We start from the raw sequence: 144,179 nt of genomic DNA, 5'->3' as shown, positions 1-144,179 counted from the left end.
AAGATTATTAATAGAGACAGATAAAGCACTCTTTGCTGGGTACAGGCTGATTTTAAAACTATGGATATTTGAAGCTCTATAGATTTTCTGTACCAGGTTGATTTTAGTAGTGGTATACTCTAGCTTGTGAATTTTATTGACAGCATTGATTACCATTAACCTATTTATTGTTGAACTAGCTGTGCACCTACGCGCAGACCACTGAAAACCTGTGCCCGCGACTTCGTACGCGCAGACCACTGAGAAACGCACCGATGCCGTTTCTTATAAATGTACACCTAGCCTTGGACCATACTCAAAACACAGAGAAAAAAAAACAAAGACAATAAACAAATTTGAATTAACCCCTTTCCACACCTTGGCGTAAATAAACGCCCAGGTGAGCAGTAACTTTGCGCACCTGGGCGTGCAGTTACGTCCGTGCTTTAACCGATAACCGCCGTGTGGAGCAACACCGCAGCGGTGGTTAACTGTGCAGGGTGTCTGCCCTGCTCTCCAAGTCACTGCTGAAATCGTCAATTAACCCCTTCGATGCGGCGGTCGATTGGGATCGCTGCATTGAAGAGGTTTAGAGCAGATTGGCAGCCCCCCACATGCATTTGCGGGGGCTGGCGATCTTTGTCACGGCAACCAGAGGTCAGACAATGGCCTCCGGGCTGCCATGTACGGAAGCCTAGGAGGAGCAGCTGGAGGCTGGTCCTCCTAGGCTTCCTGTCAGTGTGAATGTCACGTCACAATGACAGTTAGAACACATTACACTATGTAGGTAGTGTAATGTGTTCTACCAGCGATCAGAGCTACAAGTCTAAGTGTCCCCTAGTGGGACAAGTAAAAAAAGTAAAAAAAATATAAAAATGTTTTAAAAAAGTGTAAAAAGAAAAGTTATAAGTGACATAAACAAAAAATGCTTTTTTTTCCTATAAGTCTTTTATTATAGTAAAAAAAAATGAACACATTAAAAAAAGTACACATATTTGATATCACCGCGTTCGTAACGACCCCAACTATAAAAAATTATATTATTTTTCCCGCACGGTGAACACCGCAAAAAAATAAAAAAAAAAACATGTACTCCTCCAAAAATATACAATAAAAAGTGATCAAAAAGTCACATGTACGCCAAAATAGTACCAATAAAAACTACTACCCGTCCCACAAAAAACAAGCCCTTACACAGCTTTTTTAACTGAAAAATATGGCCCTCAGAATATGATGACACAAAAAATAATTTATTTTATAAATAAGTTATTTTATTGATCAAACTCTGGAAAACATAAAAAAGACTATATACAAATGGTATTGACGTAATCGTGCCGACCCGCAGAATAAAGTAAAATGGTCATTTATAGCCCAGGGTGAACGAAATAATAAAAAAAAAAAGAATAAAAAACATTGTCAGAATTGATGGTTTTTGGTCACCTTGCTTGCCAAAAAATGGAATAAAAAGTGATAAAAGAAATCGCATATACCCCAAAATGGTACCAATGAAAACTACAGATTGTCCAGCAACAAATAAGCCCTCACAGAGCTCCAAAGGAGAGAAAATAAAAAAGTTCTGGCTCTCAGAATATAGTGATGCAAAATGTGCAGTGTTCCAAAAGCGGATAAGATTGGGCACCATTTATAAGTGCGACACTGGCCACATATCTGCGGATTATTATTTATTTACCCCATTATTATACCCTCTTATTATTCCCTGACGTTCTCCGCGCAGATTACATATGCCCCCCACATTATAAACTGAAATACCAGTAAAACGCCAAACAGAACTAACAAGCTATATCCGCGTGCCGAAATGCCGCTCCCTCCCTTCTGAGCCCTACAGCGTGCCCAAACAGCAGTTTATGTCCACTGATATGGCATCGCCATACCCGGGAGAATCCGGTTAATATTTTATGAGGTATTTGTCTTCAGTGGCACAAACTGGGCATAACATATAGTGCACTAAAATGGCATATCAGTGGAAAATTTAAATTTTCACCATCTGCTGCGCATTAACCCCTTCGCGCACTACGACATAGCATGTCGTAGTATGGGGGGTGATGTATGGAGCGGGCTCACGTGAAAAATAAAGAATTTAAACCGCCAAAATCGCTGTTTTTTGGTCACCTTGGCTCTACCAAAAAATGTAATAAAAAGTGCTCAAAAAGTTGTATGTACCAAAATAATGGTACCAATAAAAATGACCGCTCGTCCCGCAAAAAATAAGCCCTCATGCCACTCTATTGACTGAAAAATAAAAAAGTTATGGCTCTTGGAAAGCGGGGAGGGAAAAACTAAAAAGGAAAAGAAAAAAATGGTTCAATCCGGAAAGGGTTAATTACTTTCTAATGAAAAAACATTTATGACCACATGTGGGGTATTGCCATACTCGGTAGAAATTGCTTTACAAATGTTGGGGTGCTTTTTCTCCTTTATCCTTTGTGAAATTGAAAAAATTCAACATTTTAGTGGAAATGTTGATATTCATTTTCACGACCTAATTCTAGTAAATCCTGCAAAAGACTTGTGAAGTCTAAATGCCCACTTTACCCCTAGATAGATTCTTTAAGTGGTGTAATTTCCAAAATGGGGGTCACTTTGGGGGGGTTTCCACTGTTTTGGTCTCTCAGGGGCTTTGCAAATGCGACATGGCACCCAAAAACCATTTCAGCTAAATTTGAGCTCCAAAAGCCAAAAAGCGCTCCTTCCCTTCTAAGCCCTGCTGTGGGTCCAAACAGCAGTTTATTATTACATATGGCATATTTCCGTAATCGGGAGAAATTGTTTTAAAAATGTTGGGGTGCTTTTTCTCCTTTATTCCTTGTAAAAATGAAAAACGGCTACCTTTTTTCAGAAAAATTTAGATTTTTACCTTTACAGAATAATTCCAATGAATTCAGCAAAACAGGTGTGGGGTCAAAATGCTAACTTTACCCCCAAAAAAAATTCCTTGATGAGTTTCATTTCCAAAATGGGGTCACTTTTGGGGGGTTTTCACTATTTTGTTTCCTCCAGTGCATTGCAAACGCTACACGGCACTGAAAACTATTCCAGCAAAATCAGCGCTCCAAAATCCAAATGGTGCTCCTTCCGTTCTGAGTCCTGCTGTGTGTCCAAACAGCAGTTTATTACCACATATGGGGTATTTATATAATCGGGAGAAATTGCTTTACATATGTTGGGGTGTTTTTTCTCTTTTATTCCTTGAAAAAATTAAAAATGTCTACGTTTTTTCTGAAAAAAAGTAGATTTTCATCTTCACATACTAATTAAAATAAATTTAGCAAAAAAACTATGGGTTCAAAATGCTAACTATACCACTAGATAAATTCCCTGAGGGTGTAGTTTCCAAAATGGGGTCACTTTTGGGGGTCTTTATTGTTTTGGCCCCACAAGCCTCTTCAAACCTGACATGGTACCTAAAATATATTTTTAAAAAAAAGGATTCCCCAAACTCCACTAGGTGCTCCTTTGCTTCTGAGGCCTGTATTTCAGTAAATTAGCACACTAGGGTCACATGCGTGATATTTCTAAAAACTGTAGAATCTGGGCAATAAATGTTGAGTTGCATTTCTTGGGTAAAACTTTCTGTGGTATAGAAAAAAATGTATTACAAATTAATTTGGGCAAAAAAAAATGAAATTTGTAAATGTCACCTCTACTTTTCTTTCATTCCTGTGAAACGCCTAAAGGGTTAAAACACTTTCTGAATGCTGTTTTGAATACTTTGAGGGGTGCAGTTTTCAAAATGGGGTAATTTATGGGGACTTTCTAATATATAAGGCCCTCAAAGCCACTTCAGAACTGAACTGGTCCTTGTAAAAATAGCCTTTTGAAATTTTCTTGAAAATATGAGAAATCACTGCTAAAGTTCTAAGCCTTGTAACGTCCTATAAAAATAAAGGAATGTTCAAAAAACTATGCAAACATAAAGTATACATATTGGAAATGTAAACTAGTAACTATTTTGTGAGGTATTACTATCTGTTTTACAAGCAGATACATTACAATTTAAAAAAATGCTAATTATTGCAAATTTTCGGCAAATTTTGGTGTTTTTTACAAATAAATATTGAATTTATCGACCACATTTTTTCACTGACATAAAGTACAATATGTCACGAGAAAACAATCTCAGAATCACTTAAATAGGTAAAAGCATTCCCAAGTTATTACCACATAAAATGACACATGTCAGATTTGAAAAATCGTCTTCGTCCTGAAGGCCAAAACAGGCTCAGTCCTTTAGGGGTTAAAAATAGTTTTCTTTCTGTAGTCAGGTTCACTACAACAATGCTTACCTGTAAACAATGTTATCAGTAGAACCACCAGGGATGTGTGCATAAAGATTGGTGGAGTTGCTAACACGGAAGAGAGCCACATAGAGCTGGCCTTGCGCAAAGCAGCTGACACTGAGGTCCACGGCCGCAACGCACCACGTTTGGCCCTGTGCTTTGTTGATGGTGATAGCGTAACATAAGCTGACAGGAAACTGTACACGAAGTGGTTTGTCTCGTGTTTTCTAACCGCTCTGCCACATTTTCGGGGTTGTAGTCCAACCATTGCCCGCCTTCAAGGTAAACATCAAGAAAATCTGATTGGTTGCCATGGTTTCCATGTGTTTGTTGTTGTTGTTGTACTAATGCAATGTAAATGAATTTTTGAAAACATTAAATTCGCATATCTTCTGATTGAGTGAACCGATTGCGATGAAATAAAATGTTACTTCAAGTTGACCCAAATGTTTTTCCATATGGGTCAGTAGTTTTTACGTGATGCGTGCACAAACAAACATACAAAAATTCCAAAAAATTATTAATGCATTCTATCACTTATCCTTCATGCCCCCAATTATTTTTTTTAGCAAATATTTTCAATGTACAGACATGCAAAGTTTACACTTTTATTATATGTAGAGATAGGATATAAATGTTCTGCTAGTGTGGACATAGAAAAATTAAAATCCTTGGATTGGAATTTTTTTAAAGAATATGTAAATACAATCAGGATATATTGTTGGCAGAATAAGCATCATTGTCTATTCCACATATTTATGTTTGGTCATAATATTAGTAACATTCAGTCAATCTTGAATGTAGGCAACATTTTTGAAGACTATAGCCAAAATAAATGCAATGGAGCTTTATGTTAAAAATGAGAAAATAAATATCACAAAACTTCTATTCTGTAGTACAAGGCAATCTCCCACCATTCTGTATTATCAAAATCAAATAGGAAAGTTTATCCATAAAGTTATCACTTACACTTGTAAGAACACAATCTAAAGTCTACAGTATAAACCTTCTATTGAATCATATAATAGTATATAATGACTCTTATGAAGCATAAGTGCTGGGAAAAGATTGCAGTCGTTTTTCTTGGTACTGTTCCACAGTAAAAGATAAGCAGATTTGATGGTAAGAACTGTTCTGTACAGTATTAAATAACACTTATTTCAGCTGTACCAGACGTCAGTGGAACCGTCAGTGAATCATATTTTTCTATATTTAATTATAAATTCTCTCATAAGTTAAACTTCAACATTTAGCATTTGTTGTCTTTGTTCAGATGATAATTTAATAACCAAGAACATTCTGCCTCACATGCAAAGCACAATTGTATTTCTTATTTTGTCGTCAATAAGATATTTAACCTGCATTTATTGCATAAAAATTGCAGTATATGGCCTGAGCATTGCTACATGTTTTGTAATATCTCACGGTTATAGATTTCAGTAAAAATTAAGACTGTCAGGGACGTACATAGAGATGTGTGGACAGGCCAGTAGTAAACATTAAACGGGGCCACATGGTGTTAGTTAACACCACTACATCCATAACCACCTGAAACAGGTAAACATGGTGCTTGTCTGCTTCATCTGCTTTTCATCATCCCTGGGTTAATTCCCCCCCACACCCTTGTTTGCTAATATCGTAGGGTATGTGCAGAGGGTACCCATTCATAGGTTCTCACCACCCATTAAAATAAGGGATGCAGCCAACCTGGCCTAGGCCTCACCACTTAATGGGCCCAGTAATAAACGCAAGCGTTACCACTATGATATAATCGCTCTTGGAGACGGTTTCCTGATGTGCAAATTTAGGTGACTGTTTATATTCATTAATTAGTAGCATGGGCATGGTTCACAATGTTCTATTTGAAATTTGGGAATTTGTAATGTCCTGCAATACACTACTAAGTATTAATTGCAAGTATAATGTGTTATACAATGATTTACAGAATTTTATAATAAACTTGTACTTATTGTGTACTGTTAATTTAAACGTAAATTGAATTCATTCATTAATTCATTCAAAACAATAATTTTATTTAAACTGATTCTAGGTTTTCATTAAGCCCATTCGGACTAAGACAGCTTTTATGTGAGCCAACTCTCGGTTAACGTGAAAGTAATCGAATGTAAGAGACTTTTAGGGTATATTCACATGTTGTCATCCTATTGCAATTTTTTTAAGCGATTTTCGCATAACAGCTACATTTTGCAGAGATTTTGGGAAAGTTACAGCAAAAAAATATATATATTTGCAATGTGGGAATAAACTTTTAGGCCCTGCGCACAAGATGTTCATATTATCAGCAGCAGAAGATGGCTTAAAATCAAATGCTGATTATGTATCAAATTTTGATCAAACTTTTCATATCTGTTGCACATGACCTTGAGATCTTTGATAGAAAAGCATATTCTGCCTAGTTGTTCAAGGTATTGAACATCCTTCCAGGAGCAAGAAAATCCCAGATTTGTTTTTATCTGCTTTCAATCATCCTATTCTATCACATAAAAGGACATATGATACAATATTACTGCATGAAAGTCTAAATAGTTAATTTAACCCCTTCCCGCCATGGTCATTTTTCCGATTTTCAATTCAATTTATTCCTCCTCATCTACCAAAAGCCATAACTCTTTTATTTTTCTGTCTATATAGTTCTAATAGGGCTTAATTTTTGGGGGACGAGTTGTAGTTTTTCATAGCGCCATTTATTGTACTATGTAATTGAGATGGAAGCCTGGGCTTTATTATATTATTCTAAAATCTTAAAACTATTGATTGACTTATGCCTTTATTCTTCTTTTGAAATGTCTCACCACAAGCTAAAAAGATATTTCCTCTTTCTTAGACAGACTATGAATCTGCTTGCATAGCTAAAATATATGATGATTCTGAGAACGTAGCTTAAATATATGATGATTACAATTATAACAAAACATGTGATATAATGTGACATAATGTATACATGTTCTTTTCTGATGACTCCAGGTCAAATCCCTTGTGATTTAGAGAAGGAGGAGACATGGTCAATATTGATTGGATAGACTGAAGGCCATGGCCCCTCTTATGTGATTGGAAAGGAAGACATGGCCAACACACCTTTTAATGATATATAATCTATGTATTATTTGTTAATAAACTAGAGAATCTGATTGCACTTACAAAATGTGTGAAGTGTGTAGTTTCTCTCCGATGCATCGTCAAGCTCTCCCACATATTTGAAACCAGATAAGAGACTATCAGGTCCAGTTAATGACCTGCCTAAATTGATGACCCTAACAGTAATGTATTAGGAAACAGAAAAGAAATGACTTGTGGGGTAGAAAATGAAAAAAAATTGTGATTCCTCAATTGTTTTTTGCGCTTCGTTTTTACGGAATTTACCGTGCAATTAAAACGACATGTTAACTTTATTCTGTGGATCAATATGATTATGGCAATACCAAATTTATATTGTTTTTTGTATATTTTACTACTTTTACAAGGAAAAAAACTGTGAAAAATAAAATTTATTTTGTGTCACCAATTTCAGAGAACCATAACTTTTTTATATTTCTGTCGATTAAGCGCCATGAGGGCATGTTTTTTGCGGGATATGATGTCGTTTTTAATGGCACCACTTTTGGGTACTTAAGAGGTTTTGATGACTTTTCATTCCACTTTTTGTGGGAGATGAAGTCACCAAAAAAACAGCGATACTGGCATTTAAATTTTTTATTTTTTTTACAGTGTACACTGTGCGTGTTAAATAATGGTATATTGTAATAGTTCAGACTTTTTTACGGACGCGGCGATACCAATTATGTTTATTGTTTTTTTACAATGCTTTCGGGGGATAATGGGAAAAGGGGGGTGTTTTGAACTTTATCTGATTTTTACTTTTTTTATTAGTCCCATTAGGGCACTTGCACCAGCGATTGTTGGATCGATTGCACCATATACTGCTATACTAATGTATTGCAGTATATCATCTTTCTGACAGGCTTCTATTTAGGGCTTAATAGCAGGGCTTAATAGTAGCACAAAGATGTCAGGCCTGGGGGCCTTCATTAGGTCGCCAGGCTGCCACAGCAACGATCGGCACCCCGCGATCACATCGTGTGAGGGGCGATGAGTTGTTAGAGTGGGTTGTTCCCCTCTTTCTAACTATATAAATGAGTTAAAGATTTAATGGGTTAAACAAGCGAGATCACGCTCTAGCACGATCCCGCTCGCTACTGTGAAGTGTCAGCTGTAACATACGTCCTAAATAGAGATGAGCGAACCGGGACAACCGAACCCGGCTTCGGTCCGAACATCGGGAAAAGTTCGGTCCGCAGCGAATCCGAACTTCACCGGGTTCGGCCGAACCCGTTTTGACCGAACCCGGTCAAAAATATTATACAAATCGGCAGCCACTTGTCTCTATCAATCACTGATAGAGAAAAGAGGCTGCTGATTAAAAATAAAATAAAAAGCATTTCATACGTACCCGGTCGTTGTCTTGGTGACGAGTCCCTCTTCTTCCTCCAGTGAGACCTTCTTTTCTGATGCGGCAGCCTGTGATTGGCTGGAGAGGCCTCTACAGCCTGTGATTGGCTGCAGAGGCCGCGGCAGCCTGTGATTGGCTGCAGCGGTCACATGGGCTGTATCGTCATCCAGGAATGTCAGGCCGGATGTCGAGAGGGACGCGTCACCAAGGCAACGGCCTGTAGACCGGACTGGAGGAAGCAGAAAGTTCTCGGTAAATATGAACGTCTTTTTTTTTTTTACAGGTTACTCTATATTCTGATTGGAATTCACTGTCCAGGGTGCTGAAACAGTTACTGCCGATCAGTTAACTCTTTCAGCACCCTGGACAGTGACTATTTACTGATGTCGCCTAGCAACGCTGCAATAGTGCACACATGTAGCCACCCGTCATTACGGGGCTTCATGCACACGACCGTAAAAACACCCGTAATTACGACCCGAAATAGCGGGCCCATAGACTTCTGTTAGCTACAGGTACCTTCCCGTTTTCTCACGGGAAGATGCCCGTGCCGTTAAAAAAATAGAACATGTTCTATTTTTTTATTTTACGGGCCGTGCTCCTATACTTTATAATGGGAGCACGGCTCGGAAAAACGACCGACTGCCCGTGGCCGGCCGTGCTCATCTCCTGAAATACTCTGCGCAGCCTTAAACTCTGTGGACAGGTCAGGATCCTGTTTCTTTTAAATTCTGCTAGGGAACCCGCTCGATCCACTATATAAGGCTGCGCTACAGTGCAGCATTTAAAAGAAACAGGATCCTGACCTGTCCACAGAGTTTAAGGCAGCACAGATTATTTCAGGAGATGAGCGTGCAGATTCAGTGCTGCTGTGAACTCTGCTCTTACCATTATGTAGCTTAGTCTGTTACCTCTCCTCCACTCCTGTCCTCAATAACACCTTCACATGATTGGCAAGTCACCACGTAATGGTAAGAGCAGAGTTCACAGCAGCACAGAGTATTTCAGGAGATGAGCGTGCGGATCTTGTGCGGGGTGGTGACTTGCCAATCATGTGAAGGTGTTATTGAGGACAGGAGTGGAGGAGAGGTAACAGACTGAGCTACATAATGGTAAAGCAGAGTTCACAGCAGCACAGAGTATTTCAGGAGAGGCACGTGCAGATTCTGTGCTGCTGTGAACTCTGCTCTTACCATTACGTAGCTCTCAGTCTGTTACCTCTCCTCCACTCCTGTCCTCAATAACACCTTCACATGATTGGCAAGTCACCACCCCGCACAAGATCCGCACTCTCATCTCCTGAAATACTCTGTGCTGCTGTGAACTCTGCTCTTACCATTACGTGGTGACTTGCCAATCATGTGAAGGTGTTATTGAGGACAGGAGTGGAGGAGAGGTAACATACTGAGCTACATAATGGTAAAGCAGAGTTCACAGCAGCACAGAGTATTTCAGGAGAGGCACGTGCAGATTCTGTGCTGCTGTGAACTCTGCTCTTACCATTACGTAGCTCTCAGTCTGTTACCTCTCCTCCACTCCTGTCCTCAATAACACCTTCACATGATTGGCAAGTCACCACCCCGCACAAGATCCGCACTCTCATCTCCTGAAATACTCTGTGCTGCTGTGAACTCTGCTCTTACCATTACGTGGTGACTTGCCAATCATGTGAAGGTGTTATTGAGGACAGGAGTGGAGGAGAGGTAACAGACTGAGAGCTACGTAATGGTAAGAGCAGAGTTCACAGCAGCACTGAATCTGCACGCTCCTCTCCTGAAATACTCTGTGCTGCTGTGAACTCTGCTCTTACCATTACGTAGCTCAGTCTGTTACCTCTCCTCCACTCCTGTCCTCAATAACACCTTCACATGATTGGCAAGTCACCACCCCGCACAAGATCCACACGCTCATCTCCTGAAATACTCTGTGCTGCTGTGAACTCTGCTCTTACCGTTACGTGGTGACTTGCCAATCATGTGAAGGTGTTATTGAGGACAGGAGTGGAGGAGAGGTAACAGACTGAGAGCCACGTAATGGTAAGAGCAGAGTTCACAGCAGCACTGAATCTGCACGCTCCACTTCTGAAATACTCTGTGCTGCCTTAAACTCTGTGGACAGGTCAGGATCCAGTTTCTTTTAAATGCTGCACTGTAGCGCAGCCTTATATAGTGGATTGAGCTGGTTCCCCAGCAGCATTTAAAAGAAACAGGATCCTGACCTGTCCACAGAGTTTAAGGCAGCACAGAGTATTTCAGGAGAGGAGCGTGTGATTGGCTGCAGAAGCCGCTGCAGCCTGTGATTGGCTGCAGAGGCGGTCACGTGGGATGAAGCGTCATCCCTGGAGGCCGGCCTTCTGACGTCATCCTGACGTGTGTGACCGCCACTACAGCCTGTGATTGGCTGCAGCGGCGACATGGATGAAACGTCATCGCTGGAGGCCGGACAGGAGGAATGTAAGTATGAACGTATTTTTTATTTATTTTTATTACATTAAAATTTTATTTTCCGCGCACCGAGCATGTACTGTCAAGGTTGCTGAAAGAGTTAGTGCAGCAAATTAACTCTATCAGCACCCTGGACAGTACCATGCTCGGCGCACGGAAATTGCAGGTTCGGTCAGAATCGAACTTTTTCGTGAAATTTCGCTCATCTCTAGTCCTAAATAAATAACAAATAAACTTATGTTTATGAAATTGCATCTTAAAGAATCTACGGTGTGTGTATATATATGTGTGTGTATATATATATATATATATATATATATATATATATAAATAAACAGATATATATACACTACTTAATATTAAAATTGCAACACCAAGAACATCATGCAAATCGAGGAAGTAGCAGGTGTCCCTAAGATCTGCATATGGTCACATTATCAAGCTCCTCGCTCCAATCTGTGGCATGTGGGAGAGGCATAAAAGCCAGATTGAAAGCAAAGTTTTTTAGCCACGCGAAACCTGGAAAATTGGATCAAGTGGTGTGGGATGATTGTGTGATTCCTCCTGTTCATCGACATGCCAGTTATTGCCACTTATCGCAAACTGAGAGGGATAAAATCGTTGAACTGAGAGACCTTGGTTTATCACTCCGGCAGATCGCTACGCGCCTAAGCCGAGATGTCAGCATTGTTCAACTTTGCATGCCCCAGAGGTTGGGAGTATAACAACGAACAGGAATTTCAGCAAGAGGTGCGCGGAGGTGAACCTCTGCACGCACTGATCGTCTGATTGGAAGAATAGTGCATAGTGATTCATTCTGTACTGCAAGTGAAATTAGACATCACATTCCAAGCCTAGGGCGCCAACCGGTGTTGACATAAACCATCAGAAGGTGTTTACACGACATTGAGCTACGAGTCAGACGTCCTGCTACAGGTGTTCTATTGACCACACGCCACCACTCTCAAAGGCTATCATGGTGCACAATAAGATGGCAATGGAGGCTGTAATGGAGATTTATCCTTTTCAGAGATGAGTCCCGCTTTTGTCTCGGACGCAATGATAGCCGGAGATTGGTCTGGAGACCACGTGGGCAATGCCATGAAGGGACCTTCATAAGCGATCGTCACACCAAGCCTAATTCCGGAATTGTGGGGTGGCATAATGCTCAGTAGACGGACCCCACCTTTACATTGATTTGATCATGGAACCAATGGTACGGCCATTTCTCCAAAGTGTCCCAGAAGCCGTTTATGAACAGGACAATGCCAGGCCGCATGTTGCTCGTGCTAGTGTAAGAAGCCTGCGTGGCCTAAACGTGCTACCATGGTCCGCAGCGTCTCTGGACTTGTCTCCCATCGAGCATTCCTGGAACGTCATTGGTCAGCAATTGCAAAGGGAGCTGCCAGCAGCCAATCTTAATGATTTGCGTGCCCGAGTGAATGCACCGTGGCATAACATTCCTCAGACAACCATTAATAACCTCATTGATAGCATGACAAGGCATGTTAGCCCTTATTCACACGACAGGGTTTCCCAGCCGGGTAACGGCCGTTCATAAATCGTCCGTCACCCGACTGCAGTAGGAACAATAGAACCCTAATGGGGCTATTCACACGAACGATTTTTTGACGGCCCGGGAAACCTGGCCGTCAAAAAATGGGACATGCCCTATTTTCGGCCGTTTACCCGGCCGCTGGCTCCCATAGAAGTCTATCGGGCCGGGTAATACACGGCCATCACCGGAATGTGTCCCGAGTGATGGCCATGTATTCCGTCGCTCGCGCTCTCTCTCCTCCTCCTCCTCACAGTGCAGAGTGCATGTGAGGAGGAGGAGGGTCTTCTTTTGCTCCCTGTAGGAGTCGGAATCTTCAATCCCTGGCCGGGGATTGGGGATTCCGCTACAGGAGAAGTGAGTGACTACACTGCCCATATATGGACACAGTGACGTCACTCACTTCTGCAGCGGAATCCCCGACTGTATGGCCGGGGATTCCGCTACAGTAGAAGTGAGTGACTACACTGTCCATATATGGACACAGCTACGTCACTCACTTCTGCAGCGGAATCACCGACTCTATGGCCGGGGATTCCGCTACAGGAGAAGTGAGTGACTACACTGTCCATATATGGACACAGCGACGTCACTCACTTCTGAAGCGGAATCCCCGACTCTATGGCCGGGGATTCCGCTACAGGAGAAGTGAGTGACTACACTGTCCATATATGGACACAGCAACGTCACTCACTTCTGCAGCGGAATCCCCGACTCTATGGCCGGGCATTCCGCTACAGGAGAAGTGAGTGACTACACTGTCCATATATGGACACAGTAACGTCACTCACTTCTGAAGCGGAATTCCCGACCTGTGGCAGGGAATTCCTCTCCAGGAGAAGTCAGTGACTACACTGTCCATATATGGACATTGAAGTCAATGACTTCTCCTGGAAGAGGGGGGGGAATGGGTGCAACCTACAGGGGGCTGTGTGGCATCACCTACAGGGGGCTGGGTGGCATCAGCTACAGGGGGCTGGGTGGCATCACCTACAGGGGGCTGGGTGGCATCATCTACAGGGGGCTGGGTGGCATCACCTGCAGGGGGCTGGGTGGCATCACCTGCAGGGGACTGGTTGGCATCACCTACAGGGGGCTGTGTGGCATCACCTACAGGGGGCTGGGTGGCATCACCTGCAGGGGGCTGGGTGGCATCACCTGCAGGGGGCTGGGTGGCATCACCTGCAGGGGGCTGGGTGGCATCACCTACAGGGGGCTGTGTGGCATTACCTACAGGGGGCTGTGTGGCATTACCTACAGGGGGCTTAGTGGCATTACCTACAGGGGACTTGGTGGCATTACCTACAGGGGGCTGGGTGGCATCACCTAGAGGGGGCTCGGTGGCATCACCTGCAGGGGGCTGGGTGGCATCACCTGCAGGGGGCTGGGTGGCATCACCTGCAGGGGGCTGTGTAGCATCACCAACAGGGGGCTGTGTGGCATCACCCACAGGGGGCTGGGTGGCATCACCTACAGGGGTCTGGGTGGCATCACCTGCAGGGGGCTGGGTGGCATTACCTACAGGGGACTTGGTGGCATTACCTACAGGGGGCTTGGTGGCATTACATACAGGGAGCTGGGTGGCATTACCTACAAGGGGCTGGGTGACATTACCTACAGGGGCTGGGTGGCATTACCTACAGGGGCTGGGTGGCATTACCTACAGGGGGCTGGGTGGCATTACCTGCAGGGGGCTGGGTGGAATTCCTGCAGGGGCTGGGTGGCATTACCTGCAGGGTGCTGTGACATTACCTACAAGGGGCTGTGTGGCATTACCTACAGGGGGCTGTGTGGCATTACCTACAGGGGGCTGTGTGGCATTACCTACAGGGGGCTGTGTGGCATTACCTATAGGGGGCTGTGTGGCATTACCTACAGGGGGCTTGGTGGCATTACCTACAGGGAGCTGGGTGGCATTACCTACAAGGGGCAGGGTGGCATTACCTACAGGGGGCTGGGTGGCATTACCTGCAGGGGCTGGGTGGCATTACCTGCAGGGGGCTGGGTGGCATTACCTGCAGTGGGTTGGGTGGCAATACCTGCAGGGGGCTGGGTGGCATTACCTGCAGGGGGCTTGGTGGCATTACCAACAGGGGGCTGGGTGGCATTACCAACAGGGGGCTGGGTGGCATTACCTACAGGGGGTTGGGTGGCATTATCTACAAAGGGCTGCGTGTGGCAACAAATTGAAATGAAATTCATCCGATTTGAAAACGGACAGGGAAAAAAACGGATGCAAAATGGGTCAAAATCGTCCGTTAAAAACAGCAACATGGGCCGGAACGGAATCGGAACAGATACTATATATGTGTTTTTGTGTGTGTGTGTGTGTGTGTGTGTGTGTGTGTGTGTGTGTGTGTGTGTGTGTGTGTGTGTGTGTGTGTGTGTGTGTGTGTGTTTGTATACATAGAACACAGAAAGATTTACTGTTTATATAATACTGTTTATTTTATATTTCTTTACTTCTATAGTATTAACATGTATGGCAGCACTGTACACAGATTGTAATCATATATATCAGTCTCTGAGGGGTCTAGGGCTCAATTTCAAAAGAAAGTCCTAAATCGGCCATTTATAAGCAAGAAAATATTCCATATTATTAGAATTCCATATTAGAAAATATGTTAAACGTACAATAGTATTGCCAGTTCTTGTACTATGCATCTACAGTATTCTTGAACAAGATCTTATTAATTAATTGAAGAAATAGGCAGTACTTATGATACCGAAGCTCTTCATAATGCAATCTTTTATATTTTGCAAACATTACAGTGGCAGTTAGTGAAATATACCAGGAATGTTACCAAAATGTAAAAGTATTATACATTAGACAGTTGTCTGGGATCTTATTGGTACTTTCCCCGGAGTCAGGATGTAGCACCATTACCATGTACTAATCAATATAGAAATATGAATACAAAATGAATTGTGTAAGATCAAAAGCAGACTTGACATATCCATCCATGGAACAGTTCTTTGATCAATACAAATGTCTGGTTATTATATACTGCTCGCTAAGAAAAACAGGGAAGGTATTACATTCTTCCAATGCTCACAGCACATTTTCTCTGGTTGTTTGGATTCATGCCACTGTTTAAATATAGGCAGGTTTTTTCTACCGACATCTGCAGTTTGATTATTTGACTATTCCTGGCATACAGACAAGCCACAGCAGAACACACTATTCTGTGATTAACAACCCTTGCATACTAAAGAAATTATTTCAGTCTAGGTAGTTCCTTCTCTATAGATACAATTCAGTATATGGTGAGTGTGATAACAAAATTTTTTTATTTGGTAATATCAAAAGAGAGCGATTTCAAAGAGGAAATTTTATATTTTACTAAATGCACAAGGTGGAGTTTTTTTTTACAGGTTTTCTAAGGCCAGGATCACACATATAGGGGCAGATTTACTAAGACTGCTGATTCATACGCCAGTCTTAGCTTTCTGCTCCGTTGGAGTAAGGTGCGACAGATTTATTAAGCGGCACATGCCTCTTAATAAATCTGTCGCATCTTTTAACTGGCTGTGTAGCATTAAACCACAATGATGTGGGTACGTTTCCTAATAGCCCTGCTCAGTGAATGTCGATGTATGTAAACATGTTAGTCGCTGCATTCTGTGAGTTCAGAGCTGCAGTGACCACTGCAATAACACAATAATAGTCCCTCATTGTATCGGATTGGAGTAATAAAAAAATGAGGGATTTACTCATCTAATCAATTCACAAGACTGCAGTCAAGGTATTCACATTTGATGATAGTAGGAGCTATCAAAGGTAGATCTTGTAGATTGTAAGCCCTCGTGGGCAGGGTCCTCACCCCTTTTGTACCAGTCTGTCATCCATTAAGCTCATGTTTATTGAACTTGTTTTTTGTCTCATGTTATGTGCTTAGACCCTTTATATGTATATATACAGTATATATATATATATATATATATATATATACATATATATATACACTACCGTTCAAAAGTTTAGGGTCACTTAGAAATTTCCTTATTTTTGAAAGAAAAGCACAGTTTTTTTCAATGAAGATAACATTAAATTAATCAGAAATACACTCTATACATTGTTAATGTGCTATTCTAGCTGCAAACGTCTGGTTTTTAATGCAATATCTACATAGGTGTATAGAGGCCCATTTCCAGCAACCATCACTCCAGTGTTCTAATGGTACATTGTGTTTGCTAACTGTGTTAGAAGGCTAATGGATGATTAGAAAACACTTGAAAACCCTTGTGCAATTATGTTAGCACCGCTGTAAACAGTTTTGCTGTTTAGAGGAGCTATAAAACTGACCTTCCTTTGAGCTAGTTGAGAATCTGGAGCATTACATTTGTGGGTTCGATTAAACTCTCAAAATTGCTAGAAAAAGAGAGCTTTCATGTGAAACTCGACAGTCTATTATTGTTCTTAGAAATGAAGGCTATTCCATGAGAGAAATTGCCAAGAAACTGAAGATTTCCTACAACGGTGTGTACTACTCCCTTCAGAGGACAGCACAAACAGGCTCTAAGGCTCTAACCAGAGTAGAAAGATAAGTGGGAGGCCCCGCTGCACAACTGAGCAACAAGACAAGTACATTAGAGTCTCTAGTTTGAGAAATAGACGCCTCACAGGTCCTCAACTGGCAGCTTCATTAAATAGTACCTCAAAACGCCAGTGTCAACGTCTACAGTGAAGAGGCGACTCCGGGATGCTGGCCTTCAGGGCAGAGTGGCAAAGAAAAAGCCATATCTGAGACGGGCTAATAAAAGGAAAAGATTAATATGGGCAAAAACACACAGACATTGGACAGAGGAAGATTGGAAAAAAGTGTTATGGACAGACGAATCGAAGTTTGAGGTGTTTGGATCCCACAGAAGAACATTTGTGAGACGCAGAACAACTGAAAAGATGCTGGAAGAGTGCCTGACGCCATCTGTCAAGCATGGTGGAGGTAATGTGATGGTCTGGGGTTGCTTTGGTGCTGGTAAAGTGGGAGATTTGTACGAGGTAAAAGGGATTTTGAATAAGGAAGTCTATCACTCCATTTTGCAACGCCATGCCATACCCTGTGGACAACGCTTGATTGGAGCCAATTTCATCCTACAACAGGACAATAACCCAAAGCACACCTCCAAATTATGCAAGAACTATTTAGGGAAGAAGCAGGCAGCTGGTATTCAATCTGTAATGGAGTGGCCAGCGCAGTCACCAGATCTCAACCCCATAGAGCTGTTGTGGGGGCAGCTTGACCGTATGGTACGCAAGAAGTGCCCATCAAGCCAATCCAACTTGTGGGAGGGGCTTCTGGAAGCATGGGGTGAAATTTCTCCCGATTACCTCAGCAAATTAACAGCTAGAATGCGAAAGGTCTGCAATGCTGTAATTGCTGCAAATGGAGCATTCTTTGACGAAAGCAAAGTTTGAAGGTGAAAATTATTATTTTAAAAAAAAATCATTATTTCTAACCTTGTCAAAGTCTTGACTATATTTTCTAGTTATTTTGCAACTCATTTGATAAATATAAGTGTGAGTTTTCATGGAAAACACAAAATTGTCTGGGTGACCCCAAACTTTTGAACGGTAGTGTGTATGTATATATATATATATATATATATATATATATATATATATATATATATAATAAAAAAATAATAACCTAGCTTATTAGTGAGTTATTAGATGAGTTCCTGTGGCAAGGTATAATCAAGAACGTTCAATAGTCATCAGAATATGCAGGCTGGACACCCACTAGAGAATGCAATGGATATTCCTGCTGTCTACGCTTATTAACGGGACAACCATGACCCTTCCTGCCCTTCCTGAAGCTGGAGGAGCACATCATTATGCAGAGCAATAACATATTAATCTCTGTTAGCTCCAAAACAGAAAAGTTCGTTTTAAAAACAAGTGAAGGAAAGTTGTTCGTCTAAACTGTCCAAGGTCAGCAAATGGAGGTAGTAGATACATTCTGTTTCTTTCTGTAACAACAGTTTCTCTATGTCCCCTTGTCTAGAGGACAGTCTTACTCTTTCCAAACCGACCACTCTCAACAAATTTTAATCCCCATTGTGTACTGGGGTATTTAACTTAAGTGTGTAGATGGTCTCAGTCAGGGCCGACCTTAGAGGTGTGCGACCTGTTCCATTGCACAGGGCGCATCACTCCAGCAGGTGGATGGGGGCGCTGCACTGGCTCTCTTCCCCTGCTTGTTTAAGAAGCTACCGGTCGCGGCAACTCAGCAGCCGCCTTTCCGCCCGGGCGCTTCTTCACTCAGTGGCGTCGCTACCGCTGTAGCAGCCATAGCGGCTTCTATCGGCGACACGGGCAAGAGTGCACCGGTGCTGCCTGTCGGAGCGGACCCCCCATGGCTAGCGGCGCCGCTAGCGGCCGCTGTGCCTGCTACAGCGGTAGCGACGACACTATAGCAGAGCAGGGAGGTATCTCCCTGCTCTGCTATCTACTAGCGCCACTGTAGCTCCCTGAAAGAGTGAAATCCCCGTGTGGCCGGGTTTCCCTCCCTGGACGGAGCGCTTGATGTCTCTGTCCATATATAGACAGTGACATCAAGGGCAACTCCTAAAGCGGAATCCCCGTCCACAGCGTTGCCGACTCTGTGTTACCGGGGATTCCACTCCAGGAGAAGCCCATGACGTCAATGTCCATAAATGGGCACAGATGACAGGGGCTTCTCCTGGAGTGGATTCCGCTTCAGGAGTTGCCCCTAATGTCACTGTACATATATGGACAGAGACATCAAGCGGAGCGCTCCAGGAGCGGAATTTTACTGTGAGTGGCGGGCTGATAGTCTTCAAGTGGTTTCCACCTCTGAGCTCCAATTAAAATTAATAGAAGGCAGAAAATACCTGCAGCGCTCGTTTGGAGCATTTTTGCCTGCTTCTTTTGCATTAGCTTCAATGGCTTAAAAAAAACGCAAATAAAAAGGTCAAACAACGCTTTCAATTCAAAATCTGCTTCAAAATTCCTGAAGGAATTTTGAGGCAGATTTTTTTTGCCTTACAAGAAGCGCTGTGTGAACATATCCTAAGAGTGTAGTGCTTGTTTTTATCCGTTTTATGTCTTTCTCGAAACAATTTTTGGTACGGGGGTACCCTGAGGAAGTTTTATTTTTCCAGTGGTACCTCGAGTCCGAAAAGGTTAGGAAACTTTGTACTAGGCTACAGGATCACGCCGGCCTATGCAAGGATCCCATTGTGGAGAAGCTCAGTTGGAACAGGGCCTAGGTGAGTAAAATTTTTTTTGTTTGGGGGCACTGTCTACAATGGGGAGGTGGGAGCTGATGGCACGATCTACAAGGAGGAGGTGGGAGATTATGGTACTGTCTACAGGAAGGCTGTGTGGCACAATCTACAAGGGGGCACTATCAACAAGGGGTGTGCTGTGTGTGGCAGCCAGGGGAGGGGGGCATTATACTGTGTGTTAGCCACTAAGTGGACATTATATTGTGTAGGGGTATTACAGGGGGAAATATACTGTGTGTGGCACTTAGGGGGCATAATACTGTGTGGGCACAATTAGAGGACACTGAGTCCTTGAAGGTGTTATAATATATTATATTATAAAATATTATTATTATACTGTATGGGGGGCACTAAACGGGCATTATACTGTGTGGGGGCACTATATAGGACATTATACTGTGGAGAGCATTATACTTTTTTTATGGGGCATTTTTTATGATGGGATGGGGCGCCAAAAGATAATTTTGCACGGGGCGCCATCTATCCTAAGGCCGGCCCTGGTCTCAGTATCTCCTTCTAAGCTACCTAATTGTATTCCCACTTAATTCTTGGGCCAGTGACAGGTCAACATATACCACAGCTGTGGTTTTGTAATTGATGAAGTCTTGAAAAGAGAACTATTGGTCTGTGGAGGCACTCATGAATGTTCTCCCATTTTGGATGAAGGGACAAATCACACAGCCACTACATCTAGCACCCTGATACGTTTTACTTAAGCCTTGTCTTCTGGGGAGGCTCTATTTAGTGGCCATGAAGCAGCCAGTCACCTACATTATGTCATGCATTCGCATATATAAAAATGCTGGTTTCTCTGGGATGTATTCAGTCCTGATCCCGTTTTAATACTGTCCAATAATTAGAGATGATTTTATATACTATTAAGGACATGTCACAGTTACTTGTGATCCAGTGTTTGCTTCCACATTCTCCCTAACCTTTGGTGTCACTCAGTGCTGCTCTGACTTCTTTGGTGTTAGGCCTCCTTCAATACTGGAGATGGGTAGCCTTTTGCCAAAAATCTGTCCTTGTTTCTAAAACTCATCCTGAGATTTAGTATCTTGGGGATGCCCTTCCTAAGAGATGGGTGATAGCTTTGCCACAATAGGAGATTGTTAGTTGTGGTAGTTTTTTGGAAAATGATATTTCTTTTTTTTAATTTTGCCAGATCCAAGAAGTTAATTCGATCAGAATCTATCTCAAAAGGTGTAGAAAATAAGCCTCAATACAAAGTGGATAAAGTCCGTTTTTTTGGCCTTCCACAGGACCAGAACATCATCTATATATATTAGCCACAACAATATGTTGTGGCTAGTGCCCTGACTGTCCCCATCGCTACATAGAGACTCTCCCAACAGCCTAGATATAGGTTTAGGTAACCTGGTGCGCAAGAACAAAGCATCGCAGTTTCTCTGAGCTGGTTAAAGAGTCTACCATTGAAAAAACAACGTGAGTTAGAACGAACTGAAGAAGGTAAAGAATTAATCTGTTATGTCTCTTGAACTCAAAATCATTTGAGAGCTTTGCATCCTCTGTCATCTGGAACTGATGAAAACAAAGCCTCAACCTCGATGCTGGCCATACTGCAAGTATACATACATACATACATACATACATACATACATACATACATACATACATACAAATAAATAGAGCTTAGTTGTCATTCCTCAAACTTGTCTATCTTCACTATTTTTATAAGTACTATAGACTAAAGGACTTGTTTTTCCAGACATATCTATATATACATGTACCGTGTGCTTGTATATGGCCTACAGGGCTACTAATGGAGCATTGTGACATCACAACCATGCACAATCAAGAAGTCAACATGAAGATGTAAAACGATCCAAAGTAGATTCTGGGTCACTTCTAAGGCTGTGTTCACATGACCATGTTCTGTCCGTAATGGACGGAACGTATTTCGGCCGGAAGTCCCGGACCGAACACAGTGCAGGGAGCCGGGCTCCTAGCATCATAGTTATGTACGATGCTAGGAGTCCCTGCCTCTCCGTGGAACTACTGTCCAGTACTGAAAACATGATTACAGTACGGGACAGTTGACCTGCAGCGAGGCAGGGACTCCTAGCATCATACATAACTATGATGCTAGGAGCCCAGCTCCCTGCACTGTGTTCGGTCCGGGACTTCTGGCCGAAATACGTTCCGTCCATTACGGACGTAATGTGCTCGTATGAATCCAGCTTAAAGGTGAAGCTATCTTTCCTACTTTTTTTTTATTTTTTGAGGTGGACGTTGTGGAAAGGGAACCCAATGGAGGGAACACCTGGGGAATCCCAGAAGAGTGGTGCATGGCAGAGAAAATTGAGTCTGGCTGCCTTGGAAGGTTATGCAGTCACGGCAGAAATAGAGCAAACAGAGTTGGCAATAGTCAGCAAATGATACTAATGAACACTCTGAAAAAATGACCGTTGAACATCAGTTTCTGAAAACAAAAAATGACAAACAATATGGCCGCACTTTCTGTAACTTGCTTTCCCTGTCATTTCTGATTTACTAATGTAGAGGCATTATTAAGCTTTAGGTGGAAATGGGCAACTCATAAAAAGCTAGTGTTCCTATAAACCAAGTAAATGAGAATGTAGTCTATTAACCAATATCTATTTTTATTATCTATACAAACTGGTTGATTTGATTTGATTAGATGACTTCAAGGTGTCATGCCTGCAGTCTGTAAGGCAATATTATTGATTCTTAATAACCTAGAATGTCACCCTCTTGGTTGATTGTGTCGCTGCTAATAGAAAACATTCATCTCATTCACATATGGACCGATAGACACTGACCCAACTTGCACAGAGTATTAGTCAGCTTATTAATAGCTGAGCACAAAAATTGTTCCAAAAGACTTGTACCAGATTGCAAAGTTACATATTGTCATAAGTTATAAAGCAAACTATTAAGTATTTCTACTGCAAAAGATCTAGTTGCACACACATTTGTCATCCAGAATACCAAATAGTGTTTTGTCATGCTAATAGAATATGATGCAGAATGCCAGTATACACTGTTCAAAAGTGCAGAAATCAAGATTAAAAATATTTTGTTTATTCTGCAATAGTGTGTCAGTAGAAAAGAGCAAATATATGTAAATGTAAATACATTTGTACTTTGTAGCTATATATTATAGTGCATGATTGAAGAGGTTGTCCGCTTTGGACAATCTCTGTTAGGGTACCTCAACAATATCCCACTGCTGAGACGCCAGCTATCAGCTCTGATCTTTAGGGGTACCTCTTGGGTACCAAAGACATAAAGAATTACACAGTGCCCATTGAAATGAGTGAATAGGTTATCCAGAGCAAGAGACTCTCTTTTTAGCCACTCTTTACTCTGGCTAAAAGATAAGGATCCTGAACAGGGGTCTCCCCTCTGTTAGCTCAATCCTTAATACGGTATTTGAAAAATGGGTTCTATAAACCAGACAATCACTTTATACAGGGGACCATAAGCGAATGTTTCTGGAGTCTAAATTTTCAGATGTATGAGCTGTTTAAGCTCAGACAAACAGGCAAGTTTCGGGGACCAGAAATGCATTGGTGTGCCATAAAAACAGCGTGGAAGTCAAAAGATACATAAAACTAATTTTCCTCCGAAACTGCAAATATCCAGCACTGGAATCAGCTCTGAACCCAAGTACATCCCTCTATAGTCCAGAGAAGTCAGTAATGGTCTTCTTGGATGAGTTGCTACCAAAAGCAATTCTTTAGTAGAAACTACGCCATGCACAAAACACAAGGATGGGGGGGGGGGGGTGATAAACATATGATCAAGCAATCAGTTACATACATTTCATTATAGTTGGTACTAATATCAATATTGTGGACTATCCGTGTCCATAAACAAGTCAGTTATATGTGTTTTATTTAGTATGGGACACAGTAAAATACGTTAATATACATATATATATATATATATATATATATATATATATATATATATATATATATATATATTTATTTTTTTTCAATAAAATTGGGTTTTATTTGAATAAATATTAAAGGTTAGGTTGACCAGCGGCCATAACCACAGCTTGATCCATTCCATCTGCACTATGTCAACTTGTCTGCTACCCAAGCGTCTGGAACATGTGCGGGTATGTGGCATATGAGTAAGACTTTATTAAGCCGAAAGTGGATTTGGTCCCTTTTATAGATCTCATATTATGTCTGGTTTTAACTTTGAAGCAAAACGCTAACTTTCCAGTGAAAATTTTGCTGGCACAGAGGTTCATTCTATTAGCCTCTAATAAGATCCCCCTGTTTAGACGGACCATTTTTTGCCACAAGGTTCGTATTAATGCTGCGAAACAAAAATATTGGCTAATTAATTGAATCTGGGTTCAAGGTGTTTTCCAGTTTTATGTAAATAATTCTAAATTACTCTAACTTAAGTTATACAACTTCCTAATTGACTTTGTGTTTTAATTTCTAACCATTTTCAAAACATTAGTTTGCTGTCAGTGAATGAGAACACTCTTGATAACATTCACTAGTTGCAAACCGGTACATACCTAGACCTGCTCACAACTGAGAAGTGGATACAATTGTGTCCAGTCTAGACTATGCTGTGTGAGCTATGAATAATTCATTGTATCAAACTACCAGTGAGATTTGTACAGCTGCTGCTGATGTATTTAGCTCACAGAGCATTGCCTAGACTAGATATAACCAGTGGCGTAGCTATAGGGGTCGCAGCGGTCGCACTTGCGACCGGGCCCCTAAGCCTGGGGGGCCCACGGGCCCCCGTTGCCATACTGTATGCTTCCAAAAAAAATCTTTTGTGCCGTAAAGCCGGCACTTCCTGGTTACGGTCACATGGTACACTTAGTGTACCATGTGACCGTGTTGTCACGGGACACGTCTTCCGGACAGTGGAGTGGAAGAGTCGGTGCCGAGGACTCCAGGTGAGCTGCAGTCTGTGTTGTGTTGTAATGTATTGTGATGTGTTGTGATGCCTTGTAATGTATTGTGTTGTATTGTGCTGTTTGCGGTGGAGAGGGAGGGGGCCGTTAAATCACAGCCCCCTCTCTCCACCGCAAACTTCACAATACAGTATAGTACACATGACTATGAGAGCGGGGCTGCGGCTGTGTAATACAGCCATTGCCCCGCTCCTGAGTCCTGACATGTGCGCGCCGTCAGTATGATGTGATGCGGCCGGCGCTGCACTAATGATCTGCGGCACTGAAGACAGAACATGGCACCCCCATGTTCTGTCTTCAGTGCCTGAACCGCCGCTCATTAGTGCAGCGCCGGCAGCATCTCCTCATGCTGACCGCGCGCGCACTTACTGTCAGGAGCGGGGCAATGACTGTATTACACAGCCGCAGCCCCGCTCTATAACGGCGGAGATCAGAGGAACCTCTCATCTCCGCCGCTATTCTCCTGAATGCTGCAATCAAAGCTGACTGCAGCATTCAGGGGAAAATGAGAAGGGGGGATGCCCCTGGATCGTGTCACAGGGAATTCCTGTGATGCGATCGAGGGCCATACCATATATGGGCAGACAGCCCTGGGGTCTATTGAAGGACCCCAGGGCTGTCTTACCATGTTTCCTGTTAGGGCATACTGAGGTATGTCCTAACAACTGCCTGTGTGCTATCTGTCCACAGGCTAATGTACTGGCACATATCTGATATATGCCAGTACATTAAAGTTTAAAAATAAAGTAAAAACAAAGTAATGTTAAATAAAAAAACACACATTCACCTTTTTTACAATAAACATTAAAATAAGTCTCAATACATAAAATATACACATATTGGGTATTGGCGCGGCCGTAATAACCTGCACAACGATTTTTTTTGCATTATTTGTGATGTGTACTCTGTAAAAAAATTAAATAAACTGCTTTCTATCACTTATTGTGAGGCACGAGGTTTGATGATGAATTTAACCTCCATGTGCCTCACATTAATAGTAATTAACCCCATCATGTACCTTACACATTAACCCATTATGACTGAGAAACATGACGGGATTAATTACTATTAACATGAGGCACATTCAAAATTCATCATCACACCACGCACCTCAGAAAACAAAATAACTTTTTTTTTTATTACTGTAAACGAAGTATCGGTATCGAAGTCCAAATTTTGGTATCGTGACATCCCTACACTGTGGGTCGCGTCCCCCTGGGGGTTCGTGTGAAGACCTCCGGGGGGTCGCGAGTCACTCACCGAGGTCCCGGTTCAATTCAATCCTGGAGCAAGGAGCTGGCATCTCCTTGATCCAGCATTCACTGTGCCCTGAGCGGCTCGACGCAGGCAAGCGGGATGTAGCGACATCATCGCGCCTGTCTGCGCTGAGTCACTCATAGCACAGACCGGAGGAGGCGAAGGATCCTGCACCCGGCGTGGGAACGGGGTTAGGTAAGTAATTATGCTATTTTTTTTATTATGCACATATGGGGGCATTATACTGTATGGGGGGGCTGATATTGTGTGGGGGGCATTATACTGCATGGGGGCAGATATGGCATGGGGGCTGATAAGATGGGTGGCATTATACTGAATGGGGGCTGATATGAGGGAATTATACTGTATGGGGCTGTTATGGGGGGCATTATACGTTATGGGGCATTATACTGTGTGGGGCAGCTATGGGAGCATTATACTGTGTGGGGGCATTATACTATGGGGGCTGTTGGGCAAAGCGTCTGGGCATAGGCACGCACAGGGGTCTGATGATAATGATGATGGTGGTGTTGGGGAGTGGTAGGGGGGCCCAAGCTGAATTCTTGCACCCGGGCCCATGAGCCTTTAGCTACGCCCCTGGATATAACCTTATCGACTTCCCAACTGAGAGCAGGATTGAGTCCCCCTGCATATGGCCGTAGCCGTAATCCCGGTCCGTAATTACGGCTACGGCTGGCCGCGGACAGTCACCCGCATTAATTGCGGCTCAAAATAAGGCTGTGTGCTTGGGGCCTCAAGGTGTTGTCTAGGCAAGGACAACTGATGACCTATGCACAGGACCCCGCGCCGATCAGCTGCTCTGACTGCCTCCGGGTGCCAGTTGATATTCAGGGTATGAAGTGTTTGGAGCTGGAAGCAGAAGGCTCCATACACTGCATAGCGACCGTGCTGCAGAACATAATTTCTGCTCCTATTCACTTGAAGGAGGCAGCCGGAGCAGCTGATCCGTGTGGGGTCCGGGTGTCGGACCCCCCCCACCCTCATATCCTGTTCATAGGTCAACAGTTGTCCGTGCCTGGTCAACCACTCTAAGTATTTACTGGTTTGCAGCCTCTGATTGTAAACAAAAGTATTTTCATTCACTAACAGCAAACTAATATCCTGAGAATGTTGATAAATGAAAACACAAAGGACCTCATTTATCAAAACTTTCTCGCCTTTCTCTCATAGCAACCAACCATAGTGCAGCTTTTATTTTTGTAGAGTAGATTAAAAAACAAAAGCTGGGCTCTAATTGGTTGCTAAGGGCAACAAAGACAGTTGTTCCGTTAGACAGTTTTAATAAATTAGGCCCAAAATATATTAGGAAGTTGCAGAACATTTTATTTATACAGTAATTAGCTTTATTGACCTGTAACCAAAAAGCCCCTCTAAGTTTACAATATAATGAACTGACTATAGCAAAAAATAATGCACATGGCCAATATAATACGGAGTCACACAGAGGCTTTTCTGTGAGATTCCATATGATTCCGTGCATTTGTCGTGTTTCATCGAAGCACTGCTTCAAAGTAAACATATTTTCATGCATACGGCAACATGTGGATTCACTGAAGTGATATATGAGTAAAATATAACTTTATTTTATAACTCTCTAAAAACAGGGGTACAATCACCACTGTGAAAAAGCCCGACCGTGTGTATTAAAAACGTATTAAACAATAACTACCAAGTCCTGATTCAGTTGTGAACCCTCTATGACTCAGTATATTATAAAAGATATCAATCTGGAATCAGCATTTGAACATGGGCATAACAGTAGTTTTGACCCTAAAACACACTAGAGCCCGCGATAACCGCACCGGAAACTCCTAATGCTAAGGTATACAACAATGCCATTGTCCCCTATGCTAAGATTCCTCATTTAACCCGACCCTACGCGTTTCTATACTTATCATCAGGGGTCTGTAGCTTGGTCACTCTGGCCAGGATGGCAGCGATATTAGTTCAACAGCAGATATTCTGCTGTACACCACGGAAGCATGCTCGCATAGATATCAGCGGCATGACATGTGGAGCCTGTATGGCAGCACATGGTGGCTAAACAACTCAGTACTAAAATGTATAGCATCCGTGCACTGCCATGCAGGCTCCACAATCTGATTTGCCACAATTCAGTTTATGAAATTTCTGATCTGCTAGATCTGCCAACACTATCCCATTCCAAACTGCCTCTGGAAGTGACATCAGTACAAGACCTGTGCATCCGTAGCTTCGGGAGCTTCACAATGCTAAGCTTTGGCTGGAGAATTGTAAAGGACACCGCCACTGAATTCCGGAGAAGTATTTTCTTTGGAGTGATGAATCACGTTTCACTATCTGGTAGAAAGTTATCGACCAGAATGCATAGTGCCTACTGTAAAGTTTGGTGGAAGAGGTATAATAGTCTGGGGCTGTTTTTCAGCGTTTGAACTAGGAACTTTATTTCCATTGGAGGGTAATGTTAATGATACAGATTACAAAGACATTTTAAACAACGTATGCTTCCAAATTTGTGGCAACAGTTGGAGGAAGGCCCTTTACTGTTCCAGTGTTACTAACACTGTGCGCAAAGCGTGATCCATAAATATATGGTTTGATGAGTTTGGTGTAGAGGACCACAAGTAGCTGGCACAGAGCCCTGAACCTCAACCCCATTGTACACCATTTGGATGAATTGAAATGCCGGTTGCGAGTCAGACCTTTTCGTCCAACATCAGTGCCTGACTGATTATGTTTTTGTCTGAATGGGTACAAATTTTAACAGACCAGGGCCTCCTGAGGGGTGAGCACCCGCACAGGATGTATAGTTTGTCACCACTGAAGGGGACACCACTTGAACTGACCTTGATATTCAAAACTTGGTGCCCTAACTGTCAATGTCTATAGTTTGTATAGGGTACCTGTGGCAGCTCGGACAGTAGCAAAGCAGGCTCGGCTGGGACTAGGCAGCAGGTAGACATCAGGCGTAGTGAAGCAGGTCGGGCGTGGTATACAGCACGGCACATATTTGGCTCAGCACAGTACTCGACCAGGATAGTTCGGAATGCAGGGAACAGGAACAAACTAGGAGACCATTGCATAGACAAACTAGGAAAACAACAACAATGCTCAGGCATCGAAGCAGGGGGCTGGACCCTTCTTATAGTCAAGGGTAATCACGGCCTGATGCTTCATCAAAGTCCGGTGTGTGTGCTGCCCCTTTAAGAGTCTGAGGTACAGAGCACTCTCGATCAGATTTTCATTAAGAATATCTCTGTACTTTGCTCCATTCATCTTTCCCTCAACCCTGAACAGACTCCCTGTCCCACCTGCTAAAAAACACCTCCAAGCATGATGCTGCCACCACCATGCTTTACTGTAGGGATGGTATTGGGCAGGTGATTGAGGCCAAAAAGTTTAATCTTGGTTTCATCAGACCACAGAATCTTGTTTCTCACAGTCTCAGAGTCTTTTAGGTGCTTTTTTGCTAACTCCAGGCGGGCTTTCATGTGTATATTACTGAGGAGAGGCTTCTATCTGGCTACTCTGCCATAATGCCCAGATTGGTGCAGTGCTGCAGTGATGGTTGACCTTCTGGAAGTTTCTCCCATCTGCAAACAGGATCTTTGGAATTCAGTAACAGTGACTATTGGGTTCTTGGTCACCTGCCTTACCAAGGCCCTTCTCCCCCCGATTACTTCGTTTGGTGGGGTGGCCAGCACTAGGATGAGTCCTGGTTGTTCCAACTTCTCCCATTTAAGAACAATGGAGGCCACTGTGCTCTTGGAAACTTTCAGTGCAGCAGATATTTTTTAGTACCTTCTCCAGATCTGTGACGCCACACAATCCTATCTCTGAGCTCTACATGCAGTTCTTTCTCCTCATGGCTTGGTTTTGCTCTGATATGCAAAGTCAGCTGTGAGACACTATATATAATTTTGACTATGTGATTTTCTTTTTTTTTTTAATATAATCTATCTCTCACTGGTAAAATTAACCTAGCCTAAAAATTATATATATATATATATATATATATACATACACACACACACTCTGTCTATATATACATCTACAGTATATATATATATATATATATATATATATATATATATATATATATATATATATATATATATATAAAGGAAATCCCAGTCCCAGCACATGCTGCAATGTTTCCATCCTGCTATAGGACCTTTTTCAAGGACCTTTGCTTGAAAAAGGCCCTATAGCAGGACGGAAACGTTGCAGCTTGTGACGACTGAATAAACCACCTTTTCTTACTATATTGGAGTGCTGTGGGATTTCTTCTATATTTACCTATTGTCAGGGATCATTACTATGTATATTGTTTGAAAAATATTATCCTTACACATATATATATATATATATATATATATATATATATATATATATATATATTCAGTATATTACACAAAGAGATTGGATTCATGGAGCACAAAGAGCCTGCATAACACACCTATGGAAGACACCGCCCCCTGGAATGCAAAGAGGAGTGTGCAGAAGAATGTACAGGAAAACTTACAGCTGAGGAGCCAATGGGACTTAAGCAAGTCCCACATCTCTAGGGAGGGGCATGCATCTTCTCTGTGTGTTTCTTTGTTCTGAATAAAGTTCAGTTCTCCTCTTTTCTGATTAAGGGAAAGTTGTGTACCGAACATCTGTCTAGTTTACTTCTTTCCAGGCATGCCTTCAGCTTTCAATTTACAGAGGTGGTTATTCAGTGTGAAATGACAGGGAGAAAGGAGCTTCCCTGATATACGGACCTGATGACCTCACATATGCCCCAAGACTGCAAGGATCGATGTGGTAAGATCTAATTGGTATGTCCCAGGCTTTACAGCTGTTGCTGCTAAATTCTGTTAGAGCTGTTTGATTTGCCTACAGAACAGTCCTGGCAGACCGGTGCCAACCTTATCATATCCGCCTCACACGAAGAGAACCGACCTTGAGAGGCCTTCCCAGGTAGAACGAACTAGATTAGAGTAAGAAAAATTGGTTTGAGACACTTGTCAGATAAACATGTGGAATCTGTGTATATTTCTGTGAGGTGGAGATGTTCTAGGCAATCAGCTGAGATCAAGGTACAAATCCTGCTGAAAGAGTATCACCAAGAGCAAATGAAATGTACCCAGTAATCACACATCTTCTAGGTGCCCTGTCCATTGTAACAAAGAAGTTTTTTCCTATATATAAAGGTGTTTGATGTCATTTGAGGGCCTGACATTATTGTATGTACTTAGAACAACGTTTATAATGTATGCGGATGATGTTATCACCAGATTAGTATTTATTTTAACAATTGACAAGAGTTGGGGGTCCCCAGCAAGTGCCAGTAAATATGAACTAAAAGACTTTTAACACGATGAACTCCATCACTGAGATGCGGCAGGCGCAGCCTGAGCCACTACAAAGCGTTTATCATGAACTAACGGCCGTGTCACAATTCTAAGCGGCCGCCCAGACAAGTAACTTGCCAGAGGAAGAGTACAGATGCGGAGGGTTTGTGATAGTCACAATACAACTCCACTAATCCGGCTACGTGGGATCTCACCCCAGGCTCACAGCATGAGGTGCTATGTACAGCCCGGTGACGTAAACTAAAGGAGACGGTGTCGGACAGATGAGAAGGACCAAACCAAGTCCTGATGACATCAGCAAAGATCAAAGTAAAGACCAAAGACCTGAGTGAATCCGTCAGCAGGATCAAGTGTTTTGATAAGTAAGTGGCTAGGAGGGGGTAATAATAACTCCCCCACTGGACACCAATGTAGTCTGACTCCACAATTGTGTGGGTTACCCTGAGGGTGACAGTCAGTGAAGAGCAGAAGACAGGAGAAGAAGGGGACGATGGTGTACAGGACTGGCAATGAACTGATGGGACCCGAAACCTGAGGGTGATAGCATGAGATTGGTGATAGCATTATGTTATTAGTTGAGGCCCTATTGTTTATAATGTCTGAGGTTTATAATTATAATGTGTGTAAATATGCCACGGTGCTGCAAATTACAATCTGAGGAGTTTTATGTGAAGGTGCGAGGTGAAGGTCACCGTGCTGCCCATGACCTGTTATATCTGCAGGGGTAAAGTCCTATTAGGACAGTAAGTGACAGTGCGACAATTATTACCATTAATAAAAATGTAGACTGGATTAATTATATATATATATTACAACCAGCAGCGGTTTGTAGATTATATCAAGACAACCATCCTGTATCCAGAGGAGAATAGGGAAAGTTAGGACCACTCCGACACCTTGGAAGTCCAGGTACAAAGGGGGGTTACTTATAAGGAGTAGCTCGTCTCAAGCTGGTGAAGAAATTCAAAACCCCTACACGCCTGGTTCGAGTGGTCAGTGGTAGGTTGATAGGCAAGACTCAGGGATAGAATAATAATATTTTTAGGGGGGACTGTCAGGGATCATTACTATGTATATTGTTTGAAAAATATTATCCTTACATATATATATATATATATATATATATATATATATATATATATATATATGTATATATATATATATATATATATATTCAGTATATTACACAAACAGATTGGATTCATGGAGCACAAAGAGCCTGCATAACACGCCTATGGAAGACACCGCCCCCTGGAATGCAAAGAGGAGTGTGTAGAAGAATGTACAGGAAAACTTACAGCTGAGGAGCCAATGGGACTTAAGCAAGTCCCACATCTCTAGGGAGGGGCATGTGTCTTCTCTGTGTGTTTCTTTGTTCTGAATAAAGTTCAGTTCTCCTCTTTTCTGATTAAGGGAAAGTTGTGTACCGAACATCTGACTGGTTTACTTCTTTCCAGGCATGCCTTCAGCTTTCAATTTACAGAGGTGGTTATTCGGTGTGAAATGACAGGGAGAAAGGAGCTTCCCTGATATACGGACCTGACATTTTATCCCCTGGATCGGGATTACCTGCCTCCACCCACTACCATCTTGGAATTCAAAATTGAGCACTTACTTGCTTCACTGGCTCATAGTCTTCAGGGGTGGGCAGTGGGCCGAGCTTTTCTCACTGGTTCCTTGATCTTTGGTTACTCTATTCCTTTCATGTCTCCTGCCTGTGTGGACAAAAGCAGAGGATACAGGAACAGTGGTTGACTGTTCTTTATTGAAAAATGAACCATCGACTCTGGAACTTTACTGGCCAGCTTGCAGGGAGCAAGAAGGAAACAGATTTAAAGCATAGTATTGTCAGTTATGCAGCACTCTCTTATTGCCAGGATGGGGCAAAGCCCTGTGCAACTGCACAAGTCGCACACTGTTAAGGCCGACCCTGACAATATGAAGGGTGTGCACTTGCTTTACAATATTACGATGAGGCAATACTGTAGGGTGCTTCTATAGGATATGGGGGTGTCACTGCTGGACATGACATACTGGACAATTTTATATGACTATTAGGACAATCTGTTACTTCAAAATGAGTAAGTTAGAATTGGTGGTCCCTGAAATTTCCAGTTACACACACAGTGAATATAGTATATATTTTACAACTCAACTGCACAGTTTTTGAAAACTGCAAATGTTCACTGCAAAACTGAACAACCAAGGCCATTCTATCCAGGAAGAAGAGTGAAATCTCTGTCTTGGATGGCACAATTTAGGTGTAAAAATATTTTCAGAATCTACTACTTATGAGAAGCGCGTATACATGGAAAGATATCACCATGTACCTCCATCTATGGGGACAAAAAAGACACAGGGAGAATGCAATTAACTGCTCAAGGAGCCTGAAAACCTGATAATCAAATGGACAATTTTTCTTGTTTTAGGTAAATTATCCTTTGTAATGTCAGTCTGGAAGCATATAATTGTAAAACCCAATGCCTTACTTTAAGTCATGCTGTTATAGAGTCATAACTTCAGCTTTTAGAAGGCCTAATTACTGACATCTAGTCATTAAAGGACCACATAGGGTTTAGCGTAGCCCCATTTAACATAAATCACAATGTATTGTAATGAGTCTAAGTGAAGTCATAATATATCTAAATAGTTAAAGTATTAGAGAAAGACAACAGTATAAGGAACTTGCAACATATAGTATTATATGGAAATTGAAACCAAAACCCAAAAGGTATTTATTGTATTTATTACCATTAAGTTATAAAAGAAATACATAATTTGCATTAGTTTAGTTACTTAACACATCAGTCTAACCATGATTTTCAGAATTATGCTCAATAGCTCCATTATCAGAGATAGGTAGCACCAAAGTTTATATATTTAGAATACCTGAAGTGCAATTTGTTGTACTTGATGATGGTATTTTTCTAATAGTTTTCTCCAAATAAGACCATGAAGCCTTTCCTTACGTTTGTGTCCATTATTCCCTAGCAACCTAATTTTTACCTACACCATTTAACTATTTTTCCCCCTTTATAAATTAATGGATATAAGCAACAGGGCAATGTTTCTCGCTGCGGAGCACGTAGGGATGTTGGCTGGCACATGAACATCAGGTGTGACTGTCCAGCCAACCAAAATAAAGGTGGTGTATTAAGGATAGGAACACACACAGCGTATCCAGGGCAGATACACTGCATCAAGCATATCCGCCCTGAACACCGCAGGGAATGCTATCTGAAAAATCACACCACACTGCGAAGCGCCACCAGAAAAAAAACAAAGAACTTTCATACATACCCCCTCCCTCTTCTTGGCGCGCAGTCCAGCCTCCTAGGATGACATTGCAGGCCATGTGATGCTGCAGCCTGTGATTGACTGCAGTGGTCACATGGCCTGCAATGTCATCCAGGGGGGACCGAACTGGAGAAGGAGCAGGGAACTCTGGGTAAGTATAACTTTTCTTTTTTTTTTTTCTTACTTACAGCATCGCTGTGATTCCGCCGCAAATATCGCAACTCACACTGCTTTGTTGCGGGTTTAAGCACCCCATTGAATTCAATGGATAAGCCCGCAACAGAAGAGCTGCATGTTCGCAGCATTAATTGACATGCTGCGGTTGAAGTAGCCGCACCACAGGTCAATTTATGTGCGGTATATACAGCAGCATTTTTCCGCAGTGTGGGGACGAGATTTGTTGGAATGTCATCCACACTGCTGTTACTGTAATACACTGCGTATTTTCCGCAATTAATCCGTTGCAGAAAATCCGCAGTGTTTAAGCTGTGTGTGTTCGTACCCTAAAACCAGCCCCATACTGGTATATGTGCCAGTTTAGATATTATTCCCCTGAATTGGCATTTGTGCTACTATTGATCCTAACCCTAAACTTGACCTATTGTGACCCTGACTTCCTGACGACCCTTTGGATTTTCCACTAAACCGCATCCTGATCGTGCTTGACCTCCATGCCTGTAGCCCAGCTTGTTTAACTATGCTTAAGTCTGTTTTACGGTACTTCATGTTGGTACTGCCTGACCTTCGTTACCTCTCCCTTGGCTTGTTCGACTACACTCACGTCTGGCCTGTTTGACTACTCTCCGGAATCTACGGCTCATCGTTCTACCCTCTTCAGTACATTCTGATATTGACATGAGAGAAACAAGTTTTCGATGTAGAGATCCCATACTAGCCCTTTCTACGTAATCAGCATGTGTCAAATTGACTTAAGCTAAACCTATACTTCAAAATGCATATCCACCCTTGAACACCATTTAGTTTTCTTTAATGTAAACAGGATCAAAATTCTGTTCTAATTAATTTTATAGATATTTATAGGGGTGGAACTCTGATAAACGTAGCGTTAAATGGTAAACTCATGGCTGCCTGCAGTTATCAGTAGGAAGACATTTAGAGCTTACTGCATACTGTTTATACATTGAACTTAATAATAAGCCAGTATGCCGTAAGCTCCTAAGCTGTCCCTTACTGGAGGGCAGTGGATTTGGAGCTTTGTTTCAGCAAAATCAAGCTCTGACCTCTCTAAAGATATAAAGGGTTATTCCAAATCAGAAAAGAGCCCAAAATAATGTGCCTACATTTCTAAATGGGGCTTTGTTAGATATTTTCTCCTTCAGAAAACCAAGTTCACCCTTTTTTTTTTTTTTTTTTTGCTGCATGATATCAGTTTGGATCTGGTTTTTAGTTGTTAGGATCTGGTTCTATATTCATGTCCTAAAAATGAGTCGTGATGCATAATAATGTATTTTTCAGATTGCATTCCATACAAATTAATGGGATTCATCAGAATATATTTTTATTTAAGTTTTTTATTTTATTTGTTGTTTTAAATATATGTGATCTTCTCGGCAAAGATCAGGACGTTACTAAATGGTCCTAGCGTAATGGAAAACTGGTTTTAACTGGGCTAGCACAGATCTGTGATCTTTTTTGTCTAAAATGTTTTCATCTTTTCATGTCCAACCAATATAAAATTCTTTCACTGGTCACATCAATTATAAAAATAAACCAAAAGTAAAAAGCAACAGAAGCCGTCTAATTTCAAAGCATTCCTTCCCATTCAGACTCATTTAACTCATCTTCGCTCTGAGCAGATTACAATATTCATTCCTGTAACACACAGTTCTTTTTTAACATTCAATGGGAGCATCTGTTTTTAATTTGGGTCTTGACTACACAGCAGGCAGGTTAACAACACTCAACTAAATACAAAGAAAAAATAAATACTATACAATACTTCCAAACAGAATATATCCACAGAGTATATCTACTTAAACATTTTGTATATCTATAACCGTGACCTGCTTGGAATAAAAAGCCAATTCAGGACATGACAAAATACAGATTTTTTTACATAGCAACTATATCCAGAGAAATAACACATATAAAAAAAATATTTTAAGAATTTGCAGTACAATTTTTTTTTAACTTTTTGGATATGTTTTGCATCCTTTTGACCTTTAAAAAACTAGCAAGATTAATGTCTAGTATTCAACCTATGTATTCCTTTATATAGCTCCCTCTATCATCCCACACACGTAATATTTTCATATGCACAGATCCTTATAGCGGGACAGAGTTCCTACAGGTGTGTATTATGGACCCGTATGTAGTCTGTATGCTGCAGGATGGTGCGAATTCTATAGAGAATGACGGATTTTTGTTGATGATTCTCATGCAATCCGAGAGATTCTTATTGAAGAACACACTGAATGGAGCCGGGCTCCTAGCTATGTACGATGGTAGGATTCCTTGCCTCGCTGCAGGACAACTGTCCCGTACTGTAATCATGTTTTCAGTACGGGACAGTAGTTCCACGGAGAGGCAGTGACTCCTGGCATCGTACATAACTATGATGCTAGGAGCCCGGCTCCCTGCAGTGTGTTCGGTTCGTGACTTGCAGCCGAAATACGTTCCGTCCATTACGGACCGAACATGCTCGTGTGAACCCAGCCTTATTGTGTATAGATATGTCCTCATTATTACATGACATTCTCCATTCATACAGAGTCCCACTTCTTAGAGATTTGGTCATGATCTTTCTTCTTTGACTTTTGACTTTGTTCTGACTGATTTAACCCTTTGTTTTTGGGGTTGTTTTGATATCCCTGGTTCTTTTATAAATTTCCACAAGCTTGGAGATCGTTGATGTATCATCATGTCTTTGGACAACATCTTGTGCTCCCTCTTGATATGACTAAAGATCTAAGCAAGTAAAAGCACAAACACCTATTCATTAACAAAATAGTAAAACTTTATTCTCCTCAAGGAAACTTTTTCTTTTTTTTCAATCTCATGTGTTTCTCTTCTAAATCTTCTCCTCTTCTTACCCTTACTTTAATTTCAATATTTTCCACTTTTTGTTTTAATGGTATTGCCAATTGGGCATCTACATTCCCACTTTGTAAAAGCCCATGAAAGCTCGAGCAAACTAGGGTTTTCACAATACCGAATTTGGACTTCAATACCGATACTTCGTGTAGTATTGTGGGTCTTGATACCAAAACGATACTTTGCCAGCAATAAAAAGTTCATAAAAATATAAACTTCTTCCATTTTTTGATGTGAGGCACATGGTGTTTTCAATTTTGAACCTCTATGTACTTCACATTAATAGTATTTAACCCCATCATTTGCTTCACACATTAATCCAATGTTGCCCATTATACACCGTGTTCCAAATTATTATGAAAATGTTATTTTTCGCTGATTTTCCAAAATAGTCGATGCAAATGACAGTCAGTATAATCTTCAAGCCATCAACCGTTGGAGTATAATGCGAATTTTATTGAACAAATCTCCTAATGATAACAGATTTTTTTTTAGAAGTAAAAAACTCAAAATGCACTGTTTCAAATTATTATGCACAACAGAAATCAAAACATTTTAAAGGTTGTAAAGAGAACTAAAATGGTAATTTGTTGCATTTACAGCATCAGGAGGTCATATTTACAGAAATCAAAAGCTCTTTCAATCAAAAAAAACTTAACAGGCCAAGTTACATGTTAACATAGGACCCCTTCTTTGATATCACCATCCCAATTCTTGCATCCATTGAATTTGTGAGTATTTGGGCAGTTTCTGCTTGATATCTTTGCAGGATGTCAGAATAGCCTCCCAGAGCTTCTGTTTTGATGTGAACTGCCTCCCACCCTCATAGATATTTTGCTTAAGGATGCTCCAAATGTTCTCAATAGGGTTGAGGTCAGGGGAACATGGGGGGCCACACCATGAGTTTCTCTCCTTTTATGCCCATAGCAGCCAATGACACAGAGGTATTATTTGCAGCATGAGATGGTGCATTGTCATGCATGAAGATAATTTTGCTACGGAAGGCACGGTTCTTCTTTTTGTACCACGGAAGAAAGTGGTCAGTCATAAACTCTACGTACTTTGCAAAGGTCATTTTCACACCGTCAGGGACCCTAAAGGGGCCTACCAGCTCTCTCCCCATGATTCCAGCCCAAAACATGACTCCGCCACCTCCTTGCTGACGTCGCAGCCTTGTTGGGACATGGTGGCCATTCACGAACCATCCACTACTCCATCCATCTGGACCATCCAGGGTTGCACGGCACTCATCAGTAAACAACACGGTTTGAATATTAGTCTTCATGTATTTCTGAGTCCACTACAACCGTTTCTGCTTGTATGCATTGTTTAGGGGTGGCCAAATAATAGCTTTATGCACACTTGCAAACCTCTGGAGGATCCTACACCTTGAGGTTCGCGGGACTCCAGAGGCACCAGCGGCTTCAAATAACTGTTTGCTGCTTTGCAATGGCATTTTAGCATTTGCTCTCCTAATCATATTACTTTGTCTGGCACAAACCTTCCTCATTATGCCTTTATCTGAACGAACCCGTCTGTGCTCTGAATCAGCCACAAATCTTTTCACAGTACGATGATCACGCTTAAGTTTCCTTGAAATATCCAATGTTATCATACCTTGTCCAAGGTATTGCACTATTTCACGCTTTTCGGCAGCAGAGAGATCCCTTTTCTTTCCCATATTGCATGAAACCTGTGGCCTGCTTAATAATGTGGAATGTCCCTCTTCAGTAGTTTTCCTTTGATTGGGCACACCTGGCAAACGAATTATCACAGGTCTCTGAAATTGATTACAATGATCCAAAGAGCCCTAAGACACAATACCATCCATGAGTTTAATTGAAAAACTAATAATTAAATGTTTATGACACTTAAATCCAATGTGCATAATAATTTGGAACACGGTGTAATCATTATAGTAAGGGATCCCAACCAGTACCTCACAGTCATAATGGACTACATTGTGTTAATGTGTGAGGTACATGATGGGGTTGATTACTATTAATGTGAGGAACATGGAGGTACTAGATTCATAACACAATATGCCTCATATTAATAAATGACCCCATAATTTTCCTCACATAATTGCAACATTGTGGTAAATGTGGGTCAGACTAACACCAATGTTCCTCAATGCTGGCTGCAAAAAATATTAGTGCCTACTCTAGTGCCTTTATTTCAGGCTATTGCTCTGCTCTAGCAAATACCGTGAACGACAGGCTCTGGCATATCATCAGAAACCCACTGTCTTTGCCACTCCCTTCCTGTCTGTGATGCCCATGGCCGCAGGCCATCAGGCTCACTCACGTCCTGAATCTACGAGCGCTAGCCCCAGTCTCCTCCTCAAGAGACGCCAGCGCTCACTTCCGCTCACCTCCGCCGGGTCCCGTAGGGTGCGCCCGCACGCTCGTGCCAGCTCTTAAAGGGGCAGCATGCGCACCAGACTTTTATGTTTAACTAGCTCTTAGCACCCTGGACTATAAGAAGGGACAAGCCCCTTCCTCCCACGCCTGAGCGTTGTTGTCATACCCTAAGTTTGTCCATGCAAATGGTCTCCTAGTGTTTCCCATCTCCCAGTGTTCCCTGTTGCTGTATCCTGTTAACTGTATCCCGTGCTATCCTGGTCAAGTGCCGTGCTGAGCTGAAGTCGTGTAGTGCTGTATACCACGCCTGTCCTGCTACACCACTCCTGATGTCTTCCTGCTGCCTAGCCCCAGCCGAGCCTGCCTTGCTACTGTCTTAGCTGCCACAGGTACCCTATACAAACTATAGACTGTAAACTGCGCCCTGTTGGCCAGCTGCCATACCGCCAAGACGGTACAGCCCAGTGGGTCCACGAACCCAACATGACACTGTTCCGACACACATATGCAGATCATCATTGGTGAAGGTGTATTATAGAGGGAAGACTCAGATCATCATTAGTGGCAGTGGGAAAGGAGGGAGGAGCATTTTTCCCTCCTTCTGTGATGCGGCCGACGAGCGGGGGCGATCACTGAAGAAAGAGAACACCGCAGGCGCTGTACAGTGCACGCGCCATGTTCTCTTCATTTATTTCAATACTAAGCTGTGAGGCCGCATCGAAATTGTATAAAAATTTCAATACATCGTGCATCCCTAGAGCAAACAATACATATTTTCCACACGTAAAATGTAAAGTCTTCACTTTATAAGACTGTCTGTAATTACTTTGCTGAAACTAGATCGTATTTTGTCAATACTGTGTCAACAGAAGCAATTGAGCTAATGTCATATGTTCTTTCTGGTGTTTTTGCCATTTTTAAATACATAACACAAAATCCAGGTTGTGAACATGAGACAGAGTACCAGTGAGAAGAAGTGATCATCAGAATTAAAGGTCAATAACATAAAAGTAACCAGTTAATATCTGGGCAAAAACATAAATGCAGGATGGGCAAGATCCACCCTAATGATGTCTGATATGTTTTTGTTACAGAACAGACGCAGGCTGGCATTTCTCCCAGATGCTATTGCTATGAATAAGGCCTTATTTACATGTGCGTGACGCATCTCGGACGTGAAAAACTGCAGTTTTTCACGTCCGAGGTGCATTCGTGCTCTGCGCTGCGGGACGCGATGTCTCGCATCCCCCATAGATCAGAGTCTATGGAGGGATGCGTGACGCGTGAAAAAATAGGACATGTCCTATTTTCTCAGGGACCCTTCACATGGTCCGTTGAAACAACGGCTGTGTGATTGGCCACATTGAATTACAAAGGTAATTGTTGTTTCAACGGCCGTCACATGGACGTTTAACACGCTCGTGTAAATAAGGCCTAAAGCAAAGTATGTTAGTTACACAGGTGTGTTTTTCAGGTTTGTTTTTTTTACAATGATTTTTTAATGCAATAGATACTGTGGCTACATATACTGCAGTAAGGGTATGTTCACACGCTGAGTCAAAAACGTCTGAAAATACGGAGCTGTTTTCAAGGGAAAACAGGTCCTGATTTTCAGACGTTTTTTAAGCCACTCGCGATTTTCGCTGCGTTTTTTACGGCTGTTTTTGGAGCTTTTTTCAATAGAGTCTATGTAAAACAGCTCCAAAAACGTCCCAAGAAGTGTCCTGCACGGCCGCGTAAAAAAACGGCACATCGGAACAGAAGGTCGTTTTTCCCATTGATTTCAATGGGCAGATGTTTGGAGCCGTTCTGCTTCTGATTTTTCGGCTGTTTTTCGGGTGTTTACGGCCCGAAAAACGTCCGAAAACGCTGTGTGAACATACCCTCATACAGTTTGGTGTATTTGGGTTACATACACAGGAGAATGTAAAATTCTGGTGTAAGCGTATATGTGTGTGTCGTAGACATGCTTTTACAGTGTGTGTCATACTAATATGACATCATTTATTTATTTTTTTCTTAAGGAAAACCACAACATTTTCCATAAAAACTGCATGCAGTTATTGCCACAGTAAAACAAGCCGTGTTAAAACTGCCTAGAACTTCATTCATATAGATTGCCTGTCAGATTTACGCTGACAGGCAATAATGCTTTGGTATACTAAGGGCACATTCAGACGTGGTGGAATTGCTGTTGAATTCCGCTGCAGACAGTCCGCAGTGGAATTCTGAAGCAGCCGTTTTTTAGATTTCTTTCTATACATTTTTAGGAAAGTTAGTTCAGACGTTGCAGAAAATAACTGTGCAGAAATTAGGCTGTGGTGCAGAATTTTCCCTCCGCAGCATGCTCATTACTTTGCGGAGAAGAAGCGGAATTTCAGTGCAGATTTCAGCCTTTGCAATGCAAAAACTGAAATCTGTGGCAAGTCCGCTGTGATATCTGCAACGCCTGAATTACATGTCAAATATGCAAATGTTGGTGCAGATTCGTTGCGTAATTGCCCCAAATCTGAAGTAACATTTGCAGCGGAAAAATTCTGCCACGTCTGTACATGGCCTAAGTATACCAAAGCATTATAGCAGCCATCTAAAGATCGCATAGTAAAGTTCCCTAGTGGGACTAATAAAATAAGTAATAAATGTGAAATAAAAATTATTAATAAAAATGACAGTAAAAAAATAAATAAAACCATTTTTTACCATAAAAAGTGGTTTTATTTAGTAAAAGTGTAAAAAATAAATAAAAGTGCACATATATATTATCGCCGTGACCGTAATGACTCAAACAATAAAGTTAATATGTAATTTAAACCGCAAGATGAACACTGTAGAACAAAACACAAAAAACAATGGCGAAATTTATATTTTTTTCCATTGACCCCCAAAAATGTCATAATAAAAGTTAATCAATAAGTCCCATGTATTCGAAAACAGTACCAATGTCTCATCCCGCAAAAAACAAGCCCAACAAATCACTAAATTGACTGAGAAATAAAATAATTACGGCTCTTGGAAAGCGACGATGCAAAAACAAATAATTTTAGTTCAAAAGTGTTTTCATTGTGCAAAAGTCGTAAAACATAAAAAACCTCTACATATGTGGTATCGTCGTCATTGTACCTTGGAATTGTGGAATTTCAGGTTTTTTTTCTATTCCCCTCAAAAAAAGTTAATAAAAGTTATTCAAAAAATTATATTACATAGTTACATAGTTACATAGTTAGTACGGCTGAAAAAAGACACATGTCCATCAAGTCCAACCAAGGGAAGGGAAAAGGGAAGGAAAAATGTCTACACATAGGAGCTAATATTTTTTTGTTCTAGGAAATTATCTAACCCTTTTTTAAAGCCATCTACTGTCCCTGCTGTGACCAGCTCCTGCGGTAGGCTATTCCATAAATTCACCGTTCTTACTGTAAAGAAGGCTTGTCGCCTCTGCAGCTTGAACCTTTTTTTCTCCAGACGGAGGGAGTGCCCCCTTGTTTTTTGAGGGGGTTTTACAAGGAACAGGATATCACCATATTTTTTGTATGTGCCATTAATATATTTATATAAGTTAATCATGTCCCCCCTTAGTCGTCTTTTTTCAAGGCTAAATAGGTTTAATTCTTTCAATCTTTCCTCATAACTTAAATTCTCCATGCCCCTTATTAGCTTAGTTGCTCTTCTTTGTATTTTTTCCAACTCCAGGGCATCCTTTCTATGAACTGGAGCCCAGAACTGAACTGCATATTCTAGATGAGGCCTCACTAATGCTTTGTAAAGTGGCAATATTACATCTCTGTCCCGCGAGTCCATGCCTCTTTTAATACACGACAATATCTTGCTGGCCTTTGAAGCAGCTGATTGACACTGCATGCTGTTATTGAGTTTATGATTTACAAGAACACCCAGATCCTTCTCAACAAGTGAATCCGCCAGTGTAGCGCCCCCTAGGACATATGATGCATGCAGGTTGTTGGTACCCAGATGCATAACTTTACATTTATCTACATTAAACTTCATTTGCCAAGTGGACGCCCAAACACTTAGTTTGTTTAAATCTGCCTGCAATTCACAAACATCTTCCATAGTCTGAACTATATTACATAGCTTGGTGTCATCTGCAAAAATAGAAATAGTGCTATTAATCCCATCCTCTATATCATTAATAAATAAGTTGAAATAGTGCTATTAATCCCATCCTCTATATCATTAATAAATAAGTATCCAAAATGGTTCCATTAAAAAGTGCAACTAATCCCACAAAAAACAAGTCCTCATACAGCAATGTCGACTTAAAAATTAAAAAGTTATAGCTCTTTGAATGCGACTATAGAAAAACGCAAAAAAATATCTTGGTCATTAGGGCCTAAAATAGGCTGGTCACTAAGGGGTTAAACTAAATACTGCTTGGGAATGCACCCTAAGGCCGGGTTCTCACGTAGCGTAAACGCTGCGGAATTTTGCGCACTGGAATTGTGTGCGGAAATTACGCACCATTTACAGTAGCAGCAAAGCGGACGAGATTTAGAAAATCTCATGCCCGAGCTGCGGAAAAAAACGCAACGTAAACGTTAAAAAATTTACCTGCGGTGCGGAATTTAATTCCGCAGCATGTCAATTTATGCTCCGTTTTGATGATTTTCTGTTGCGGTTGAAATCAATGGCGATGCAAAACCCGCAACAGAAAGCCAAGAATTGCGACTTCCGGTCTATTAATACATCCGGCTGCATTGTGTTCCACACACCTACTTCCTCTTCTCTATACTTCTGGGTACCCCAGAAACGGCCGCTCTCGGCATCATAAAGACACACCCCTACTACGCGCTGACGTCAAAACTGACATCAGCGCCACCCATGTGATCCACGTCACCGCTCATAGTGGAGGATATTGCGCCATTTTGTATGATCCAGCACAATACAGGTAATTCTACTTGATATACTCTTATTAGTTATTACTTTATCATTTATATATCTAGCATCTGCAATGCTATAAGGCAGTCTGTCTTGTATATTCACTATTTATTTCCATACTATTTATTCCACACTGACTATAGTTACCTATACCTAGATACAACTATTCTTATTTTTTTGGACTATCAACAATAAACTATCTGATACATTATGTCTGTTCATGATAGGTATTTTTTCCTTAACTACTACCGCAGATATTTTTATGCATTTAAACAATGAATTCATAGTTGGTTAATCTAGATATACAATTTGTACCATGACAATATGCAATTTTTTCCTGTTCTTAGTTTCTTTAACTGTATGATATGTACAGTTTATAAATATAACATATTATTGATGTATTTTCGATATATCTTACACAAAGATGGTGACACAGGTTCTTTTTTGCGTATAGATTCTATTGATCTGGTTGGGACCCCTATGTGAACCAGGGCCACCATCAGGAATTTCAGGGCCCCATACAGCTACATTTTCTCGGCCCCCCATTTACTGCTCGCGGGAAAAAGACGCCGTCGCCTCCCATTGAAATCAATGGGAGGCATTTTCGGGCCATTTTTTACAAGTTTTGCGACGCGGTTTCTGCGTAAAAAAACTCGTCAAAATACTCCGTGTGAACATAGCCTTACACGTATAAATTTCCTGTGAGTGGTGCAGCACCCCAGCCTACTGTATAATGACATTCTGCAGCTTTCTGTCTTCCTGCTTCAGTTCCTCATGATTTTCAAGATCTCTGCCTGCTGTCTGTGAATGAGAACATTAAAACCAGTCCTGGCTTATTACTTTCACAGCTAATGGTCTTGTTACAATGTATCAGTGTAGATAAGAGCCATCTGCCTGGAGTCCAGTACAGGAGAGGGGTTTGTGCTGTTGCTGATACATTGCTGATACATTGTAACAAACTTTCTTACATACAACTTTAACGCCATACAGCCCCCACTGTAGAGAACGCCATACTGCCCCCCTTGTAGAGAACGCCATACAGCCCCTCTGTATATAACGCCATACAGACCCCCTGTAGATAACGCCATATAGCCCCCCCTGTAGATAACGCCATATAGCCCCCTTTGTAGATAACGCCATACAGCCCCCTCTGTAGATATCTACAAAGGGGGCAGTATGGCGTTATCTACAGGGGTATGTATGGCGTTCTCTACAGGGGGGGCTGTATGGCGTTCTCTATAGTGGGGGCTGTATGGAGTTCTCTACAGAGGGGGCTGTATGGCGTTCTCTACAGGGTGGGGGGTGTATGGCGTTATCTACAGGGGGGCTGTATAGCGTTACCCACGGGGGGGGGGCTGTATAGCGTTACGTACAGGGGGGCTGTATAACGTTATCTACAAAGGGGGCTGTATGGCGTTATCTACAGGGGGGACTCTGTATGGCGTTCTCTACAGTGGGGGCTGTATGGCGTTATCTACAGAGTGGGCTGTATGGCCCCCTCTGTAGGTAACGCTATACAGCCCCCCCTGTAGGTAACGCTATACAGCCCCCACTGTAGGTAACGCTGTACAGCCCCCCTGTAGGTAAGGATATACAGCCCCCTGTAGGTAACGCTATACAGCCCCCCTGTAGGTAACGCTATACAGCCCCCCTGTAGGTAACGCCATGCAGCCACAACCCCCCCAAAAAAATCTGACCTACAGTGTGTCCTACAAAAGACATGTATCCCCTATCCACATAATATGGGATACATGTGTGATTGCTGGCAGCGATAGGGAGAACGGGGAACCGAAAGTCCCCCAAAGTTCTCCATGACTAACCTCTGACTTCCGGAGTCTGCGCAGCTCAATAAGATGAGAAGTAAAGATAGCCCCACACTGCAGCCTGACACGGTAGCGTCCCGATGCGCGTTTCGCCGATCTAGCTTCCTCAGGGGGTAGTGTCACCCCCTGAGGAAGCTAGATCGGCGAAACGCGCGTCGGGGCGCTACCGTGTCAGGCTGCAGTGTGGTTCTCATCTCCATGGGTAAGCTTGCTTCAATGCCTATCGTGCTCTAACAGTTTCCCACTATTTTCATGAACGTTGTTCATGTTCTACTCCTTCGTCGCTGTGCCTGCCTAACTCTGACTTTCCTTCTTTAGACCAATTGTTCACGGCATATGTGTTAACTCAACCCCTTGTGGTTGGACCATTAGGAACACATGGTTATATGCTCTAACCTGTTGTTTCTTTCTACATTGCATTTTTTCATCTTCACCAATAATTTGTGTATATGCTTATGCCACATTATCTCGACATCTATCGGTGGTCCTTGTAGGGCTTGCACAGCTGTTTGTGTGGCGCAATGGCTTCCGTTTCTTAGAGTTTTTCAGAGACCAAGAAATGTCTGAGGGAAAACAAATAATATATTTTATGGTATACCCCGCCAAACTCAGATTGGTGCACAACCGCTCTTTAATATTACTAGACAAGCCGTAAGAAGTCTTCGCCTGGTTAGAACGTCATGGACTGTAATCACTTTACTCCTGTGCTACTATATCTCCCTATGCTGCAGGGGAATTTATCAGGGGGAAATTGTTCTACAGCATGAAACATGTTCCTAAATTTGCTCCTGTGCAAAGATTTTGATGGTCCTCGCTGATGTCTTCAGTCGTGATGGATGTCGGGCGATATACCAGGACTTTGATATGTTACTCCAATACTTTGTCTTCCATGTTAAAGCTTTATTGTACCTATTAGTTTAATATGAGAATGCTTGCTGCATTCTAGGGGAAGGGGGTTGCCCCCTTTTACTAACCATTTAAGCACACATTGTAGTTCTGTTTCTGCTTTTTGCTACATGCTGCAATTGGGAATGAAACCTGTTTCGAGTTCGGGGGAATGGGTAGGGTGGGTTTGGGTTGGGTTTACTTGATTTTGCCTTTCATACTGCTTGTTTATACATAAATTCTCTGACCATGTGGACTATCTGGGAGTGCTGGAGTTGGAAATTCCCACATGGGGCGCAACTTCTATGTTCAACCTCTGAATATTGTTGTTCTCCGAGACTGTATTGACTTACATATCACTCATGGAGACTCTTTGCGATCTTAAAATTATCTTCTAGAATGTAAGAGGACTTAATGACAAATTTAAAACGTCCTTAGTTTTGAATTTTCTCTCCACATACAATCCGCATATTATACTTTTACAAGAGACTCATTTACTTGGCTCTGGCGCGACCTTAGGTCAGTCATGGTTATCGTGCCTCTTATTCCAGTTACTCCTGTGGGGTCTCATTGCTGGTCCACAAATCTTTACAATGTGAGGTTACGTCTATTAAGATAGATCCTAGAGATAGATATATTCTGCTGTTATGCCAGATCCCTTTTACATCCTTTATTATAGTGAATGTCTATAATCCTCCTCCGGGACTGTCAAATTACTCACTAACATAATGATGGTGGTGACAGAGTTTTGTCCTGCTCCTCTTCTACTCCTCGGGGACTTCAATCATTTGTTGCGCTCTAAATTAGATAAACTGAGGGGAGTCTCGGGTTGTGGTTCCCCTCTGGCTGACTGGGCCGCAACATATTATTTATGGAAAATTTGGCGGGCTCATTATCCTCATTCTGTAGCTTACTCATGCCATTCACCTGCTTATAGGTGCTTTTACCAAACTAACTTGGCGTTTGGAAATTATGCCTCCTTAGTATATGTGGTAGATGCACAGTACGTCCCTCAGGGAATTTCGGACCACTCTGGGATTCACTGAATTTGGTAAACGTAAGATCTGGAGATTGAGTCCCCTATGGCTCTCCTGAAGTTGCAACCTCCTTAAAAAGGGAACTTACAGGTTTCTGGAACACTAATTCAGGTTTGACAGATAGCAATCTGGTATGGGATGCCTTCAAAGCATATATTAGAGGGGTGGTTATACGGGCAATCTCCTCACATAGAAGGAAATTATCTAAACCATGTACAGTATTAGAGACTGAATTAGCTTTGGCAGAGGAGGAATATCTCAGAACTAGGGACTCCTTGGCCTTTACTACCTTCTCAGCAAAGCAACGTAAATATATCCTCTTATTAACTGAGCTTACTAGGAAGAAAACTTTATATTCCTAACAGAGGGTTTTTGAGTAGAGAGAGATAAGAATGGTCTTTTGCTGGCTTACTTGGCTAGGGAGGACACCACCCCGAACCCCATTTTGGAAATCACTTCTTGTACTGGGATGCCTGTTAGTGACCCCCTGGTCATCAATGCTGTCTTTACTAAATTTCACTCTGATCTATACTCCTCTAAGGTTCCAAAAAATCCGCCTGACCTAGAGGCATACTAAGAACACTATTATATTCCCCACCTTGGATTGGGAGGATGTTAATTTTCTGGATGCTGATCTGAATGTAGAGGAGATTACGGAGGCTATTAGCTCATGTGTGAACAGGAAAACCCCGGGTCTGGATGGCCTCCCCATAAAATGGTGTAAATTGCATGTTGAACTGATTGCCCCCTTGTACTTAATCTTTTTCAATTCTTCAATGGGAATAATACCCTCTCCGCTTCTATGAGAGAAGCTCTTATAGTGCTGATCATCAAGCCCCGTAAAGATCCTAAAGAATGTGGCTCATACCGACCTATTTCACTCCTTAACTGTGATATTAAAATATTAGCCAAAATCTTGTTGATGCGGGTCCAAAAAATAATTCCTCGTCTGGTTTCATGCTAGAGAAAGCCACAGATTTTAAACTTCGAAGGCTATTTACTAACATATAGTCTACTGTAGGGTCGGGTAGCTCCTCCAGAATTGTTGCCTCTTTAGACCTCGAAAAGGCGTTCGACTTATTAGAGTGGTCTTATCTGTGGTCTGTCTTCAGCAGGTTTGGATTTGAACCCAGATTTATTTGTTGGGTGCAGTTATTATACTCCCAACCTATAGCAAGTATTAAAAACAATTGTCACATCTCCCCCTCAATCACACTGGCCCGAGGGACTAGACAAGGTTGACCACTGTCCCCTTCTCTTTTTGCGTTGGCTATTGAACAACTTGCTCTAGCTGTATGAGCCGCTGCTGATATAAAGGGTTTTGAGATGGGTGGAAGGGAGGAGTGTGTCTCTCTTTACACGGATTATACGCTAATAGTCCTCAATGATCCAGGTCCATCTCTGCAGGCGATGTTATCTTTGTTTGATTTATTTATGACCTTCTCTGGACTGCGTGTGAATTGGTCCAATTCTTTAGTAATGGTGATAGACGATGCGGCTAGGAAAGGTGCATGCACTTCCTTTCTCACTGCAATGAGTGGACAAAATTACCTATCTAGGTTTAGTGATTAGCTCCGATATCTGTGGTTTTATACCTGATAATATCACTCCTTTAATTCAGCATCTTAAGATGGACCCTGATCGATGGAAACACCTCCCTCTTACAGTTACAGGCAGAATTAATTTGTTTAAAATGAAGTCCCTACCTTTTGTACCTTTTTCACAATTCTCCAGTATGGCTACCATTATCGTTCTACTCCGATATTGACAGACATCTTAGATCTTTTATTTGGGCAGGGGGTACTCCTAGAATCGCTCTAGGTACTCTACAACTACCCACTGAGCAGGATGGGCTGGACGTCCCAAATCTATATCTTTACTTCCTTGCTAGACAACTAGTTTACGTTTGATGGTGGTTTAACCATAGACACTTCAATCCCTGTACTGAGCTGGAAGCATCACTTCTTGGTTCATATAAGGCCCTTGTGAACGCGATTTATAGACAGGCCCCCCCCCCCAGGACACGCACTTACAATCCCAATGCAGACTACACTGAAGGTCTGGAAGAGATCATGATTACTTCTTACCTCAGAAGAGGTGTCCTGATCACCTAGGACACTGCTTTGGTACAACTCGCTTCTGCCATAGTTACGAAGACTTCCTAACCCTTGTGAGTGGGCAATCCTGGGTATATGAACATTGGAGGATGTGGTGGTGGAAGATAAAATAGCTACTTTTGCACAACTTAGATCCAAACACCAGATCCCGACTCATCTCAGGTTTCATTACTTCCAGCTTAGACAAGCTCTTTGGTCTCAATTTGCAGGATATAATGTCAGATATGTACACCCCCGGTGGAGGACTGGATGACGCAGGAGACGTTCGCTAAACCATTATCCATACTTTACAGACTATTGTTAACTGTCTCTTCCAATAAACTTGACAGAGCCTTGAACCGATGGTCTCAGACTTTGTTCTATTTCTACAGATGATCACAAAGAAATGCTAGCTGTTCTAACTGGTTCCTTTATATCTACAAGAGACCAACTTATTCAATTACAATTTTTCCACCAAATTTACTACACCCCTTAAAAATTATTTAGAATGGGGCGTATACCTACTCCTGTCTGCCCACGATGCCAAGGGGCTGAGAATGTCCACTAATTAATACATTTCTGGGCCAAGGTAATGGAATTTCTTGAGCTTAAAGTAGGACTCCATCATATACTTGAACCCAGAACTTGTCTTTTATCATTGGCAGAAGAAATTATACCTACGATCTCTATTAGATCTCTCATGACAATTATATTGTTCTATGCTAAATAAACTGAACTCCTGCATTAAGGTTCGGAATGGATTCTGTTGGTTAATTTGACTTTCCACTTTTTAAACTTACTTATGAAGCACATGGATGCCCTGATACATTTTTGAAAGTGTAGAGCACTTGGATAGCCAACCCTTACACTAGCTCATAATTTAACATTACTCAAGTTGATTGGACCTGGAATTTGCCGAAGTCTCTCTGCGTTCCCCCATTCCTCCACTAAACTCTTCCATTGAGGGCTCGTCCACACGTAACTGAATTGCTGCAGAAAATTATCCGTTTTTTTCAATGCTCTGAAAAACACAGCAATTGAGTCCACCTTCCGCAGCAGGAATTGACATGCTGAGGTACAAAAAATACACACCGCAGGTGAATTTCTGCATGGAAATTTTACACAGCGTGTGGAGAGATTTGTTGGATTCACCCACTTTTCTGCTACTGTATTCTGCTGTGTATTTTCTGTCCACAATTCTGGACGGAAAATACGCAACAATTCCGTTACGTGTGGACAAGCCCTAACTGGTCCACACCAGATTTTACTGTACATTTTCTCCTGATGAGGAAAGGCGGTTGTTTCTGTTAATACTCTAATAGGTATGCACTTTGATATGTGAAGAAATGTATCCGTATATTTTTTGTTAATAATTGACCTTATACACTTGGTACTATGCAACTTTATTTTGTACTTTTGTATTTGTACCGCTCTTTGCTATGAGGTCTTAATAAAATTACCTTTAGGCCGGGTTCCCACGTAGCGTAAATGCTGCAGAATTTCCGCAATGGAATTCTGTGCAGAAATTACGCAGCATTTACAGTAGAAGCAAAGTGGATGAGATTCAGAAAATCTCATTCCATCTGCGGAAAAAAAATGCAGCGCAAACATTAATAAATTTACCTGAAGTGCGGAATTTAATTCCGCATGTCAATTTATGCTGTGTTTTTGTTGATTTTCCGTTGCGAGTTTTCCCCATTGAATTCAATGGGGATGCAAAACCCGCAGCAGAAAGCCAAGTGTTGCGTCCTTTGCGGCGTATTCTCAGAGATTACGCTGCAATAATCGCAACTACGGAAAAAAAACCACATACTTACCCAGAACGCTCTCCATCTTTCTGCAGTCTGGCCTCCTGGGATGACGTTGCAACCCACGTGACCGCTGCAGCCAATCACAGGCTGTAACGGTGGTCACATGGGATGATACGTCATCCCAGGAGCCCAGCCTGGATGATGTCAGAGGTGCGGCCTCCTAGGATACACCCCATTTTACCGCCGCTGCAGCCAATCACAGGCTGCAGTGGTCACATGGAGGCCGGACTGCACAGGGGAGATGCGTCACCATAATAACGGGTTACATAAGTATGAGCAGCTTTTACCACTGCTTTCTTCAGCAGAAATTCCATCCAAAAAAACGCACCACGACGTGGTGCGTTTTTCAGGCGGAATGTACTGCGGATTCCAGGTCGGATACGCTGCCTGGTTTTTATACAGTGTATCCATCCTGTGGGAACACGGCCTTCAAAAGAAAAAAAAAAAAAAAAAAAAGATGTGCCCGCCATCTCTCAGGACTCCTTGGTAGACAATCCCAGTAAAAGAACTCCCCACCCCATTTCTGTCACAGTCTAGACACACACTTGACAAAATATATACTTGTAGTATGGTTACCAAATGTTTTTAAAGTATATGTTATTGTAACCTTTTTTTTTAAATGCTATGCAATCTATTATATAGAAAATACCATAACACAAAGGAAAAACAAAAACAAAAAAAAACAGTAATCATGGTATTTTATTCAATACAAAAATCAGATAAAAATACCAACATTTATGCGGTTAACACTTCCTAGGCAACATCCTCGAGTACAAACTCAACTTTAATTATTAAACCAAAAGTTGGCATGAAGTTGCACCAATTAAATTACACCAAATATATTATACTTTTGAAACTGATTTAAGAGCAATAAATAAAATGCAGAGTCAAACAAAAAAAATCACAATTGCATTACAAAAATATTAAATAAAATAACAAATACACAATGTGCAGTCAAGTTTTTTGTCTTCTAGGAATGAAAACATGCCAGTAAGTCCCTAAATAACATTTCCAGTTTGGCAATAAGCACTCATTTGCTGCTCATTCACATAGTTGATATTTTAAACTCCACTTACAAATGAAAAAAAACAACAACAAAAAAACAAAAAGGCCTGGGCAAACATAGTCTGTACAGAGTACCAGTTCTTTGGTAGCATGCACTTTCAAAATTACATAAAAAGAATACATTCATCTGGGAAATATGGCCTCTAGTACTTCAAGCTGTATATACTGTATAGTTCTTTCCCACGTATTCTATAAGTATATATGTATAAAACCCTAGAGAATGATAATAGCATATAGAAAATAGTATACGCATATTCATTATTACACGTTATAGATATTTATGCAAACAAAATCTATATCTATTAATAAAATTTTACATTGTTGTTTTAAAGTCTATTGACACGAACTACAAAAGTTGTCCCAAACTAGTGCAGTTTTAAATATAGTAGTACTGTACTAATAAATCCAAGGTTCTGTCATGTTAACGGTGTTGTCTCATGAAGACAACTCTTTTTAAAATGAAGCTGGCCCAGCTATCGGCTGCTATAGCCAGGGGAGCTGCAGCCTGCCATACATTTCCTCTACAGTGGCCATTGCGGGGAAAATGTAGCATTTATATGCCAGCCATTCAAATGCATGGCCGACCAGGTACCACATGGTCGGGCTTGTCTGCAGGTTTGCCAGAGTGAGAGTCACTCTTTGTGATCAGCTGTCTGCTGTCGCTTATAAATGTAGGTGATGAGCAGAGGACCCCATGATGTCCACATGCCCTAATAGGAGTCTCCATCAGACAACCCTTTAAAATATTACTTAGGCCTCGTGCACACGGCCGTGCCCATAATCACGGCCCGCGATTGCGGGCACGGCCGGCCGCAGCCCGCATTTTCGGCCCGTTCTCCTATACAAAGTATGGGAGCACGACCAGTAAAAAAGTAGGACATGCTCCATAATTCCCGGCACAGTTCTACGGCACGGACACCTATCGGTAGCAATACAGAAAGGTGTCCGCGGCCAATAGAACTGAATGGGTCCGTAATTGTGGACCGTATTACAGTCCGCAATTATGGAAATTTTTTACGGTCGTGTGCATGGGGCCTTAAAAATTGCTCTTTTTTTTGTCAAACACAAGTTTGGGAGACATGTTTTTAACATGTGGAGTACTAACACAAATTATACAAAATAGAAAACATAACATAAATACTATAATTATGCCCAAAGGACTGAACAGCAAGAAATACAGTGAAAGGGCATAACATGCACAGAATACAAAAGCTATATCTTATTTATAAAATAATGAGTCATAAACATAACTGAGAGAATTTATTACTATCTTTTATATTACTGGCTAAAAATAATAGTTTCCCATGCATCTATTGTCCCTAGTTGTCTTCCAACCACTTTAGCTTGTGAACAAAATCGAATGGCAGTTTTTAGATTTACCATTTTCTATGTTATTTTAGGAAAAGTCCATTGAGGATGCAAGGTATTTCGCACACATTACAGATGTGTCCACCCTTACCTTAGCTTGAATTTGGTTAAGGACTCCAATTTCTCATGAAATACATTCAATACAATATCGTGACATGCCAGAAAAACCCTTGACAGGCTGCAACTCATATCACAACCACTGGGTGGCTACACAGACATATTGAGCATAGACAATATTGTGAAATTATGTCTTTTTCTCAGAGCTACTCATTTCACGTCACGATACATTGAGATAAGGTAAGGAAGGACACTTCTGTATGTGTGTGTGTACATATATATATATATATATATATATATAGGACGACTCATTTTTTCAAAATTATGGGATCTGATTTTGTAACTGATTTCTATGGCCAGTTTTGGTCTAGGCTATACCGCAACTTTAGGCACATGATGACGAGGCATCAGATGTCATACAATTATACAAATCGTCCAATATGACTTATCTTTTCAGAGACGAAAATGACCAGATAAAAAGCTACCACAACTTACCACTGACTTCTATTGTGAGAAAAGAAAACGGTGTCATTAGAATTGCATATTTGTAACACACTTACACAAGGCATCACATGGCACAACATATTTCAAATAACTATCCCTTCTTAGGGTGGCGGGAGCACTACAGTTTTCACTTGGCTGAGATACTAATTTACTACATCACCAAACACTTACTATACATGGCTCTACTATGGAGCATACTGCTATCTAGAAAGATGTATAGGTATATTTAACATGATAGATGATCTCCCTGCACAAGATATTCTAGTCTTCTTTTATGCATGGGAAAAGTTATAAAACACTTGTTACAACCTAAATCCACAAAAGCTAATAAAAGAAGCCACAGCTCTAATGTGAACAGAGCCTTAGACAGACCAGGAAGACCACTTTGGTTACGATGTACAAAACTCTAATTACTATATTTGATGTTTAGTCTACAAAAATCCTTATTAATATGTGCAATACAGGTTCCCACATCTAGTTTGCCCAGGCCTTTCACATACCCAACGTGGGCATGTTTTTGGGAAATCCAGTTGACCACTAAACACTTTTATGGTAGAAATGACTTCTATCACTTTCTCAGAACTGCCACCTTTCAGAGATTCCCCCATAATCCACTAACATCTTCTATCTTCCATTACCCTCCATAAGCTTTCCACTTGCTACTTCAATTCCATTTTTGAAAATACATCCCATTACATTCCACGTCTGCAACTTTTCTACTTGCCATGAGCCACGTCCATCAACATTTTAGAAACAAACTGATCCAAGGTCACATATCCTACGTTGAACCCATAAATATTTCACATCATTTATTTGCTGACAGTGAGAGTAAAGAAATGTAACTGTATGCTCCACGGAGTATTTGCCAACACAAATGGTTGTAATGGGTTCTTCATGTGAAATACATCTGGAAGTGTCTCAGCTACCACTCAACCAGGGAGAGTGCCTCTTTCATTTTCAGCTAGGCGTTCTCAAATTATATTTGGAATATACTTGCAAATGTGCTTTAAATCCTTAAGAAAACATAACAGCAGGGAACACCCATACCAAAAATGCTTGGGCACCTGTCACTACACTTTCTCATTGATTGTTTTTTTAAGAATCACATAAATTCTACAAGCATCATGATAAAAAAAAAAATATATATATATCAATAGCGGCAGTGAAGTATTTCGTCTATTGCTGCTACATTTCAAACATTTATTGAAAAGCTATAATAGGTCCTATAAATCTAACACTGTTGGCTCTCTCTTAAGTCTGCCATTGCACTGCTAATCATAGCCTATAGATTTATGTGCCCTTTAATATCCTTCCTCCACTAACCTACACATAGGTAACATTTTAAATAGTAGTGATATATTCTTATATATTTAATTATATTAACAGACTTTAACGGGGTTGTCTCAAGTCAACAACCACTGGTCTGTCACTCAGCTGAGAGCCATTGGTCCGGCTTCACAAACCCCTGATGATTTGCTATCATCGGACTACTGAGGGTAGATGTAGTACTACGTGCTATTTATTTGAACGGCCGACAATTTAATACATGGACGTTGCAGGTTGAGTGTGAGCCATGCTTTGTTAGCAGCTCTACAGTCTACTAGCTCATAGTAGTCGGTCCTGCGTGGGGACTCCCCTCTTTGATGTCCATATTCTCTAATATTTTTAATGTAAGACAACTCCTTTAAATTAAAAGTACCAGGAAATTAGATTAAAAACGTAACAAAATATTGATCTTATTACTGTGTTCAGTTATCAACATTTAAGTTACAGGTCACCGGTGAAGAGCTTTTGTGCTTGTGTCCCTACGACAACGCTTCCAGTACTTATACTTTGGCAGCTCAGTGTTAACAAAGACAAACTGGATATCAGAGCAACCAGTTATTGCCCAGGGTTTTTATGCAAATGTAAGAAAATTAAACAAGAAATCTGTTTATCATGAGGGCCATTTTTCCTATGATCACACTGAATTTACAAAATACAGGCCAGTAAGTGTTGTCATAGAAACACAAGCAGAATGCTTTTCACTTTACTGGTGGTCTGTAACTTCAATATCTGATAACTCAGCACGAGAACCTGATATTTAAAAATATAGTTTTCACATTTTTAAAACATATCAATGGGGTGATACTACCGATGATTTATTTCTTTAAGAGTTGGAGAATATTATTTTATTCTTAGAACAGACATATATTATTATATTATTGTTTAATTAAATATACTTAGAAATTTTATATATATCCCTTAGTGCTATAAACGCATTTTTAACAAAACGTATCAAAAGAAACTTAAAAGATGATCAAATGAGGCCAATTGACTATTGACTTAAATGTAAATCCTACTACACAAGTAAGCAAGAGACTGGATTCACACGGTGTGGTCAAAATGCGTTGTGTGACCCAGCATAATAATGTTACATGTATTTCTACTGTCAGTTTGTCTAAGTAAAACCATAATTTATTTGATAATTAACAGCCCAATTTCAATGTAAAAGCACACTAGAGCAGTATTTCTATTGTTTTGTTGTGTTGTGTTCCTACAGGATGTTCCATTCTAAACTATCACTGTCAGCAAAGTAATTTCCTTGCCATAAAAGTTTAGCCCCTCAGTAACTACTTGAGCTTGTTGCAGATCTCTAGAGCTTTTTTGTAAACCTGAGTGACGTCATCCATATCTGTAAGTAGAGAAAAACTGCTGTCAGCAAAGCGATTGCGGTAACGTTTCAGGTTCTGCGGCCGAGGACTTTTAGGAAGTCCTTCAAAATCCTTAATATAAAGAATATTTTCAGCTGAAACACAACTACGTATTCTTTGTCTGTTTGGTCTTCCAGCTGACAAGTCAAGCAATTCAAAAGAGTCATTAGACAAAACGCTGTCATCACTAATGACACTAGATGGACGACTGTAGCTTCGAGATAGACCTTCCCCGGGTGTAAGACCTTGCTCCATTGATTCCAGTGATGTTGTAGCAGGACCAGCCACTGAGGAGTCTGTTTTGCCATTAGAATATTTGCTGTTGTTCTTTAGGATTCCTTTACGCCTGCATGATAAACTGTGAGAAACTGTTCGTTTTGTTTCATTAATAACTGGAGACGTCTCATTGCTCTCTGTGCCGTCATTGTCCAATACTTCTGAAGACTCGCTTCTTTCTGGTGAAGAATAGTAGCCAGACTCCCTCTGCTGAGTCTTTTTTAAAATGCCTTTCTTTGGCATTGGTGTAGACTGCTTTGAGCTATATAATATTGGGTTTTCGAGCTCCCTTGAACATGTATTTGTCAGAACTTTCTCGGTGTCAGGTTTACATGTAGGTGACAATACTGGACTGATAACCCCTTCTATATAACCAGCACTGTGGCAGCGGTGCTCACTGTTGCTCCTCTTTTTCAAGATACTTTTAGGCCTCTTCGATATGGTTATTTCTTCTTGTAATGCCTGTGCAATGTCATTGTCCTTTTTGGATTTCTTCAAAGACCTCTGCCGATCAAGAGATGCTTCAGATGGCTTTGAAAGGCACTTAGTCTTATTTTCAGATTCCATCTGCCTGTTGGTGGAGCGATTGTGCCAGTCAATGAACCTGGCAAGCAATGGAGATTCTGAGTCCTTCAAGACATCACAGTCGCACACACTAGTTTTGTAGCTCCAGTTGACCCACCAATGATTTGCAATATCCTCAATGGTTGCTCGACGCTCTGGATTAACCATTAGCATCCATCTGATTAGTCCACGGGCATCTGCAAAGAAAGTTCATATTAAATATAAATACCTAAATAATTTATGCAGCCATGTGCAGTAAAAAGCTTTATGTATTTACATTTATCATTTTAGTGAGTCCATAAAATACACATCTAAATCTTTTCATTGAGCCTAAATATTTAATATTAATTGCAATTAATACCAGTACTCTTATTCCAATCATACCCCATACTTTAATTCCCACCATAAAATTACCTGATGGCTGGGTTGGCTCTCTATATTCTCCACTGCTTATTTGTCGGATTAGATTTTTGTGATCAAACCCATCAAACGGCATGGTGCCATAAACCAGGGTATAGAGAAGTACACCAAGTGCCCAACTGTCAACCTACAACAGAAAGGATAAACTTCAGTTATATTAAGCATTATATACAGTCAAGGTGTCATGTTGAGAAAAAGGCTGTGGTTTTGCTATGCAGAGATAAAATTATTAACCCATTTGCGCCGCAGCCATTTTTCCATCTTATTTTTTTGTTCCCCGCCTTCCATAAGCCATAACTTTTTAATTTTTCCATTGACATAGCCATATTAGGGCTTGTTGTTTGTGGGATGATTTGTAGTTTTTAATGTCACTATTTCAAGTACCACATATTGTAATGGGAAACTGAAAACAAAATTCTTTGTGGTGTGGAATTGGGAAAAAAACCTGATTCCTCCTTTGTTTTTTAGGCTTTATTGTTACGACGTGCACCGTGTGGTAAAAAAAGATTTTTTATGATGTACTACTTTTACAAAGAAAAAAAACAATTTGATTATTTTTTGTTGCCCTGTTCTAAGAACTATAACTTTTGTATTTTTCTGTCGATGGAGTGGTGTGAGGGCTTGTTTTTTTGCAGGCAAGCTGTAGTTTGTATTAGTTCCATTTTTATTAAAAAAAAAGAAAATTGGGGGGGAAGGTGACCAAAACACAGCTATTCCGACATTGTGGGGTTTTTTCACTGCGTGAATCCTGTGGATTAAATAACATCACATTTTAATACTTCAGAATTTTACCGACGCGGTGATACCAATTATGTTTATTTTTTTACATTACTTTGGGGGAAAATGGAAAAGGTTTTTTTTCTACTTTTTTTTTATCCTTTTAATATTTTTTTTAGTTGGAGCGGAAAGATATGATACTTAGGGTCCTTCATTAGGACCTCAAACTGTCATGACAACCATCTGCACCTCGCAATCGAGTCATGGCCGATAGGTCCCCTCTTTCTAATGGCTTTAAGTCCGTGGTCGCTACTGCCAGCGACATCTAAGTGGTTAAATGTTGGCTGCAACATATAGGAAACTACCACTCAGTATGGAGCAGGCCCAGATTGTGAGCCCACTCCAAGCTCTTCCTTTACAGCTGTGATGTACAGTTACGTCACGTCGCCAATTGGATAAAAGCATATTCCAAGCAAAACAAATATAAGCCCAATTGAACAGTGTTCAGAAGATCTGCCTAACCTTCACTCCTTATCGCTATTAGAAACACCATTTTAATTTTTTTATTGGTGGGCTATGTTTAAAATATAGAGCTCTATCTCCTGGTATAAAGGCCATGCCATCCCCAAGCACTGTACATCACTGTACATCTCATTCTTTATTCCCCCTTTCTCTGCACAAACTCCTCACTGTAACCCATGTTGTTTCATCCAGTCTTATTGCAGCAGGATTTAAGTGCCTGTTACAGAATCTGCAGAACATCTATTCTCCCCCGAGGCAGAGCTTCATTCTCCTTCCTTCTCAAACCTTATAATCCACGAAGGGAAAACAGTGATAGTCTGTGAGTGAAGGGATCCTGTTCATGTTACTTTACAGCTTGTATAGGGTAAGACACAGGCAGACAAGCAAGCTGACCCTACCACAAACTGAGAAAAGCAACTGCAGCTTCTACCATAAAAATAATGTAAAAAGACTCACAAAAAGTGCTTGAAAATTAGATACATGATGACATGCCTGAGCATATTCAGGAATTTAATGAAAAAACTCCATTCAAAATTTGGAAATCCCCTATGATTTTTTTTTTGAATGCTCTTTGTACTTGAATGCTACTGTAATTATAATTAAATAAATACATTTTCGATAAGCATATCAGTCTCAACTGCAGCCTATTTCCAAGATGTTTAGATATACAAACCGAGAAAACTGCATTTGGGTATGTTCACACAAAGCAGATTTATTGCATACATTTCTGCATCTTAAAATCCACGTGAACGGGGTTGTTTCTGCCGCATGGGCATGCATGTTTACAAACCTCATTCAGAAGCAGGAAACCGATTCAGAAATGTCTGCAATAAAACTGCCATGTGTGAACATAACCCTCTTCTCTAAAGAATAATTATCATATACGAAGGTAATCCGGTAGACACTGCAATATCAAAACATCCAAAAATAATTTATTGACAGAGCAAGAACAACAAATGTTGCAGAATGATTACCATTAAGTTAATGGAGGACTATGTTCGGTATAATACAGTTATTTCTAAAGCAATTTTAATTAGAAGGCACTCCTTACCTCGGGCCCTCGATAGGGCTTTCCATTTACAATTTCTGGGGATGCATAAAGAGGACTGCCACAAAAGGTCTGCAAAAATTTGTCTTTTTGGTAGAGATTTGACAGACCGAAATCTGCAATCTGCAAGAAAAAAAAAGGAATTTTTTTTAATGCCTACATTTTCCTAAAAGCCAGAACAATCAAGTTTTTAGTACCATAGAATCATCCAAAATGGAAATAAAAAAGCAAATAATTCACCTCTTTCCACCAGTAGCGTTATATCGCTTTCTATCCACAAAAAGACCCTTCTCAATAATCAAAAACATTTCTGTCAGTCTAATTTCCCCATACTTTCTATCATACATATAGTAATTGCATCATCTTGATGAACAAGTGATGAACCTAAATATGAATCAAAGAAGACAATAACAGTATTGGTTGATATCCTGAGGCCACACAGTCCCCACTGAGGTTTAATATTAGCCTGACAAATAAGTATAGAAGTTGGACATCTGGACTGAACATACTGTCCAAGGCTCCAGAGAAAGGCAGTCCAATAGTGCTTAGACCTCATCGGAAAAGTTGCCGTGTTTGTGCCCTGCTCAATCCTGAACAAGCTAGCCACACTTTCTTATTCTTTAGCAACCTCTTCAGAACTCAATTGTTTAAGCCAAATCAACACCATTAAATGTAATAGTACTTTTAATATATATTAATAGAAAAAAAATATGCTGTCAATCTAGATGGACCCAGACACTGTGTTTTCCTAACAGTCTGCTCTGAAAAGACGCCGGCAATAGAGACATGTGTGAAGTTCTCACCAGTCTCACAACACTGTGAGACTGGTGAGAACTTCACAGGAATATACATGTGAGGTTTGTTTAGGGTCATTATTGGACAAATATGACCGTTGTTTTCCGATTTTCCTTTCTTGTAACCAGTGGTACTAGTGCAAGAGAGAAATGAAGAACCATTGAATATGAACACGATTTTTACATAAATAACAAATTTATATAAAGAGTTGGGTGACTTTGTAAATGCATTGCATTTCTTCTCTTGTACTGATACACTATATACTTATACTATAGTTCAGAGCTGCATACACACGGATCTTAAAGGAACATATTTCATATCTGCCGCGTTGAACATACAAGTTTATGGGGGAGCTGGTAGGAATAGCTGTCTAAAGTGTATGTACATCTTTACTGTCCCACTGCATTATAAGAGCTGAGATTAGGTATACATCTTTGCACCTATACATTTTTTGCATACAGATATCGAATAGCCTATACCAGCAAAACGTATTCCGAAAGGACACTTTTTTTTGCCATAAGCTTGGCTATTGAATTCTGTGGGGATGTTAGATCTATAGCTCAAAACATGTTCCCGATTTATACGTTGAATGGTCACCACAGACGTTAAGGGTGTGTCTATTAATTTTTTGCAATTGCATTTAGCATATTTGTGAATGCAGCTCTGGTCTACAATACAGGATAGAACCAGATAAGTAATGCATTATAGGTTATAACAATAAATAAATTGTAAAATGGTGAAAATACCTTTTAATAATAAATGTTTAAATTCAAAAATTCTTCTAAGGACAACCCCCCCATTATTTTCCCTAAATTCCTCTTATCAATGCTCACTGCTCACTGACTGTATTGCAGGAAGTTGCTCTTAAGCCTAAAACGTGTGTCCTGCCAGTCAAGAAGAATATAATATAACACTTACACTACTAATGAATATACGCTAGTCCCTGACCTTTGTCCAGGCCCTCAATACTGCAAGCATTTTCCCTTAAAAGTGCACGATATGCTTTCCTTAAAAAAACACATAGTTCTTAATGGCATGGAATGTATGAAACATGAAATACAAGGCATAATATATTTGTTTTCTCATGAAGGAGCGGTTTCTGCAGCCATGTTTTCATTATGGCTATTCAGGAAAAAAGTATTTACATTGAAGTCCACTCCCATCCTCACAGACTGATGCTTATCAGCTTTTCCCATTAAACTTGTCAGACTCCTTGAAACAAGATTAATCGGATTTCAGATTACTTAAAGGTCTTGGCACTTAAAACCCAGCAATTTAAGTTATTTGAAAAGAAGCAAAAATATGAGAAGCATTTAAGAGAAATATTATATGTTTAAGTCTATTTTTGGAATATGTGCACATTTCCGATCATATATCTGTAGTTGTACATTGAAATTCAGCAAGTTAATGACTTTCTCAACTAAGACAGGGTGGGTGTGGGTGCCACACAGCCCTATACGACGGACGCATTTTAGGATCCATATTACGTCGGCAACACTAGGACCTTCCCCGGTTTATTTGAAACAAACGTTCTAAAGAACACTATGGTAATCTTAGTCTGGTTCAGTAAAACGGCAGGAAGGGTTGTCCAGGTGTTGCAGCTGTAATATTGAAGTTAAAATGTGAACACATTAAAGCCGTGTTAAACCAGCCTGAATGTAGTTTGCAATGAAAGCTGTGACATGCAAAATATGTAAAATACACTATTTTGATTTTTACATGTGGCACCAAAACATGTTTTTATATAGAAGGTTTTCTGAGAAAAAAAACAAAACATCAAAACCAAAGAAAAATACGCATGTATTGTTTTTCTTCTGTGCAGTTTTTTAATTGCAGTAGTGGTGCTTTATGCTGCACCCTGAGGGTATGTTCACACACTAGCTGTCATTTACGGCTGAAATGACAGACTGTTTTCAGAAGAAAACAGCTGCGTCGTTTCAGCCGTAAATGCTGCTCCTCGTAATATACGAGGCGTCTGTGACACTCGTATATCTTTAGCTGCTCTTCATTGAGTTCAATGTAGAACGGCTTAAATGACGTTGCAAAGAAGTGCCCTGCACTTCTTTGCCGAGGCAGTCAATTTACGCGTCGTCACCCATTCAAATGAATGGGCAGATGTTTGCCGACGTATTGTAGCCCTATTTTCAGGCGTAAAACGAGGCATAATACGCCTCGTTTCCGCCTGAAAATAGGTCGTGTGAACCCAGCCTCACCAGTAGGTTTGACTCTCTCCTTATAATTCCCCCATCTTGTATCAAGTAAGAAAGCACTTCAGTAACAGACGTGTCTTTTCCAAGCCCCAGTGATTTTAGCATGGCATCCCTGCTCCATCGTCAGGTAAATAGAACAGTGGAGGAAATAATTCCTAAGGCCCCATGTACAAGGTAAAGCCCTGTATAGGGGTGGGATCTGGCCAGATCTCACTGGTTCTTCCGAAACGGTTGTTAAAAGAACAGCTGGTTCGAGAGAAGCCGTATCCCACGCGGTCCCCTTGAACTCAGTTGTATCCTAAGGACACGGATACAATTGAGCAGTCTAAGTATATATTTTTTTTAGCTTACACTGCGAGTAGCACTTTATACAGGGAGCACTGTAAGTGGCACTATCTACAAGTGGTACTGCATATGGCACTATCTACATGGAGCACAGTGTGGCACTATGTACAGGGGGTACTGTGGGGTGGTTTATTTAGGGGCACAGTGAATGCAGTTATATTCAGGGAAACAGTGTGTGGCACTATTTTTATGGGGACTGTGTGGTGTGTGACACAATTGTATTTAGGGGCATAGCATGTGGCGATATATTCAGGGGCACAGGTTATGGTGCTAATATATTCAGAGACGCAGTGTGGATTTTGTTTTTATTTATAGGTGGTGATGTGTTGGAAAAGTGAGGAGCTGAAGACATCTGAGCAGCAAACACTGCAGGAATGTATGTGCCCGTTAGAAGTCATCATGGAGGTCTGGATCGAATGGAGAACCAAAGAGAAAAAGGACGACTAGAATCTGAATGGAAATATTTAGTACAGAGCTGTATTTGTGATGGTACTGTATATATGTACTGAGCTTGGTTCTGGTACTATATTTATGTACTGAGAATTGTTCTGGTGCTGTATTTATGTACGGAGCTTTGTTCTGGTGCTGCATTTATGTACGGAGCTTTGTTCTGGTGCTGTATTAATGTACTGAGCTTTGTTCTGGTGAAGTATATAAGTACTGAGCTTTGTTCTGGTGCTGTATATAAGTACTGAGCTTGGTTCTGGTGTTGTGTATACGTATGAGCTTGGTTCTGGTGTTATGTATATGTATGAGCTTGGTTCTGGTGTTGTGTATATGAGCTTGGTTCTGGTGCTGTATTTATGTACTGAGCTTGGTAATGGTGCTGTACTTATGTACCCATTTTTGTTCTGGTGCTGCATTTTTGTACTGAACTTTGTTCTGGTGCTGTGTATTTGTACTGAGCTTGGTTATGGTACCATATTTATGTACTGGCTTAGTTCTGGTGCTGTATTTATGTACTGAGCTTTTATCTGGTGCTGTATTTATGTACTGAACTTGATTCTGGTGCTGTATTTATGTACAGAGCTTTGTTCTGGTACTGTATTTATATATGTACTGAGCTTGGTTCTGGTGCTCTATTTTTGTATTGAGCTTTGTTCTGGTGCTGTATTTATTTACTGAGCCTAGTTGTGGTGCTATATTTATGTACTGAGCTTGGTTTTCTTACTGTATTTATATACTGTGCTTGGTTTTGGTCCTACATATTTGTACTGAACTTGGTTCTGGCAATGGATCTATGCATTAAGCTTGAATCTGACACTGTATTTGTAGACTAAACTTTTGTATTTGGCGGTTGTGGCAAATAGCTGGGAGATTTGTAGGCACTGTTCTCCACCCTTCTCACAGCGCTTAGGCCTCGTTCACACGAGCGTATCAGATTCACGCGTGTGAAAATCACGCGTGAATCTGGTCCGTGTGTGTTTCGTTATGCATCAGTGTGCTTTGCGAGTGGCATGCATTATGCATGCACACGCAAAGCACATCTTTTTTATTTTTTTTTAATTTTCAATCGAATTGATGCTCAAATCACGCACTGCACACGGATACGCATCCATTAGCAGTGCGTGGTTTTCACGCACTGATAGACTTCAATGGGCGCTTAGGTGCGTGAAAACGCACCAATATAGTACATGCAGTGAGTTTCACGCAGCGGACTCTCGCTGCGTGAAAACTCACGCATGTGTGAACGGCCCCATTGAAATCAATGGGTCCGTGTGCTGCGCGTGATTTCCATGCGCAGCACACGGACGTTATGCACGATCGTGTGAATGGGCCCTGAGAAGGGCCCTAAGAAGGGCTGAGCACGCATAGGTTATTGAATATGCACATATAGGTCTATAAATAATAGGGTGAGTTTAATATAATTCTGGGTAGGTACGTATGCTTTTATAAATATACACATAGTGTGGCAATCCAGTTGAACATTCTGGACAGGGAGACACACAAACTAGGATATAAGTAATACATAAAAAAAAATTATTTAGTGTCCACATTAATTTATATAGTATATTTGGAATATTGTAATTGTTTTATTTAATTATTAGAGTTGTAATAAGTTTTGTGGCGCAACACACCGATAGAAACAAAAAAAATCTGCATGCCTGTTTGCAGTATGAGCCCATACATTTCAATGGGTGCAGTATTAGGGCTCCGTACGGTGTGCATGAACACTTATGGAAAGCTTTTATTCTTCCCTTCTTATAAAGTCCATGGCTATTTAAACGTTCTTTATTCTGCAGTTATTTTTCTCTGTAATAATACAGCAATGTGAAAAATGCAATTAGGATTAATTATTACAAAGTGTTTATGCATGTTCACCATACATTCAATATACAAGGTGCAGTTGTTTTCTTACTCTGTCACAGTGGTTGACTTGACCTTGAGTCCAATTTAACAAAAAAAGAAAAAAGTCATTCTAGATGTTTGTGTCCCTACAACTATGCAGAGTATAAACTATTGCACTTTTTTGACTCAGGAAATGACAACAACAATAAGGCGTTTGGTGCAACTAATAGTCGGAAAGTGCTCCCATTCTTGCATATTGAGTTGAAAATTAAAGAGGCTCTGTTACCACATTATAAGTGTCCTATCTCCTACATAAGGAGATGGGCGATATAATGTAGGTGACAGCAGTGCTTTTTATTTAAAAAAACGATCTATTTTCACCACGTTATTAGCGATTTTAGCTTTATGCTAATGAGCTTTCTTAATGGACAACTGGGCGTGTTTTACTATTGGTAGTTACAGCAGAGCAAGCATAATCCCGCAAGATCACACTGTAAATGACAGGTTACAACGAGATCACGCTTCCTCTGCTGTAACTACCACAGAAACATTAACGAAGTGCAGAGATTGTGAATAGACATCCCGTGGAATGTCTATTCACTGTCTAAACACTTCAGTATTGTTAATGTGTTAGTATAAGACAGCACATACTGATCTAAAAGGATCCTTATGCGCTAACTAAATGAATGGAGAGGAGTGCATGACGCTGATTCTTCACTGATTGGTCAGCGTCATACACTCCTCTGTACAACGCCCACTTGGTCAATAGTAAAACACACCCAGTTGTCCATTGAAAAACTCATTAGCATAAAGCTAAAAATCGCTAGTAACGTGGTGAAAATAGATCAGTTTTTTTTAATAAAAAGCACTGCTGTCACCTACATTACAGCGCCGATCTCCTTATGTAGGAAATAGGACACTTATAATGCGGTGACAGAGCAAAGCGGTCTATGGGACATAGTGAATGATTGTTTAAATCTGTAAAAACAAAGATCACCTTAGGTTAATGATGTGCAAATAACAGACAAAGATTGTGCCATCCAAAATGTAGACAGAGAGAGAGTGCTGCATAAATGTTCTTTACGTCTATATACAGTCAAAATGTGGTTAGCATGCGATACATGAGAGATAACAAGTGTAACAAGATTTAGCAATAGAGGTGGGATTAGAAGGAAGAGATGATGTGTGTACAGAACGTGATAGTTATACAAGGGGTGTAGGTGGTATTTTTGTACTTGGCTGCTGGCATGGGAGTGTGAGTTTCAGGATGAACACTGCACGTTTCTACATGACTACATTGGGCATGGGTGCCAGTGTTGCTGAGCATCTGTACAATGTATATAGTGAACATGCCGTTCTGTTTAATGTACAGGGTATCTATATAAAGATAATGCTGAGTATTTATACTGTTGCGGCCGACACGTGAAGAGCTTATCGCTGAACTTTTGGATTGAGTGATATATAGGTAGAATTTATTAGTTGCTGTCAAATAGTTTAACCAAGAGAAATAAGTAATTAATTTATAACTAACTATGAAGAAACACATGGGCTACACAAGCAGCACTGCCAACATGGGGATATAAGGGGTGCTGTGCTTAGCTGGTCTATTTAGCTTGTTCACAATCCTATAATTGCAAAAGAAACCTTAAAACATAACATTTTAAAGAAATTTGCAGTAAGAAAAAGCTCCACACTACTAAAAAGTAGCACTATTTCTTTTTTCATTACACACAGACAGAAGCATAGCTTGAAGCTCTTCAGCCCAGTACATAAATTAAAATAGGACCAACCAACTAAATGCAGATGACGTCAATAGGATCCCATTTTATTAGATTTTATTAGATTTATATAGATCAAAACAATGGAATAATGATTTGAGAGAGTTCCATACTGACAGAGTACGCTTATGTTTAGCACCACTGTTGTATTATGAGGCAGAGGCCGTGTGTTACCATATCAGTGCCCATAGACAGGGAGACTGGAAAGAAGACTTCCATCGGACTAGCTCAAGCCCCCCAGTTGTGCATAAAGGCTAGATTGGCTAGAATATTTTTGAAAATAGTGCAAATAAGTAAATTTTCAAAAAACAGCCCATATAAACAAATCAGATTACAGCGGTCATCTTCCTGTGCAGACTCCAAAGTAAAAGTAAACCGGATTCACTATGGGTAACATCTTAACTATTATTTTGTGATGCTGCTTATAAATAAGCCAATAAATGTCTTTTTGGAAAGGTAGAAAATAAAAAAATACCACGTCTTTGCTGCGGCTGACCCAAATACAAACTGTTTTTAAAGGCTCAGTAAGGGCGGGTTCACACATAGCGGAATTTCACTTAAATTCCGCTGCGGACACTCCGCAGCGTTAATCCGCAGCGGAGCCGTTTCTCCATTGACTTTCACTTTAATTTAGCAGTGTTCGTTTACACGATGCGTACAATTCCGCTGCGGAGCATAGGCTGCGGAGCGGAATTTGGTGTCCGCAGCATGCTCTGTCTGTTGCGGAGCAGTGGCGGACTCATGGCGGAATTTCTCCATTGACTTCAATGGAGATTCAAAGTTCCGCAATGAAGTCCGCAGCTGTCATGCACATGTCATGTGTGCTGCGGATGCGTCTTGCTTTTTTAACTTGACATTTCTTCATTCTGGCTGGACCTATGTATTTCTAGGTCTACAGCCAGACTGAGGAAGTCAATGGGGCTCCCGTAATGACGGGAGCGTTGCTAGGAGACGTCAGTAAATAGTCACTGTCCAGGGTGCTGAAAGAGTTAAGCGATCGGCAGTAACTGTTTCTGCACCCGGGACAGTGACTACCGATCTCAATATACATGTATCTGTAAAAAAATATATAAGTTCATACTTACCGAGAACTCCCTGGGTCTGTCTCCAGTCCGGCCTCCCAGGATGACGATTCAGTGTAAGTGACGGCTGCAGCCAATCACAGGCCAAGCACAGGCTGCAGCGGTCACATGGACTGGCGCGTCATCCAGGGAGGTCGGGCTGGATGCCGAAAGAGGGACGCGTCACCAAGACAACGGCCGGTAAGTATGAAAGTCGTTTACTTTCACTAGGGAAAGTGCTGTCCCTTCTCTCTATCCTGCACTGATAGGGAGAAGGGAAGCACTTTTCCCGCAGTCCGCAGCAGCTAGTCCGCATCAATGTACTGCACATTTTGTGCAGATCCGCAGCAGAATCTGCAACGCAGATTCTGTGCGGCATGGATGCGGACAGTTGCGGAGGAATTCCGCCATGTGTGGTCATGCCCTAATAGACAGAATTGAATTTAAAGGCTCAGTCATAGACAGAATTTTAAAAAGTTCCAGAAATAAATGCAGTAGTATTGTATAAATATCACAAACGGAATATAAAGCATAATAATTCTTAGCATTCCATTTGTATTATAATGCTATGAGCTAGATGTAAGGAGCCCAAACCAAATTTAAAACTTAGCATTGTATCGCTTTCATGATTTAAAGAGGACCTGTCACTAGTTTAGTAATGCCCACTCTCCTAGCTAATCTAATAGGCGCTGTCACACTGATAATGCTAGTGAAAGTTGTGTGCAAAACCCTTAACATTTTAAAAGTTATGAGCTTTTTACTAAATATGTAAATGAGTCTTTAGTAGACAATTGGGAGGTAACAGCAGCGATTCTCCTGAGGTGGAGCTACGTCACCGCCTCTGATGCGGTCCTATCAGCATGAAGCTGCTTCACACCGTGTGAGAGACATTCTACTTGGAAGGGGGATCACTTCAAACAGACATATCTCGGGCTGTGGCATATGAAAGAGGAGATTCCAATCTATCATATGACACCAGGATCGCAGTTCTAGCTGTGACACAAGGTATCACCAGTTGAATACACAGTCGGTAATGGAAGCTGTATACTATATGATCACTCTGTGTTGCTGGGCAGGGAAGGGGGAGAAGCTGTATGCTGATTGGACAGTGTTATACAGAAAACATTACACCGCCCTGACTGATAAGAAAGAGTTACCTCCTATTTGGCTATTAGAGCCAAATTAGCATATTGAGAAAAATGCTCATAACTTTGCAAATAAAAGTTTTTTAACGGAAACGTTGCTAATGGTTTCCGTTTGTCACCGTTGTGACAGGCCTCTGTTGTTTGACGGAATCAATAGCGCAGTCTAAATCAATTCTAGGAGTCCATATCGTACCTCTGTATGCCGATGATTTCATGTAGTGTCTTACAGAGATTTTTATGCTTTCTGTATGAATCAATAAAAGCAAATAGATGTATGCCTCTGAATCAAATCAGCATATTCCAACGAGAACTGTATTATGGAGGTAGTCTTTATTAGATACATTGCTTCTAGGGTAGAATCCAGTGCGGAATGGAGACACCATACCCCGCACATGGGTCGAATACAGGTCCATAATACGGAAGCATTAAGACTCATTGTGTTGCCATAGAGGCTTTGTGCACACGGTTTTGCCATGGGAACGAGGCTTTACATAGATACAAGGAAGAATTCGGACTATAGATTCTGCTGATTCAGGAGGACATACTGGTGGACATGAAAGCATCTACTCCATTGACATATTAATAGATATTATTAATGAAAGACAAACTTAAACCGATAGTCCCAATTTATCCTCCACTTGGGACCACCAATATTAGCGGATGGTCGGGGTAGTTTGCGTTTGAGAAAGGGTTGTCCAGTTGAGACAACCCTAAATTGATATTACCTTAGGATCATAACATTACTCAGTTATTGGAGAAATAATTCACCCTTACCTTAATGTTACCATTTTCATCCAGGAGAATGTTTTCTAGCTTGAGATCTCTGTGCACAACACCGTTCTGTTAAATAAAAAAAATATATAAAATAAATGAAAGATTATATAGAAATAAGGGTTTGGATAATATTCCCAGAACAAGATTCCTTCCCTATGCCATTACCAACCTGAAGTCTAGCAGCAGGCTATCTATTAGTCACTTGCTATGCGGTTAAGTCAAGAATGACTGGAATCCATCCTCCTACAAAGTATATGAAACAACAGAAGATTCTTCTGGTACCTTATTTCAACTCCCCTAGTCTGTAGTCTGCAGGAGTAATATAATCTGCAGCTCAGTGCCAAGATCTGGAAGTGCAAGTCTAATTCCATTTGGGTGCCTCTCAGATATGCAATAAACATTTCACAAAGATATGCTTTGATTATGGAGGAAAAATGTGTTATAGCTGTGGGTTAAGCTTATCCAAGCTTTAGCATTTTCAGTTGGCACCTAAGAATCTTAGCCCTGCAAGGAGAAGTGTCTTGTGGTGTTTAGTCTGTGAGCTAGACAGCAGGAAGGATCTTCTATAAAAAGAATAGCGGAAATATGGTGGTCGTGTAAACTTTGTGCGATAATACAAATGCAATGTTTTCACTTCATTTACTGGAACTGTAATATACTGAATAAATGTATGTAGGCTACTGGCCTAAATGAAATAATTAGAAAAAGGATATATATATATATATATATATATATATATATATATATATATATATATATATATATATATACACACACACACACACACACATATACATACATATATATATATATATATATATATATATAATAAACACTATATGTAATCATATGCAAACACCATAGTTTGATTTTGCAGGGTTGTTCTTTTGTTCTCCCACCATCCCTAAGCAAGGGTGGTTGTGCGTGTGGGGAAATCGGACTGCTACTTGCCAGCTGAAATTCTTCTAGCTAGAAGTTATCTAATGTGTGTGATCAAGTTTACTAACCCTTTCTCATTATAAGATAATGAATATTAATCCTGAAGTTGCAAGCACCAGAAGCTAAATTCATTTGTAAAGATATAATAGACCTCATTTATCAAAACAATTTAACAGGAAAACTACCCTGATTGCCCAAAGTAACCAATCACAGTGCAGCTTTCATATTTCCACAACAGTTTCGACATGAAAGCTGAGCTCTGACTGGTTACTGGGCAATAGAATCAATTTCTGTCAGACAATTTTGATAAATAAGTGATAATTTGATTTGCACAACTAGTGGTAGACAAACGTCATATCTCAAACTTCTAAATACAAAGATTTACAGATTGTTGAAGCTGTAGTTCAAGGAAAAGGGATGTCCTGGTTTCCACTGCTCAGGACATTGCTGACTGGTGGAACATGTATACTTAAAGAGGCTCTGTCACCAGATTTTGCAACCCCTATCTGCTATTGCAGCAGATAGGCGCTGCAATGTAGATTACAGTAACGTTTTTATTTTTAAAAAACGAGCATTTTTGGCCAAGTTATGACCATTTTTGTAATTATGCAAATGAGGCTTGCAAAAGTCCAAGTGGGTGTGTTTAAAAGTACAAGTCCAAGTGGGCGTGTATTAGGTGCGTACATCGGGGCGTTTTTAATACTTTTACTAGCTGGGCGCTGTGAAGAGAAGTAACATCCTCTTCTCTTCAGAACGCCCAGCTTGTGACAGTGCAGATCTGTGACGTCACTCACAGGTCCTGCATCGTGACGGCCACATCGGCAGCAGAGGCTACAGTTGATTCTGCAGCAGCATCAGCGTTTGCAGGTAAGATCGACTTACCTGCAAACGCTGATGCTGCTGCAGAATCAACTGTAGCCTCTGGTGCCGATGTGGCCGTCACGATGCAGGACCTGTGAGTGACGTCACAGATCTGCACTGTCACAAGCTGGGCGTTCTGAAGAGAAGAGGATGTTACTTCTCATCAGAGCGCCCAGCTAGTAAAAGTATTAAAAACGCCCCGATGTACGCACATAATACACACCCACTTGGACTTGTACTTTTAAACACACCCACTTGGACTTTTGCAAGCCTCATTTGCATAACTACAAAAATGGTCATAACTTGGCCAAAAATGCTCGTTTTTTTAAAATAAAAACGTTACTGTAATCTACATTGCAGCGCCTATCTGCTGCAATAGCAGATAGGGGTTGCAAAATCTGGTGACAGAGCCTCTTTAAACATGGACACATGGTGAGCCATTATGAATTATTTGGGTAGCAAACCTACATGTAAGTCTGACAAATAAGGGGGTATTTATTTCTCTGTCCACATGAGAGAAGTGTAAACCATTATTTCTCGGACATAATACTTACCAGGCCAATGTGCATGTTAATAAGGATATCTGCAGTTTTAGAAAACTCTATTCATTATAATCAAATGGCAACTGTCCATGTAAGGGCTCATTCAGATGAGCGTGTATCTCGTCCGTGCGACGGCCGTTAAAACGGCCATCACAGGGACTCATGCATTTCAATGGGGCCGTTCACACGACCGTTGTTTCACTGGATCATGTGAAGGGTCCGTGAAATATTAGGACATGTCCTATATTCTTGCGTTTTTATTGCATCCCTCCATAGACTCCAGTCTATGGGGGGTGCATTATTCACATCCGAGGTTGGCCACGTTCGTGTGAATGTAGCCTTAGGCAAACAACAGCAAATATACAGACATTTCTATTTCTCTACTTACAATTCCTAGTGATCCTCCTCACACTCAGATAAAGGTACTAAGCCAAGTTTTCATGTTAATGGGTGAGTTACAGTATTAAAAAGAGTTGTCCGAGTTTGAAAGTCCCTCCCCCTCCCCCAGCAACAGCGCCATTCTTAACCACGGACAGTAGTTCTGGTACTAAAGTTCAGCCCCATTCAAATGAATGTGTCTGAGCTGCTAAATCAAACACAGTCCATTGACAAGAGTGGCGTTGTTTGTGAGAAAAAAACAGACCCAATTTTTCTCACCTCGTACAATTCCTTTAACGATTACCTGAAAGGTTTTTCAACTGGGTGATCTAATGTGCGTGTTCAAGTTTACTGTAACCATAAATTGTAATGTATGGTCGCCAAGACAGAGAAGTATTTACATTTTTATTTCTCTACCCACAGAAGAAAATTAAACTTTCCTTTGGCTTGATCGAATAAGACAATGTTGAAGGAGAAGGTGAGTGTATTCTTAAATAAATGCTGATTATGTTCTATAAGGATATAAATATTAATATTTTCGGTCTGCGCATAAACTGACTGAAAGAAGTCGTAAACCGCAGAGCATAGCCGTCCTCTAATTTTCCACTTTCTCACCATAAATTGCATTTTCAGCACCATGAAATGCGTTTCTGCAGGTTATCTTCATTTTTTATGGCCATAAAATACTAAAGCTTTGTAAACTCCAATACTGTTCCTGAACGGTCAGCAGGATCTGAAAGGTTTCTTATCTGCACAAATATTTGCACAGTGAAAACATCCATGAATTTTGTGTGTGTGATATTTTCAATGTCTGCACCGACCCGGCGAGACACTAAAAATACACTCAGCCTACTTTTCTGTACAGCTCCTGTCTTGTTCAATCTACATTAGAGTACAGGGGAGACATTTATTCACTTATTTTCATGTTGCAAGGGCCCATGGTTCTTAACAGAACAATACTTTACTGACTACCTTGGCAAAGTTGAGGCTTGACTAGAGTGAAAATAATACACCGCACATGGTGAGCAATATGATATGTGGAATATAGAAGCATAACATCATGCTCAAGGACTGAGGCATAAATCACCATTTATAGCAAAGGATATGTTCATCCAAAACCACCATATCTACAGCCAAAATATAAGCCTAGCAAATCCCAACATGTTGCCTCCTTACCTTATGACAATAGTGTACAGCAGAAACAATCTGCCGAAAGAAATGCCTTGTTTCCCTTTCACTCAGTCGTCTCCGCTCACTGATGTAATCATATAGTTCACCTTTGCTTGCATATTCCATGATGATCACAATCTTATCTTTATTCTCAAACACTGCAAGAAGAACAGAATGACGTTACCATGCAAGTTCTAACACAAGGCAAAAGAACACAGATGCAAATTCGTACATTACATACCCACAAATACATCAACACAAGGTAACACAAATGTTATCACTTACATAACACATTAAATGTTTCAGCATGTGTTTCATCTATGGCATGATCACTGAATACAAACCACGAGCTATAAAACCTCTAAAGATATTTCCTGTGTCAAGTAATAACAGAAAATCACTAAAATCCACAAAAAGTAAAACATTCCTATAATTCTAGAAAAGCTTACTATGGTTTTATCATTCTATCTATATATGGAAATGTCTGGTGCAGCTTAAAATTTTATTAAAAATTCTACAAAAGTTTGTGATAATATCTACAGACAGATAACAAAGAAAAAATATAGATAAGAAGCCGGGAAGTTATAGGGGAAATTTCAGTCAATGACCCCCTCAGTCTCCATGAATATTGATTTGAAAGATAAACAGGTCAAACGCTTTTATTACATTCACCATTAGCCATCAATTTTCCTAGATATTCACCGGTAATATGCTCCTAACGATACTTCAGAAAATGACTTTCAAAATGGCCAAAAAGGTCTGCACTTAACAATGACAGAAAAAAATGTAAAAAAACGGCAGATTACCTTTTCCACAGATATCTGACATTCGCTCAAAATGTGTCATACTCATTCGTGTCATGAAAAGGCGCTAACAGTCGACAGAAAATGGTCTAAATCAGCTTTTAAGGTGTCCTAAAATCTCTAGTGTATGACCAGCTTTATCCACTAGTAATGGTAAAAGGCATAGAGAACATGAAAGTTGTTATATGACCCAGTGATGTCACTTCGATTTACATTTAGAGATGTGATGGACCATTTCTAACAACAGTTATCCATTATATTTTCCCATCAACATTATACAGGATAATGAGATAAAATAGACAACGGTCTATAAAAAAACAAATACAAAAAATGATGACTTTATTTTCTTCCAACTTCAGGATGAAGTAAGAGTCACTTAATACTGTAATAAAGCTTTGCAATAATTGACAGTTGACAGATGCAGGAAGCAATACTATGTAAACAAGTCTGGACAATGTGTGTAAAATGTTGTTAATATGTTACTACTTCTAACGCAATTATAGACCAGTGCAAAATATCCCACCTACATGTGCAGGGAAATGTACACAAATACTCATTCCTAATAACACTGTGTAAGGTGGCCAATATGTTATTCTTTTTTCTAAAATTCACAATATCAGCTTTTCTACCATACGTTCTGTGGTCTCACTTAGGCTCTGTACACATCTGCGTTGGGGTCCCGTTCTGACGTTCCGTCAGGAGGTTTCCGTCAGAACGAGACCTTTAGCAGACACAAACTGATAGTGACGGAAACCAGAGATTTCCGTTTCCATCACCATTGATTTTCGTTTGTCTTTTGTCCATCACCTATGGTTTTCGTTTGTCTTTTGTGCACCGGATTTGTCGTTTTGCCAGAAGCAATAGCATAGTCGACTACGCTATTGCTTCCGGCAAAACGACGGGTCTGGTGCACAACAGACACAAACGGAAACCACGGGCACCCGCTCCGTCACCATTGAAATCAATGGTGATGGAAATGGAAACCTCTGGTTTCCGTTGGTGTCAGTTTGTATCTGCTCAGGGTCCCGTTCTGACGGAAACCTCCCGACGGAACGTCAGAACGGGACTCCAACGCAGATGTGAACAGAGCCTTAAAGATTCTCGAATCTCTTCAAAAATGTCAGATTGTTGAGTCTAAAAAATGTTTATAAAATGTTGTCATTGCTTCATTTGTTAGCGAACGACAATAGGCAGAACATTTTCTATTGGGGCAAAGAAAAGTGTTCTAGTGTAGCAATTTTTTGCTAAAACTAAGAATTAGCAAAATTCTTTCTATTCACAGCATAAATACTACATATGGAATTAAAAAACATATCCCTACTTGAATCTCAAGATTGCCTATCTACAGCAAACAAAAGCCCAGTACTCGGGTCTACTGGTTAGCTATGGCCACGCTATAGAAAAATGAGCCTGACCACTGATATCCATACACGTAGGGCAGACATACCATTGGTGCAACCTGTGCACAGGGGCCCAGTGGGTAAGGGGCCCACTGTTACCAAAAAGCAGCCTTCTTCTGTCTATTAGATTGCATGTAAATGCCTGAGCTAATACATTTTATGGCTTACAATTGCTCATAGTTTGTAAGAAAGACATAAGGGGATGATTTATGATGAGATATTGAAGAGCAAGGGGCCCATATACTGTTCTTGCACAGGGGCCCTCAGTTGTCTGTGTCCGCTAGTGCCATACTCTATAATAATTTGCTATGTATCATACATCTGATAAAAGGATTTCCCTCCTGGTACTCCACTTTCTTCCCATGCTCCAAAAAGATACTGATAGGTTAATTGGCTTCTTATTAAATTGACTACAGTGTATGTAAGCGAGAGATACCAACATGGACTGATATGAAAGATGACAATCTCTGTACAATGTTGCGGAATATGTAAGTGCTGTATAAACATATATAATACATAATAAAATAACACACTTTCTATACATACAGTATTTCCAGCAACACGTTATAATGCATTTTTAGAAGAAATCAGCAAACCTTGAATTACTTAGAACTCTTAGTTCGAGAGATGTGATATTTCAAAAGATCATTTCCTCTCCTCTCCAAATTATTTGTCTTGGATTGCATGCCAAAATCTGTTTTATGCTCCCACCCTTGTACTGCCAGCCAACAAGATCTGACAAAAAAAGAAAGGAAGCTGAAGCATGCATGTACCCTGCCCCGAAAGCCCAGCTTGTCCTCTCCTGTCCGAGATTCCCAACTGTGTAATCCTCATTAAAGGAAAGCCTTCTGAAGCCAGAAGAAGCTGTCTCTGGACGGATTACTTGATCCATAACGTTCTCCAAAAACGAGCACATTATTTTTTTTTTTTTTACTACAGGGATAATGAGTTTCCCAGGCATGTGTCTTCTAATTTTGTTTGTTATTGGTGAGGTGCCAGCAAGAAACATGGTTTTCGTCAGCAAAATGATGGTATATGAATAAAGTTCAATGTTAAATTACTACACTATATTTAGTACATTAGTACTGGGTCAAGATACCTTTCCAACTGAATATTAATTGTGGCGTCAAAACAAAAAATTGCATGTTTCATAGTAGTATTTATAACGTTATGGTCGGAAGAAATGTTAGCCAGTTTTCTTTCATAAGTTTACAATCTACAGTTAATGGTAAAATGTTTATAAAGAATCACACATAATTATTTCCTGTTTGAGCTGCTTTATGCATCCAAATGGAAACTTCACTTCTGTAATACAATGCCCATGTTTTTTTCCATGTATTTTATTATGGATCACAATGTGGCTTTGTAGATAACAAACTAAGCTTTATATTTCGCATGTTTTAATCATAAGAACACACATATGCAGAAGTAGCGCATTTTCCAAACCATTTTCCAAGCCAGAGTTCAGAAATGCAATGCTTTACTTTATGCTTTAAGTTTCCATGTTTTTGGAAATCTTAGAATTCTGGAACATAAAAAATGTTGACGAACCCTACATTGGGCAACAAAGCTATTACTATGGAAAAAAGGCAGGACTGATACAATAACTGCTTACCAGTATAATGCAGATATTATAATCACTAGCAGGACTTGCATATCTGAGCATTTGCCCATAAAATTAGTTATAGTTATGAGTTTGCAGTTTTCAGGTAGGGAAGTGCTCCCCCTACCTCTCCCAGCCCCTCCCCCCAGGCCGTTTGTATACGTGCATACACAGCAGCCTGTCAGTTACTGCACAGAGGGACGGAGAGAGGTAGGGGGAGCGCACTCCTCAACAAAGGGCACTCATTTTTTTGGTGCAATTTTGGCTACTAGGAGAAAGGACAATTTGTACACAATAGTGCTTTCATAGAGGTAGATTGGCTCTCTATTGTTCCTCCATATGCTTCCAATGGCCAAAGCAAGCAGAAAGAATCTGCCCGTGACGTCACTGGCAGTTTCTTTCTGCTTGCTTTGGCGGTTTTTTTGAATTAATTACTTAAAGAGGCTCTGTCACCAGATTATCAAATCCCTATTTCCTATTGAAGGTGATCGGCGCTGCAATGTAGATAACAGCAAAGTTTTTGGTTTTTTTAAAACGATCATTTTTGCCCTATTTTATTATTATGCAAATGAGCTTTTCAAATGGACAACTGGGCGTGTTTTCTCGTTTTACCAACTGGGCGTGTATTGTGCTTTTACCAACTGGGCGTGTATTGTGTTTTAACCAACTGGGCGCTGTGAATAGAAGTGTATGACGCTGACAAATCAGCGTCATACACTTCTCATCGTTCCCACCCAGCTTATTTCGTTGCAGACACACAACGTGACATCACCCACAGGTCCTTCAACCTTGGCGTCGGATAGAGAAGATACATGGGCTCCAGCCGTCCGAGAGGGTAATATGCTCGTCTCTAGGGAGTTTACTATGCTTACCTGCACACGGTGATGCTGCTGTAGATTCAACTGTACTCACTCGGACGCCTGGAGCCGATGTGTCTTCTGTCTTCCGACGCCAAGGTTTCCTACCGCTTCTCTGAAAGGGTACTCAACATGCCCATGATGGACTAGACCAAATTTAATAAAGCGCTTGCACAGAGAATATATAACATAACTGAAGAACAAGTGAAATTAAAGCCTATGTCCTTTTCCTGCTACGACATGAACTGCAGAAGACAATACCATTTGGATCCCTGTCAGTAAAAACTATTCCATGCTTCATTACATGTTCCACCTTGATAGTATGGACTGAGGAGACTATTATTTATTTAATACAGATGTAAGAGAGTACAATTAGTCAATTAACTCTTTGGGATGTTAAAGAATTGTGATCCTTGCACCATGCAGTCCTATGGGAAAGCACAGATGACCCATTGTGATAGTGGATTAAGTTTAGCCACAATGATTATCAAGACAAAGGTATAAAGTATCTGCTGCTCATACATCTCAATGGTCGAGACATGTGGAAGATAGAGCAATATATGTATACCGTATATAGGTCTGCCTGTGCAGGCTAACAGTACATAAGTAAGCAATCCTTAGCTGAAAAAAAGACAATAGTAACATATTACTACCTTATATACTGCAATGTACTCTACTTGATCAAAGTTATGTTAATATGACAAAGAATTTAGACGATGGTGGGAATGTATCTTGATTATAGATGACAAGTGTGTCGGTTTGTATTCACAGCAGATTGTTCTGACATAAAAAATAACCAGTAGGGCAACAGCAAAGTACATTTAAAACTACAGATAAAAAAAGACGGGCGTCATTGGTTTTCATGAAGGAACCAATTTTTCAGATGGAAAAAAACACCAACTGAGTCTGCAGGACCACTACTTCAATAGCTACATAAAGAAAAAGCTTTGTTTGCTTTGCTACATCTTGGAAAATATGTAGCTAAAGTTATTGTTGGCTTGCTGTATGCAGCCCGATAAGGCTACAGAAAATGCCGTCTGTAGCTGACAATAGAATACCTCAGTCTCTGCTTATTCTTTGGCTTGCTTGTGACTGTAGGGGAAAAATTCAGGTTGTTGGTTCAAAGGGACAGCCCAGTGCTTGTATTGAATCTGCGGGAATTCTCCCTATGCTTTTTGTCTCAATATGAGTAATCTACCTAAATTAGTTCCAGTATGTTGACATTCCTTCCATCTGGTGTCTTTCCATGCATTGGTATTTTTATTACTATTCTAGCAACCGCAGACAGAAGTACCTTTCCACAGTTACAAAGTGGTTCTTTATTAAAGGGTCGCCAATCCAAAACGACAGGCCTGCATGTGTTTAATTTTAACTATACTATACTAAAATAGCCAAAGAGCCAATAAAACGGTTTATGCTCCATTACTTTGTTAAAGTCATAACCGATAAATTGTTCTTGCTGCTTTCTCTTTTTAATGAACAGAGCATTTCAAAAACTTGTTAAAAAAAGAAGACTGTAAGGGGCCTTATCTCTAGTGAATTCATTTATTTTGTGGGCTATTCTCATCTGGTAGATACATAGTTACATAGGTTGAAAAAAAGACACAGGTCCATCAAGTCCAACCTTTCTCAATAAATTACCCGTCATTCATTGGTAGATTAATTAGAACCCTCAATGCCATTTGTCAGGAAATAATAATCTAGCATTTTTTTAAATGCTGACATAGCATCTGCCATCACTACCTCTTGGGTAGGGCATGCCATAGCTTGACTACTCTAACTGTAAAGAACCCTTTCCTATATTAATGTATGAAACGTTTTTCTTCCACACGAGTCTTTGGAAAGAACAGATTATGTGCTAGTTCTTTGTATTGACCACATATATATATTTATACATGTTATACATTGGTTTTAATGTATTATGACTTTTAAGCACTTCTCTAATGTCACTAATGTCACATATGGGAGGCATCTTCTACGTGCAGATGGCAAATGTAAACGTCAAACGTCTCATGAAGATTACCCCTTCTTTTAAAAAAACAACTGCCCAGGTGATCAGTGGATCACTGTGGATATGGCTAATGGAACCCTGGTAACCAGTATCTTGTCCGGCCACAAATATAGAATTACATGACACCCATTCCAATGGCTCTATATGTCTGGCTCATAGAGGGGGTGCCGTGTGAAGGACCCCTCTCTATGATGTAACTATACACACACAGGGCATATGGATAGGGGTTGTCATCATGAGACAACCACTTTAATGTAATGTAATTAAAATAATTCCATTGGCTACAGCTTTGACTGATAGAATTATCACATTATTTGTGGTCCTATAGTATACTGTATTGTAGTGCTGTACAAAACAGGAATGCCTTGTACATGATATACATCATAACTCTAAATGTTATACATACAATAAACAAGGAACTGTAAATGTATTGCATTATTTATCTTCTACTGAGGTACAGTAAGCCAGCTTATTCTCACAGTTCCATTTACAATTCTGCAGGTTGCGAAGTTCAAATCCCCCAACATCTTCTGCATGTTCAGAGCTTGCCCTAATGATCTGGGAAGTATGGTCTTTTTAATAGACACTGTACAGTAATCTAATAAAAAAAAAAAAACTTTTAGAATGCAGCGTAGCAAATAGCATGATGGGAGGGCAGCATAATGTAGTGACAGACACGATGATTTCTGCCCTCAGTAAGGGCAGCATAATGTGGATGACATGTACCCTTTAACTAAGCTGTTAGGGGTGTGTCTGACAACTAATTATTGACTGTTTCTAGTACCAACCAGCAGATGTCTAAATGCTTATTATGGGTCGTAATTACGACCCGTAATAACGGGCTCATAGACTTCTATTGGCGACGGGTGCCTTCCCGTTTTCTCACGGGAAGTGCCCGTGCCGTTGAAAAAGATAGAACATGTCCTATTTCAGGCCGTAATAACGGCACGGACAGTCCATAGAAGTCTATGGAGCTCTCGTAATGACGGGTGGCTACATGTGTGCACCCGTCATTACGGCAGCGTTGCTAAGCGACGTCAGTAAATAGTCACTGTCCAGGGAGCTGAAAGAGTTAACTGATCGTCAGTAACTCTTTCAGCACCCTGGACAGTGACTACCGATCAGAATAAACCTGTAAAAAATAAAAATAAAAGACGTTCATACTTACCGAGAACTTCCTGCTTCCTCCAGTCCGGTCTCCCGCCCGTTGCCTTGGTGACGCGTCCCTCTCGACATCCGGCCCGACGTCCTGGATGACGTTTCAGGCCATGTGACCGCTGCAGCCAATCACAGGTCAATCACAGGCTGCAGCGGTCACATGGACTGCCGCGTCATCCAGGGATGTCGGGCTGGATGTCAAGAGAGGGACGCGTCACCAAGACAACGGCAGGGTAAGTATGAATTTCTTTAACTTTTATTACAGAAAGGGCTGTCCCTTCTCTCTATCCTGCACTGATAGAGAGAAGGGGCTGCCGATTAGTGCAGTGCTATTTTGCCGCCAAAAACGTGCCCGTAAATACGGGTGGAATACGGGTGACACCGGACCCATATTTACGGGCACGGGTTCGTAAATACTGGTGCAAAACGGGTCGAATACGTGTGACACCGGACCCGTATTTACGCCAGTATTTACGGGTGGGAAAAAATACGGTCGTGTGCATGAGGCCTTAGGCTATAATACAGTGTGAGATTTGGGATTGTTACAAAAAAGCTAAAGCAAGATGTTTGTAAAGTTACTCAAAAATTTATGTAGATTTCTCAAGATCTATATAATATACAATGTCCAAAACCGTTTTTATTTTATAGCCATCATAATCCTTATATATGTAATATCATATTTCATCATATTCTAAACGGACTATAATAATAATAAAGTTTCAACAATGTTTCCTTTAAGTGGTATACTTTGGAAAGTCTCCACAGATCTCTGGCGAATTAATCACATAGGTGTAGAATAATTATGTAAGGAAATCCAAGATCGGTGGAATGTAACAGAAGGATTAGGTTCTTGATATAATGCCAGTATCGTCTATGAGATGACAAGGTTTAAGTTCAGGGTGCTATCAACGAAAAACAATGAGAAGTTTAGCAGTCTCTGACGTCACTGCTCAGCCAGACAGGAAATTAATTAGAAGCACAGTCTAATTGAGAGGTAAAATGATGCCAGATTTATTATCCTGGTTCTATGTTAAGAGTCTGCTGATCATTTCATTATTTGTTTTTCAGCTCATTTTCTTCACCACGTAAGGTCACCTCATTCCAGTATACTCGGCGGGAATATACAGTGGTTCACATCATTTCTAAAACCGGTCTAATGCTTTTTATAACATGAAAGCAGCAAAAAAAAAATAAAAAATGTGTGACCTAAAAATTAAAGTTTACATATTTCTTCTAATTCTTTAGGTATAAAAGGATATCTGTGGAAAATGTATTGTGAAGGTACTAAATGCTAGTGCAAATGCCAATTTGTCAGATACTAACGAAATATTGCATCTACTAGAATTAAATTACTGCATCAAAGCAAGTTTTATTCTACATTATCTTACCATGTAGTGGTATAGTGATCCCAACCATGGTGTTGTTTATACCTTGTATACATGGTGAAGCAATCCATATAAAAACATTACTAATCACTGGCTTCGTAGAATAATAAGTCTTAGCTCAGGGGCGTAAAAATAGGTGAGGTGGTCCCATAGCGAAGATTAATATGGGGCCCTCTCTCTTCCGGATTAACACCAGCACAGTCCTTATTATGGTCCTTATTTGCCCATCTCTTTTTTTTCAGAACTCGTGGAATAATTCCTCACCCTTGCTTGTTAATGTTGTAGGGCTTTGGAGAGAATATCCCTGAACAGGTACTCACCACCAATTAAATTAAGAGATACAGAAAACACTGGTTGGGCCTTGTTTCTCTAATGGCCCCATAGCAGAAAACACTCCCCTTACCACAGAATTACTTGATATCCAATGCAGGCTAGTCTTGTGGCAAACTATTAGTTAAGGCCATGTAAGAAACAACAACACAGTGTCAGATCTGTTGTGCGATGAATATCGCTGGCGTCTGACGAACCCTATGGACTTAGAATGAGGTCTGCTAGACTCTATTGTGGATGCCAAACAGAGACCGACACAGATGTGAACAAAGCCTTAGGGAATGTTAAAAGTCCAGATGGGCACATCAAGTTTCAACTTAAAACACTATGCCAGGGTTCCCAGTGGGATATGGGGCTGAACCCTACTATTTCCTGCTCTGCAAGAAGGATCAATGGAATATATAAAAGAGGGGGCCGATTAGCAAATATTAAAATGCCCGACTACCTTCTAAACACCAACACAAACTCCCATTTCAGGCCAGGAAGGCTCAATACTCCGTCCCCCCAACCCTTGTTGGGGAGAAGGGCAGCATGCATCTTAGGATACTTATCCCCCGGCATGTTTTCTAACAGTCTGATGCTATGTAGAGGGGAAACCTTGTGCCGATTCACAGCTATCATTGGGGGGGGGGGGGGGAGTAAAACTGAGCTGGGCATGCACCGAGGAGGTACGACTACCTCCCGGGAACCCATCTGCTGTGCATATATTAGAATGGATGACATGGCAAAATACATAATCAAAGCTTATCCAATAGCATAACCAAAATTATAAGGACAATATCAGTACTTCAAGAGCTTGGATTACTGGACCAATAATAAATTGCCCCTGGTATTCTTAAGACTTGATATGTAGTGTGAAGGATTTTCATGAAAGAAGCACGTTCTACACAGATTAAATTTATACTCTCAGAAGTAAAGATTCTGGCAAAGTCAGCTCTAGCTGTTCACTACTATTCAAGATGTTTTAAGTCACTTCAACAGTATTTTTCTCCCAGCTGTATGAAGCCATTTGCCAATTTCTGTCATGCTGAGCGGATGGAATTTCTCCTGACTAAGAATGAGAGTCGTCTTCTTCCAGTTACTTCTGGAAATAAATGTGTTCTGATTGGGTTACAGAATGGTATCACTAATATAGTAAACCTCAACTTAATGTTGCAATTTTGTCTTAAAGAACCATAGAATTTAAATAGAAAAATATACAAACATTCGGCATAGCGCTTTCCAAAACATTTTCCCAAACCAGCCTCCCTATGCTTATTATTACCATTTACAGTACTTTATGACAAACCTGCTGTTCAGAGATAGACAATAATATTTTATTAGAAACATATATACCAATAATTATATTAAAGCGGTTGTCACGCCTCTCCACAGGTTAGGTTGTGTGTGGTACTGCAGCTCAGCCTCATTCACTTCAATAGAACTGAGCTTCAATACCAGACACAACCCATGGACAGGTGTCACACTGTTTCTAGAAGGAAACAACCAGGTTTTCTAATCCCGGACCACCCATTTAATGAATAAATTATATTTAAGTATGCGTTAGCAAGTAAGTCATAAGTCACTGCTTATGAGATCCATTAGATCAATCTAAAAACTGCTGAGGAAAAGTCTCATTCACCCGGTAGTGACACACTTCCTTTCCCATTTGCCTTCCTTATCTTCAGTAGTGAGTCCCCTCTCATCACTGTGAGTCCTGTGTTACCTCTCTCTGGTTGAGAAGAGCATGCGACCTACTGAGTATTTCTAATTTTTCTTATGTAATCAAAAGACCATTAATGTAAAATACAAAATCACTGGCAGGTATATGCCCAAGTAATCTCTTAACATGCTTCAGAGGTATCCAAAATAATCATAACCCAATATTCACTAAGTATTAAATATAACCATGGCCCCATTCACATCTAGTTTTTGGGTGACAGATGTCACGGTTAGGCATCCGTCACATGCATCCATCACCTATAGGCTATTATGATGTATACGTCTTGAAGAACAATTCAAAAGCTCATGACGTACATAATGAACTGATGCCATAGGCTCCTATGTAAAAAAAATAATATTTATAGCGAGATATATTTTTTTGTAGTATCTCGTTGTATGGAAAAGTGTTGTCTACTACGCTATTCTATAACTAAAAAGAAACAAGTTATACTGATGTATACCAGTCTGACAGAGGCCAAAAGGACACTCTTTTGGCCTCAGGCTGATAGAGCCCTATGGACATGTTTAGTGCGTACGCCGTGAGCTTTCCTCGCATACACACTAAATATACATCAGAAACATGTTGTGAACAGGGCCTAAGTAACAAACATGTTAAAATACACATGCATAAATGACAGTGAATAGATGTGTAAAATGGGTTAAACCCGAGTTGAGGCTATAAAAGTTTTACTATTTTTTCTTGACATAAATTTCTGAAAACTCTTTGTAAATGACCTCTTTTATGGGAATATTTTTTTAAACAAACCACACACAAAGAAAAGTGAGATCAGATGTGTTGTCTAAGGGTTCTGAGACCACAGTATTGCATCTATTAAGACATTTTTGTGTGTGACTGGTGCATCGTCACACTTTTATAAACTGTTCTTCGGTGTCACTTTTTAGATGAAATAACAAAAGATCTAAAGAACATTAAAGGGAGTTTGTCACCACTTTTTACAGCGGAGAAGCCAGACACTTCACATTCATTAGTATACGGCACGTGAGGATTAAAAGTGAATTTTTCTACTGTGTCTTGCAGTATCATCGCCAAAATTCACATAGTAAAATCTTGCGAGGGTGGTGCTTTACGGGCACCATGTTTTACCTTGCATACACTTCATCTCTATGTCATTTATTAAAAGTGGAAAGAGCAATGCAAGCGCATCGAGGTAAGTTTGACACCGTGGCGGTCACTATGGAGGACTGTGACTGTGGCTATCATTATAGGTTACTGCAGCTGGCTCTTTTATAAGTGAGACATTCATGATAGTCATACGGTTAAAATAATACCAGATAGGTGGTCCTACTGTTGGCCATTACTTAAGTTATGTACTCAAAAGGCTGAGACACAGTAATGTCCATTGGCTTGGCTAGCGGAGCATGGAAATATGCCGTATAGACATTTTATGTCATCTCTTAATAGTATGCATGTACAAAAAGTTAATACATGATGCCCAAGCTGAAATGCCGATAGTCTGACAAGGCTAATCATTGCTGGAATCCTACACTACGTAACTGTAGAGCTAACAATAATAAATATCCCATCAGATACAGTGTTTAGTAAGTGTGAGCTGCCAGTGACTAGCCCCTCGGACAATGTGAGGTCAGCGGTTAATTATCTGGCAGCACTTCACTAATACTCCCTATAGACCTGTCACTCACAAAGAAAATCTCATTTTCTATAATTTTGTATGAATTTGCCCAACATGTATTTCAACAGTCTATTCAGCTGATTCTGGTTTTCCTCCAAAGTGAAAGGAAATCCCCATTAGGTGTTTCTACTTGGCTTGATGCACTTGGCAAGTGCTGCCCTTGTACTAGGGTGTGTACTCCAATCATCATTTTTCAAGAGACCATTGTACGCACTGCTTGTTTCTACACATCCCTTTTATTTTTATCCATGACGCTTTTCTGCAATTTCGCTCACTGAACTAACCTCCTGGCCTGATCCTTTTAAACTTGGCCTCTTGTGACACAATGCACAACATATCACACTCCTGTTGTCTCATCTTGGCTGCTGCTTTTCTTAGCAGGTAGGGGGGAAGCTTCATATAAACTATAAGGAACCCTCTGGATGATTTACAAGTGTGATCCTTTAAACTTCTTTCACTTTCCCATCTGGAGCAACAATATCATTTCTTGGCAGTAACATTTTAGGTTACATTGGGACAGTCAGGTCCATTTTCTAGAACTGGTGTTAAAATGTATTCCTTGCCTCATTTATTTTACAAAGTTTATATTATATAGAGAAAGAAACTGTTTTCATGATAATTTCGTAAAATGGCCTGTATATATAACCAGGTAACAATGTGAAGCGCCTGTTTGGAGTCACTTGAAATAATATATCGGGAAATTGCATAGCTAGAGATTCTGTAATATAATGTTCTTATAGGAATCAGTCCCTTTTAAGCAAGAAATATCAATGAATACCCATGCAGGGCTACTGCCGTTTACAGCAGATTGTATCCCAAAGATGTAATGCCCACACAGGTCAACAAACTACCCGTCAGCACGCTATACCTCTATGAGCACTGCATACAGGGCCGACATTAGATTGGATGGTGTCCTGTGTAGTACAGATGTGTCCTTCCGCACCTTTCCTCTTATCTCAACATATCCTGAGATGTGTGGCACAAGTTGACCAGCTTTGAAAAAAAATATGATTTTGCGATACTCTGTCACGAGATGTCTATGTGTGGCTACCCAGTGGTTGTGATGTGAATTGCAGCCTGTCAAGGGTTTTGCTGGCATGTTGCGATATTGTATTGAATTGGTTTAATGAGAAATTGGAGTCCTTAGCCAAATCAAGCAATGGTAAGTTTGAACACATCTGTATCTTCTATTAACCATCCCAAACAGTGAACAAATAACAGTGCCAGTTGCCTAAATAACACTACCCAATCAATACACTATGAATGAAGCAACATGTGCCGCTGACTTTCCATAGGTTCAGGCACCAAATATGGGATCAAGGGTTTAAGCTCTGAGTGCCCAGGCAACAAAGGCCAGTGGTGCCCCTTCAGTAATGAGTGGTGATGCACATAGTGAATTCAGGCTGCCCTGAAAAGTGCATCTATTGTGCTCATAGGAAAATAGTAGAAATGATAACAATTCCTGCAACACTGTAGGGTTAAAATAGGATTGATCATGCATTTTCAATAATAGCATTATATTAGGGAATTTCTAGCTATGCAGTGCACAAATAAAGAGACTGCACAAACTGGAGTTTCACTTTAATTCTAAACAAATACCAGAAATGCAGAATATTCATTGTGCTGGGGTAACAAAACTAGATTAATCCCTAGGCGACCACTATAGGTATATTTACATTACAGCTGCTGATGGCCCGTGCACCCAGAAACTAAATATAAGTGGTTGTCTTTAACCCCTTAATACTGCACATATTTTTCTATTGACCAGACACTTATTAGCAATATTCTGCTTGTGCTGGTTAAACGGTTATACGGTTTTGTTGTGGCGTCTTTTTTGCATGATGGATGGGGCTTTTTCTTTTTTTTTTTTTTTTTCTTTTTACATACATAGTGGCAGATTTACTAATGCTGTCTAATATTTAGTGTCAATCAACGTTTACTGTGGTTTTATAATACACACAAATATTAAATAGTTATGACAGCAGAAACGGACAGTCGCAGCCGTCTACTATACATAATAAGGAGGATCACAATAAGGTAACATTTTACATGGCACAGTGCGATACCCTTCCCTTGGTGGAAAGAATGATCTAAAAAAATTTAGAGCCTATGCCTCTATGAAATGAGCCCTGTTTTCCAACTATTATTTAAAGAGTAAAAATAAAAAAGTCTTTATTCGATTTGCAACAAGGACAGACTACATGAAATTTAAAAGTTAATGTCCATTTCTGACAGCAATTAGCACAGTGCCAGACGTGAGAGCTCTGTCTAGAAAGGGTTAAGTACCACAGCTACAGAGCGCTACATACAGTTGGTTATTAGTTAGATTCAAAGATGTCAATAGGACAATTATTAAAATAAAGGTAGAAGCCCCCCCGACACCCCTGAAGACGCTACATCGTAGCGAAACATGTCGGGGGGGCTTCTACCTTTATTTTAATAATTGTCCTATTGACATCTTTGAATCTAACTAATAACCAACTGTATGTAGCGCTCTGTAGCTGTGGTACTTAACCCTTTCTAGACAGAGCTCTCACGTCTGGAACTGTGCTAATTGCTGTCAGAAATGGACATTAACTTTTAAATTTCATGTAGTCTGTCCTTGTTGCAAATCGAATAAAGACTTTTTTATTTTTACTCTTTAAATAATAGTTGGAAAACAGGGCTCATTTCTGCCGGCAGGCAGCCTTTTTTTTTTTTAATTTAACGGTTTCACGCCCACCAACTATTTAGGTCCGCTCCATTGTATTTATATGCCTCTATGAAATGACGAATACTGCGACTGGACGATATCGAAACATATAAAGACATTTGACAAAGGGGGTGACCCGGGATTTTAATTTATTTGTTTTTAAATTTGTTACCAATAAAGTAACATTGAATTTTAATTGTATCATGTGGTGGACCACTCTCTGCTATTTTTAGTCAGAAGATGAGTAAAATTTTTCAAGTGGCGCATGATGAATAATAGATTTGGAGCATTTTGCTAGACGCTTTTCAGTTCCTTATACCATGAATATTGAAAAGATTCGATTTTTTAAATTCAAAGAAATATTATTTTTAACTACATAGAAAAACTCTAAAATAGAATTTATATTTGTTTTATTATAACATGACTTAGTTAAAGAGGCTCTGTTACCAGATTTTCAAACCCCTATCTCCTATTGCAGCAGATCGGCGCTGCAATGTAGATTACATTTTTTTTTTCAAAAACAAGCATTTTTGGCCAAGTTATGATCATTCTTATATTTATGCAAATGAGCCTTTAAGTACAACTGGGCGTGTTTAAAGTTATGTCCAAGTGGACGTGTATTGTGTGTGTACATCTGGGCGTTTTTACTTGTTTTACTAGCTGGGCATTGTGAATGGAAGTGTATGATGCTGACGAATCAGCATCATCCACTTCTCTTCGTTACCACCCAGCTTCTGGCAGTGCACAGACACACAGCATGTCCTCGCGAGATCACGCTGTGACGTCACTCACTTCCTCCCACAGGAACTTCATCGCGTCGGATGAGCGAGGACACGCTGTGTGTCTGAACTGCCAGAAGCTGGGTGGTAACGAAGAGAAGTGGATGATGCTGATTCGTCAGCATCATACACTTCCATTCACAACGCCCAGCTAGTAAAACAAGTAAAAACGCCCAGATGTACACACACAATACACGCCCACTTGGACATAACTTTAAACACGCCCAGTTGTACTTAAGAAAGGCTCATTTGCATAAATATAAAAATGGTCATAACTTGGCCAAAAATGCTCGTTTTTGAAAAAAAACAAAACGGTACTGTTATCTACATTGCATCGCCGATCTGCTGCAATAGGAGATAGGGGTTTGAAAATCTGGTGACAGAGCCTCTTTAAGGGAATAGTGTAGTGACGAGGTCTTCAGACACGATTGGGGGGTATTAGGGTTTTTTTCATAGTTTAGCTGTCGTATATGTCGCAGCAGTCGCAGTTATAGGGGAAAACATGAAATGATGAGCCCCCTGTTACAGAAAATGCTAAGAACAACACTCAAAGTATCCACTTGCGCAAATAGGTTATAAGAATAGGTTTTATTTTAACCAGACAACAAATTTAAGCAGCATGTAGACCCTGTATATAGCAGCCAACATTTCTGCTTCCTGGACTTCTGTGAGTATGATTTGAAAAGAGAATTGGGATTTACCGCACTCAAAAATAATTTATTTTTTTTCTCATTTCACCATATGCGACCTCCTTCTGGTATACAAAATAGAGAACAGAAAGCATTCTATCCTACATTTATATGAACAGAGGACCATGCACCAAGAAATCTGGCCACAGTTTTAGTGTGCTACAACAATGGCAAATGAGAATGGGAATTGTGAATTGGAGATGGAAATATTCATGAATTTATTGCTTACTGGTACTTCATAAATCCGAAAGGCCAATCATCTGACAAGAATAAAGTCCACAAGTCCATTTCAATACTTAAAAAACCAATGATATTAAATAGTAAAATATTCCATTTGTGGCTTAAAATCTGGTGTACTTATTGAGTATGGACCCAGAAATTACCCGCATATTACATACCATGCATACCCTGGACCAATGTCACTACAGCAGATGATATTGTGTCTTCTGCAGAATGGATCTGTATTGAATAAGAGTATGGGTTTTAAATCACCTGTAATATGCAAGAGTAAGATCTGGGTAAGGCCTCGTTCACATCTGCGTTGGGTCCCGTTCTGACGTTCCGTCTGAGCTTTCCGACAGAACGGGACCCTGAACAGACACAAAATGACACAGACGGAAACCAGAGGTACTGTAGTCGACTACGCTATTGCTTCCGGCAAAACGACGGGTCCGATGCACAACAGAGACAAGCGGAAACCATGGGCACCGGATCCGTCACCATTGAAATCAATGGTGATGGAGTTTGTGTCTGTTCAGGGTCCCGTTCTGATGGAAAGCTTTGACGGAACGTCAGAACGGGACCCCAACGCAGATGTGAACGAGGCCTAAGCTTGGTAGTTAAACCCACGTAACATTGCACTGAGTGTGTTGTGTGTGTCCTGCGTACTCTATACGAATGTATCCATTGCTAAATATCATTGGCACGGTTTAATGATGTGTCGTTTTGCAACCCACCCAAGCAATAAAGGCTGACAAGGAATCAGGGGGTGAACTGAAACAATGGACCACACAAATATTACATGATTTAGAATAAAATATTACCTTCATATATACTTATGATATGCGGATGGCTGAGTGATGACATTATTTCAATCTCTCGTCTGATGTGAACCATATCTTGCTCATCTCTTATTTTGTCCTTACGGATAGATTTTATGGCAACCTAGAATATTTAAAACACTAAGCGTTACTCTGGGAACAGAAACAGATGTTAGGCAACAATTATAACTGCTCAAAAATCAACACAGATGTTATTTGCTGGCAATAAATACACAGTAAATGGATCAGACCAAAACTAAAAGACCTCCTCTAAGAATATCCCTCAAATGTGAATATTACCAGGAAATTATGCAACATTTTATACATTGTTCTATACGGACAAACACAACTAAACCACATCTTAATCGCTTCGAGGTAGGTAAACATAAATCATGAAAGAGATGGAGGTATTCAGATCGTACGGATATATTTTGCTTGGTAGTTGTCCATGTCTGAGGCTATCTGATGAGATAACCTTCCATGATAATATGCATAAATATTCAGTTGGGTACATAGTATTGGTATATGGATCCACCACATACATTGAGCTCTATGTGTCCATAGAGACTGCTGCATAGGTGTACCGGTTTATACAACACTCACCAAGGTGCTGCAACGGTGATGCTAGATATTTCAAGAGCTATTTTGCTGAATTAGACTAAGAAACGTTACTACAACCGCAGAACCTCTATAACATTCTAGCACCCAGAGGAGATCTTTAAAAACTCCGTTAAAACTGAATCCAATGTGCCAGGGATAGAAGCTGCCATTGCTGTTTACCTGCATTTTAAAGTTGACCATACACATAAAATTGGACGATTTTGGTGGGATTGGAGGACAATCTTATGCAGCATTTCCAAAACTGGGTTCTGTGGAATACTAGTGGAATCCCTGGGATTCCGTGGACTGATTTCGGATAATGACCACTGGTCAGAACTGTGCATGCGCCAGCAACATTCGTCAAAATTAACATTGCAGCCCCTCCCTGCAGTAGTGACCTGCATTCTTTCCGGGATCTGAATTATTTTTAGGGGTCTGAAGTATGGGGTTTGAATTAAATTTAGGATCTGGAGCATGTGGTCTGAATTAATTTTGGAGTCTATTGAAGGGGTTATGTGCTTTACTCTGAAATTAGGATAGGGCCACAGTGGCTAATTGCGGCCTACAGAGGTGAAGTCACCTTGGACTGCACGACAATCATTGCCTGATGATGTGCCATTCGTATGCAGAACAGGCTAGGGTTCTGCAGTGGGGTTTCTTGCCGGTTTGGGTTTCCCTAGCCAGTAAATGTTTGGAAACCACTGAGCTAATGTGTATGAGTGCAACCTGACAGTCCACTGGCATTATACTGACAGCTTTATGTGTATGGCAACCTAAAGTAGTTTCAAGTTTCCTAAGCTAGAAGTTAAAATAGAGAGGACAAAGGTAAAATAAGGTAAAAAATGAGGCACTGACATCCCCGGAATAACAGCCTGACAGCAGAAAGTTAAAATGATCTAATATTTTCAAGAACTATATTGTTTCGACTTTCCTTTCAATACATATGGTGACAATCAAGCTCCCATTGACAGAATAGGCAGCTGAGACATTGCTAAATTCATCTGGTAGCAGCACTTTAAAGGGCATGTATCACCTATATTTGTTTTCCTTATTAAAACCATATAGTGAAACATTTTTCTAATCTGTTATTTTTTGATTGTACATTGTATTATTCCATTTTCTGTACATGATTATGGGGGCAGCCATTTTGCCTGAGCTGCTTTTAACAGCAATTAGAGATATGCTTTACAGCAGCCATGTGGGCCATAAGAACCTGTGAACAGGAGCTGACCCATTGACTTCTATAGAAGAGCTTTATAGGAATGCTCTGTGACCTGTGCAGAGGTCACCGTGCAGGAAGGGATGGGAGGGGTGCTGTGTCCATCACCTATTGTCAGTGGTGGATCCTGTGTTCTCTATATATATATATGTGTGTGTGTTACCTTATATTGTAATTCTGCGTGTGAGAATACTAAAATGCCTGCTGAGAAGTGATCTCTACAGAACAGAATGTACCAGTCTATTGTGAGGCTCAGTGGCCAGGGTGAAAATTCCAAGATTTTAGAATTATTCTTTCTGTATTTTATAACACTTTATTACGATTTTCAGAGAAGAAAAAAAAAATAACATATGAATACAGCAAGGGTTCATATCAGACGGTCAATAACAGCATGAATGCACCAGTAACAAAAGTTTCTATGGCACTTGCGGTACAATCTTTACGAACATATGAGCGTGTTAACATATGAGCGTGTTAAGATACAGAGATATCCATTAAGAGTATTTAATAGTACATCCAGTATGTCAAAATATATTGACAATCATATATATGGAACTGGAACACACACACAGCCACACACACAGCCACACACACACACAGCCACACACACAGATAAATTAGAGGCGAACACCTTGCTTTTTCTTGAGGAGTCTAGAATACGGTCAGGAATTAAATTGAAATCTCCACAGATGAGTAATTTGCCTTGATTGATCTTATCTTTACGCATTATATCTTAATTTAAAAAAGCAATCTGTGAGTTATTAGGTGCGTAGAAATTACAAATGGTATACATTTGGTTATTAGAGTGCAGACACAAACAAGTTATCCGTTTTTCACATCCACCAGGGCTTGTATGCAGGTAAAATTAATAGAGTTTTTGACAGCAATAACAACTCCTGCGGTTTTCTTGTCTGAATGTGCATTAAAAATGTGACATACAATTTTCTGTGATAACCAGGCAGCGTTCTTTTAAAGGGCGTTCTTCGAGAACAAATAAGGTCTATATGATTGTCTCACAAGGAATATCTCTTGAAGAGCGAATATAGGCCCTTTGCACTTAGAGAGTACTTTAATCGGCTTAGTGTGAGAAAATAAATTGGCTATTGTAAATGGGTTATGTATGCATTCCTAGATGAGAAGTGGTACCCTATGTTTTTTTTAGGCCTTTTTTAGACTTCGATCCAGCCAGTGCGCTGAGGTAGGGATTCAAATTTTGTCCCCAGTGAAGTTGGCTGTGGATATAAGTAGTTCCATGAACCATATGTGACCCAATCTGTGAGAAGAGAGAATAAGACTTACAGAAAATACAATACATAAAAAAAAAAAAAGAGGAAAAGATGCAGTCGAGTGAAAGGTGACTGCCGATTCGGTGTGGTGAAGAATTGTTCAGTACTCATAAAAAAAGCAATATACCCAGGTGGAACGTTGCAGCTACTCAAGATTTGTATTTTTGCCATTACTTAGTGACATGGGGAGGGTTGGATTTCTGATAGATCAAGCAGGTGGTAGTTGGCATAAACTTTTTCCTAGCTTGAACTATAGCTTAGGATAGTTCTGGATAAAGTGTAACTCTAGAGAAGGCTGCAAGATGAGAGGTGAGCTTACGAGCTGAATACTTAAGTTAGTCTTTAATGTGATAGAAATGTATACAAGCTAGAACATCTCTAAGTTTTCTGGAATACTTCTCGGCTTAGGAAGACAGTGAGTATTGTCACATCGGTGGAAGAGCAGTTTGGCAGTACCGTCCTGATAAGTTTTTGGATATATGAAGTTAGTTCTGTGTTAGAGACGGTTTACGGGACTCCCCTGATTTTTATATTGTTGCGTCCATTCCAAAACTTCTAGTTTGGCTTTGATTTGCTCTACGTCACCATCAAAATTGTTGTGGACATTTACTAGGGAATTGTAAACTGGGGAAAAATCTCCAATTTTTTTCACTATGCGGTGGACCCTTTCTAGTAAATCCAGGTGGCCGTTAAATCCGATAATTATTTTGTCAATATCCTTTTGGATTGATTTCTTGATGTCTTTAGGAATATCTTTAACGGGTTACCAACCGCTGGCTGTGTATTTACACAGCGACTGCCGGGAACCCTGAGGAGAAGATAGAAGCATCTTTTGCCACTTCTATCTTCTCTGAGCGCTGTGTATATGAATAGAGGCATCGGCAGTGCCGCATGATCACATGATCGCCGGGTGCAGTTAGTGGCAGGCTGCTGCTGGGTAAAATAAAGTCCAAAAAAATTAATAATACACATAAAATACCCACCCCCAAAAAAACCTGACCCAATTACCCCAAAATAGACATGTAGACAAAGACGATCACAAATAAAAGGGTCTATTTTGGGTAAAACTATGTTATTGCCAGAAAACAAAATAGCTAAAAAAGTAAAAAAGCTTACTACTATTTTCAAACTTTAAGCCTAAAAATTCTAAAATAGCAAAAAGGGTGTGTATAAAAATGATAAAAAAAGAAACCTGCATTGTCTACGGAAAAAAACACCTAAAAAATCACGTCGCTAGCCCAACAAATAAAAAAAAGATATAGCCGTTTAACTAACGCGTGTTAAAAATGGCTAAACGGTGTCTGGTCCTGAAGGCTCAAAATAGCCCGGGACTGAATCTGTTAAGAGCTCAGAATACAAACGGTGAAGGTGAAACGTTGCCTGAACACTGGGTGAATAAACGTTTCTGAATTGCGTACATTTACTTGGAGTGCTGCCTCCTTCCTTGGATTATGTATTTAAGAGTTCAGATACTGCTCTATCAGATAAAGGTTATGTATCCATGCTGTCTGCTGGAGCGTTTGAGTGGTTTATGGGACAAATTGATGTCGGATCCTCTTCTGGGCAAACAAAAAAATCCCGCTCCAAACACTAAAATAAAACCTGCAAAGTGCTGGAGAGGGGAGGTTATAGGTGGGCTACTGGAGGATAAGAAATCGGTAGATTAGGCTGATTACTGCAGATTTCAATTTTGGTTGCAGAGCTCTGTTTCTATGAGGCAATACCATTTGTTGCCTTGGCCACACCCCCAAAATTATTTTTTAATGTCGATCGTGACATAAAATAAAAAAATCAACAAAAATTCTTACAGATTATGTTTAGCATAAAAACTTGATTAAAACAATGTAATTTTATGATGACACATTTCTTATAATGAGTGAACAAACCTTAAAGGGAATGTGTCGCTAGAAATTATTATTATTTTTTTTGTTAAACCATCATTATTTGAGTGATTACACATTGTTTTAATTTTTTCACAAGTCAGGAAATATTATAAATTAGATTCTAATTTATAACATTTCCATGTGCTGGCCACTAGAGGGAGCAGTTCCCAAAATTGCAGCACGGTCAATGTGGTAAATCAACCTCATTGCTTTATTCTGCAAATTTGGGGTAGACACACTCTAGTGTCCTCACACAATCCCCCCTCCCTTCTTCTGGCTAGTGCCAGGAGAAGGAGGGGTTTGAATCTTCAAACCTCCTACACTGTGTGCCGCCATTTTCTGTGCGACTGCAGTGTCGAAGGATTAGATACAGTGCTCAGCAGACAGTATAACACGAACACACAGAAACATAATACACACATCACATACACAAACATAAATTACCTGCTCCTGTCGCCGCTGCCACCTCCGCTCTTATTCCTTGCGCCTTCGCTTCCTTGAACATATGGCCGGAAGTCGTCATCTTACTGTCCGGCAGCGGCTTCCGGTCCACATGAAAATGGCGCCGGATTTCGCTCTGCTAACGAGCTTCGTTTTGGTCTGTGTGGGAACGGCGCATGCGCCGTTCCCACACGGACGGCGTACGCTGCAGAGAATGGAACGGCTCCCGTTCGCATTCTCTATGGGGATGTATGTGCCGTATTCCATCTCTGTATGTGTCGTTAATCAACACATACAGAGATGAAAAAAATGGCAGCCCCAATAGAGAAGTAAAAGTAAGAAAAAAGTAACAACACAAGAACTCGCAGGAAAAAAACGCCTCCATCTCCCATTGAGATCAATGGGAGGCATTTTCGGCCGTTTTTTGGCGCGTTTTGCGGCCCGGTTTCCGCGCCAAAAAACTCATCAAGAAACTATGTGTGAACTGGCCCGAAGAGTGGTCAAACTGCTTTGTCACTACTAAAAGGCTACTGCTACTTACTTAAAGGCTAATACGTTATAGTCATACCATGTAATCTGGACATGACGTGAAATTAAATAATACACATCAGTTGAACAGTAGTGAAATGTAAAATCCATTCAACTGTAAAAGTATATGAGATGCAAAATGTGGCTCAAAAAATCAAAGTTGAAGATTGCATTTTACCATCCTTACAAAATTACATGGTCCAAAGGGTTGAAAGCCCTAGAAACAGATGGTGCAGACTGAAATATTCAAAGCTCCCCGAGGTGAGAATGAAGCCAAAGGCAGCACAACCCTTGGTGAAAAGAAAATTAAATGTACAAAACAAGACATTTTTTGGACTCTACTGGAAACCTCCGTCTTCGGAAGGCACGAGAGGTTCAAATAATTTTATTCTGTAATAAAGCTCTAGGATACAAGTATTTGGGTATGCCTATGTGTGCCTAAAATTAATTGTAAATCAATAATTACAAATGGAAAACTTTAGCTATTTATCAGTAAATTTTAGTATGCCCTACAGACATAAATTAAAAGGGATTAAAAAACAAAAACTGCCCCCCAAAATTACTACCCTCAGTCTCATGTGAAATCTTCTGATTTCTTCGATTTCAATACTGTTTCACAGTGTGTTTCTACAACTACTATGTGAACAACTCGGTGTCCAAACACTAAATTAATCAGCTCTGTCTCCCTAAACCAAGCAGAAAGCCACAGCACAATCTCAAACGCCAATTAGCAATTAGATTATATAAAACCAATCAGCCACTTGTAAATAAAGCCTTGTGCCTACAGCTGCCAAAAGTCACCTGTAGGTTTAGAGCCAGTTTACATGGCAGATTTTTCAGGCAGGTCCCGCCGCAAAATCTGCTGCGGAATTATTCCTGCTGTCAGAAGGAAGATTCCTCCTCCCATTGACTTCAGATGGAGGTTCAGGCGGAAGCCACCAGAAGATCTGGCTTTTTTCCCCCAACTAGTTGAAACAAATCAGCTAGCGGGAAAAAGAAGCATCTGACTCCCATTGAAATGAATGGGAGGCGGAATTTTACTGCGGAACCTGCTGCAAGAATATCCACCGTGTGAGCTGACCCTTAGAAGTAGCCATTTCGATAAACAACAGACAACGCTGGCAAAAAAGTTATTTGAGCCACACAAAAAGTAAATGTTTTCTTCTGATGCTAACAGTCGATTAAATCCGGAAATTGCATTTATAAGCTTGTTGCTTAGAACCTCTTAGAAACCTGCAGATATCCAAGACATAAAGAAACATATTTTGAGCAATTAAAGGGCTTGCCCAGGCACGGACAACTGATGACCGATCATACAGTGATGACCTTTCCTGTGGCTAGCTTAGGGTCTGACACCCGGACCCTGCAGCGATCAGCTGTTTTGGCTGCCTCCGTGCGTCGGATGTTGTGCAGGATATGCAGCCGGAATCAGTTGGCTCCATATACTGTATAACGGCCATGCTGCAGAGCAGCAACTCTGCTCCTATTCCCTTGAATAGGAGCAGAGCTGCAGTACTACAGCTCGGCCGCTATTCTATGGTCGCAGCCATGTGCTTCTGGAATGGACATACGGAGGCAGCTGGAGCAGCTAATCGGTGCGGGGTCTGGGCGTTCGGATCCTGCACAGATTATATACTGATGACCTATCCAGTGAATAGGTCATCAGTTGTCCGTGCCTGGACAACCTTTTTAAGACACTCACACAAAGGCCAATTTTGAAATTCTGTTTTGTGTTTTTTTTGCTATTTGTAGGCATACAATCTGGACAGGTAAATTTGGTGCATATATAATTATGCCTATATTGATGCATTTTAAACTGTTATTAAAGATTAGTATTGAGCATTACGCACATTGTGGAGCCAAATATGCAGCAATGTTGTAGTTCCTAGATTGGAGAGACAAGAATTAAAATGAACCAAATCAAATCTCAAATAGTAGGTCTTGTAAGAGTATGTTCACACGCAGTAGCAAAATACGTCTGAAACTACGGAGCTGTTTTCAGGCGAAAACAGCTCCTGAATTTCAGACATTTTTGCAAGTACTCGCGTTTTTCGCGGCGTCTTTTACAGACGTTATTGGAGCTGTTTTTCAATGGAGTCAATGAAAAACGGCTCCAAAAACGTCCCAAGAAGTGACATGCACTTCTTTGACGCGGGCGTCTTTTCACGCGCCGTCTTTTGACAGCGACGCGTAAAATTACACCTCATCGGAACAGAACATTGAAATCAATGGGCAGAGATTTGTAGGCGTAATGGAGCAGTTTTTTCAGGCGTAATTCGAGGCATAAAACGCTTGAATTACACCTGAAAACACTGCGTGTGAACATACACTAACAGTGTTATTAGCGCTGCTTAACATCAGTGTTTTGCACAGGTCATTTCCATAGCAATGGGCACAGGGAGAGCTTAAATGCTGAAATGTGTAATGAATCATCTTTAAAAAAAAAATAGAGTGGTAGTTAGACTGGGTTACAAATCATAACCTGCTGGGGCAATGCCAAAATAAGTCTTATCGGAGTTAAGATTCTTTTTTAATATGTATTATTTATTTATGTCGATAATGGAATGTTTTCCAAGACAAATGGTGATGTTCCTAAACCTACAGCTGCACCAACACGCAAGGCTGGGCAAGCAGGTACACGTTGGGCAAAGCTATAGAGGCGTTAATTATTTATTTATTTTCTTATCAGCCATAAAAAAAGAAAGTTACATAAAGCAAGTCTAATGTACACAGTAGAAGTATACAGAGACAAGCAAATATTTTGACGAGGATTGTCCCTCTCAGTATTGATGTATGACCATATGTTTTTTTTCTAATGGACTGGTTGAATTTAAATCCTTCCTGTATTTAAATGTGCCCATCACATGTTTTATCAAACACCAAATATTATGCTCTTTCTTCCTTTCTGGAAACATGTTCTTACATAAGACATCCTGTACCAGGATGTGAGGGCCAACACAATGAATCACTTGCTACACCTAGTCTTTTTTATTTAGCAATTCTGCTTTTAAGGGCTCACCAACATGTGTTTGAAACCCGCTCATTTATCGTATTGTAGCTGGCATCATGGATGTCCAGTTCTGTTGCAGAACGACTGTCCACACTATCAAAATTGGCACGACTTGGGCAGGTCAATTTGGACAAATTAATGAAATGAATATTATCAGTAGATGAACTTGCAGTTTGATAGGATCAGTAAAGGTTGCTGCATATAATATGCAATAAGAGAAAGATATAATACATACCTAACCCAACTCAGCTGCTACAGAATCTCTATGAAGAGTACTGAGAATTTTCAGGTCTATGGCGCTGTACTCGGTTGTTTTCATCAGCCACATAGACATTGAATGGACCTGAACTCCTCCTCAATGTGGTCGTGTAGTGGACAGGAACTGGGTGCTTGGCTCTCCCGTTGTAGTGATCATGGGGGTCCCAGCGGTGGGGCCTCCAGTGAACAGACATTTATCTCCTACCTATCCTGTGGATAGGTGATAACTGTTCTTTGTAGGATAACCACTGTGGGATAACCCCTTTAATCACTGGGTCTGAAGCAGCTGAGGTGTGTATAAAAAGTTGTACTGTATAAAATACGCTGCAGCTACTGCAGGATGTTTTTGTAAAGAGAAGGAAAAAGCTCCATGACAATCAGTGAAACATGTTGCCCCCCTTTAAAAAAAAAAAAAAAAAAAAAAAAAAAAGAAGGAGTGTACTCTATAGCAGTGCCATCCGCAAATGTCACCAAAACTGTGCTTTCCACAATGGTCTTCATTAACAGTCCCATCTACATTGTCCCTCCAACTGCATCCAACCAAAATGTCCGTAATAATAAAAAATATTTACCTTCCCCACGCTCACTTACTGCAGTCCTCTATTAGTTTTATGTAATCCGTCAGTCAGCGGACGCTCACTCGTTACTTCCTTTTCCTGTGACAGAGGTTGGCACAAGAGAAAGAATGTTCTACAGAAGTGACAGACCGATATCTTAATGACAAAGTCTTTTACTGAAACATCCTGATGGCTATGGGAAGGATAGCGCCCTTCTACTGCATGTTATATAGTTAATGCAAATGCAGAACCGTTTCCAAATACCTTGTAAAACTGTCAGATGCCCACAGAATAACATTTGAATGTTATGCTTTAGTCTTGTTATGCAGAACTGCACTCTTACTTTCAAACATGTTTCATTTCAAGATATGCAAGAGTATGTTTGGCTTGTGGGTGAATCCTAAAGTGTGTGCCAGTTCCAAAGTGGGCTTCAAAGCCATTAGTGCAATTTAATGAGAGATGCTGGACAGACAAAGGGAGGAGTGGAGTGAGACATTGCAACAAATAACCATCCAAGTTTGTACAGGCTTCTTATGGCAGTACATCACACGACATATCCTTTAAACACTGTCATATTTCTGACCACATCCCAGCTAAATTGAAGATGAGATTTCCTTTCTATTCATGCATACAAAAAGCAAACGTTTGCCAGATGTTAGCTACACAAAAAAATCTGTTCAGCTGAAAGTATTTAAACATTTGACTACAATTTCCTTACATATCCCCCATCTGCTAAGAGATAAAACACCAAGTGTAAATGAAAAGGTATTTCTTGATTTATGATCTCTTTATGATCTTTTATGAAGCGGCTGCTCATAGAGGATCTGATCTCCTAAGGCAGACAATGCCAAACAGGGTCATTTTTTATTTTTTTTTGAAAGTTACAAATACATAACGACTTGACAAGGAGCTACATTATGACCAGCTCTAATAGTGCCATCCATATTGAAGAATATACAGTATATTGTTTATAATGTCACTCTCATATCCATGACATATAAATCCCAACTATTAAAAGTTTTGTATGAATCGTAGTTATTCAAAGAGAACAATCATAAAGATTAAAAAAACGAAATAAAAGGTATGTTGTGATCCAAAACGTCACACTAGGGCTGCTCAGGAGATGTAAACATATACTGTTGTTGTCTGGTATCCAAGAGAAAAGTCCCTGCCTTCCATGGGTGGAAGGGGAAAGCCTTGATCCTCCTGGTTTACTAATTATCTGCTGCTAGAATGTGCATAGTGTGTGCATGTGTCACAATCCGTGGGTATGTGGACCCACTAGGCCACACCGCCGTAGCGGAGTAGCAACTGGTCAAACAACAGTTTATACAAAGTTCTAGCACAAGAGTACTTGTAATAGTCCAGACAGTAGCAGAGGCTTAGGCACAGATGGAACTTAAAAGGTAGATGACGCCACACGTGGCGGATGATATCAGGCGTGGCAGATGACACCAGACGTGGTGTATGACAGAAGGCGTGACAGGTGGCACAACATGACTCCAACACTAGATAAGGCTCAGGAAAAAACACAGCATTGGATACATGATACAGGTAGCAGGGCACGGGAACACTGGGAACAGGATAACACTAAGTTAATATTTGAGACTAACATGGAAAAACATAACAACGCTCAGGCAAGGAGTGAAGGGGTAGAGCCCTTTTTATAGTCCAGGGTGATCTTGGGATAATTAATTAAATACATGTGTGCGCGCTGGCCTTTTAAGGCTGGGAACAAGTGCACGCGCCCTAGAGACCAGTGCAGAGCTGGGCAGATGCGAGCGCTGGCGTCTCCTGGGAGGGATGTGCCGGCCCCAACATTGAAGTCTGCAGCCATCGAGAGGTGAGTAAGAGCGACGGTCCATGGCCGCGGACATTACAGCATGCATAGTGTGTGGGTGCACGTGCAGAGTGTGCGTGCTGAGTGGGTGTGTGCGCGCGTGTGTACGTACGTACGTACGTACGTACGTACGCACGCATACTGTGTGTGTTATCAATGGCGGATTATAATGTGGGCGTTTCGGGCGGTCGCCCGGGGCCCGAGGCTGCCAGGGGGCCCATCGGGGCCCGAGGCTGCCAGGGGGCCCATCGCGGCCTGAGGCTGCCAGGGGGCCCATCGCGGCCCGAACCGCACACAAACTTAAAAAACTATGCAGCGCTACCGCGCTGCCTGCTTCCGACTGAATCTGCATCCGCAGGACGCAGATTCAGTTTGGTTGAATGCTGGAGCCTCGCTCCAGCATTCACTCTGCCGTGAGCGGCTCGGTGCAGGCAGGCGCGATGTAGTGACGTCATCGCGCCTGTCTGCACGGAGTCACTCACAGCACAGCACAGTGCAGAGGAGGAGAAGCATCGCATCCCCCACCGTCGTGGGAACCGGGATAGGTAAGCAATTATGTTTTCTTTTTTTATTAGGTACGTACATATGGGGCATTATGCTGTGTTAGCTATGGGGCATTATACTGTGTCACCTCTATGGGGCATTATGCTGTGTCAGCTATGGGGCATTATACTGTGTCAGCTATGGGGCATTATACTGTGTCAGCTATGGGGCATTATACTGTGTCAGCTATGCGGCATTATACTGTGTCAGCTATGGGGCATTATACTGTGTCAGCTATGGGGCATTATACTGTGTCAGCTATGGGGCATTATACTGTGTCAGCTATGGGGCATTATACTGTGTCAGCTATGGGGCATTATACTGTGTCAGCTATGGGGCATTATACTGTGTCAGCTATGGGGCATTATGCTGTGTCAGCTATGGGGCATTATGCTGTGTCAGCTATGGGGCATTATGCTGTGTCAGCTATGGGGCATTATGCTGTGTCAGCTATGGGGCATTATGCTGTGTCAGCTATGGGGCATTATGCTGTGTCAGCTATGGGGCATTATACTGTGTTGCGGCTATGGAGGCATTATACTGTGTTGCGGCTATGGAGGCATTATACTGTGTCAGCTATGGAGGCATTATACTGTGTAGCAGCTATGGAGGCATTATACTGTGTAGCAGCTATGGAGGCATTATACTGTGTCGCAGCTATGGGGGCAATATAATGTGTCACAGCTAGGGGGGCATTTTACTGTGTCGCAGTTATGGAGGCAATATACTGTGTCAGCTATGGGGCATTATACTGTGTCGCAGCTATGGGGCATTATACTGTGTCGCAGCTATGGGGCATTATACTGTGTCAGCTATGGGGCATTATACTGTGTCACAGCTATGGAGGCATTATACTGTGTAGCAGCTATGGGGCATTATACTGTGTCAGCTATGGGGCATTATACTGTGTCGCAGCTATGGAGGCATTATACTGTGTCGCAGCTATGGGGCATTATACTGTGTTGCAGTTATGGGGGCATTATACTGTGGGGGCAGCTATGGGTGGCAATATACTGTGGGGGCAGCTATGGGGGACATTATACTAAGCAATTACAAGAGCTGCAGGTCCAAGGGGGGAGACGCTGTGTAGCACAATATACAAGGGGGGATTGTTGTATAGCACTATATAGAAGGGAGCGCTGTGTATCACTATATCTAAGGGGGATTGCTGTGTAGCACTATATACAAGAGGGGGAGGGCTATGTGACGCTATTTACAGAGGGGGAGGACTGTGTAGCGCTATTTACAGGGGGCTGTGTGTGGTGCTATCTACAGTGTTTGGCACAATTATATTCAGGGGCGCAGTCTATGGTGCTATAATATTTAGGGGCACAGTGTTTGTACTATTTTATTCAGGGGCGCAGTGTTTGGTGCTATTATATTTAGGGGCACAGTATGTGGCACCATGATAATATTATCTTTGTTTATAGGTGTGGAAATGTTGGAAAAGTGAGGAGCCAAAGACATCTGAGTGGCAAATTCTGCAGAAATGGGTCATGGCCGGGAAAAGTCGTCATGAAGTCTGGACTGGATGGAGAAGAGGAAAAAAACTACGTCGTCACCTGTGAGTCACTAGATTTATAGAGAATCTGTCACCTCTCCTGACATGTTTATTATAGGAAATCCTTGTATTTCACAAAAAATATTTCTGCAGTCCAGGACTGATAGACAATTCCCCTTGTCAGGAGGATGTGTCCCTGCACAGTGTGATACTGTCAGTATGTAGGGACACCGCGCTGTGACAAGGGGAATCGTAACACTGTTAATGCTTGCCCCAAAAAGTAGTGTTAAAAATAGTTACGGTGCGGCAGGGCGGCGGTGAGGAAGGGGGGCCCAAGTTTGGGTAACAGCCCAGGGCCCATGGTCTACTTAATCCGCCACTGTGTGTTATATTCAGGGCAACAACTTTGTTAAAAATCTGTAAAAAGCAAATGAATCACCATGCCAAAAAGTAAAGGAGCAATTGAGTTCTACCATATGAACTTGAGGAGGACTTGAGCAAGCTTGCTAGGATGTCTCCGTAACTCCTATTGACTAAAATGGAGAGAGACGTCAATATGTGCGGCTATCGCTCTATTGAATCTCCGCCTGGATGCGGCAGCCAATGACATACATTCTTCCAGTAGGTGGTGGTCCCAGAGGAGGATATGCCATAAATGTCTTTCGTTGGAAAAAACCTTGGTAAATCCTATATTAAAGGTTCCCATTTGCCAAGAAATTATTATTAATAGAAAACATAGGCCACGTTCAGACATCACAAATCTGTTGTAGTTTTTTCTACAACATTGAAACTTTGCATCAAAGTACAGTGCAATGATTATGAATGCTGTTTAACAAAGGGGTTTTGCAATGAAATGGTAAAATCCAAAGTAAAATAAGCATGTCACAGAAAAATCTGCAGCCGAAATTTTCTCTTACGTGGCACTTAGCCGAACAACTGACTGCATAAGGAGTACTAAGTGGAGATAATTGTGATCCTTCTTCTAAAGCCACAGTTGATTTCAATCTATTAACTAATGGATCTCATTTACAAATAAAGTTATTCCAATAATGGATAATACTATTCCAATAAATTACAGCATTACAAAATCACTTATTCTCTAGATTCTATAAAAGGTTAATGAAATGTTTCATAAGTGCCGTTTCACAACTTATTCATGCCCTCACCTTGGACATTTTCTACGGTTTCAAGCTGTTCAGTATCTGTAAAATGTTTGTTTCAATCACAGGGACATTTTCTGCTTTATATACAAGGTTATTTATTAACTCAAAAAAATGCAGGCACACAAAACATTTCTAAGGGTCCACCCTGCACAAAACGTTGAGTAGTCACCTCATGCTGTTCAACATTCTCATGTTTGTCTACAAATCACATAAATATCATACCTTGGAAATAAACCATTGTATTCATGAATAAATACCCAATTTTTTACATGTGAATCATAAAAATGAAATACACTGAGTATTCATCAAAATAGCTCTTTATTATAAAAAATTATATTCATGAGATGTACATATCACAATACAGTCATGTCCAACCATTTGAAAACCTTCTAGATTTCTCACTATGAGGTTTCCATAACTCCCATTCACACCATGGAAGAGTGACTAAGCATACAGAGCCACCTCTCTACCAAGAATGGCATCTTCTCACTATAGGGAATAACAGGGGACCACAACTACTGGCACTCCATTAAACCCCGATTTTAAAAAAAAGGTACATGACACTAAATATCAAACGACGGATCCAGCACGGTGGTTTTGCGTTATAAGAGGAAACCACAAAAAAAGATGTGAAGAGAGTCCATCATATTTAAATAAACAGATTTTGGCAAGCAAAGGGGGAACTGGTACAAGGTCGTATCTGGACATACCGATCTCCTACAAGAAATTGGAAGGGGAAAACAAGCTCTCAGGTTCTGGCAAAGAGACTGCGGTAGCATAGTTATTTTTGCTATGGTTTCCCCTGGTCTCTATGTTTATCCGTGCCTTTAAGTGTATATATAAAGATCTGAGATTTTATTTATTTGGCGGCATGAACGTTGCTAAGCTGATGCATTGAGCCATGTACGGTGGCGCAAACATATTATGGAGTTGTAGGCACTCTGTGTGCCGCCTTATGGTGCCTCCGTATTTTCTCCTACAAGAACTGCTTATAGGGGGAAAATACCTCTGTAATATGTCATACGACATTAAATGTCATATCATTAAATTTCCACCAGTAGAAGGAAAACTATCTCCCTAGTGGCCACCTATTTTGGAGATAGCTTTCCTGTAAGTCAGTGTCCAACCCACGGAAGAGCCTTGAAACATAACTGTAAAGGATCTGCTAGGCACAGCTTCGGGGTTAACACCCATAGATAATCAGTCTGCACCTGCTTCTATGTCTGTGAGACGGACTCCATCTTCCACCACTCAGGGTGGCAGGCTTAGGAGTGGGAGAACTTATCACAGCCTGGCCAGACGGAGCTAGCTCCCGCCCTCTGTCTATTTATACCTGCCTTTCCTGTTCCTCCTTTGCTTGTGATTCTTCTCGTGTGGTTTCCTGGCCCTGCTGCAGCTTCTTGTACCATTGTCCTTGCTTCATATTGACCCCGGCTTGCTGACTACTCTCCTGCTCTGCGTTTGGTACCTCGTACACTCCTGGTTTGACTCGGCTTGTTTACTACTCTTCTGCTCTGCGTTTGGCACCTCGTACTCTCCTGTTTTGACTCGGCTTGTTCACTTCTCTTGTTGCTCACGGTGTTGCCGTGGGCAACTGCCCCTTTCTCCCCCTAGCTCTGTGTACCCTTGTCTGTTTGTCTGTCGTGCACTTATTGAGCGTAGGGACCGTCGCCCAGTTGTACCCCGTCACCTAGGGCGGGTCGTTGCAAGTAGGCAGGGACTGAGTGGTGGGTAGATTAGGGCTCACTTGTCTGTCTCCCCACCCCCGTCATTACAATAACAAGGGATTTTAGCCCGAAGAATCCTCCAAAGGGAAGAGAAACACTGGCTTGGCTATAATCCCTATTCATGTTTCAAGGCTCTTCTACAGGTCGGACATTGACTTACAGGGAAGCTACCTCCAATAGGTGGCACTAGAGATATTGATTTCCTTCTCCAGGAGGAGAACTTATATTTTTTTTCCATGGGGTATTGCCTGGAATGCCTGGAATACTCTATACCAACTGTGTCTCTTTAAAAGAGCACCAGCACCCCACGGAGCTCCATGATTTTTTTCTTCTTCATGGATTTTGTAGGAATCTGTGAAAAATAAAACTCTGGCTAGACAGCAGTCCTTCTCTCCACTATGGTAAAATGTCGGCCTGCTATTGTCAGATTGCTATCACGCAAAGCTTTTTCAATGTGAAAATGTCTTTGTTGTATGATACATTTATTTATTTGTATGCACAGACGCACTTTGCAATCTAATATTCACTTTGTAAAGGTGCATATAAAAGCATAAACAAACATTCTATAAGATTTCATTTTCCATATCGGCAAAATAATAAAAACTTGGCTTGTTATACATTTTAAATGAAATAGGAAACAATGACATTATTCCACTCCAATGTCAAAACACGTCTGGATATCTAGACTGTAGAAAGGGGAGCCAGTATCATGTCTGGCAATGAGCTCTTCAGTATATATATATATATATATATATATATATATATATATAGAGTGTGAATACTGCTATGTGTTAGGATTACGTTTGTGTTGGTAAAACAACAATGAAAGCATCTCAAGCCCCTGTTAAAGGTAATGTGTCGCCAGAAAAACATTTTTTTTTTAGTTAAACAATTAGTGTGTAGGTGATTAGACATTGTTCTAATTTTTTGAAAAAAGCACCAATGGGGTCAAAATGCTCACTACACCCCTTAAAGGGAATGTGTTGCCAGCAAAACATGTTTTTTTTTTTTAATTAAACAATTAGTGTGTAGGTGATTAAACATTGTTCAATTTTTTTTTTTTTTTTTCACGAGTCAGGAAATATTATAAATTAGATTCTAATTTATAATATTTCCCAGCGCTGGTCACGAGATGGAGCAATTCCCTAAATTGCAGCATTGCATGTGGTAAAGCAACCACATTGCTTTATGCTGCAAAATTTGAGAAAACTCACTCGCTCTAGTGAGCTCTCAGAATCCCCCCCTCCTTTATCCTGGCTAGTGCCGGGAGAAACGAGGGGATTGAACGGTCTAACCTCCTACACTGTGTGTCGCCATTTTTTGAGCTAACACACAGTGTAGTAGGTTTACATACACTAGTAAACACACAGTAAAACACATACATACACAGACCTAACTTACCTGCTCCTCCCGCCGCCGCTCCCTCCGGTCCGTCCGCTCCGTCTGCTACCGCCGCTCCAAGTGCACAAGTCCGGAAGCCGCGACCGGAAGTAGTAATCTTACTGTCCGGCTGCGACTTCCGGTCCACAGGAAAATGGCGCCGGACGTCGCACATTTCAACTTGGACTGTGTGGGAGAGGCGCATGCGCCATTCCCACACAGACGGCGTACAGCATAGTGGATGGAACGGGCCCCGTTCGCAGTCACTATGGGACTGTAGCTGCCGTATTCCATGTCTGTATGTGTTGTTAATCGACACATACAGAAATGGAAAAAAAAATGGCAGCCCTCATAGGGAACAAAAAGTGAAAAAATAAAAAAGTAAAACACAAAACACACAAATAAATACAAAAATGTTTAATAACACACTAAAGTCAAATTGATCTAAAAAATTTTTTTTTCGTGACACTGGTCCTTTAACAGGAAAACATTCCAAAACGAGAACAACAAAAGTCATTCAGAATTTCTAAAAATCACTTTCCAGACTTTTGAAGATAGAAGAATTCTTCTGATAAAACCTGATAAGCATTCATTAAGATTGCTCGTTTTATAAAGGATTCACAAAAATCATGTCTGTCAAATCTAGTGATACCACAATGAGAATGCGCTAAAGTACCAGAAGGCTATTTGACTATGCAATTCCTAAAACAAGAGTGTTAGACCACTCCTGATGAATTGTGTGTTTGTGTGATTTCTTGTCCTCCCAACAGAGGAAATGTTGCTCTACTATAACGCTCCAGTGTCAATTTCCATAGTATGACTATACTGTGACAGTCAGTTATGCACATAGAAGATGCAGGGCCTCATAGGAAAGATAAAAATGAGGCCCCTTCCAGGTTCTGCTTGACAGCACCACACTGCTTATCAGCCTCAACCGTGCCAACTGTGATTATTGATAACCGATAAGTTATATATACATGGAAATCCTTTTTTGGGGGGACTACAAAGCATATACTTCAAATGAGAAACTTCCACCATGTGCAGGTTTATATCACCACACCAATCCTATCAACTACAGACATGTCCAGTGCTTGATTCCATTCATCCAGGTTGCATGACACCTGGGCAGCCTATTCTATCATTTTTGGCAAAGACTGCAGTACATATGGATAGGTTACCATATTGTGCAAATTCATACAACCTAAAGGGAAGAATAATGGGTACCACTTGAGCTTCTCTATGGAATCTATACTAGATGCAAGGGCTTCCACTATCACTGGTAAAAAATATTGACAGAATGTTTAGCTTTTTAAATTTTTATCCTCAAAAGTTCACTGGATATAGTCCAGATAGTACATTGGAAGTTTATGAGTATTCATGTCTAATCTAAGTAGACCTCACATAGACCCAATACTCAGTAAACGCATAGCCGCCAACTGTCCTTGATTTCCATTGACAGTCTGAGATTTGTTAGTACTGACCAACTACCTCTTTTTCTTCAGGACATATCCAAATCGTACAATCCATTGGTGTCCGTTGTTTTTTTTCCATGGTAATATTTATTAGGACTATTAGGATTACTATTTGTTGTTGTTGCAGTATATGTACAATTTAGTGTCTACATTACAAAACATTCTAAAAAAAAAAAAAAAAGTTGTTTGCAATGTACTATAACTCTCAGACATAGCTGAAATTTCATGCTGGGAGTTATAGTTCAACAAAATAAGAGTACTGCATCTACGCTGCTTTTATCCCTCTATAAAAGTACATTTATTCTACATGCAATTATAGTTTACGTTAAAGCCACATGTCTTTAATAGTAAAATATTTTTATGATGACTGTTAAACCCATGTTAGGCAATAAATCACTGGGATAAGGAGTTAGAGTAAAAGCTATAAAAGTTTAAAGTATGTCACAACCAGCAGAATAAATGTGTAACTATCAGCAATATTTCCCATTCAAGACACTTAATGAAACCCCTTGAAAATGTTACGATGTCCCAGGTCAGGCTGTCCTGTCTACAACCTTAAATTAGGAGGACATGATTATTTGACTTATTTTGTATAATGTTATTAAAGTCAAGTCAACCACAAATCTCTCATACAGTATATTATTACACTAAACTTGCTCCACGTGGATCATGCTAAGGAGGAAAATCATTATCCTGAAAAAGGTTCTACCACCGAAAGACTTTTGTTGACTGTTAATAAGGGTCATTGATCGGTGGTTTGAGAAACTGTTCCTGTAGACAAATTTTGCCAACCTGCTGAACTCCACATTGGCAAAGCTTCCAAAGAAGAGTTCTGTCAGTAGGCATTGCTTTTCTAAGCAGCATCATCAGAAGTAATGTACAGCACCAGTGAATTATTGCTCAGTAGGCTGCTTAGTGGGTGCTTTGTGTTTATGGGCATCTTATAAAAGCCTGTCTAAAGAATTACACTGACTCTTGAAAGTGTCAGTTTAAGGCTATGTTCACACGGAGTATTTTGCAGGAGGAATATCTGCCTCAAAATTCAGTTTGGAAGTTTGAGGCAGATTTTCCTCTCCCTGCACGCCGATTTTCGCTGCGATTTTCGCTGCGTTTTTTGCCCGCGGCCATTGAGCGCCGCGGGCATAAAACACCGCGAAATACGCTTTCTCTGCCTCCCATTGAAGTCAATGGGAGGTCAGAGGCGTAAACGCCCGAAGATCGGGCATGTCGCTTCTTTTTCCCGCGAGGCAGTTTTACTGCTCGCGGGAAAAAGACGCCGACGCCTCCCATTGAAATCAATGGGAGGCATTTTAGGGCCGTTTTTGCCGAGTTTTGCGACGTGGTTTCCGCATCAAAAAACTAGGCAAAATACTCCGTGTGAACATAGCCTAAGAACAATGCAGTGTTGTATATGATATGGTACGTGATCCCAGATGGTATAAGAAAAAAAAGGTAGGCTCCATGCACACGCCCGTGCATTTGCGTCCGCATACTATCTGCATTTGTGGAGCTTCAATTGCGGATAGTATAGGGCACATTATATCCTATGGGCCAATGTACACGACCGTGGTTTCCACAGTCCGTGCATTGCCCGGAGCACGGAATACAAAAAAAAATAAAAATAGGATGTCATTTTACGGACCGCATTTGCGGTTTGGGCTCATTAAACTCAAAGCACTCCTGTGTGTGCAAGGTCCGTGATTGCGGACGGCTCGCGGATGACATTCCTCACAGACCGTGCACACAGCTACGGTCATGTGCATGAGGTTGTAGTCTATGGCTTCATGTCAATGAGGTTCTGCAGCAATTGGAGTAATATAACTTGTCTAATACATGTATAATAAGGGAGGGAGTTAGTATAGGTCAGGGATGCCAGATGATAAACTAGTGGCAGGATTAAGGTACAGAGGATCAGCTTTAATATTAGTTAACACTGCAGGCCAACGCCAGTTCTGTAGTATATAGATGGCAATGAATGGAAGAAGATTGAAGAGCTTGGCCTATTCATGCAGAGATGCCTTCCGGCAGTATAAGTGATGTCAAGAACAGACTATGTGTCATTTCCATTCATAGTTATCATTCATTGTTTTATCTACAATTATGAATGAATTACACACAGTGCCAACATCTCCTGAAGCCTTGTACATGTATACATTATTAGCAGAATTGCACAATTAAAACTAACAATGAACACTTGGAATGTAAACCCCTAAAGTAATGATGAGATAAAACAAAACAAGTGGGAACATGTAAAAACGAACATTATACATCACAGAGGTCCAATAAATTAAGTGATGGTGGACAGGTAGAATGGAGGTATGTTTTCAGATAAGATTTCAGAGACGACAATAAAAGCCATTAAAATTCTGTGAATGTTTGGAGGCAAGAGGAAGAGATTTTCAGAAAATATGCACAGCATGGTAGAATTGTGAGTAGAAGGGGGGGGGGGGATATGTGGCTGGCTAGGGTACCTGAAAATTAAAAAAGGAGTTGTAGAAGAGTCCAACTTCTTAAAAATGTAAGAAGACTTAAAGTTGGATAACATAGGTGCTTACAAAAACACTCGTGGTACAGTGTGTATATTAGAAAGTTGCTTTTTGTGCTGATTCAAGCCTTTTGAGCGCCATTTTGTTAAAGTGTAGGACTTCTGGGTTGTATGAGAATAGAAAAACATGGCTGTTTCTCCTGGAAACCGTAAGAGCCCGGCTCCCTGCACTGTGTTCGGTCCGGGACTTGCGGCCGAAATACGTTCCGTCCATTACGGACGTAACATGGTCGTGTGAACCCAGCCTAATACTCTTGTCCATTTGCTGGTTTAGGTATTGCAGTTTAGCTCCATTCATTCATTGTCTGGTATAGCAGCTCAGCTTCATCCAAGTAAATGGGCTTAGCTGCTATACCAGACATCCCATGGGCAAGGGTGGCAATGTTTTCAGAAGAAAGCAGCCATGTTTTTCTAATCTCATACAACCTCTTTATCTAGATACTAATAACAAAATAATAAGGTGAAATGGAATACAATGATGACAAATGCAAATCCTGCATCCACTCGATCTGTTAGTGTTATTTGTAAGAAATGATGTCATATTTGTAAAGATAGAGCTTCATGTTGCATATATCCCGCTGACATTTTCACTTTTACTGTTCTGTCCATGAAATATTTACATTTTTGGAAGTGAGGTATACTGATGAGTGGAAAGATTATGAGCGGTGTCCCAGACTGCTGCCTAAGCTGGAAAAACACATTATGGTTAATGCATGAAACTCATAAAACTCTCTGCCTTGCTGTAACATTGAAGCCAACTAGATTGAATGACAAGGACGTGTGCCAGGCTAATTCTGGAAGGGTTCTCTCTGCCTCAATTTCTCATCAAGTGAAAAGCAGAACACTGGGGCAGAGATCCACAAGAATGTCGGACTTATTATACATGTCCGATTCCAATGAGCCACAATTGCTATATAGTGCGAAGTTTATTTGGTGCTGAAACACATGGTCACGTTTCATAAACGGACAATGGATGTTTTAATATTGTTTTTAAATATGTCATTGCAGTGGATCAACAATAGATGTTAACATGTAAAAATGACATATACAGTACAAAAACACAATGTACTACAAGGTTAAGGGCTAACAAAATCGAATTTTTATCATCTGCATGTCGCAAAGATAATCATTTTGGTGGTTGAGTCAATATTAAACCAAATGATTTCTATTAATTCACCCACAATTAGAGACATGACCAAGGCAGGATGCATTTTATCATTACTTCCTATTTTTTTTTTATCTTATGTACTTATTACATGCTTTTACATAAAAGTCATAAACATTAGGTTTATTGATTTATGGGGCTGGTCAGGGAGGTACGGATAAAAAAAAGAAATCTATTGAAATCTCTCCTCCAAATCTGGAGATACCTTAGATTAAATATTAAAGAAGTGCAAAAACAACTATAGTCCCCGAATAATTACTAAAAAGGATCTTATAAATAAGGGGCGGGGAACCTCTGGCCCGCGGTCCGTGTAAAGCCTGCAAAATCATTTGGTCTGGCCCGACCTCACTCAGACCGCGGTGCCGCCACGTCATTCGCTACTTGGCGTGCCGCCACGTCATTCGCTAGGTGCGGGTCCCAGAGGCGAAAGACCAGCATCTATCTGAAATTTATGACATATCCTTTGGATATGTCACAAATGTCCCTGATGGGAAAACCCCTTTAAGTAAGCAAGTCGGAACAACCATTGTAAAGAGTCGACTGCGCTCCCGACTGACCGACGCAGTAGCAACATCATCAATACCGGCTAAGATCACACGCCTCACCAAAAAGAAGCAGTTCCAGCCATCACATTAGGGGTGAGTTAATGAAATGTTTGATCAAATATAGCAGGCAAATTTTTAAGTTTATTATTTTGTATGGCCCGCATATCCTGTTCTAAATATCCAAATGGCCTTAGGTAGAATAAAGGTTCCCCACCCCTATTATAAATGAAACAACGTCGTTTATTGAGTGATATTTCCATCTATTAGATCCTTTTGGATTATTATTCACATAGCAGCAGAGCGCAGTCCTTCCTGCTTTCTTCTTTTTTACTATTATCTACAATCCACGATTTAGGAATCCAGTTCCGGAGAAAGAACAATAGCTACAAGAGCACAAGAGCGTCACATTGACCTGGAGACTTTGCAAACAATTTATTTATGCAATTTAAATTCCCTATCAGTATGTTTTTGGATTGTGGGAAGAAACCAGACAATTGTTCCTCCCTCTTCAGCACAACTTCGAGAATTCTCTTTTTTCACCTACTATCGGTACAGGACGATGCCACACAACTACTGTCAAGTGTGAAAGTATCCTGATACCCTGGAAGCCTTACTGTTAACATATAAACACCCAATGTTAGTCAAGTTATCGGTATGTCTATGTGTAATTAGGTATGATGTATTCATGTACTATAGAGCCAGGTGTCCATAGTATACATAATAAGATACATCAGAAGTAGATTGTTTGCCCGAGCATGATTCCAGATAGAAAAAGATGGTCTATGCTGCATAAAGTAAAAAAGGACAAGAAAAGTGAGACTATCTACAAAGGTAATAACGATTTATTACAGATGCTATATTTTATATTTGCTGACTGCATAACCAATGTTAGTCAAAGGTGGAGCTTCACTACAATCATTACATTATAATTATTACAATCTCCCAAGATCAGACCTGGAACACCCCCTTATTACTCTCATCCGTATAGGGGGTTTCTAAGGACAAAACATATGGGGTACAATCATAGAGAGCTATGGAAAGTTATAGACTTATCGGATTTATAGAGCCGCTATTACAGACAAGAAACAAGTACCGTAAGTGGAAAATGTACTTGTTATGAAAATGTGATAGAAGGTTACCAGGATTTCCTGTTGTGGTTGGTTTAGGAGTGTGGTGTCAAGCAGCGCATAATATGGGCCTAAATTTTATCTTTGCTATTTCTATTTATGTACTCATCTGCTCTTTTTTCTGTAGCTGCTCACCGCAGTAACTGGAATAACGCAGTGCTTATGTACTCTATATAGTTGGGTTCAGAAGTATTTGGACAGTGACACAATTTCCATAATTTAGCCTCTGTACATAACCACAATAGATGTGAAACAAAGCAATGAAGAAGGGATTGTAGTCAAATGCAGCTTTAATTCAAGGGGTTTAACACAAATATAGCATTAACCGTTTAGGAAATAAATCCATTTTTTACATAGTCCCTTCATTTGCACAGTCTCAAAAGTAATTGGACAACTGACTGATAAGGATTTCATGGCCGGGTGTGGCCTGTTCCCTGCTTATTTCATGACAAATTAAAGGCGATGTACACTTTTAAAAAAAAATAAAAAAATGTCTATCAGTGTGTTTGGTGCAACTTTCTAAATACTTTTATTAAAAATTATATTTACTTTTTGAGACACAGTCGCCTTGTGTCCTGTATCTTGTTCTGTGACCTGAATCCATCAAGTCAGCGGCACTGATTGGTTCAGTAAAAGCAAATCCTGCGTGTCTCTAACAAGAAGGATTCACTGGTTATCGATCACATCAAAGTTACAAAAAACGATTTCAAAGGTGTACATAGCCGGAGATAAAAGATCTGGAGTTGATTCAAGTGTTGAATTTGTATTTGGTAGCTGTTCATTGGAACACTCAATATGTAGTTAGAAGAAGTATCAATGCAAGTGAAGGAGTCTATCATTAGGCAGAAAAAAATAAAAACAGATGGCGGAGATAGCAGAAACTTTAGGAGCGCCCAAATTAGCAATTTGGTACATTCTTAATAAATAGGAATGTGTCGGTGTGCTCAGCAACACCAAAGAGGCCTGGAAGACAACTAAAGGGAATATCCCAGAATTATTTCCCCTCACAACGTCTAACCAAGTGAAGAGTCCTCTCGAGGAGGTAGGCATATCATTGTCAAAGTCTACCATTAAGAGACATCTTTATGAGGGTTTATGTCAAGCTGCAAACCACTGGTAAAACTGTAGAACGGAAAGATGAGATTACACTTTGCTAGAAAACCTGCCCGCTCAGTTCTGGTACAAGATTCTTTAAACAGATGAAACCAAGATGAACTTGTACTACAATAATGGGAAGAGAACAGTACGGAGAAGGCACGGAAGGTGATCTGAAGCACAACACATTATCTGGTAACCATGGTGGAGGCAGTGTTATAGCATGGGCATGTATGGGTGCCAATGGAACTGGGTCACTGGTGTTAACCGAAGATGTGACTGCAGATAGAAGTAGCAGGAAGAATTCTGAGGTGTATAGTGCGAGACTTTCTGACCAAATTCAGTCAAATGCCACAAAACTCGAAGGATGGCGCTTCACAATATACATGGAGAATGACCCTCAAACGTAAAACGAAAGCTACCCAAGAGCTACTTAAGGCAAAGAAATGGAATATTCTACAATAGAACCTGGCTTCAACCCGATCGAGCATGCGTTTCAATTACTGAAGAGAAAACTAAAGGCAGAAAGACCAACAAACAAACAGCAACTGAAGGCGGCTGCGGTAATGGCCTGGCAAAGCATCTCAAGGCCATGGGTTCCAGACTTCAGTCACTCATTGACTACTAAGGATTTGTATCAAGTATTAAACAGTATCCTTATATTTATTATTATGTTAGTTTGTCCAATTACTTTGACCAAGTACTGTGAAAATGGAGGGACTATGTAAAAAAAAATACACATCCATCATATATTTTCTGCTTTGTTAGATCTGTGGTGGTGGTGTTCAGAGGCTAAATGATAACAATTGTGTCACTGTCCAAATACTTCTAGATAGACCTGGTAGACATATGCTACAAAACCCTATTTAAAGAATTATATTGGAATATTTTAGCTGCTACATTTACCAGAATAACAAGTTTAATGTAACTACTATTTAATATTATTGAAGCAATGAATATAGCAGTTTCCCCAGCCACAATGGTAAATACCACCCAGAGTGAAACACAGAATGGACTTTTGAGGTCTTATTAAGCATTTGAATATAGTAAAATAAAGAAAACATCCAGTATGCATTCAACATCTGCTCGGCTATTTCTGGTTGGAATCCAGGATATTGGATGGATATATGAAAAGACACACCTCTCGTCTGTCCTGTATATCTCTCCATCTGCTTCAAATATTGGGAGTGGATCCCTCTGTCTAACAGACGTTACAAGGCCACATCTACTCATTGGCTGCATGTTTAATAGACAAGTATATTCTACATATTAGTAATATAGGATTTATTTTTTTACACTAAATTTAATGCACAAATCTATGGAGTTAAAACCGGGTGAGTTACATTTCAGAAGAAAGACTAAATATGTCTGTAATGATTTCCTGCTGAGTGTGAGGGCTTGTCACTTGGCAATGTCAGCATGCAGATGAATTGGTTCAGTCCTGCTGACAAGCCAACGCTAGGATCTGTGTGGGATGACATTGCAAAGAACAGAACTGCAACACTTACTCCCTTATCTAGTGTCTTCCAGAAGGAACAGGAAGTGTTTCCAACACTGGCTACATAATTGTACTGTTATTCTGCTACGTGTCTAAACTTAAAGAGGCTCTGTCACCAGATTATAAGTGCCCTATCTCCTACATAATCTGATTGGTGCTGTAATGTAGATAACAGCAGTGGTTTTTATTTTGAAAAACGATAATTTTTTAGCAAGTTATGAGCTAGTTTAGATTTATGCTAATGAGTTTCTCAATGGACAACTGGGCGTGTTTTTACTTTTTACCAACTGGGTGTTGTACAGAGGAGTGTATGACGCTGACCAATCAGTGACTAATCAGTGTCCTACACTTCTCATTGTTCCAGCCCAGCATGATCTACAGCACAGCGTGATTGTGCAGTGAAAGAAGTAAACACGCCCAGTTGCTAAAAACACAATACACGCCCAGTTGGAAATAAGAGAAAACACGCCCCGTTGTCCATTAGAAAGGCTCATTTGCATAAATATAAAATTGCTCATAACTTGGCCAAAAATTATCGTATTTAAAAAAAAACAAAAAAAAAAACGTTACTGTTATCTACATTGCAGCGCCGATCACATGCAATAGGAGATAGGGATTTGATAATCTGGTGACAGTGTCTCTTTAAGGGTATGTTCACACAGAGTTTTGAGGCGGAAACCATGCAGAAAAACTGCCAAAAACGCCTCCCCTCAATTTAAATGGGAGGCGGAGGCGTGTTTTTTCCCGGGAGTGGAAAAAACGCTCACGGGAAAAAGAAGCGTCATGTCCTGTCTTCAGGCGTTTCCGTTTCTGAGCTCCCATTGACACGGGAGGCAAAGAAAGCAGTTTTCGCAGCGTTCTTTACCGACGCTGCCAAATGGCCGTGAAAAACGCCACAAAAAATGCTGTAAAGAGAGTGCAGGCAGGTCAAAGTCTGCTTCAAAATTCCTGAAGGAGTTTTGAGGCAGATATTTCCGCCTGCAAAAAACGGTGTGAACTAGGCCTAAGTGGGGGTGTTTTTAATAAATAAATAAATATAATAAAGTATATCTGACAGCATTATAATATCTATGGAGTGTTAATAGAGGTATGGATAAATTGTAGTGGAAAAAATGCTGTCCATGGTCATGTGATGGACACACAGGTGTATAGCTCGTTACAGTATATCAGAGCGGTGTCTTCTAACGATCCCAGCGGTGTGTCCATAACATGATCATGAACAGAATTTTATTCACAGGAAGAAAATTACGTATGTTCCTACTGAATGACAACAGGCCAGAGATCTTGAAAACTGAGGAATTAATACAAAAATGATATTGAAAAATTGTATAACTTTTAACTAAACAAAAAATAACATTAATTTCCTGAAACCAAGCAACCCCTTTACACTTGTTCAGACTTCTATAAAAGTATACTGACAACCCTGTACTAATACATCATGCAGGAGAATAGTAATTATTGCTAATCATAAAAAACACACAAGTCGTCTGTCTCCAAGCTGTGAAAAGTAACACCCTACTGAAATCTCTTCAGCTGGCATCAAGACCCTTCACAGACAGAGTGGTATTTTCTGTTCCGAACTTACGAAAAGTATCATACGTCAAGATAGGGGAGTGTAATGTGCGCAGAACAAACATGACTTGGACGTGCAAACCACTTGTTTGTGCAAGCAACATATTTAGATGCATTTCTTGAATGTTTAGCAAACACTAGTTAGAACTACGCATTCATTACATAGACCATTGTCAGAAAAATGTTATAGGAAACAAAAACACTATTGTACTCCACATACTTTGTCTTATTATGAACAATGTACGGTATTGGATTGCTTGGATAAAGTTACATGCTAAGCGAATTCCATGATTTTTATTACCTCACCTGATTGTGACAGAGGGACAAGGGAGTTGTAACAAAGTGGATGGATAGATGGACCAAGAGTATACAATAAAAAGTATATAATGACAAGCCCTGACTCTCAGAATCATACATCCAAAAGGTGGAGTGACTTCTTAGAGTAGAAGAAATTCCATAAATCACTTGCACCTCAAATCCCAAAATTGAGGAGTTTGGTCCTCATTTTTGAATAGTGGGTGGAGTCAATGAAATTATCCCTTTTTGCTCCTGTAGATCGGTTCCTCCAGAACCACTGATGTATAGCACAAATGCAGCCTACAATTACAAGCTCCTTTGTTCTTACTTGCACACAGCAGGCTTGTTATGAGGGTCCATGAGGTCTTCTGCGGTGTCCACCCCAGCTTGGCAAGTTCCTTAAAGGGATTGTCTGGTTGAGGAAACCCCTTTTAAATACCCTATTAGTAAATTTTGAGTTACAAGAGGGTTGCTTCCCATTTAGGACCCTTATTCATTAGCCAAAGCGGAGAGTGGCTATAAAGAGTGGTAACCCAACATGTTTATGCATTACAAAACAACCCATTTATTAAAATGGGAACTGTGTAATGCTTCATTTACCCCTGTGGAGGCACTACAGGGAAACTGAACACTTGATGCAGGATTCCTTCACAGATTACAACTGATTCCTGGGGGTTCCATGAGCTGGGAACCCTACGATCAGTTTATCAGGACCCATCTAACATTAAGGGATTATCCACAGTGGACAACCCTATAAAAGTAATGATGTGGTAGAATGAAAAATAGGGGGAAAAAAAAACAGTTTGACAAATTGCCGCATTGTATTTTATGTTAAAATTACAGATGCAAAGTACATAACGTCAAACTCTAAGCAACAAAAGTAAAAAGACTGAAAAATTATACAGTTAGCTAATCCCTTAGGATCGAGGCGTTACTGCTTAATAATGGCTTAATCCTAAACAGAGCTATTACAATATTATTGGCTAAAAGTTTTATTTCAAGATACATCTGGAATTCTGCATGCTTATTGTTTGTATTTTTTACTGCGAGAATTTAGACTAAAAGTAAAATTACATTTAAAGGCAAAGGCTGCTGATGTTCTATAATGTGCCGTAAAACCTTCAGAACTTCTCAGAGACCTCCACGACTTGGAATCTAAACCGTCACTGAGGAGAAAACACACCGTCACACTATTCCTGCACCAATAGTAAAAAAAACTCACAACTCAAGAACCATAATTGCCTGACTGGACGGGTTCCCTGTACAAAATGGGACACCGGATACACGTGTGAGTCCATCTAAAGAACACCTGACAATACTAATCTAGTTATGAGTGCACTATATTATAATCTGCGCTCCCTTCTCTGTTAACTTGCACTTGTCATTCATTGGGCGCAATAGCACCAATGACTGGACACTCTTTGACGCAGAATGCTGCTTTTCCCACTTCTCGGAAGTGGTCGTCTGAGGTCACATTGACATCGGTCGTCATTACTATAAGCCGCTACTGTAACCCTATTGAGGAAATCATTCATTTTAATTTTGGATTTATATTTTTGGGTTTCGATTTTTGCAATTTTATTCCTGTCCAAAATGTATGCAGATATAGAGTGGGAATGAAAGAAAATGTTATTCTATGATCATTCTATAATCCCTGTTCTAAACAGCCAAGTCAAAAGTATATAAATGTCAAAGTCACCAGGGACATAAAAGTAGCAGATGTCCCTGGCTGTAATAGGGTTTGTGATAAACCAGTCCTTGGGGGATGTAATATTCCTTATTTTCAGGTTGTGAATAAATCTCCCATGCCATCTATAAAAGGGAGAGGTGTCATGAGTTATGTTTTAAAACCCATGCATCAGGTAAATGTCCCTGACGGTGGGGGGGATAATCAGGATGTCCTTTTCCAGAGACATAATCAAATTAGTTTGCATGACAACACAAGGACCAACTTTGTCTCTGTGGGGCTCCCATCACACCATGGGTGCTAATCTAATCAATACTTTGGAAGCCAGACAGAGAGACTCCAGTACCCACATGTCTACAGAAATGGCTGTATGGGACAAAATAAATATAATCCTTCAAAGCCCCCCCTGTCATAATTCATATTGTATATAACCCAGCTAGGTGTATATGATCCAGGACCTCAGACGCTCCTTGGGTCTCAAGCGCAGGGATTCTCGGCCATGAGAAACCCCAGAACTGAATGTTGGTTACAATTATTAATATTTCATAGTCATGTTTGGTATGCCAGGGTTGGTTAAAATATGCCCGGGAACTTGTCGGACTTGGTATCTCGCTACGAGATTCATATAAAGAGTTGTGACCGATTAGAAGTTTGTCCGACAACTTTGCCTGTTTTGCATGTAATTAGCCATCCTCCTTCCACCTGACCAGGAGGAGGGGTGAGGGGTCTTGTTGGACCCTTTATAGTGGCATACCAAGAAATACACAGTGTCAGACCACAGGAGATGCGACCACATTGCAGTTCTGTCCACATTCAAGCTGTTCTCCTCAGCGGGATCTCTAACCTATCCAATACGTAAGAGGTCTGTTATTCTTTGCTTTATTCCCTTTTATTTTGTAACTGTTTTGCTTATATGTATGTCATTTTATTTACATCATTTTTGTAACTTTTTTTGTAAGCACTGTACTTTCGTATATTAAACCTTAAAATTAATAAGTTTGTTCCTTGCTGCTCTAAACCTACCCACAACCTCGAAGAGGAAAAGCATAATCTGTTGAATGCTATTTAGATTCAGTGTGTGCCTGGGTGAACGTGTGCGTTACCAGGAGGAGGCTCTTGTCGGCCTAATACGGCAAGTGGTGGCAGCGTTTTGTGTGGATGTGTGAACTGGTTTTGGGGTGCGCTTTAACTCGTTATCAGCCTGTTGCGATAGGTGTGTGTACTAGTGAGAGTGGACAAGCGGAGTTCCCCTTTACAGTAGCATCCAAGTCACGTGTGCCGGGAGTGGTGTTCGTGACAGGGTTAATCCCACTACATTAGCGCCAACACACCAGCTTTGGTCTGTGTTTATTAAACTTCTGACATATTTTAACTAGACTGTAGCTAGCGGTTACATTTACAAGTGAAATACACAAATATTTATTCCTACATGCAGACATATGTAAAGTGTATAAAACCATGGAATATATAAACGGATGTAGACTATTCATGAGCATTGAATAACAGAAGCAGAGTTTTTGTTTTGGTGGCTGTAATGGGAAAGAATGAATAATTCAGAGGTCAGTTTTACATTATTTAGAGGATTCCTCCTGTTTTCTTGAATCCGTCATTAAAGGATCCACTGATATTTTAATTAAAATTGAAATGAACAGTAATCTTTTGATCAGTAATCTAGTGTAATCTTGCAATGCAAAAGCTGTGAGGGGGCAGTAGTGCAGATGTAAGAGAGCTTGTTCTCCTATAGGAAGAAGCATCTATTCTATAACATAGGTATTCCTGTATCTGTACTGCTGCCACTCGCAGCCCCATCACTTTAGAATGAGGGAAGCAAATCCCTATTGCTGCCTTTAGGGTACCTTTTTTTTATTTTTTATTAAAGTACACAAACTCACACTATATTGATATGTAAGAGATTGTTTGGATTGTTTGCACATCTTTTTATGTAGTGCAATTGATGAAATTTAATAAAGTATATGTAAAGGATCTGCCAGGCACTACGTCTGTGGATACTCCCAGGATTAATCAGTCGACACCTGAGGCCAGACCTCTTAGACTGACACCGGCTCCCACCAATCAGGGTGGCAGGCTCAGGAGTGGGAGAGCCTATCGCGGCCTGGTCAGTCGGAGTTAGCTCCGCCCCCTGTCCATTTATACCTGCCGTGTTCTCTTCCTCAGTGCTTGTTATTCTTCTTGGATTCCTGGCCCCACTGCTGCCTTGCTCCAGCCTGCTTCTGCCGTGCTTCTGCCTTGCTTCAGTTCCCACTTATCCTGCTTCGCTCTGCCCCTGGCTTGCTTCCTGCTCCGTGCTCTGCGTTTGTATACTCCACTACATCCTGATCCTGACTGGCTCGTTCACCACTCCGTTTCCTCACGGTGTTCCGTGGGCTACTGCCCCTTCCTTTGCTTGTTCCCTGTTTGTATCCCCTTGCACTTAGTCAGCGTAGGGACCGCCGCCAAGTTGTACCCCGTCGCCTAGGGCGGGTCGTTGCAAGTAGGCAGGGACAGGGCGGTGGGTAGATTAGGGCTCACTTGTTCCCTTCACCTCCTTCCTGCCATAACAGCATAATAAACAAAAAAGAATATAGATTTAAAGTGAATGTCCACCTTTTATCATCAGGTCATTTTTGGTCCAACATTCTGTGTTGACTGATAATGTAATATAGAGTTAAATTATAAAACGCTGACTTGAGGAGAATAGACACATAATTATACATATTATTTTATTATTGAGTTTCATCCATAAACAGTATGGAATAAGCTCCGAAACTTCCTCCTCTCTCTAACACTGCCAAAATCCCCCTAAACCCACAATAATCATTATATAGCTTAAAAGACGCCAATTCTGAATCTGTCATTTTGATTTTTCTATTCACTTGGATTCCTCCGCTATAAGCCTGCAGATGAGCCGTGCGCTGCATGCTGATGAATAGAGAAAATCCTAATCCTGGCGATATAATGGAGAGAACTCCTAAGGGCATGGCCAGATGTGGCGGAATTGCTCCGGAATTCCGCTGCGGACCCGTTTCTCCATTGCCTTCCACAGCTTTTTAGTAGGGTTCGTTTGCACATTGCGGACAATTCCGCTGCGGAGCTTAGGCTGCAGTGTGGAATTTGGTATCTGCAGCATACAATGGTTGTTGCGGACGTGTAGCGGACTTGTTGCGGACTCACTCCATTGACTTCAATGGAGATTCAAAATTCCGCAATGAAGTCCGCAGATGTAATGTAGATGTTGTGTGCTGCGGAGCATATTGGTTTTTTAACATGACATTTCTTCATTCTGGCTGGACCTATGTGTATTTCTAGGTCTACAGCCAGACTGAGGAACTCAATGGGGCTCCCGTAATTACGGGTGACTACGTGTGTGCACCCATAATTACGGGTGACGTGTGTGCACCCGTAATTACGGGAGCGTTGCTAGGCGACGTCAGTAAATAGTCACTGTCCAGGGTGCTGAAAGAGTTAAGCGATCGGCAGTAACTGTTTCTGCACCCTGGACAGTGACTACCGATCACAATATACAGCAACCTGTAAAAAAAATAGAAGTTCATACTTACCGAGAACTCCCTGCTTCTTCCTCCAGTCCGGTTTCCCAGGATGACGTTTCAGTCTAAGTGACGGCTGCAGCCAATCACAGGCTGCAGCGGTCACATGGACTGCCGCGTCATCCAGGGAGGTCGGGCTGGATGCTGAAAGAGGGACGCGTCACCAAGACAACGGCCGGTAAGTATGAAATTATTTTACTTTCACTAGGGAAAGGGCTGTCCCTTCTCTCTATCCTGCACTGATAGAGAGAAGGGAAGTACTTTCACATCAGTACGCAACAGCCAGTCCGCATCAATTTACTGCACATTTTGGGCAGATCCGCAACAGAATCTGCAACGCAGATTCTGTGTGGCGTTGATGCGGACAGTCGCGGAAGAATTCCGCCACGTCTGGGCATGCCCTAAACCTCATAATCGGCAGCAAAACATGGCCCGTTTGTGGCTTACAGCAGGGGAATGCAAGTTAGTAGAATGATTAAAACAGGCTAGACTCACACGAGCGTGTGGAAACTCTGACGTGAAAAACGTCAGAGGTTCCCCCGTGCGGGTCCTTTTTTCACAGATCCCCATAGACTTGCGCCTATGGAGGGATCCATGAAAACAGAAGATAATAGGACAGGTTCTATTTTTCAACGGACCCTTCACACGGTAGGTTGAAACAACGGCCGTGTGAACTGCCCCATTGACAAACAAGCGTCCGTGTGATGGCTGTTGTTTTAACGGCCATCACACGGACGTATTCAACGCTCGTGTGAATAAGGCCTTACAGATTTGGTATCAGCGTCTTTTAAGCTATTTACGGATTACTGTAGTTTAGGGGGGTTTTCGGAAGTGAAAGAGTCCCTTTAATTCTATGTCTTTGCAGGGGATTTGTAGCTCTGTATCATAAAAACTCCGACCGCTATAAAGATTGAGAAGACATTGATTAGCACAGAATTTGGGACCTATTTAAACCAAAAAGAATAAAATGTTGTTCAATGGTGAATAATCACTTTAAGGGTATGGAGTAGGATATTGTACATTAGCCAGGACCAGAGTTGGAATGTTCCAGTGTTCCATAGAGAGGAAAAGGATCGCTAACGGATAACCAAAACTACTGTAAACTTACATACAATGGGGAGTCCTTTTTTATTTTACTTTTATGTGTAAGCGGGAAGTACACTAAAGATCCTGAAAACTCCTTCCGTCAGAGAACGGAAAATAAAAGCCTAAATTGGGAACTGCTGTATTATTGTTTTACTCACCAACTCTGGTCTCAGGATTGGATTTGACTGTACTATTGGCAGTATGCATCTGTTCTATGTCACTTTTGGCTAGGTTAAACATCAGAATAAAAAAAAATCAGTCTGAAAAAACAGAATGAAAAAAAGTTGCAGACAAATTTTTTTGCAATTCCACCAAGGTTGCTGGAAATGGGCCCCCAGCCTTTCATCACACAAAATGTGTTCTAAGTGTTACAAGTATTTACTGCCAGTGAATAACAATGTATTATATATAATACCTGGAACGGGAATGAATACATATTAAATCACTTGTTTTTCACCTATACAATAACTTAGGCCACATATTTTCTTTGTGACATCATACAAATTATGGAATGTATATAATATCCATGTAAATCTACTGCCTATGTTAAATGCATCAGTATGTGTTATCTGGCAGAAGGATTGGATTTACTGGGTAAGTCTACATTAGTTCCACAATTTATAAAATCATACATCAACCCCTCTTCCCCTGCTTCTTGAATGTCACCTTACAACCTTGGTAAAGGTAGCTATAAGAACGGGAAATAAGAAACATTTTTGTCAACATTTGTAAAAATGAGCAACTTTCAGTCATACAGAAGTGAATGTTGGGCTAGCGTTCCGACAGGACATAATGTATCAGTTTCCATTCTAATTGGCCATTTACATGGCAAATCGGCAACCCTAACCAGCTGCTGAGTGATAATCCCTTTATCCCATAGCTATACATATCAGGAGCCAAACTGGGAGAAATCAAGCAACTTGGCCTTAGGCTCAGTTTACACAGACGGCATCACCCCCTCAATGAGATGAATGTCCAGATGATTATATAGATTGTCTGTATGAACACACCGAAGTTATTCTGCTAGGGTGCGGAACAAAAGAATGCTGTCTCCCATAGAAGGAACCCCCTCAATCACAGTTTACACACTACTATTGTGACAATTAAATTAATAAAGCTTTTATGCAGGTTACAATGATCAGATCTGACACGTGGTTATACACATTAGATAGTTTTCGACCAAGCAGCCATTACTCTCGAACCCCCCAAACATATGTACGCTCGGCTTGGCCTTGCATGTGTAAACAATAGAGAGAGTCGCACCTGTCAATGGCTAATCTCCAGTGAGAACAAAGGAGAGAACATGTTGAAATCCAACATGCCGGATACTTCTTTCCCTGACATCCACCGTCAGGGTGGAGTTGGAACACCCCCATACACATTAGGTGGTCGGCAAGTTTGGCCAACGTTATTCTAATGCGTATGAACACCTTTAGTCTTATTTGGATTGTAGCAAATATCGTCGCATGCGAATTTAGTCTTAGACTGATCCACCAGATCAGTGTGGATTCCACAGGTTTTTTTTGGGGAACCTACTGCCATCATTTCTAGTATGATCTGCATACTCTATTTTCACACTGTGCATGTGCTTCTTGGAGGTTTATAGGGACAGATAATGCAGAGTCAATTTTTTTTTTTATTAACATGTAAATAGAAACAACACTAAACGTTGGTGGGTCACTCACTAGTCCTGAAAATGGGACAATTGTGAGGTTTGCTGTATATGACGAAGTGTATACTACCAACTGGTAACAGAAACCATCAAATGATAGCAGACATGGGAAAATCACTTTACCAGGATTATAATCAACAATAATGGCTATAATGTATTTCCAACTAGAACAGCCACCTTTCTTGTGAGAGCTCCCAGAGAATGGTCCAGCCGTTGGAAGTTGTAGGCATGTCGACATTTTCCATTTTAAAGTATGTACTCATTAGGTGACCATTTAATGCATGTCCACACTAAGTCTTCTAGAGCAAGAGTCGCTGTTCACAGACAAATTGAGGAAGCCCTCAAAATGGGAGACTTACCCGGCTCTCTATAATGTCCATATACCCCAATAGACATATGGACAAGCGTTGGCCTGGGTGCACAACCCTTTTAAGAAAAGAGATCGGAATTGCTGATAAAAACTAGCCACAGAAAGTAACGATCCTTAGTGAATAAAGGATGTCCAGGTCAGAGGGGGCAGCAGACAGCATAGCACCCCCACGAAAGAACAATATATGGGCTCTTTGATCTTGAATAGCTCAGCATAGAGCACCCCCTTATTACTTCTAACAATCCACCAAAAATTGTGAGCCATGAAATTCCTCAGTTTAGTCACTTACATGCAACCTAATAGACAGTAGGAAGCTGCTTTTAGGATGGCAGTCGGTCTCCTTACCTAATAAGCTCCCATGCAACTGCACACTTTGCACATATGGTATGTATGCCCCTGCCAGGTTATGTTCTGCTCTTGCTAAAAATGTCCATATGTACTTCTGGTTGCCATCCGTGGCATTCCCAGAACAAGATGAGACATTTCAGTGGATCACATTGGTAGACCACTGGCAGCTGTGGCTCGTGAGAAGGTCCTAAACAAGTAGGTCCTGGTTACAGGGTTCTCATCATCAATCTGCTCTCGGCTGATCATCAGTGGAGGTCCCAGCTCAGACCCCAACCAATAAAAACTTCTGATCGTCTTGTGAGGAAATACTACTATCAGAATAACCCCTTGAGCTTATACTTTATTCGGAAAACCATAAGGGGAACGCAGTTGCAACAAATTAGTGCATTACTGGATGTAGGCTGTGTGTACATTCATTTCAGTCCAAGTAGCTCAGGAAAAATCATAGCGCTTGTCTACAAGGGACATGTTCTGAACCTTACTGAGCCATATCAGACGCTGAATAACATTATTATGGTAAGTTCCTCTTCTTGACTAATATCCTAATCACACAATACAAGAATTCTGGCAGAAAACATCACGTTGCTATAACAACAGGCCAGATCCGTAATTTGCTTATGTATTAAAATACCTTATGTTCAGAACCAGTTTTCTTACTAACTAAAACCAGAAACTGTATTTACAGCAGTTAATGTGCTTTTACACGAGCAGAATTTCGCCCGGTAAATGAGCGCAGGTCGACGCCAAAAGAATGTTGATCGCACTGGTTTGCCCCATCTAATATGGTGGTTTGTCCATATACAGTTTGATTCTTGTCAGCTGCACATCCCCTATTGAGATGTGCTGCCGACACGGGGAGATGGGCCACACAAAAGATGCTATCAGCCGACAAACGAGAGTCGGAATCTTGTTGGTTACTATGGGTAATAGCTCCATTTTCCCCTTCTCTGGTTTTTATGCAGCCCCCCATTGGTGTGTGCCCTGGTGGAGGAGTATGATTAGTGCAGCCAGCTGTCTGGTGACTTCTGCTCATATAGGTGTCCTTCCTTATGTTGTGATTAGAATAAAAATCGGTCAATCCGAGAGATCATTTTAGAGCTCCATATTTCCATGTAGTTTTTTTAATTAAAGGAGAAATGCTGTTTTTTTTTTTTTAATTTCTTAAGGGTTTATCTCACAAAGACAGCAAGTGTACATATTGTCCAGGACGTTAGGGCCTTATTTACTCGAAGGACCGTTTTTCACCACATGAATGTCCGTGTTGCATCCGTGTAGTTTCCGTGTGTCATTCATTTTTCTCCTCTGCAAACACTTCCTGTTTTTACTTTTGGGGTTTTTTCTGCATTTCTTTCTAAAATTATCCGTAAAAAACGGACAGCATATGGATGTCACCCGTGTGTCGTCCGTTTTATTCACGCACCCAGACTTAAATGGGTGAGTCTGGTCCATAAAAACAGACCAGAATAGGACATGCTGTGAGTTTCTCGCAACGAACACAACCTCCATGAAAAAAACGGATGTGTGAATAGCCCCATTGACTTGTATGGGTCTGTGTGCGGCCCGCTGTTATATTCGAAAGCACACTGACAAGAAATAAGTTTATGTGAATAAGGCCTTACAAATAGCGGCTCTCACTCGAGCCATCCATGTATTACATGGTCAGCCATTCATTTGAATGTATAGCCAACCCCTTCCCCATAGTGTAAAGGGAGCGTTTTTGTGAGAAAACCCTATTACTTTACTGTGTGTTAAAATACAGTTATCTCTTCTGATAAGCTGAAGTCTTACAATGGAAGGACTGTTCTATTAACATCATTTCATAGTTTATATCACGCAGATGGCGACGTTTGGCGGTATCACAGGCAACATATTTGGAAGATTAGCTGAAAACACACTTATGATGCCCCTGTGCTCCAGTCATCTCTTCAGGCATGCGGGAAGCGAAGTGTCAGACGTCACTACAAATATCTCTCTTGGACAAGATGCTTACACCTGACATCCCCCGGCTTGTCCCTGTTTTGCATCTACGCTGGCATGGACATACAAGCCTCCTGACTGAGAGCAGCGACACAACTGCACATGGCGGGTGCAAAGGTTAGATAAACTGCTGCAAGACCTCACAGAGTGTTTCATGTGATAGAAAAATGCTGGTCAGTAGAAAAAACTATATCCAAACAGGAATTAAAATGACAGTCATCTACATGTGACATCTTATTAATTACATATTTCACTGTCTAAAATACTTCAGGCTCAATTCCTTTACCATTGTCAACATACCTGCTTTCTGTCAGTGAAGAATCTTGTTTACATCCAGTCTGAAAACCTGTCCTTTCATAGCGGATAGTTTGTTGCTGTTGTATCCAGTCAACACAATATTCTATAAGCTACACATCCTAATGTTTCCTACACTGATACATTGTAGCAAAACTATTGGTATAGATTTGTACACAATGTTTTGCACACTGTTTTCACCTTCTGTATGTAAACAAGAATGTTCCCATTCATTGACAACAAGCAGAATCTTAAAAATGAAAGGTAATTTAAACAAGGATTATGCTTCATTTACATGTAACTGAACAATCCTTTTAAGATAGAGACTTAATAATCTAAGTATATTAGAAAGTCCCAGGACCTGTTATGATACAATGCTTAAAGGGCTATGCACATCTTATAAAGGGATGACATATTGCTAGGATATGGCATCATTGTATGATCAGGGGGGGTCAGACCGCTGGAGCACTGAATCCATGATTCAAGTTAAAGGGGCTAGCTGCAGTTGCCAGCATAGATAGGTGGCCCGGGGGCGCCGCTGTGCATGGAAAACATAGAAGAAAACATATTCAGCCCCAGGATCTGTGGGGGTCCCAGTCTGACTTCCAGAGGTCTGGCCCCCACTGATCATACAGTGATGACATCTCCTAGGGATATGCCATCACTTTATATGATAGGAATAACCCTTTAAACTTTATTTACATGAAACTGGAAAACCCCCTTTTCAATGTCATTTTTCCATCAAATTCTAAGAATCTGACAAGTAAACATTAGTCTTTATTTCTTCTTTCCTTAAAAAGCTGGATGACAACCAATATGGCTGCCATTACCTCTCCCTTCGGTGTTGTAACCCCACTTTCCTAGGGTCCTGAATAGCAAATCTGCCTAGATAAGCAGACGTATGAAGGTGGGGGATTTATCTACATTGAATCGGATTATCATTTCAATTACTGCAGTTGGGATGAAGTTAAAATCGCCAAGCATGTTTAGATACAAGTTGTGTTACATACTTACCACTCTGCCAGAGAATCTCTCTATCGCCCTCTTGACTTTGCCATAGGTGCCTTTGCCCAGGGTCTCCAGTAGCTCGTACCGGTGCTTCAGGTTATGTTTGTGATGATGCCTCTTGACCCCATGTTGCTTGAGCACCAGCTCTGGGGTAGTTTCCTCCTCTGAAGGGGTATGGGATGGGGAGGACAGGTTCATCTGCTCCACCATGCCCACAGTGCCCTTGTCTGGCCCCATATGCTCTCTGCTCTTGTCATAGGGCTCCAGTCCGTCCATCTCAGCATCTCCATCCATGTCTCCAGGGATTCAGTACAGACTGCTCAGAGTGTTTGACTACTGCAGCTGCGCATTTGGCACATGTAAGGTAAACTAGAGCCCGGCTTGTCAGCAGCCCCCCATGATGAGTGCCCCTTGTCTATGGTGAGTGCAGTAGTGCTAGGCAGGGGGCAAAGGCTCAGAGCATGATGGGCACAGATACCGATCACATGTGCCCATGCAGGCGAGGTATACCCTGACTGTCGCTACAATAGTAATGATCGCTGATTATGTCCCATTCAGTCAGTGCAGTGCCCGGGGTGCAGTGTTAGTGATCCGTTAGCCTGAGGTGCACTGTGCCCGCTGCCAGCATGCTGATTCACCTCTCCTAATGCCATGTTCCCCTGGATTCCTCCCTCTGGTGCTCGCGGGCAGCAGTTTCCAGGCTGATGTGAGAGGCCCTTTTCATTCCCTGTTCTCTCCTCTTGTGTGAGGGAAAGCCCATGTGGGTGGAGTCAGCCCCGCCCCTCCTCCCATCTCTCTCACATTCCAGGCAACGCTGGAGCAGGGAGCTGGGGTCAGCAGGCAGGGCACACGCCGAGGATACGGCTCTACTGATGGAGTCTAGTGTCTGACAAGGAAATCTACCACTACTTATATTCCACACACTCACAAGATTAAACCTGCACAAAAACAGCCTAAAAGGTGCCCTCTATGTACTCCAAAAAATAATAAAAGGCACACATTTACTAATAATGGCGTATTTTACGCAGTTGGTGAGATTTGGGCCAAAATCATTAAAAGCCGTATATATCTGACGCCATTTGTGCCATGATTTTGCGCTATTTCTCCTCACGCTATTCTCCAGTCACTTTTTTTTTTAAATTTGGCAAGTGAAGAAAGAATTGTGCAAACTTGAAGCACCTTTCGATGTGCCTTTCAAAAAAGTGTATTTTACACCAAAAACTGGCATAAACATATGTATAAATGTGGGCGACTGCCTTATGTATTAAAAAGTATATATCCCACTTATATGTATATGCGGCATTTAAACTCTTGGAAGGTGCTGGTTCTCCTTGTGGTGATCCAGCTGGTAAGGCAATGCTCCCTGGGAAAAGTATGCAAATTAGAGGTTTGATTGGCTGATTACCTAGAACCCATGGGTAAGGCATCATTTGTCTATCCCTGGACTGCATAGTATTTTTTGCTGGGGTTCGGTAATCACCTACATGCTGATGGTTTATTTATTCTTACATATATAGCTTGCACATTTTTACTTTCGTACCCTTCCCAAAAAGTCATTTCATGATTTATTACATTAGGTTATTAAACTGACATGTTTGTTATTATACAGATACGATAGTGTGATTTTGTACTGGAGTCCGCTCCATGAATCAATGTTTTTATGTAGCGGATTGTTAGATTAATTTGTTGTTCAATAAAATGTAACATTTTTAGATAGTGCCCTAGAAATAACTGTTGCTACAGAGCATTGTATAGAGAGATAATATTCAAACCTTATTAGAAAATACATTATAAACCATCATTAAAAACAGGAGGAAATTCCACTCATGGAACAAACAGACACAACAAGGGAATGATAATAATAGATATACAAATCGTAACCGTCCAATATGCCGTAGTGCAGAGGTCTCAAACTCGGCCGGTTAGGTGGCCCGCATATAGAAAAAATGGGAAGTTGGCGGGCCGCATTACTTTCAAATTTGATACAATACAAAATTATTGTTACTCAATTAGTTATTTGAACTACTACAACAATACTACATTACTATAATAATACCGCAGTGCCCTCTGTGGATGCTGCCGCAGTGCCCTCTGTGGATGCTGCCGCAGTGCCCTCTGTGGATGCTGCCGCAGTGCCATCTGTGGATGCTGCCACAGTGCCCTCTGTAGATAATGCAACACACCCCTAGATAATGCCACAGTGCCCTCTGTAGATAATGCCACAGTGCCCTCTGTAGATAATGCAACACACCCCTAGATAATGCCATAGTGTCCTCTGTACATACTGCCACAGTTCCCAATATAGATGCTGCCACAGTGCCCTCTGTAGATGCTGCCACAGTGCCCTCTGTAGATGCTGCCACAGTGACCCCTGTAGATGCTGCCACAGTTCCCTCTGTAGATGCTACCACAGTGCCCTCTGTAGATGCTGCCACAGTGCCCTCCGTAGATGCTGCCACAGGGCCCTCTGTAGATGCTGCCACAGTGCCGTCCGCAGATGCTGCCACAGTGCCCTCCGCAGATGCTGCCACAGTGATGTCAGGGGCTTGACCAGAGCTGGAGTCCCGGAGCAGAGCCGCTTCTAGCACCCTGCCTGGGATATATGGACAGAGATGTCAGGGGCAACCCCAGAGCTGGAGTCCCGGGCAGAGCGCTAGTAGGCTCTTCCTGGGACTCCAGCTGTGCTCCTGACATCACTGGGACTCTGGGGAAGCCCCTGACATCATTGTCAATGTATGGACAGCGATGTCAGAGGCTTCTTCAGAGTCCCAGAGCAGAGCCTATACTAGCGCTCTGCCCGGGACTCCGGGTCTGGGGAATCCCCAGACATCGTGTGTCCAAACATGGACACCGATGTCAGTGAATTTCACAGAGTCCCGGAGCGGAGGCGATACTAGCGCTCTGCCCGGGTCTCTGCTCTGGGGAAGACCCTGACACACTGTTCATATATGGACAGCGATGTCAGGGAATTCCACAGAGTCCCGGAGCAGAGCCGATACTAGCGCTCTGCCCGGGACTCCGCTCTGGGGAAGACCGTGACACACTGTCAGGGGCGTAGCTAGAGGCTCATGGGCCCCGATGCAAAAATTCTTACTGGGCCCCCCCCCCCCCCGCAAACTTCTCATGGCCGACGGTCCGCTTTCAGCTGCATCGCTGGGTCTCCTAAGTGACCCAACAATGCAGCACTAGCAGCCGGGGCGTCACTAAGGCTGGGTTCACACACACACTATTTACGGACGTAATTCGGGCGTTTTAGCATTGAATTACGTCCGAAAATGCGGCTCAAAAGCGTCGGAAAACATCTGCCCATTCATTTGAATGGGTCTTACGATGTTCTGTGCCGATGGTCATTTTTTTTTACGCGCCGCTGTCAAAAGGCGGCGCGTAAAAAACTGCCTGTCACTTCTTCAGACGTAAATGGAGCCGTTTTCCATGGACTCCATGGAAAACCAGCTTCAATTACTTCCGTAATGGACGCAGCAAAAGACGCCAGTACAAGCCATTACGGCTGAAATTACGGTGCTGTTTTCTCCTGAAAACAGCACAGTAATTTCAGCCGTAACAGACGCTGCCGTGTGAACATACCCTCAGGGCTTAAAATGTCCGGGAAATAGCCCCAATACATATGTGTCCGCCCCAAAAAAAAGTGTGTATATGAGACAGCATAGCATATCTATAGCACTACGACCCTATAAACTATGGATAGGATTAGATACAGTGGCTGAACAGACAGTATCACACATTATAGGATTAGATACAGTGGCTCAGAAGGCAGTATCACACATGATAGGATTAGATACACAGCTCAGCAGACAGTATCACACATGATAGGATTAGATACAGTGGCCCAGCAGACAGTATCACACATGATAGGATTAGATACAGTGGCTCAGCAGACAGTACCACACATGATAGGATTAGATACAGTGGCTCAGCAGACAGTATCACACATGATAGGATTAGATACAGTGGCTCAGCAGACAGTACCACACATGATAGGATTAGATACAGTGGCTCAGCAGACAGTATCACACATGATAGGATTAGATACAGTGGCTCAGCAGACAGTATCACACATGATCGGATTAGATATAGGGCCCAGCAGACAGTATCATACATGATTGGATTAGATACACAGCTCAGCAGACTGTATCACACATGATAGGATTAGATACAGGGCCCAGCTCGCTGACATTGCGGCTCCAGCGCTGGACCCAGGATAGGTAAGAATAATAATTTTGCTTCTTTATGTGTTACTGATTATTTTTGTGTGTTTGTGTTTTTTTTTACAGGTTCGGTTGTTGGACTTCGGATACGAGGACTTCAATGACGGCGGTTTTTTTATTCTCAATAAAATGGTTAATGAGGGTTGTGTTTTTTTATTTCAATAAAATATTTTTTCTATGTGCTTGTATCTTTTTAAACTTTATTATCACCGCCTTAGTAATGGCCGCTGGCTGATTGACAATCTCCATTACTAAGGCGAGGCTTAATGTTAGCCGGTGCAGAGGCTACACTAACCCCCATTATTACCCCGGTACCCACCGCCACCAGGGGTACTGGGAAGAGCCGGGTACAAACCAGTACCCGACCATCTGTAGTGACGGGCAGGCACCGTGGTGGCCGCAGGCTGGTAGTATTAGGCTGGGGAAGGCCAAAAACAGTGGCCCTTCCCACCCTTGTAATGCTGCCTGCTGCTGCTGTGTTGTATCTGGCTGGTTATGAAAATTGGGGGGGACCCGACATCGTTCTTTCCAATTATTTTTTAAATGACGTGGGGTCCCCCCCCATTTTCATAACCAGCCAGATACAATAAAGCAGCAGCAGGCAGCATTACCAGGATGGGAAGGGCCACTGTTTTTGGCCTTTCCCCTCCTGATACCAGCCTGCGGCCACCCCAGTGGCCGACCATCACTACAGATGGTCAGGTACTGGATCGTACCCGGCTCTTCCCAGCACCCCTGGTGGCGGTGGGTACCGGGGTAATAAAGGGGGTTAGTGTTAGCCTCTGCATCCGCTAACACTAAGCCCCGCCTTAGCAATGGATGCTGTCAATCAGCCGGCGGCCATTACTAAGGCGGTAGTAATATAGTTTAAAAAAAAACACAAAGACAGAAAATATATTTTATTGAAATAAAAAAAAAACCCCCGCACAGCCCTCATTAACCATTTTATTAATAAAAAAAAAAGCTGTCATCGAAGTAGTCCTGGAATCCGCCGTAGTCCAACGACCGAAACTGTAAGAAAACACACAAAAAATGATTAGTAACACATGTGTAAGGGTATGTGCACACACACTAATTACGTCCGTAATTGACGGACGTTTTTTTCGGCCGCAAGTCCCGGACCGAACACAGTGCAGGGAGCCGGGCTCCTAGCGTCGTACTTATGTACGATGCTAGGAGTCCCTGCCTCGCTGCCGGACAACTGTCCCGTACTGAAAACATGATTACAGTACGGGACAGTTGTCCTGCAGCGAGGCAGGGACTCCTAGCATCGTACATAAGTATGACGCTAGGAGCCCGGCTCCCTGCACTGTGTTCGGTCCGGAAACTTGCGGACGAAATACGTCCGTCAATTACGGACGTAATTAGTGTCTGTGCACATACCCTAAGGCTTAGATACAGGGCCCATGTGTGATACTGTCTGTGGGACCCTGTATCTAAGCCTACCACAAGGTAGGCTTAGATACAGGGTCCAGCAGACAGTAATCTTATACAGTATAAGATTACTGTGTGCTGGGGCCCTGTATCTAAACCTACAGTGTGGTAGGCTTAGATACAGGGCCCAGCAGACAGGATCACGCATGGGCATTGTATCTAAGCCTACAATGTGATTGGCTTAGATACAGGGCCCAGCAGACAGGATCACACAATCTGTGATCCTGTCTCATGGGCCCCCTAAGCCTGCTACATCGTAGGCTTAGGGGTTGTGCAGTCCCTAAACATTGATGGCCTATCCACAGGATAGGCCATCAATAGCTGATGTGTCGCCCGGGACCCGCAAATCAGCTGTTTTGAAGGGGCCGCAGCACTCGTACGAGAGCTGCTTCCCCTTCATTTCACTACTCGCCCACACTGTGAATCGCCGACACCGATTCACAGTGTGACCGGAATGAAGTGACAGGAATGAAGGGGAGCAGCTCTCGTACGAGTGCTGCGGCCCCTTCAAAACAGCTGATAGGCGGGTCCCGGGAGTCAGACCCCGCCAGTCAGGGATAACCTTACCTTCCTCTTCGGCCGCGGCGGGAGTTCTGTCGTCTCGATGCTGTGCGCGGCGGCATAGCGCTGTGACGTCATGCGCTGCGCACAGCGCTTGACTTCAGGACCTCCGCTGCGATCCGGAACCAGGAAGGTAAGTAAAGTATGTTACTATAGTAACAGGGGCCCGCCGCCCGAGTTACTATAGTAACTTTTTATTGATGTGGTGCGGGGGGCCGTGGGCCCCCCTGGCTTCAGGGCCCGGTCGCAATTGCGACCGCTGCGACCCCTATAGCTACGCCAGTGCACACTGTCCATATATGGACAGCGATGTCAGGGAATTCCACAGAGTCCCGGAGCAGACCCTGTACTAGCGCTCTGCACGGGACTCCGACTCTGGGGAAGCCCCAGACATCGCTGTTCATATGTGGACAGCGATGTCAGGGAATTCCAGTCTCAGAGCAGAGCCTATACTAGCGGCTCTGTGTCCCGCGTGCTTAAGACCCCTGCCATAGTGACTATACAAGCAAATGTTATGCAAAATTAACACAGTACATAGGCCCCAATGTGAGGATTCGTAAACGTCCCGCAATAATGGACTAAAATCAAATACACAAGAATAGTATAAAAGTGCAAAATTGCTGATAATTATGACTAACCCAGTAGTTGCAGGGATTCCTGTATGCTGTGTCAACCCCATCTGACTCGGTTGCAGAGCAGCTTTAAAGGGAATGTGTCACTAGAATTTTTTTTTTTTTTCAGTTAAACATTTAGTATTTGAGTGATTACAGATTGTTTTAATTTTTTAAAAATGTTCAAATGTTAGATTCTAATTTATAATATTTCCATGTGCTGGCCACTAGAGGGAGCAGTTCCTAAAATTGCAGCATGGTCACTGTGGTAAAGCAACCTCATTGATTTATGCTGCAAATTTGTGGTGGATACACTCTCCTCTAGTGTCCTCACACAATCCCCCCTCCCTTCTTCTGGCTAGTGCCAGGAGAAGGAAGGGTTTGAATGTCTTCAAAGTCCTAGGAGGATTAGATACAGGGCTCAGGAGACAGTATCACACGAACATAATACACACATCATACACGAACATAAATTACCTGCTCTTGCCGCCGCCTCCGCTGGTCTACGCTCCTCTTCCTTGCGCCTCCGCTTCGTTGAACATATGGGCAGAAGCCCCGACCGGAAGTCGTCATCTTACTGTCCGGCAGCGCCGTCCGGTCCCCATGAAAATGGCGCCGGATTTCGCTCTACGAACGAGCTTAGTTTTGGTCTGTGTGGGAGCGGCGCATGCGCTGTTCGCACACAGACGGCGCACGCAACTGAGAATGGAACGGCTCCTGTTCCCATTCCCTATGGGGTTGTATGTGCCGTATAGCATCTCTGTATGTGTCGTTAATCGACACATACAGAGATGAAAAAAAATGGCAGCCCCCATAGAGAAGTAAAAGTAAGAATACATTAAAAAGTAAAAATGAGAACACAATTAAATAAAATTTTTGTTAATATTATATTAAAACCAATATAATAAAAAAAAGTCGTGACACCTTCCCTTTAAGAAAATTTGGCAAACAATGCAAATGTCCCCCCCCCCATATCAAATAATGAAAACAATGTTTTTAATAATAATAATAATAATAATAATAATAGTAATAATAATAATAATAAAAAATCCTGAATAATTAGTTCCCTGCAAATAAATATATTTTTACCACCCGTAACCCATTGTGTTGATCTTCAAGACATCTCTCGCAATAGTCTATGCCTGCAGTACCTTATAATACACAGCTCAGCTGCTGCAGAAACTCATAATACACAGCTCAGCTGCTGCAGAAACTCATAATACATACCTCAGCTGCTGTACATCCTCATAATACACATTTCAGCTGCAGCAGAACCTCAAAATACATACCTCAGCTGCAACAGAACATCATAATACGCATCTTAGTTACTGATGAACGTTATAAAACATACCTCAGAGGCTACAGAACCAGATAATAGACACATCAGCTGCCGCAAAACCACATAATACGCACCCCAGAGGCTGCAGCGCATAACAATACACACCTCATATGCTGCAGGACCGCATAATACATACCTTAGAGCAGGGGTCTCAAACATGCGGCCCCCCTGAGGCTGTCATCTGCAGCCTGCGTCGCTCGGCAGGTCTCGGGACAGCAGAGAGCAAGCCGAAGGAGGAGCGCCACACACGCATCCTGTAGAAAGTGTCCCACACACCCCCTGTTGAAAGTGCCACCTCCTCCCGTAGATAGCTCCCCACAGAACCCCCT

At 41.1% G+C, this 144,179-nt stretch overlaps 1 protein-coding gene across 1 annotated transcript; it reads right to left on the bottom strand.

The window, feature by feature from the left end:
- Nucleotides 1-53,500: 53,500 nt before the first annotated feature.
- NUAK1 (NUAK family kinase 1) lies at nt 53,501-136,312 on the bottom strand. The gene is made up of 7 exons (XM_075856776.1): nt 135,686-136,312; nt 94,444-94,564; nt 76,347-76,498; nt 72,451-72,516; nt 62,057-62,176; nt 59,761-59,893; nt 53,501-59,543 (listed from the first exon to the last, which is right to left on the bottom strand). Exons 1-7 carry the CDS (start codon nt 135,971-135,973, stop codon nt 58,426-58,428), a joined length of 1,998 nt encoding a protein of 665 aa, XP_075712891.1. The 5' UTR covers nt 135,974-136,312; the 3' UTR covers nt 53,501-58,425.
- Nucleotides 136,313-144,179: the final 7,867 nt, after the last annotated feature.

The sequence above is a fragment of the Rhinoderma darwinii genome, chromosome 3 (assembly GCF_050947455.1).
Source record: "Rhinoderma darwinii isolate aRhiDar2 chromosome 3, aRhiDar2.hap1, whole genome shotgun sequence".
Lineage (NCBI taxonomy): Eukaryota > Metazoa > Chordata > Amphibia > Anura > Rhinodermatidae > Rhinoderma > Rhinoderma darwinii.
This window is presented reverse-complemented; position numbering and strand designations above follow the sequence as displayed.

Coding starts and splice junctions, on each gene's coding strand:
- NUAK1 (XM_075856776.1), bottom strand. CDS start 135,973: ATGGATGGAGATGCTGAGATGGACGGACTGGAGCCCTATGACAAGAGC. Junction 76,499..94,443: donor TATCATAAGTATATATGAAG/GTAATATTTTAT, acceptor TTCTTCTTGCAG/TGTTTGAGAATAAAGATAAG. Junction 59,894..62,056: donor AGCCCTATCGAGGGCCCGAG/GTAAGGAGTGCC, acceptor TTTCTGTTGTAG/GTTGACAGTTGGGCACTTGG.